This window comes from Setaria viridis, chromosome 3, assembly GCF_005286985.2.
Source record: "Setaria viridis chromosome 3, Setaria_viridis_v4.0, whole genome shotgun sequence".
Taxonomy (NCBI): Eukaryota; Viridiplantae; Streptophyta; class Magnoliopsida; order Poales; family Poaceae; genus Setaria; species Setaria viridis.
Window position 1 is genome coordinate 13,896,712 of NC_048265.2, and position 137,793 is coordinate 14,034,504.

Here is a 137,793-nt window from a genome sequence, read left to right on the forward strand (position 1 = left end):
CGGATCCTCTTCTTCTTCTCCGCCTTCGGGTTCTTCTTCTCCCCATTGCTGCATGGGACCATAGCCCTGAGGATCTAGTCCATCGGCATTGGCATTTGCCCACGCAAACTGTTGATTTCCCGCAGGGACTTCGCCCTGGTCATCCTCCATGTCCACATCAAAGCCTTCCAGATTCTCGTGAGCATAAAGATCTATTTCAGGATCTGCCGGTGGCACTGGATCTTCCTCCATTTCTATCACAGGTACTAGTTGATCTGCTTCCTCCGGGTTCTGTGGTTGAGGCTCTTCTGGTGGGGGAGGTGGTGGAACATTGACAATATTTTGCGCAGGTGCCTGAGCCTGCATTTCTTCCAGGGCTAGACGAAGTGATAGAATCTCGTCTAGCTGTTGGAACCTTTCCGCCTCCAGCCTATGGACATTGGATTCAGCTTCTTCTCTTGCTCTATCCGCCATGCTTCGACTTGCTTCGATGAACCCTTGCATCACCCTAAGTTTTTCTTCATAATCTTCAATCCTCCTGGACTGCTCTCGCATTGCCTTTTCCATCTCATGCTCCCTTGCCATTGCCACCTTCTTGTACATTTCCTTATCATACCGGGCACCCATCACTTCCATTTTTGTATCTTCGTTCTTCTGCCTCTGATTATAATATTCCCGGATACAAGCTTGGTGCAAGTTGTACATAGCGGTCATATAATCAGAAGCAGCAGCCACTAACACATCGTGCTCCACACGAGATGTGTTCTTCAAGGCTTTAATCCTCCGCTTCCATACCCCGTCATCTTGGTGCTTGATTGGATAGAATCGAGCAGAGCTCGACCCTACTTCCACCTTGTGGTTCTCACACAGCTCAGTAAGAGCTGTCATGGCTGCCCTTTCTATAGTATCGTTGAATTCAAAACCCGATTCCATTACTTCCTCCAAACGCCAATTAGGTCGGGTGTCATCGTCCGGGATATGCACATACACCGTGCAATATTGCTTGTGGCCGGTATCTTCCTTTCTCCAATAATACTCTGGGGGACTATGAAAACCCAACTCTTGTAATGTCTTCCAAAGTAGCTGCACGAACCCCGGTTTGTCCAAGTAACGACCGCGGGTCCACCCATCCCTATCCGTGTAGCCTTCTTCAAACATCCTATAAAAGAAACGAGGTCAGGTCTAGCGGCACTCACCAAACCCAAAAGTTTTAAAACATGCAACACAATCATGATGCAACGATTCCTACGTACTTTCAGACTCATATATTCACTCGTAGGAAAATTGGTGGCATCGTAATCTCTCCCTAAATAATAAACTACCGAATACTAGCGACACGCAGCAAACAGTTAGCATCTGCAAAACAATCAACCAGTTAACACTACTGCCACCTATGACTTTTGTTTTTATTATTTAAAATAGAGTCTCAGTGTTTTACAAGGTAATATTTGTTGATTATCCCAACCTACGGTTCTGATACCAGCTGTGGCGGAACCACCCAACTTAAGCTGGTTTAAGTGCGCCTAATCGCTGTCGGAACAGCAATTATCCGAAACGCACCTAAAACAGCATAAGTCCGGTAGTCCGTCGAGTGTCCCTAGGACTCCTCGATGGATCCACGACGTGTCTCATAGCCATACATCAGGATAATATCCGCGATGGGATAATATCAACAAACATTACATTTTTACATACATAAGTAGGAGGTACGAGTTATTACAAGACATAAGTTGAGGCAAACTTAGTGATGCAGTGTTAGACAAGCTCTAAGATTAAACATAAATAGTTCAGGAGAAGATGCGTCGATAAACTGTTTTCTAGGGTATTGTGAGACTCAGGTCAATACCCTAGGGCTTCGGGGTCTCCTCCTCGGTAGCCTCCGGTGGAGCTTCTGAAAGATAGCCACAAGGGAAAAGAAAAAAAACCCTGAGTACGGGGTACTCAGCAAGTCTTACCCGACTAACCAATATAATAGCTTTTCTTTGGAATGCATGTCGGCCTTTGGGTGTGCTTGGTTGACACAATTTTGCCGAAAAAGCTTACTACGAGTGAGGCCTTAGTTTTATCTTTTATTTTAGTTAAGTCATTACCTAACCATTCTAGATGATAACAGAAGTAAAAAGCAATCATAGCTGTTAAATCATACATTACTTGACAACAGGAGATTTTATATCGCATGAGTTTATACTACGATGCTTAACAGCGATCAAGTGCATTCATAACCGAGAATTGCGGCGATCCGGATCTAGTTACATCCTGCAGGAGAGTACCCTGATCACCAGTATTATACGACTGTCCAGGTCGTACTAACAACCTCTCGATTAGCAAAGTCAATGATTAGGAATACGACTACCCGGACCCAGGGATGCACCCCCACATGGGACCCCACGTCTGGCCTGATCTCCATGTGAGTTTCAGGCTACACCCCTGCCAATCTCCAGCACGTCAAGCGCGGGTACGAAGTATTCCTGATCATAGAATTTACTAATCTACTGGGCTTTACTGGTCCCATACCCAGTAAGTGATCAGATGCTTATCACTTGATCAAAAGTTAAGACACGAATCGGGCCTTAACCAGATTAATCTAGCAGACAGAACTACATCTCTAGCTTCTGTCTGTTTCCATATTCCAGACTATCCTTTATAAGCAACATGTATGACTTAAGAGTTTTCCTTAAGGTTGGTAAACCAAGCATGTAAGCAAGTAAGCAATTCTAGACTTGGGTAGTTTCTAAGATTTGAACAAGTGGCAAAGATATCCTTAAATCAAGGCATGATCATACACGAGAATAGGTTTCAATCAACTCCTAGACTTAGTGCATACACTAAGCAAATAACCTATAACTAGTCACATGAAATAACGACTTCAAAATAGATAGGTATAAATGCACCGGGGCTTGCCTTGCTCGCTAAAAAGATTAGTAGAAGCTGACGGATTTGCTTCACAGGGAACAAACTCAAACACCTCGTCGGACTCCAAGGGTCCTTCTGAAAATTCCCAGTAATCTTCTTCCGGTGCTTCTGGATCTATGGCACATATACATGCAGGGGTTAGAATGCAAACTTTTTGAATAGCAGACTATACAACTTTCCTTCATGATAAAGTTGCAAGCCAACAAGGACTATACGACTTATCATGATAAAGTTGCAAGCCAACACACAAAAATCTAAAAGATTAACCTATACTTTTATTTTTCTTATTTAACCCTCCCTATAGCTTTCTTTTAATTTTTGAAAAAGTGTAAATATTTTCTAACTTGAAAATCTAATTTCCTATGGGTTAAGAATTATTTGTGATTGATAAAGGATTATTCATATTTTATATATTTTATAAATATTAAGTATTTATTTAATTACCTTAAAAGGAAGGCATTAAATAAATACCCAAATTTTTATTATTTTCCTAGGGTGTAAAAATTTTAATGCATAAAGGAAAATAAAATGAGCCTAACAAAATTGGTTTCACTAATTTTGGACACTCCTACAAATTTCTGTGATTAAAATGGTGTAAACAAATTTAAACGAATTAATTTGCTAAAGGAAATCTAACTTTTCCCGAAATTCACCTGAAAAACTTTTCTTACACACCCACGCTCTACCCTCTCTCACGCACGCTGGGCCCCACGGTGCGGACCCCACCTCTCCTATTCAAGCTACCCGCCGGCCTTTTGTTCCCCCCGACGGGCCCCACGGGCCGATTTTCTTTTTCTCTCTTTTTCTGCGGCCCAGCACCGGCCCACGGCCTTCTTTCCTTTTTCTTCTTTTACTGCGCGACGCCAGCCTGCGTCGCCCGTGCGCGTGACTCCCTGGGCCTCCGCGATGCCAGCCCAAGAACTATGCCGGCCTCTTTTTCTTTTTCCATTTACATGCGCGCGCCGCTGGGCCTTCAGGTCGCGGCCCAGCAACCGACCGCGCGCTGCCTCCTGGGCTCCCGACGCGCCGGCCTGCCACCGACCGCGCGCTGCCTCCGGCCTGCTTTCCCCCTCTTCCTCTGACGCGCGGGCCCGAGCGCTCAGCGCTTTCTTCTTCCTCCCGCCAAGACATACCCGCGACAGGGGGCGGCGCGGCTCGCCGGCCGGCGCCCTCCCGGCGGCGAGACGAGGTCGCGACACCAAACCCAGACCTACACGACCCCGTGCGCAGCAACAGCTCCCCAGGAGATGGCCGGAGCCATCCCCTCCACGGCGACAGGCGGCGATTCCCTCGGCCGGCCGTGGCTTCTTACGACAACAGCTTAACCGACTCAAACGACTACTTCTACTCCATCCTAGGACTCTAAGGACTCGACTACAACTACTCAGGAAGAAAGAGAGATAGCGCAAGGTGGTTCTCACCGTGAGCGGGCGGCGCGACGGCGGCGGACAGAAGCGGCGGTGAGCACGGCTATTCCGGCAAGGATGTGGGACAACGACTGGCCTGGAGTGTAGCTAGGGTGTCTGTGGAGGAGTGGGTGAGAGGAATCGACGGGAGACGAGATGTGGCGGCGGAATTTTGCTTGGCGGTGATGCTTGACAGAGGAGAGCGGGCGGCGGTAAAAAGGGGAGGCATTGAAACGGTGGCGCGGGAACAGTAAACATTCAAGCGTTTAACCCCGCGCATGGACGACACCGTGGCCTACCCGTAGGCTTGCGTGGTGAGGAGGTGGCCTAACTAGTTGCCCTGGCGGTCGACCGACGACAGCGGCGGTGACACGTCCTGATGCTCAGTCACCGTTCTTCTGGCGCCCGTGATCTTCAGAGCCGACTGGTGGTCGATCTTCGATCCGACGGCCTCTAGCGCCTGAACCAAACTTGGAGATAATCTCAAGCTCGTCATCTTTTATTTTGGCCTTGGCTCGAGATAAACATCGAATTTGATTGAATTTGGATTTGTTTCTCGGGTTCTTCTGAACTTCGACTGAAATTGTTATTCAGTTTCGTCAGTCCTAACAGTGGTGTTGAGCTCACTTTGGGAACCAATTCAAGGACTCATTTTTTGTTCTGTCAATCCAACTTCTGCCTAAACATGCTCCACTATGTCCCAATGTTCCATTTTGCTCATAAACAAGTATCTCCTTTGATCTATATTGCTCTGAATTCGAGCTCCAAGTCGATGCTTTGCTGCTATTCAGACTTAGTAAAAATTCAGAGTTTCAGTTAACTTGGGGTTTTTTGCTGACTTTGGGCTGGAATTTGACTTTCTTCCTGTTATTGATCCTGGCCAACAACACCCAAATCTTGTAGCCCAAAGTTCACACTTCAACATGGTATAGTTGTCCTGGTGCACTTGGTTGAAAAATTCTCCAGAATTAAATTTTGAAAACAGACTCTGCTGCTGTTTACTGAGCTGCTGTTTTCGGACGATGAACAGTAAACGGCATTTCTCTTTTCTTTTTCTTTCTCTGATTCTTTTGTAATATTTGGCACCAATTTAGCTCCAAATTTTTTATCCCATAATTCCAAATAATCTCACACTTTGTATTCCACATGGTTGACAAATTTTTCTGAATTTCAAATTTGAATTTCAAATTTCGGTCAAATTTGGCCGAATTTGAATTTTTGCCAATTGCTTTACTTTTTCTTTTGAATTTCTTTCCAATTTCTCATAGTGACTTTAATACCTCAAAATGGCACTTATTACACGCCCTGCGCTGTTCTTCTCCCTATATAAACTCCTGGTCTGGCTTTAACTTCAGAAGTGGCGTGAACGCTTGAATCCGTCCAAATAGATTAGATATAAATCTTCTGATGAAGTTCACCTTGCCGATTAGAGACTGCAGTTCGGTTTTGTTCTGTGGGGCCACGACTTTGTTGATGGCCGCTATGGTCTTCCGATTGACTTCTATGCCTCGTTCGTGTACCATGAATCCTAAGAACTGTCCGGCGGATACGCCGAAAGCACATTTATTGGGATTCATCTTAAGACCGTGCTTTTTGGTACACTCTAGCACTTTTCGCAAATCGGCCAGATGTTCTTCGTGACTTTTGGACTTGACCACAACATCATCGATGTAGATTTCTACCGGGAGGCCAATGAGTTTGTGAAAAATGTAGTTCATAGCTCTCTGATATGTAGCGCCAGCATTCTTCAAGCCGAAAGTCATCACCACCCACTCGAACAAACCAAGATGGCCTGGACATCTGAAGGCCGTTTTGGGTATATCCTCTTCGGCCATAAGTATTTGATTATATCCGGCGTTTCCGTCCATGAAGCTAATGATTTTATGTCCCGCGGCAGCGTCGATCAGTACATCGGCCGTTGGCATGGGGTAACCATCCATCGGTGTGGCCTGATTAAGATTCCTGAAATCAACGCAAACGCGTAACTTCCCATTTTTCTTGTACACTGGTACGATGTTAGAAATCCACTCGGCATAACGACATTGCCGAATAAATTTTGCTTCGATTAGCCGAGTTATTTCAGCTTTTATGTCTGGTAAAATTTTAGGATTGCAACGCCGTGCGGGCTGTTGATACGGCCGATACCCCGGTTTTATGGGTAGCCGATGTTCAACAATGGATCGGTCTAATCCTGGCATCTCGTGATACTCCCAAGCAAAACAATCCTTGAATTCTCTTAACAAATTTGTCAATTTACACTTGTATTCTGGATCTAAATTTGCACTAATAAAAGTCGGCCTTGGTTTGGTTCCATCACCTAAGTCTATCATCTCTAAAGAATCGGCCGACGTGAACCCGTGCCCTAGCTTCCCATCTTCTCGGGCGAACTGATCCATCTATTCTGAGTCCTCGGAGCCGACTGCTCGGATCGGCTGTAGGCCAAAATCGGTGACCTTCAGGAAATCGGTCTCCCATATCCTACCTGATATGCACCTGACGGTTTCGCAGCTCCACTGCTGCGTGTCGGCTGCTGCAATGCTGTACGCGGAGTCGGCTTTGACCACCTCGATGCTATCGCCGACCCATTGTACTAGGCACTGATGCATAGTTGACGGGATGCAGCAGTTTGCGTGTATCCAGTCTCGGCCAAGTAGCATATTGTAGGATCCCTTGCCATTAATAATGAAGAATGTGGTAGGAAGGGTCTTACTGCCGATGGTGAGGTCGACGCAGAGAGCACCGCGAGCGTTTGAGACCTTGCCTTCAAAGTCCTTGAGCATCATGTCCGTCTTGGTCAGGTCGTCGTCGCTTTTCCCCAGCTTCCGGAGTACGGCGTACGGCATGATGTTGACAGCAGCTCCCCCGTCGACCATCAATCTAGTAAGGGGGCGACCGTCAACATGCCCTTTAAGGAACAATGCCTTCATATGTTGTCGTTCGTCATCTTCGGGCTTTTCGAACGTGGCCATCATTGGCTCCAAAGCCAACTGCGCTGTCTGTTCTTCTATCGCCGATACGTCCTGTTGATCGGCGGGAGTCATGAATTCCATCGGCAAAATGAAAACTATGCCGATCTCGGCTGCCGACTCGTCACCCGCCGACTCGTCGTCTCCTTTATCGTTTCTTTTGGGGCGCCACACCCGAGGTCTTCCTTCCTTCTTGTCCGTCGCGCTTTCTTCTTCTTGCTGTTCCCATTGGCGGAGACGTTGGATTCTTCGTTTTTGAGACTTGGTCAATCCATCGGGACACCACCTGGGGTTTATTAGTCTCCCCCCTGACCTGGCGCGTTCCCATTCTGGTTCGCGTCCTAACGGGTTTTCATCTGTCACCCGAGCATCGGCCATTTCTTCGGGCCGGCTGTGAACGCTGGCCTTGTTATCTGACTGGTCATGCCGATCAGTCCTGCCCCCCTGCCTATCATGGCGTTTATCTTCCGACCGATCATATCGGTCACTTCTGCCCCCCAGCCGATCACGAACGGGAGGGCGCTGGTCGTCTTGGGTGCGCCAATTCCTGCTGATCGGTTCTGGCCTTCCGTCTCTGGAGCTAGACCTGTTGAACGGCCGATTGCCACGATACGGCCCGTTGCACTCTGGGCAAGTATCGGCCGAAGGTAGCCTAAGGTTATTTTCCCAACAATGAATGAAGAACGGGCATCTCCAGTGCTCTTCGTGCCGACGCATCGCTTCTTCTCGGGACCTTGAGCGTTCATGCTGACGTTGGTACTTCTGGAGCAGGAACTGGGAAGTAATGCGTGGCCCTTCTGACTCACCATCGTCGTCCTCAATCCGTCGCTTTCCTTTGACATCTTCAGGCGTAGCTTGATTTCTGGGGTCGACAGCGCCGCTCTTTTTGGCCGATTCAGACGTCAGCACTTTTGTTTGGAGTGAATTCTTCCCCGTATCAACCATGTTGGTAGGGAAGGGGTGTTGGTCGATCTTCATTGGCTTAGCCGATTTTGCTGGCACTTCAAATTTGAGTCTGCCTTGCTCAATGGCCGACTGTATCTGTTGCCTGAAGATCTTGCACTCGTTGGTATCATGTGATGTGGCATTGTGCCACTTGCAATACTTCATCTTTTTTAATTGTTCGGCAGAAGGTATCGTATGGTACGGTGAGAGTTTAATCTGCCCTTCCTGGAGGAGAAGATCGAAGATTTTATCGGCCTTAGTTGTGTCAAAACCGAATGTTTCTGGCTCCTTCTTGCCGAATGGGCATGATATCGGCTTCTTCCCCTTGATCCACTCCGCAAGTCCGATTTCAACATCTTCTTCATCTTCTAATTCTTCCAGGAACGCCACTTTCTTCTGGAAATTCCTCCGTGGATCGAAAGGACGCACCTCCTGTCCGGACAATCGGTGAACAATCTGGCTCAGGCTCTCGAATTCCTGTGAGGCATACTTTTCTTTAATGTGGGGCAGAAGGCCTTGGAAAGCTATATCGGCCAACTGCGCATCGGTTAGAGCCAGGGAGTAGCACTTGTTTCTGATTTCCCGAAACCTCTGTATGTACGAGGATATCGGCTCATCGCTCCTTTGCCTGAGGTCAGTCAAGTCGGACAGCTTCATCTCATGCACCCCGGCATAGAAGTACTTGTGGAACTGTCTTTCTAAATCGGCCCATGTGATAATTGAGTTTGGCGGCAAAGTCGTGAACCATTGGAAGGCTGATCCAGACAGAGATGACGAGAACAACCGTACCCGTAGAGCATCTTGCGTAGCTGCTTCGCCGCATTGGATGATGAATCTATTCACATGCTCCACGGTCGAAGTATCATCCATCCCCGAAAATTTAGTGAAATCAGGAACTTTATACCGATGGGGGAACGGTAATAAGTCATATGTAGACGGGTATGGTGTTCTGTAGGTATAAGTTTGCATTTTCGGCTTCAAGCCGAATTGTTCTTGCATCACCTCCGCAATTCGTGCCGACCAATCTGGTTGTTGCTGGTGAACTGTTGGCTGAGGCATCGGTACGTGCTGGTAAATCGGAGGCTGGATAAAAGGAGACTGATGAAAAGGTGGTATCTGAGTGTAAGCCGGCGGTGTGGTAAAGGTCGGCTGTTTGAACGAACCACTCGTCTCATCATATAGCATGAGCTCTGCTGTCTTGTTGACCTCCGGAGCGACAGGCTGGTATGGTGGTATGATCGGCCGAATGGCCGCCTGGGAGGACGCCTGGAACGGAGGGTTTCCTTGACTGGCCGATTGATTCAGACCGGCCGTGGCTGAAGGCGCCCCCCAGGGTGATGGGCTGACTGGAGGGAATGGTGCAGATGACAGCTGGATGGAGCCATATCCCAAAGGAGTTGATGATGCAGAAGCGCCTGAACTCCCGACAAGAAATTGGATCGGCTGTGAAGCCGAATACGGATAAGCCTGATTTGGTGGAATCGGCTGAAAATATGTTGGTCCTCTGTACCCTTGAGGTACTCCACCAACGAAGGAGTTAACAACAGCGTTGTGCACCATGTTGGAAAGTACCGGGGACTGATCAATGAAGGCGTGATGAATCGACTGTTGAATCATATCGGACATTTTATCCGAATCTTCAGAAATCGTGATTTGGCGAGGAGCAGGGAAAGGAGTCTTCTTGATGGTCTCCCCGCTTCTGGAGCGACTGAAAGACTTCAGGCAAGCTTTCCGGAATTGTTCCATATACTTGTCCAGATCTTCCTTCTGGTCGTCCTTCAGATCTGCTTCCGTCACCTCGATGACGTTATCTTCAGAGACCTCAGCAGCTTTCGACATGACTGCGGTTGTATTTGTCCCACCGGGCGTGCTAAAAGTGTGTTGGCGTTAGAAATCGGTCAACCGAATCCCAACGACCGACACACGACCCGGGAGAATCTGCTTAGCTCCTGTTCGGGTGAATGCCCTGGTGCGGTTCACGCGGCGTGCCAGCCAATCTGACCTGTTGATTGGCAAGGAAGAATACGTGTCAGGTTCAGAAGTCGCGATCGGCTATGTTCCGATCTCGAGAGAGTTTATCAGCAAGACGGCCGATTTACTATGAAAACGAAATCGGCTATAGGACAGCCCGATCTCTGTAGCCTTGTAAACAGGAAATTGCTAAAGTAATCGGTACAAAGCTATGATAACAACACTAGGAACAGATCTAATCGGCAATAGATGAATCTGACGATAAAAAAAATAGAGAAAGCCGACACTACCGATTCCTAGCTGGATAACTGGTGATAAAGACTAGAAAAACAGGTAAAAAACCTATGAATCTAGCAAATATCGATAACTAGTGAATAAATCTAAACGAAACAACAGCGATGCGCCCGAAGTTAAAGCTTAGATATTACTCGATAAACGGAACTTACAGAATTGGCCGGAGATCAAGATGATGCAGCCCTGCCAACCCGCACGAACTCGTGGAAAAGAGAAAAGTAGTAGCGAAGTCGCTTGAAAGTAAGTACGAGGAAAAAAGTAGCTTGTTGTATTGATTGGTTGATAATTACAGATTTACAAAGGTAGCTATTTATAGCCCCCGTACAGATATCTTCTTAACCGACTAGAATTCTATCCCTAATTCAAACAGAAAACGAATATCTACAAGCACGATTCGTGCTAGGTTAGTTACTCTACGCTTCGTGGGCTGACCCCCACCTTATCCTTCTATCCCTTCTCAAGCCTATACAGGCCCAATTAGTCCACCCTCCTAATCGGCCGATTCCTTATCGGCAAAAGATTACCGATTGGAACTCTGGTGCATTCGACCTAAAGCGAGACAAAAGTCACCGGCCGATCCCGCACTATAGCGCCATTTGGCCGATTCCCAACTGTGTTTCTCCGATTCCCTTTCTTCTTGGCGCCGATTCTACTAGTGACGAAATCTGGCGTCAACACTACTATATTTATCCACTTAATATCCTAAACAAATTTTAGTCTAGATGTACTTCTCAAATCTTTTCAATTGGTCCAATCTGACTTTGAATAATATCTTTTTTTTCATTTCTCTATATTTGGAGTGAGATCCGATAAAGAAAGAAGATAGACATGCTTGCGATAAGGATGGTTCGATTTGCATCAAACGGTGGGAAAAATGGATTGTTGGAATAGCCGATTTTGTCCTCAAACTATTGCTCACGGTTCAATTTCGTCCCTTAATTATGAAAACGACCGTTCTAGTCCTCCAACTTTCTCAACCGGCTCAAATTCGTCCTTCTGCCGACGTGAAGTACGCTGGCTCGTCTTGTCATCGCCCAGTCGGCTCCGATGATTAAATACCCTTTTTACCCTTTTGTGCTCGTACCCCTTCACTCCCTCTTCTTTCCATCTTGTCAGCATCCGCTCGTGGCTCGCCTCCCCCAACAGCTCACCAGCCCCCAACAGCTGACCGACCCGAAGAAGTTCGCCGTCCCCATCAGCTCGCTCTCTCCAATCCCATCCAAATTGCCGCCCCGGCGCCCCCAATCAGCTCGCCGGCCGATTCGATCCCATCCAGGGATGAGCATCGGGAAAATTTTCGAGTTGAATGAGAGCACATGTAAAATATCGGAGATTGAAGATCACTAGACCTTTCGGTTGGTTTTCTCATAAAAGGTCCGTATCAGTGTAGCATACATCTCACGTAGAGGAGACATGAATTTCACAAAGATCCTATTTACAAAAACCAACGGGCAAATCAAGACACGAGCTACAGACACGGTGCATAAATAAGAACCCGGATATACAATTGATGAGTTGCGTCCGGACTCCGGAGCCAGCTGTGCCGCTGCCGATCCATGGACGCCGACCGCGCTGCTCCGTGTGTCGGCAGACTACGGAGAAAGACCGGGGGACACGAGCATGTACAAATGCGAGCGCCCGCCGGGGACATTCCCTTTTGCGATCTGCCCGTCCGTCCATCCGTCGCTCCCCATCTGGGCGGGGCCTACCCGCCGCGACATTGATTTGATACCCCTATCTGCAGCTAGCTAGGTCTAGGCGGAGATCTGCTGGTGGCGCTACTGCGCTCCGTCGCCGCCCCGAAAGTGCCACCGGCGCCGCGCCACCGCAGTTATACCCCGGCCGGGCCCTGGTGCGGCTAGACAGCGCGGCGAGCAAGTGACCAGCGCCGCAGAGAACTGCAGACGCATGGTGCAGATGCAGATCGGATGATTGATGCATGGATGGATAGAGGGAACGTGAGGCGAGAGCGAGCCAGCGCGCACGTTGAGAGGCCACGGCCACGGGCACAGATGCTGTGCCCCCCGCCCCTTTCCGAAAGGCGGGGCGCGGACAGCGACCGCACGGGCGACACCAGTTCATACTCGCTGGTACCCGCCGGCGAGCGAGGGCACCGGCTCCGGCTCCGGCCGGCTGGGCGTCGTCGTCTGTAGCGTGTGGCGCGGAGACAGAGCCGGGGCCTGCCCCGACGGGCTGGGGAGGACTTGGGGGAAGTGGGGCACACGGCGAGGGTGGCACCCATGTGCGGGGCGAGGCACAGGGGAGGGGCAGCCAAAAGGAATGTCCCGACATGTCGCCGGGCGCGGACACGCGACGTGATCGGTCGCCGCCGCGCGCCCCGCACGTACTTCCTTCCCCGTCATGGCCCGCCCGGCCTGCAGCCTCTGCCCGTGTGGGCCCCCGTCGCGGTCGCCCCCGTCGCCAGCCATTATTGGCAGCCGCGCCACCGTGCACGGTCCCCGCCCGCCCGGTGCAGCGTACGAATACGTACGTACGCGCGCACCGGCCGGCCGCTGTGTACGCATGGACGACGTCGTTTATATTATATGGCCCGGAGCCCCCGGCCCTCGACAGGGTGACACGCTCTAGCCCTCTAGCAGGTTTCGGAAAAGGTCGTGGCATTGGCACGGCATCCATCCATGCAGCACGAATAATCTCTGGGCACTGTGTCATCGTCAACGGAAATGCGGCGAGCTTAATTAGGCCAGTCAGCCTCGGTGGCAATTTCACGGGCACCGTTACCGAGACAGTCACATTAACCGTCAGAGCACAATTTCGCTGCACAGTTTTATAAACATGGTACTTTCGTATTGTGTTGTGATCAAATGTGCCATTGGAATTATGTAGCCTTTTGCATAGTAGAACATGGTGACATTACCAAACAAACATAGGTTATATATGGCCATCTCTCATATTAAAAAATTTATATAGGTAAATAAACATTGCTTTCCAAAAAAAGTGATGTTTAACTTCATATGAAAATGATTACATATAGTATAGCTTAATCTATAGATATATTCCGACATCATCCGTGCTTGTTCCAAATGTGCTCCACCAAGTCCTTCTTGAGTTGAGTTGTATATGAGTTGAACGATCTTGAAGGTCTTCATTTTTGTCTAGCACGCTTTCAAATGGAACAGTCTTCGAGGGAGAATTCAGGTTCTTCAACGATCACTGTACTAGGAGCCTCACTTAGATCAAAATTCTCTTCGATCTCTTCTTCATTTTTTTTTCATCTTCAACTATCATATTATGAAGTACAATGCAAGCTAGCACTACATTTTCAAGATGACGGCAATCATATAGGCGAGCTGGTCGTTTTAGAACACACCATCGATGACACAATACTCCAAATATGCGTTCAATATCCTTTCTCTTCCCTTCTTGTTCATGTGCATATAACTTATCCTTGTTGGAGATAGGTATGGATATTGACTTCACAAATACAGCCCATTCTAGGTATATCCCATCTGCAAGATAATAACCCGTGTTGCATTGTTTCCCATTGACCATGTATTGGACTCTAGGAGCTTGATCCTTTAATTCTTCAATAAATAGAGTAGATTGGTTCAGGACATTGATATCATTATTGGTTAAGTACTAGCAACCTGAAAGACCTAACAACCTCAAATTGGTAGTGTTGTACACCTTCAAATTATATGCCAGTTTTAATTTGTCCATGACTGCTATAGAAGCTATGCCTCATCTACTATCAGGAGCATCATGCAGCTCAGGTATGCACACACTATCATTGCATCAAACAATTCTATGAAACATTAAGCAACAACTAATCTAGATTTCACAACCATCAGAAAACAACTCGGATCTACCATGGATTGGCATGGCCACTGCTACCTCCACATCCAGGCCACCATGGACCAGTTGGTGGTTGTGGTGGCGATTCCGATTGCAATGGCACTACCGGTAGAGGAGTTGGAGCTGTTGGGGAAGAGGATGCGCCGCCGCTTTGCTTTAACGGGCCACCGCCGAGCTGGGGTGCGGATTTACCCCGGCGGGACATCTCCCCCACCAATATGAGATTCTTCTTCACTGAGACGGAGGGGAAGAGGGAGTACGACATCAGTTCGCCGTCGGCGACTCCGATTTAAGGGCGGTGAGTCCGGGAGAAAGAGGATCTGGCGGGCGATTTGTAGGGGAGAGCAGAAGCTTTGGCACGCGATATTGAGGCGAGCGGGAACACATGGAGCTGCTGAGGGTGGAGGAAGCGGGGTGCGGTGGATCCAGGCGGAGGCGGGGGAGCTAGGCACGTAATCCGACCATGAAACGAGGAAGCTCTCAATGCGCGTTTCGTATCATTTCAACAACTAGGTAACTACGAAGGAGTGTCGTGAGGATGAAACGGGAAGGTTCTCTCCTATTGATGATGTTGCCAAATCAACAAGATTACTGACGTGTCCTACGAATTAATGCCCATAAAAACTTTGAGAAAACTGCCTGAGACTGGCCCTGGGGACACGGCAGGACAGGTTATTCGCGACGATTTCTGGACGAGACGACGCGACGCGACGAGAGCTAGGGCGTCGTCTTTAGCCGTAGGTAGGCCAGCCACCATGCGCGCGCGCACTAGAGAGCCAGCCGCGAGCGAGCTACCACCTCGCGTCGCGTCAGCCGGAAAGGCGCGCGGGGCGTGATCTGGAGATCGTGGCGCGCGGGCGCGCCCAAAGAAGCAGGGCCCCGAGATCTTGCCGGGGCGCACACAAGTTGTGGCTCGCTCGCGCGCCGCGGCCGCTTTTTGACCTGGCCACTTCACTTGCGGGCGGGTTGGGATTCGTCGGGACGTACGGGCAGCCGGTGCCGGGGCTCCATGATATTCCGCGACAGGGCGCGCCACGGCCATGCCACCAACTGCTCCGCACCGGCTCAGTGGCCGGCCGTGGGAAAGGCTATGCTACAGGCTAGCTGCTCGTCATGGGGCCGGGGGCCCTGCTTGCTGGCTGCTAGCCTTCTAGCTGGCTGGCTACCGACGACGGGACGGGTTGGATCAGGAAGGCGGCCAGCCGGCGCGGTACCCGCTTCCGTGCGACGTCGCCGTCGTCCCGGGAGCTAGCTAGTAGCTCGATCTAGCTCTCTGCCGACGGCTCGCGCCGGCCGGTCGCTATCCGCCGCCGTGCCGTGCACCGGCGCCAAAAGCGGAACCAAAGCATGGATATGTGGTGGATGAAGCACGTTACTGTCGTAGGGATCGATCAAGTACAGCTCGTGAGGTACACGTACGTACGACTTGACATGGGTCCATCCATGTGTATATGCACATCATGCGTCTTCGCTCCTTGGCAGCAGGCCAGATGCTAACTGATGATCGAGCGAGAAAGGAAGAAAGCGGCGATGCACGCCTGTTTTTTTTTTTTTTTGGTTCTGTTGTCGTGACAGTGCGTGCAGCGGCACTAATCAGGGCTCAGCATCAACCATCAAATTATTAATATTAGTTGCGTTGTTGCTTCACTTAAGAAAGACAAGATCGTTACAAAAAAGCCAGCCGGCCGGATTTTCTCCCCCGGAAAGATTGCAATCATATTGTCCCAGCAGAAAGCATTAAGGGCGTGCTTTATTAGCTAAAGCGACATTTAATTTGACCAGGCAATGCAAGAACAACTAACTAGCGGTCCAAAAGCTAGCCAGTGTACGACCAGGATTTCAAGAATTTGAGCTAGTCTCCATTTGCCACTGATGCTAGCAAGAACACCAATCGATCACTAGCTAAGCCTAGATTGCATTCTTAGGTACTTAGATCTAATCATCACCGAGGACCTATATGCTTGTTTTTTTTTTTTGAAACGAAGGATCTATATGCTTGTTGTTGGCAATGTTAACCAGTTCATGGCGGCCATAGACCCCTCACTGTGAACACAATGCATATATGCAATTATTTGCCATCTCCGGCTGGAATCAGCAACACGTACTATAGGTGGAGTTGCTTTCATCTAAAAGAGAGAGCATCCATGGTTTATGGCGAGCAGATAAGCTCTTTATAATTGCCGAAGTTGCCTGTAGGGAGTAGTGGAGTACATTGATTTAAACTAAGTGGCCGTTGTTATTACGTGCTCTACTTGATTGTTAGTCGTTGGTTTAGGGCGAGAGAGATACGGCCGTCTCCGTGCCTCTCTTTAGAGAGGTGACAGCATGATGCGTCTACCATCAAGCATCCTTCTCGACAGCAACTGGGTTCTAGCGTGCACCTCTAGTCACAAATACACTCCGATAATAGTTACATACTAGTCAAACTTTCGAAACATCTTGTATCAACATCTTCTGTCTCTTTCTTCAAAAAGGATGGCAGGATCGGAGATCTACCTATTTTATTAAAGAAGATGTGAAAAACAAATAGAAAAATAAAATACAGTTACGTGCAAATCTCCGTCCCAACCTGAGGAGGCAAGGTGCCAAATGCGCTTATCTTTCTATTCCTGGCTGCAAAACCACTTGAGTTAGGAGGTCCCAAGGTTATTGGAATTCACTGAGAGCACTTGCACTGAGGGCACCCTGCAAATCAGTGATCCAAGTGTGATCAGTTTAGCGCCTCTAATACTGATCGTTTGTTTGCTCTTCTCGTGGGCACTAATGCGAAAACAAGGGGTGCCATGTCCACAATGCTCTGGCCATGGATCCACATGTCCATCCAAAAGAGGGTGTGAATACCATTTCCTACCTCAGTAGTCAGTACAAACATCTACGGAAAGGAAGGAATGCACGCGGTGGTGAACTTGAACCGGGAACGCTGACCAAGGTCCATTAGACTCGGTTTTTCTTAACTAAAGACATCTCATGCGGAGAGCCCATCCATCCCATTTTTTGAAGATAAGAAATACCAAGACCTCCTAGTTCAGGGGGGCGACACATGATGCAATTGACTTGATCATCAAGGCGTAATTTTGGCCACTATTTTCTAATAGGATATACTTATAATATCTCGTAAAAAACATACTTTTCAAGAAAAGTCTGCGCATGATTTTTATGCCTCCAAGTTCTTTTTTAAAAATTGACAATCAAAGTTTCGGAGGCATGCATGATCTGATCTTTGGCCAAAGTGTCTGAGTATTCATATCTAGAGGTAGTATTATTTATATCAGATTATCTGTAGTTGTCAACGTGCGAAAGCATGGAGTGAACGAGCACTTGCGTAAGAATGCATGGAGTATCAGTAGTGTAAAATTCGTCATAAATAACTCCATCGCCACCGGGGCGACTTGTTTCATTTTTGAGAGTTAATTATAGTGTTTGCATTGCTTGGATAGAGCTGGATCGGAGTAGTTCAGACAGAATCCCTTCATACCTGAAAAAAGAAACGGTTTATCTCTCACGAAACCAAATAGAATGGGCAACCTCCACCTCACATACAGGCCCTAAATGTGATATGAAACAGACCGCGCGGAACTTGTAAATTTAGCTCCACCCAGTGGATACATACATAAAGTCAATTCTAGTTAGGTTTACTCGATCCATTTGGAAAAAAAAAAACAAAAACCTGTCTCCTGTGCCAGCCAGGAGAGCATGAACGTGCTCAATGTCATAGGAGACTTGGAATTTCGTACACTGACCTGGGGATTGCAGGAGAAAGCAGGAAATATGAGATTAGTCAATTGTAGTACTACGTGTTGAGTTTGTGTCGAACGTGCGTATGGAATCAGTTAGCAAAAGTGGACTTGAATTATAATAGAGACAGGGATATTGTGAGTCATCACGCTCTATCTCCTATGTAGTAGCAAATAAACAAAAAAGGATTTGGTCCTAACTCCTAAGTATACTAACCAAGTTGCGAACTATTGTATGTTTTTGCATCTAGACGAAACCAATGTGAACATGAGGACATCGAGTAGATAGCAGTACTGACCATTCTAGAGTATTATGATTTATGAGAGATATGGTGCTAGTTCATTACTTGAGGCTAGCTAGGTAGCCTAGCTCCGGGGGACAATGCAAAGACAGTGAAGCTTAAGCTGGATTAGCCATTACAATACTACGCTGGCTGAGGTCCGGGACGTGGTTACGGGGGACAGGAGCCGCGGCAACGGGCTCATCAGTAGTGGCGTTAGCCGTAAACAAGTACGCCTAAACCTAATCCTCATCCTGAATCCCTACGCCTACTAAATTCTGCGAGCTGCATCTAAAGCTACGTACGAGATGTGTGCATCGCGCGTCTCGGGCTGTCAGCCCCTTGCCCGGCCTCTCGCAATACCCAGAGCTTGGAGCACATTTGCTGCAGCCTGTCGACCTTCTTTTTTTTTTTGAATTATGCGATATCTGTCACGATAGAGGGTTTTATCCGTGTTAGTAGTACATGTTTTCGAGCGCAGCGCAGCACGCTGTTGCTGAGCTTGCGTGCGCGAGTTTCTTCAGTTCAGATCGACCACTTCTTTCAAAAAAAAAGTTCAGATCGACCACGGATGGGCTGGTTGAGTTGGCGGCTGGCGCGGATTTGGCCGGCCGGGCAAAGCGCCGCCGCCACTGGCCGCCGAGGTGTGATTGCTGGCCAGCCGCAAATCCGCAGGCTTACAGCGCGCGGTACGTAGCTATATATCAAATGCGCGTAATGATCCACGTAGGTTGTTGCCGCATGTATTTGGGAGTGTCGTTATTGGGATGCCGTCGCTGGTGTCATCCTCTGGATGGCCGGATCTGGACCAGCATCCTCTTTCCGGCGGATACGCGCCGATGAAAGGGCCGTCTATGCAAAAATAAAATGCATTGCCGTCGTGGAGAGGGCCGTCAATACATTTGGTGCACCTCCGGAAAGGGAAGTGTGGCGGCGCATCACAGGACTTGCGGCGTGTAGCATGTGGTAAGCTACCAAGATGTGCAATACGAGACAGACAGAGACAGTGCCTGATGAGACGACAGCAGTTTATACCTGCCAAGAATGGCCGTCGTCTCTGGCACGGCAGGCGCGGCGTGACCGATTATCCTACTTTGTCACAGCGCACAGCGCTGGGCCACTGTGTGCGAGTGCAGCTGCCGAGTTTGGAACGGCACAGCATGTCTGTTCCAGCGTTCTCGCGTGCTGCGTGCGCGTGGTGGCTGAAACTTGGAAGGTATGCATGCCAGGGTGGTGTTTGTTCTTCTGCTGGTGCCGCCGATCCCAGAGGACGACGTACGGCGACCGATAAGCTCTTCTGGTTTGTCTGTTTCTTTGTTTGTTTGAGATGAGATGATCTTTCTCAAAAGACTACACCCACTTCCTTTAACAAGACGACGCCATTCTTTTTCCCAACTGATGACTGTGAGATGATGCATGCGCGTAGAAAATGACACCTGGACCGTCGCTAGACGATCGCCTCACCCGAACTCGACCACCCCAACTTTTCCTACGACGACTCCATCTCTCCATGTAATGTAAACAATCCACGGCACGTCGTATAGGACAAGGACAGAGGCGCATGCATGTGCGGATGTGCCGGGGCGAGCCAGCTGCGAGCAGTAGGCATTTGCAAGCGCGGCACGGTACGGGCGAGGACGAGACGAACCAACGCCCCCGGCGGGGCTGGCGCGCTGTCACCGGGAACCGCTACTGTTGCCGACCCATCGCCCGGCAGCGCACGCGCCACCGCGGCGTGCGAAAGGCCCGGCGTGTCTGCGGGGCGCTGCCGGCAGCTGCTCGCTCCGAAAACCCATTTACTACTTCCAGCTCCAGGTGATCTGCTCGCCTGCCTGCCTCGCAATCCCAATCTCCTTGGATTCAGCTCCACCAACCTTCGCTGCAAAACAGCTGCAACTCATCGATGCATCTCTCGATCCTCTGCAATGTCCGGTCGAGAATTATTGTTATTTTCTGAATAACAGTCCGGTCGATAATTCAATCTGGAGTACATATTCAGAATAGTATATATACATACACATAGCTTTCTACAAAGCTGCATGCATGTAGTACTTAATATCTAAGGAGAGCTATGAGCCATCGGATCAAGGAAACGAAGGCTAATCGACGGCCGACATGCTGCGACACGCGCGCGCGCGCACACACACACTGCGTTCAGCTACGATGATGTATCGATCCCGTTTATCTGGGCTGGGATGGGGCGAATGGGCATGGCTACCTCGTCGCCAGCCGGAGCCGGGGAGATCGATCGAGATCGACAGCTAACTTTTTCCTCAATTGAAGGGGCTTCGGCGTGAAGGTACGACCAAGCCATCCGAGGATCATCGATCAGCTGGTCCCAAAGCCGGCCACGAGGCGTTGAACGCAATACAAAATCCCTCCGCTGTTAGGACCACCGGGGGCAAGGTGAAAGCTCTGATTTTGTAGCGCCTGCAGTATCATATCAGCAGGATATATTCTTGTATCTCCATCATCCACTACTTCGGCACTGCTGAACCTAGTAGATCTTTATTTGGGCCAACCTATGTTTCGGTGACTCGTGAGGGGCGAATTAAGATTTTTTTTTTCTTTTACAAAAACTGAAACCTTGTACTCCTGATCACAAATTTTCACCCGAAAACTCCGCACGATTCTCTGCAAAAAGAAAAATCGTTCCCTTAACGGCCATTGCACTAGGAGAAACACTTGGAGAAGCGAACATCACACGCACCCCACCCCCACACCACAATCATATGCCACGAAGTCGAAGTGTGCTAAGTAAATCATTTGCATTAGTATTGATAAAAATGGTGGGTGGAGTCACGCCTCTACCACCTGATCCAAGAGAAGGTTCCCCAGCAAAATTAATGATTGTCCGCGACACTGAACATTACCGCTTCGGGTTAATAAGAGAGTGCGACTTTAGCCATGGCTGTTGTTGAAACACACCACCAATTGAAATATGGATAGTGTATGGATCACCCAATGCTTGAGGCACAATAAGAACGTACAGTACGGATCAGCCGGTACGAACCAGCGCCGCCAATGATTGATGCTGAAATGTGGAACATTACCATCATTCCCCATTTGTCATTTTTGTTAAAATATTTTATCTCAAACTAAGATAGGAAAGAAATTCGAGCAAATATCAGACTTTAAATCCCGGCAGCTGCACACCTTGCATTGCTATGTTGTCCCTAACGCATGATCACATAGGGGAGAGAGGATCATGCAGATCGTATGCCGGCTAACCTGAATCGCGCCGGAACTGAACCGTTTTGCCACTTGCGGCCCTGCACGTCATTTATGTGACTCAATCATAGAAACCACGCCTCTTCCTGTCTTCCATATACGTCCAGCTCGTCGCCATGAATTCGAAAACCTCACACATATATTACTCCTTATCCAAAATACAATTGTTCCTTTTTTTTCCCTTTCGGAAAGTGATATTCCATTTCGTACGTACGGGACGAGCGCTACAAGACACGAAACAGTGCCAGCACGGGCCAGACCGCCAGAGGCCATGGCACCCGCCCCAGCCTCTATAAATACCGCACACCCCACTCCCGCTTCTGCCACACAAGAAGAACACGAGCTTGATCTGAGCTCAGCAAGCCACTGATCGCTTGCCACTCGAGAGCGAGCGAAAGAGAGAGAGCGTATCACGAGCTAGTAGCTACGCGACACAGCTAGCAGCCCGCCACAGAGTAGTAGCGCGTAGCGGGGAGAGGGACATGCCGGAGGCGCCGGTCGCCATGCGAGAGACGGCGGCGGCGGTGCTGCCCGAGGCGCACCGCGAGGCGCTCGAGTACATCGAGCGCGTGACGGCGGGCGCGGCCCAGGTGCAGCGCCGCGTGCTGGCGGAGATCCTGGCGCAGAACGCGCCGGCCGAGTACCTGCGCCGCCTGGGCGTCGAGGGGGACGCGCCGGGCGCCGTCGAGGCGTTCCTCCGCGCCGCGCCGCTCGTCACCTACGAGGACATCCTCCCCGACGTGCTCCGCATCGCCAACGGCGACACCTCGCCCATCCTCTCCGGCAAGCCCATCCGCGAGTTCCTCACCAGGTACGTTGCTTAACTGCCTTGGACGTGTGCGCACGCAGCATGCGGGGGGCCGACGTGTTAACACGACTGATCTCGATCGATTCAGCTCCGGCACGTCGGGAGGGGAGCGGAAGCTGATGCCGTCGATCGCCGACGAGATGGACCGGCGCTCGCTGATGTACACCCTGCTCATGCCGGTTATGAGCCAGGCCGTCCCCGGGTTGGACAAGGGGAAGTGCATGTACCTCTACTTCGTCAAGGCGGAATCCCGCACGCCGGCGGGCCTCCCGGCGCGCCCCGTGCTCACGAGCTTCTACCGGAGCCGCCACTTCCTCGAGCGCCCGCACGACCCCTACACCGTGTACACGAGCCCCGACGAGGCCGTCCTCTGCGTCGATTCGTACCAGAGCATGTACGCGCACCTGCTCTGCGGCATCGTGCACCGCGCCGACGTGCTCCGCGTCGGCGCTGTCTTCGCCTCGGGCTTCCTCCGCGCCATCCGCTTCCTGGAGAAGCACTGGCCGCGCCTCTGCCGCGACATCCGCTCCGGCACGCTCGACGCCGAGGTCACCGACCGGTCCGTGCGCGCCGCCGTGGAGCGGGTGCTCCGCGCGGACCCGGCGCTCGCCGACGCGGTCGAGGCCGAGTGCGCGAGGCCGTCGTGGGAGGGCATCATCCGGAGGGTGTGGCCCAACACCAAGTACATCGACGTCATCGTCACAGGCGCCATGGCGCAGTACATCCCCACGCTGGAGTTCTACGGCGGCGGCCTGCCGCTGACCTGCACCATGTACGCCTCCTCCGAGTGCTACTTCGGCATCAACCTCAACCCGATGTGCAAGCCCAGCGACGTCGCCTACACCCTCATCCCCACCATGGGCTACTTCGAGTTCCTCCCCGTCCCCTCCTCCGGCGGCAGCCCCGCCGCCGAGCCCCAGCCCTGCGACCTCGTGAACCTCGTCGACGTCAAGCTCGGCCACGAGTACGAGCTCGTCCTCACCACCTACTCCGGTGCGTGTGCCTGCCTTCCTGCCTGCCTCATATTTTCTCTAGCCGACCGATAAGTGTGCAGCGACACTGACCGTGACTGCACTGCAGGGCTGTACCGGTATCGCGTGGGGGACGTGCTGCGCGTGGCCGGGTTCAAGAACCAAGCGCCCATGTTCAACTTCGTGCGCCGAAACAACGTGGTGCTGAGCATCGACTCGGACAAGACCGACGAGGCGGAGCTGCACGCGGCAGTGGCCGGCGCGGTTCAGCACCTGGCCCCCTTCGGCGCGTCGCTCGTCGAGTACACGAGCTACGCCGACGCGGCGACCATCCCGGGCCACTACGTGCTCTTCTGGGAGCTCCGCGGCGGCGGTGCGACGCCCGTGCCGGCGTCGGTGTTCGAAGACTGCTGCCTCGCCGTGGAGGAGGCCCTCAACAGCGTCTACCGCCAGGGCCGCGCCGCCGACCGCTCCATCGGGCCGCTGGAGATCCGCGTCGTCTCCGAGGGCACGTTCGACAAGCTCATGGACTACGCGCTCGCCCACGGCGCGTCCATCAACCAGTACAAGGCGCCCCGGTGCGTGCGCCCGGGCCCACTGGTGGAGCTCCTCGACGGCCGGGTGCAGGCCAGGTACCTGAGCCCCAAGTGCCCCAAGTGGAGCCCCGGCGGCGGCCAGCAGTGGAGCGGCAACGCCGCCGCCCTCGCCGCCGGCGCCACGAAAGCCGACGGCAATGGCGGAGGAGCGGTCGCCTGATTGAGGATTTAGCCGGCTAATCTAAGCCGTGCATGCAACGAGTGATTATAGCTAGCTAATCATCGGGTGTGGTAGTGGTAGCTTCATTATTGTACGCGTCGTCTGTCTGTCTGTCTATCGTGGCTTTTTGTTTCTTTCTCTTTTATGTGGTTTTGTAATAAAGTTGTAGTGACCTGTACCCCTTTTGTTTTTATCAGATCTTGGCATGTTGTGTTAGATGTTGATTGCGGAGCTTATCTGCCGGCCAAAGCATCATATCGTAATCTATCAGGACTAACAGCAGACCAATGCCGTTCCGTGCGCTAGTTTGCAGGGTACATTGACCGTGCTACGTTGCTGCCATGACCATGAGGGGATCATGTGTGTTGTGAGCTAGTAATGTGTGTGACACACTGGCGCCTGTTTTGTTTCCAATTTGGATTGACGTGCTCTGATTTGCAGTTGCAGGTGCATAATGACAAGCTTAATCGCCGGGGTTTTGTAGTGGAGACAATTGAGAAGACGTGCATGTTATATGACCAAACTTAGGTAGGCGTAAGACTAGATACTTACCTCCGTACTTAAATTACTCCCTCTGTCATGAAATACAAGGCATCATAGAGATTTTAGGACATATTAGCAGGAGTAGTAAAAAGATGCATGTACCCCTAATTAATGGCAATTACAGATAATAAAAAAATTATTTTTAAGTAATAATCCACCAATCAGCCACCATTGTCTTGTCAAATTTAAGAAGAATTAAATGAGCAATCATCCAAATGTGTCTACAATATCTTATATTTATGGACACATTTTGAACGCTTGAATGCCTTGTATTATAGGATAGAGGGAGTATATGATGTTAACGACAAGATAATTAGTTCAAAAAGATTACTCTTCATACACATCATGTATTTAATAATGGATTGAGTACTACTTAGGCAGTATACTCATGGGTCTCTGATTTGATGTTTACGGTTCTTGCTCCTCCTTTTGTTTCTGACTTCTTTACCATTTCTTGCAATTTCCTAACTTCATCTCTTCCCAAACTTGCATTTTGAAAAACACAATGCTTCAAGAAAATCTAGGGGAAATTGTACATGCGAAAAATATTCAAAATCCAAGACCTTTTTAGATTACGGAAAAGCCTGGTCTTGAACATTCTCAAGAATGTCTACGATCACATATGAAACAAAAATGCAGTTCTTAGACCACCATCTGCCTTACACTTATACCACCATCTGCCACAAAACCCAAGACCTTTGTTAGCTTTTTTTAGTACAATGTTTTAATATTAGCATCTGTGAGACTATATTTGTATAAGAGCTAACTGTTCTGGTCACGTCATCATTACGATGGCGCACAACATTTGCACATTAGAGAGGGAAAAAAACAAGATGCGACTTATTTTCTACCATGCACCTAGAGTGGCACGATAAAATCTGACTCTTACGATAGGTCTTAGTACGTGCAAACATAGTTCAAGAAAATACAGTGTGTCATGGGCTAAAAACATAAAAGGGGTTGTCCTCGCTTCCTCGGTAGGTGCTGGCTTGCTGGCTGATCGTGCAGTTGCATGCATGTGAAGCACCAAATAAACATGCACGCTCTATGGAAAAGCGAAGGGGGCGACGCGCCGACGCCCATGTCGCGGTGTCGCCGCGCGCGGCGAGCGCCCGGCCCGCCCCGGTAGCAGCGAAGCGAGGGATAAAGCGGGGAGCATATTCCTGACAAGGCACAGCAGCATTCACCCCCGCAAAGCTGATGCTGACCGAGCTCTGCTCGGTCGATCGAGTGCATGACTTCACTGCCCCTGGCCAGTCCAGTCCACTCCACTCCATTGCGTCGTCGCGGAGCTAGCGCAAAGGCTGCAGTGCAGGTACAAGGCGTGCCCGTTTTTCCACACGGCTACGACTGGAAAAGGAGAGAGCTGCAGCGCCCTAGCTAGACTTCTAGGTCAGGTCCTGGCCTGGCATGGACTCACCAGGACAAGAGGAGGACTACGACCGCGACGGATGGATAGAGGGCCACAGCGCCCGGGCCTAGCGGCAAGCGGCTATCCAAAGGAGAAGGCATCTGCGGAGGACGCGCTGCAGAACAGCAGATCGATGCAGGGATCGGTCGATCGGGGAGGCAAAGGCCTCGACCTTTTGCTCTCGACTCGAGAGTGGCTAGGGCTATGTCTAGCTGCCTAGCTCGGGCATGCATGATTGTTCCGTTTGCTGCCGTTTTAGCCAACAGTATCTTTCTTGATTTCGCCTAGCCAAAAGGAGCAGGAACACTATCCGGGCCGCTTTTCTTTTGCTCTTGTTTGCTTCCCACCGTGCAATTATCTTATCGTAGTAGAACAATGCTTTGTGATGCACTGGTGTTGTGAAAAAGAATGGCTATATTCCACCCATTTATCTGGGCAATATATGTAGCTGGTGCATCAGGGAAGATCTTTTGAAAAAGCTCATGCGAGCACGTCTCAATCCATCCTATACATGTATGTATTTTTATTAAGGAATACAATACACGAATGTATATATACGAAACAAATCTTGTGAGGTTGAACTATGCATCCCACCGTGGCTTAACAAGTATAGAAGGCATGGGCATATGATTTTAAGGCTCGAGGACCTTAATGACACACCTGTATAAATAGAGGATGGTTGCGCACTATACTCATTTAATTTACTCCCTCTATTTTGATTTATATTGATTTATATGACTCGGGTTAGCTCAAATTTGAGCTAACCAGCGTCAAATAAAAAAGAACAGAGGGAGTACGAGATAACCGTATGTGAAATACTACCTCATGTGAATACCGTATGTCTATTACTATAATAATTGGCCAACCAAATAAGCTTTCACATTTGCTTTCCAAAGCCCCGAATTACCATGTTAATCAGAGAAATACTTGCAACTTTGATCATTTAAACACATGCAAAGCAATGTGCTAAGGAATGTAATGTATGCATTAATTAAATTATATTCTTTTTTCATCGATTACATGCTTTAAATAATGGTAGATTTGGTTTAATTTCGTAATGGAAGTGTTGGGTAATTTACATATAGGGAAAGGGTAGTATCGGTTTATATTTTTTTAACACTGGTGGTGGGTAATTTATAGTACACAGGTATATGCGTATTCTGGACTAATTTAAACTGTTGACGGTGAATAGTTTAGCTTTTATTATTGTTTTTCTCTAATAAGTTTGGTAAATTTAAGCCGGGGTGAATGCGGGGAGTTCATATGTTGTTCTCCAATTATACTAAGATATTAGAGAAAGATAGTGTACAAAGCTATAGGTTTTTGTTATCCGAAACCTCAAAGTTTCCGTATGCACGGTGGTATTTCGCACTAGAAAACCGAAATGTTCCCTCAGAACTCCAAAAGTTCAATTAGTCCAATCAGATCTGTCACGGTTAAGATTCATCACCACCACCGTGGCACCATGCTGATTCATGCGTAGACGACGAGACGACAGCACGACCGGAGTCCATGTCGTCGACCCCGCCGAGCGTGCTCGTACACGTGCAGGAGCGGGACATGTGGGTCGGCCTCCTCCTCACCCCCAGCAAACGATGCACGGGCGGTAGGGAGAAAGGGCAGCGCCGTTAGGTGGCGCGCGCATGTCCCTTCCCGTTTGTCGCCAACCCGTGGCCCGTGCGCGTGCTCCATTATATCGCGCGCCCATCCAGTCCATCCATCTCTGACCCCGTTCACCAGCAGCGGCGCTGATCGCCTACAGTGTGCTCTCGACTCGTTTCCTCGTGCCGGCCGGGCGACGCCGCGATGGCATCGCTGTGCATACGCAGCAGAGGTGTCAGGTGTGGTTGGGTTGGGTGGCTGGCCTGGGCCCGAGCGATTCCTGGCGCCAACAGCTAGCCGGCGAGCGGTGTCGCCGCAGCACGACGCGTAGCCCCCCTGGAAAGGAGGAGCTAGCGCCCGTGCGACCGCGACGGCGACCGCGCGCGCACGCGCTGGAGGGGACATTCCGATCTCGCCGGGGGATCCCGGCCCGCCGCTGGGTCGCCGTCCCGCCACAGCGCCCTATTACCCCGGCCAGCTTCGTTCGTTCTGCACGCGCGCTCTCTCTGATGCGTTGCCATCGGCTACATGGAGCTAGCGTTTTCCTGATGATGAAGCCGACAAGGCGCACGATTGGAGGCCTCCGATCCTGCAGACACACAGTCACCCGGTGGTTCGATCAGCTTTAATCTTGCCGATGGATATGATTCGGAATTACTATATTATCTGTAACAGCTAGCGCACGCTCAACGTATGGGCGTTTTCAGATGCACGCCACACTACAGCGTTTTCTGAAAGAAAGCCATTTCCTGAACCTTCTCGAAGTCTAAACCATATGTCTATAGGTGTGTTATGTTTGGAGTTGGACCGTAGAAGTGTTACGCTGAATGTTGTACGGATTTACTGTGCTTCTCGCAAAATCTCATGCATTCAAACTGCTGTTCTCTTACTTACTGAAAGGCGTGCACTGTTACTACAAGTCTTTCAGACTCTTTGATCTGGCGGTCACTGTTCAAGCGTGCGAAATTTTCTAACGCAACAGTCTCCCCACAGTTGTTTCCGTCTCCCTCGTGTAAAATTTTCAGTGTGACTGACAGGGCACGAGGTTTTATAATTGGTGGCGAGGTGTGGGCCTGCCGGTTGCACGACACTGTGGAGTTGGACGCACGCACACACATAGCGAGCTAGCTAGTTGCCGGGCCTTGAGAGTCTTGAGATGTCGCCCATCAGGCCATCCAGGTTTGGCCGGCAGGAATAAACATTCACCTCAGTTTGTCAATGAGTGAATAGTTCAGCTGAATTGACCTGAAGTGATGGTAGATAGTGTCATTCACTGATTCAGATGAGGGCCAATCATTCTACCCTTCCTAAAAAATCATCCTGCCTAGCACCTGCACACATCGTCCAGGTCCAGCCAGGGAATGTTGCACCTGAACGTGGTGCTGTGGTGCCAAGCCGATCCTGAAGTTGCCCGCGAACCTACGTACCATGGAAGACACATGAAGCCACGGCCAATCGAAATGCAATTCCTATTGCAACCGCACATGAATCATGACCTTGTTTACTTTCCAAGTTGGGAGTTGCAAAATTGGCATTTTGCCATAAATGCGACACTGTAGCGTTTCGTTTGTATTTGTAAATTATTGTCTAAATATTGACTAATTAGGCTCAAAAGATTCATCTCGCAAAGTACAACAAAACTGTGCAATTAGTTTTTGATTTCGTCTATATTTAGTACTCCATGCATATACCGCAAGTTTGATGTGATGGGGAATCTTCTTTTTGCATAGTGTCAAAGTTGTGAGTTTGGAGGGAAGTAAACAAGGGCATAGTCATCAGTAACTTTATGGTACAGTACATCTGTCCTCTTTTATCATTGAAGATTTTAGGAAAGGGTTCATTTAGACAGATAGTTTGCTTGCATCAGGAACAGCTCAAAACCATCATCACAGCAAAAACTCCAGTACCCCCAAACAAGGGTTGCAGGGGAAGATGAAAGACAAGAAGAAATTTCAGTCAGTGACCGAATCTGCATGTCCATGTTTTAAAGTTGTCTACTTGTCTATCTAACTCTTTAGTGCGACACTGGTTTTCTGACAAAGTAAACGAGACCAAGTTATAATAATGGATTCAATGTCCAAAGAACTGCATCTTATTTCATAGGTGGAAGTATGCTGCTTTCATAAGTTTGTTTCCCGTTCAATTATGTGTGGAAGTGGCTGCCAGGACAACTGCTTAAGGGCCTGTTTGGTTCCCTTTGCTTATTTTTAAGCAAGTGTCACATCAATATTTAGGTACTAATTAGGAGTATTAAACGTAGACTATTTACAAAACTCATTACATAAGTGGAGGCTAAACAGCGAGACGAATCTATTAAGCCTAATTAATCCATCATTAGCAAATGTTTACTGTAGCAACACATTGTCAAATCATGGACTAATTAGGCTTAATAGATTCGTCTCGCCGTTTAGCCTCCACTTATGTAATCGATTTTGTAAATAGTCTACGTTTAATACTCCTAATTAGTATCTAAACATTCGATGTGACGGGTGCTTAAATTTAAGCAAGTGAACCAAACCAGGCCTAAACTATGGGCTATAGCCTAAGATATTACAAAGTCAAAATAAATGTTATGCAGCTTCAGTTATGTTTTAAACAGGTGCCTTATATTTTTTTTTACATTGACCTTTTCTACTCTCCTATGAAGTCTAGAATCTGAATCTGAAAAGGTGATCGCATTATGCTAACCAATCGCAATCCACTAGTTGAATGCCATTACATAGGTAGTCCTAGCATCCGAGCTATTAGTTCCCTGCTTAGGAAGCATATGCACGTACCAAAATCTAGGAAGCTTCATTACGGTGTGGAGCTGATATATGTTAATCCAATACCCAGGGGTGTGTTCCATAACTAGAGATATTCAGCACAACAGCAGAAGGGTCATGGAAGGGCCTTGCCTTCCATCCGTGCAATGACAGAGGACATTCCATTGTGATTTGTGCTTAAGTAGCACTTTCAGGCTGTACATTTGTGTTGACAAAGGTAATTTTGGAGCGAGGACCAAGTAGTTTGCAGCAGTATAATGGAATGGTCAAGAGACACAATGGATGGCTGCAAATTATTTGGGCAAAGCATACCATGCACCTGGCTTACTGACAAGGAACAATTTCATCTTTTTCTCTGACCATGACGAACCATAATTCGTATTCACAAATGTTTAGCTCCCTAACATTCGTCAGGTTCTCAGAGAGTGAGCCGACGATCGTCACTAGTAGTACATGACTAAAACTGAAGTGAGTGATACACGAAATCAATGCGGGATCGAAGTGGTGCCATTGCTCTGCAAGATGAGCAGCCGAACCTGGGAGCCATCCAAGGTGACATCCTTCACATCCACGATGCGCGATCGCTTGAATAGCGCGGCCACTGCGGCGGTCTCGATCTCCCGGTCGACCGCGAGCGCGATGCCGCCGCCGCGGCGGACGGCGCGCTCAGCTTCGGCGGCGAGGCGGGACGGGAACAGCGCGCCGGAGATCGCCGAGGGGTCATCCGAGAACACGAGGTCGAAGGCGGCGTTCGAGAACGGGAGGCGGTGGGGGTCAGCGCGGCGGACGAGCGGCGGGAAGTCGACGAGGTCGGTCCCGGTCACGTCGGCCACTCCCGTGGACCGGAGCGCGTCGACCGCGTGGCCGGCGCCCGCGGCGAGGCAGAGGACACGGGAGGGGGCGGCGAGGAAGCCGAGGCCGCGGAGCGGAGGGAAGACGGACGCTGCCAGGGCAGAGATGCGGCGGCGCCAGCGCGAAGAGGCGCGCAGTTTAGCGAGGCGGCGGTCGGGCGGGACCACGCGGCGGGTGGCGGCATCGCAGGAAGTGCGGGGAAAGGGGGCGAGGGAGAGGGTGAGCGCGAGGGAGTGCGACGCGGGGAAGCAGGAGGGGGATGCGTGGTGCAGGAGGTGTACGAGCGAGAGCGTGGCGAGGGCGGCCAGCGCGACGGAGACGCGGGTGACCAGCCGCTGCGCGCGCCGATCCATCGCCGGCGGCGAGCTCGCGGTGGAGGTCTCAGATCGGATCGTCCTCATTCATGTCTACGGGCTGAAAAGTTGACTTGAATAAATATTCTCCAGCCCAAAATGTTGGCCCAAAGTAATTTGGGCCTTGTACCGAACCCACTTTCCGGCTCGCTACAAGTCCAAAAAAGGCATTTCTTTATGACACGAATTCACATCTATGAACTTTGTGGTGATCAATTCAATTTGTTCTTCAACTTTGTCATCACAGAATGGGCTCGTGACAAAGATAGTTTTTTTTTACTTGATAGGTTTGAGCCCATGTCAAACACACAGGTTGTCTTCATTCATCCTGAGTCATGAACGATTCTTTCACCGTGATCATGGTCGAACGGAACTGACTAAATTTCAGATGCCTATTTCTATGAACATCCGTGTAGCTTGATTCTTCTTGAGCTAATCAGCAACCTAGACTACCTTCTTTGCCATGGTGTTATCTGCCATGCCACCCTAGGCTCCTAGCAGCAGTTTCGATCGCTAATGGAGATAGCTAAACTTAGTTGGGCATCCAAGCGCTCGTGTACACGGCGCCATGCCCCTTCCAGGTGAGCACGAGCATGTCCTCCTCCCGCTTCACGCCCCAGCCAGTCGCGTGCTCGCTCAGCAGGCGCCTCACCTCTCCGGCCGTCTCCTCGTCGAACGCCACGCCGGCGAACCCGTTCCGCCGCATCCGCTCGGCGAGCCTCGCGCCGGACTCCGACCGCTCCGCGCCGCCGCCGGCGTCGTCGGCGCCCACGACGCTCTCGATCTTCCGGCCCACGGCCGCCTCGTGCTCCGCCCGCCGCGGGCTGTCCCTGGGCGCGGACGTGTCCAGCGCGTCGAACAGGATCCAGTGGAAGTTGAGGCACCCCTCGATGCGTGACGCGAGGCTCGGCGAGTCCAGGTCGGCGTCCTCGTCGGTCACGGTGACCAGGCACGGGTTCAGCGCGCGGACGGCGTCGAGGAACGCGTCCCTCGAGCCCGGCGCGACGTGGCGGATCCAGCTCTGGCAGTTTACGACGAGCGCCTCGCCGTCCCGGAGCGCCAGCGACGGCGGGTCGGAGAGCACGGACGCCAGGTTTTGGCAGGGCGCCGCCGCCGCAGCTTTCTCTGGAGACGACGCCGGGCTGGTGCCCGTGCCCTTGCCGGCGACGTTGAACTCTAGCCGTACGCCTTTGGACTTGGCGAAGTTGGCCAGCCGGACACCGAGCTCCTCGTCCGGCACGCCGAGCAGGGGCGGCACGGTGGGGCGGGCGGACGGCACGGTGATGCGCAGGAGCGCCGGCGGGCCCCCGGACCGCTTCGACAGCATGTCGATGAGCGTCGGCCACTGCATGCAGCGCGTGACGCCGAGGTCAACGACGTGCACGGCGGCGCTGCCCGCCACGGCCCGGAGGATGGCGCTGTTGGAGGCAGTGAACCCGAACCGGTGCCACGGCGTGAGGTCGACGTACTCGGCGAGCTCCGTCACCGACACCGCCCGCTCCCGCGGCCTGACGGCGGCCGCCTCTTGGGTAGTCCCAGCCGGGGCACACAACTGGCGGCACGCGCGGGCGACCAGCGCGCGGAGCAGCCACGAGGTGAGGCGCTGGTTGGGGTCCCCCTGCGAGGAGGCGATGTTATTGAGGACCCACATGGCCTGCTGCGCCAGCGTGACGTCGTTGGACTCGAGCGCGGCGGCGCAGTGGAGCAGCAGCTGCTGGATGCGCGGGCCGTCGATGAGCGCGCCGGAGAAGCAGACGGAGCTGTGCGCCCTGAGGCCGCTGCCGCCGCCGGAGGCGGCGGTCCTCATCTCCTGCTCCATCAAGCGGTGTAGCCCTCGCACGGACGTGCCAAAGTGCTACAAGATTTTGGGACGCCAAGCCAACTAGGCTAGCTAGGATCGCGACACTTGTCGTCCTCGCATTGGGTGGCTGCGGATGATTTTCAGGAGATGTGGAACGAAGCGATCCCTAGAAGGATTGGGCTTCTGCCAGCTAGTTCCTACGCCAGTTTGGTGTTTGGTAGCTTGAAGTTGCAGGGTGACTTGAGTGAGAGAATTAGCAGGGTTGAGGTTCTTGTTCGTAGTTTTGGTTTGCCTGTTGGAATGACTTGGCCTATATATAAAGCTCTGTGAAAGATCCTCCCTTCATCTCCATGGGGGAGGAAATTAGATAGCAATTTGGACTCTTTCCATTGGGGAAAAGACAATCTGAATTATCATTCTTAACACCTTTGTCTGGTTGTGTCTGAATTCTTGCTGTACTACCAACTTTGGACTGCTCCAGATTTGTGGAATCTTTAGTTGGTCCAGAATTCTTCTCAACCGGATTGCTTGCTGCTGACTACTCAAATTGAATTAAGCTAGAAAACACACTGAAAAGTGAAAACACGCACTCGATATCAAAGCAGAAGACAGCATAGTTTCGACCAACTCCTTTTATTCTCGTCAGACGGTGGTTCAGCTTAACGACACTACGCCGAGTTTATGACCTGTACTTTGCCGTTAGCTGCAGTGTCCCGGCTGTTAACCTAGATTAAAAGAAATGCCGGTGAGAAGGCGACGGCGGAGCAGCCATAGCCGCCCGGACTCTTTTGGCCGTTGAGAGCAACGGACGAAGAACTCCGATTAAACTTACCCCGCCTTGTCATTCTCTGCACCCCATTTTCTATGCCGGAGGGCGGGCGCTCCTAGAGAACCGAACAAGCAAGCAGGGCCAATTGTAAACGGGGTACGATCCACACGAGCGGGCATCTCCGGGCGCTGACGAAGAACCTGTTGTTCTCTCGTCACGCTGAGCCTGATTGAAACATAATCGATCGGAGTATGTATGTCTGTGTCGCTGCCTTGTCGTATCTCTGTCCTCTAGCCGTTGATTTTGACGAGCGCGATTGCCTGGCGAGGGAACGGAAACGACATGGAATTCAGCTCCTGCGATCCTCCGGTGCCACGTGTGCACTGCCCGTGAGCGCCCCTCCTTGTCAGTTGTGAGTCAAGATCAGTCAAAGATACCACGCAGCTAAGAGCTCCTGGTGATGATGTGCATGGAAGGGCTAGGAATTCTGAAGAACACCTGTCGACTGCTGGATCACCAGGACCGTGATCGAGTAGGATAAGGGCATCGCGAAAAGATGTTTACATTACACTGGAACAAATGTCTGCTCTGACTGCAAAAAAGGAAAAAGGAGCAAAGAAGCAAATGCAGATATGAGGTGCTAAACTTTAACAGTATCATATCGGATGTTCGGATACTAATTAGGAGAACTAAACATGAGCTAATTATAAAACTAATTGCAGAACTCTGTGCCAATTCGCGAGATGAATCTATTAAGCCTAATTAATCCATCATTAGCAAATGGTTACTGTAGCACCACATTGTCAAATCATGGACTAATTAGTCTTAACTAGTCCATCAATCCGTGCTCCCGCACGGGCTAATATTTTTAGAAGCTATTGTATTTGAAAATTATTTAGAAATTAAACTCCTTGCTAATAATCAAAATTGATTACCTACTATTCTCTTATTTTTTCAATACGTCAACATAATACTGTACAGATATGTACCTATCTTTGTCCAGTTGTGATTGATTTTTAATTAATAATTACTCTATGCACGTTTTCATCCATATTCATACTTTTTCCATTTCGTATCGCACCTCCAATCCTCCATACATTATGTTTAGCATACAAATCAATATTTTTCATCGATTCCTCACATACATGTATAAATGAATATTTTTCATCGATTCCTCACATACATGTATAAATGGTCTAAATGGTGACACTCATCATGTGTATATACTTTAACTTAGTATTTTTATATTAATAATGACATAAATAGGTAATTTAAAATCATATATTAGTTTACTTTTTGATATTTCTGTATGATGCACATGAAGACAATTAGATTAATATTTAGGCGTTTAATTTAGCTTATTTTTAATAACAACATACGTGGGTAATATAGATAAAATTTTAGAATGACATTTTAAGTTATACTTTATAACGATATGTATTAGTAAATTGGATGAAGATTATGGGGTTACTTTAGATTATTTTCTATAATAATTGAGCTCGGTAATTTAGATATAGGTTTAAAGTTCATTTTTGAATATTTTCACAATGGTGGGTAACTTTTTAGAAAATATAATAGATCAATGGCTATGATTATTAGAGTTTACAGGACTGGTGTTTGATGTTTTTAATTTTTATGAGAATTTGTGTCTTTTTTCTAGCTTGTCTCGTGGGAACTAATGCGGAGTTTCCAATTGAAAAAATAGGACTACATTGCTAAAAAATATTACCATAAGCTACCTCTCGTTTGTTAAATATTTGAACACAATACTTATATAGATATATACTTATTATCTTCATCCAATTGTGATAGATTTTAGTTAGTAATTACTCTATAATATTTTCATCAATATTTATAATCTTTAACTTTTCACTTTGCATCCTAGGTATGCGCTTGAATTTGTTTAATGAACCCTAAGTTTGTGATACAATTTTAACATAGAAATCTATATTATCATCACTTCATCTATATCTTTATAATGGTGACACACATCATGCGTATAGACCTTAATTATTATATCATCTACCAATAGTGCAAGATATAGATGATTTAGAATCATATTGCTGTATATTTTTAATTAAGGTTATTTGATTCAAACGTAGGGTTATCATGTTATTTTTAATAATGGCATGTGTGGGTAATATAGATGCAAATTTAATGGGTTACTTTAAGTTTTTAAGTAATAGTGGTGGGTAATTCGGTTGCAAATTAGGGGGTTATTTTAAACATTGTTTATAATGGCATAAGTGGGTAATTTTGATGAAGATTAGGGGTTACTTTAGTTTATTTTATATAATGACAGAGGTGGGTAATTTATATATATATTTAGGGGTTACTTTAGGCTATTTTCATAATGGTATAGGTGGGTAATTTATATATAGATTTAGGGGGTTACTTTAGTCTATTTTCATAATGGCATAGGTGGGTAATTTTTTAGAAAACATAATAGATCCAATGGCTATGATGATTTGAATCAATCGATTGATGGTCGGACGTTTTGCTTTTTTGTGAGAATTTCTAGGATTTCTCTCTTTTTTCTAGAGTGTCCACCTAGGAATCCTAGGTGGCTTCACCTGGAGGCTTCAAAAGGAGCCTCCAATTAGTAATAGTAAGATAAGATAGATTCGTCTCGCGAATTACACTCCATCTGTGCAATTAGTTTTATAATTAGACTATGTTTAATACTTCTAATTAGTATCCAAACATCCGATATGATGGGTGTTAAATTTTAACACAACTGCCTGCACACTGATGATGGAAGGGACAAGGTGGAATTCTGAAGAACACCTGTCGACTGCTGGATCACTGGAGCTGTAATCGAGTACGAGAAGAGCATCACGGAAAGATGCTTGCTCTGAACAATTGTCTGTTAAATCTGTTATACAACCGCCTGGTGCACTCTGAAAGATGTTTATTTTACAACAGATCTTGATCAATCACCTCAAGCTGTCTGGCCAATAATTTCCCCGAAGAATATCCTGACGAAACGAAAGCGCCGGCTCTCGTCAGAGCTCTGATGCTCATGTGCCTGATGGAGGACAAAGGGTAGCGGGTGATAGAGAGCCTTCGTGCCGAAAGAAACGGAAGAATCCGCATCCACCTTTCGGAAAGCCGCGACCTGTGACTGTGAATTTATATTCAGCTACTTCGGTATCATGTATACGGTCTCGATGCTGCATTTGAACGACGACGACCCAAGCGACAGTGACACTCTGCAAATTAGCTAGTCAATTCCACAGTTGGCACTGAAGAACATATTACATACATCGTTTCAGGGACATGGATTAACCGATGACGCATATATGCAACATGCGATGATCTTAGTCTGCTCTTTTCTCCCGTCTCCTTATCTTGCAAATTTTTTTAATCAAAGATTATGCCATCGTTTTCCATTTCTGTCGACTGCTCGAAGAATAATGCTCTCCTCCAATGGGCGGCCAGGTTCGGATTCTCACTCAGCCTCAGGCGGTGGCCTGGTGGGCATCGACGGCCTTGGGAACCTTTATCTCCAGGGACCCCTCGCCGTCGTCGAAGTAGGCCTCCACTTTCCTCCACTCCGCGTCCTCTGGCAGCTCCACGCGCCGGACGAAACCATGCTCCCACCACCGGCCGGCGCGCCAGTCCCGGCCGTCGGCCGGCGGCACCCGCCACAGCCCGCTGATGTCGATCACCTTCATCGCGTCCCCGCTCACCTCCACGTCGCATTTCCTGCCACCTGAATCAACACGGGAGAGAGAGGAGAAATCAATCTTCGGACGCAGAATAATGCAAAGTGATCAGATCACCATGGTTTCTTGGTTTTGGCAATCGTCTGGAACACGCTTTGTGCTTGGCTGCTTGCAAGTCTACACCACACCTCAGTGTGTCACACGCAAACGCAAGGTATATTTGTGGAGGAAAAAGTAGGGTTCCAATGTTACTATAGTGATAAAGCCAAGGAAAGCTAGTGGGGGAAAAGAGGCTGCACACATGACCGTGTTGCTTTCATCCTCTAGCTGCTACTAGTTGCAAAAGATTTCTCTGGAAGACTGTAAAGCATCTGAATTCTGAAGCGAGGAGCGTGGATGGACGGCACGCGACCGCTGCGATTTGCTCGGTCACACCTGCTGATATTCCGAGAAGACGCAACCGCAGCAGGACTACTACGGGCAGGAACATTACAGGGAATCTATGCAGCATCTTATCAAGAGTTCTAAAGCTATGATTTGAAGTACTAAATCGAAATCATCCTATGTCAGGTTACAATATGAAGTTTGCAGTTTTGCACGGGGATGTTGTGTGCCTGTTACTGAACGTCTGGACAGTCAACAGTCTTCTGAAACCAATTCGAAGCTTGCACAAGGATGCTGTATGTTTGGTGTTTGCTAATGAACAGCGTGGTAATTAGAGCTAGGTGCGCAAATTCGATGGAGCTGCGCGTACCTGGTATGTCAGCCCTGAGGTAGTACTCGGCGTCGGTCTCGGCCCAGTCGACGGTTGTCCTGGCGGCGCTGCGCCGGAGCGCGGCGAGCAGCACCTCGGGCTCGAACTCCCACAGCGGGAACGCGTCGGCGGGGTCGAAAAACTTGCCGAACAGGAAGGGGCTGAACAGGGACCCCTCCGCGAACACGGCCCTCGCCGCGGCGTCGGCGCCGGCGCCCTGCAGGAACCCGGCGAACGTGTTCTCCAGCAGCGACATGCGCCACTTGGGCGGCGCCGAGGCGTCGCCGGCGGCGCCCGGCTGCAGCCGGACCTCGATCGCCCGCCGCCCCGGCATCGCTGCCTCAGGATCTCGCGGGGGGAAAGCACGGCTTGGAGGGAGGCGAGGTTTATAGGAGTGGTGGCCGCCGTGGTGGAGTGGAGCAGGAGCTGGCCCTTGGGGAAAGCAGAGGATGAGAGGCGCGATTCCGTTTGGTGTTGCCTGGCTACGCCATTGCCATCGATGTGATTCCCGCCTTTTTCCTTTTTTTTTTACTGGACATAGCGGCCTGTGAAGGTGTGAGAATTGGGCCGGGCTTTGGTAGAGGTTTGTAAGGCTGGACATGCTAATGGGCCGATCCGTGGCAGGCTGGCGGCACAGTCATCAGGATTTTCGCGTCTATCTCCTCCACGGGCCCGAAGTCCGTCACGGCAGAACCCTAACCCAATCTCGTTCTCCACGTCTCTCTCTCGCGATGGGGCTCTTCTCGTGGTGGAGGGGAGGGCGACGCGGCGGCGGCCCGCCGGAGCAGCGGAGCCAGCCGGCCGGTGCGGTCGCGGGGGCCGGGAGCGCCGAGGCGGTTGCTTCCGGGGCGCACGGGGCGGTGGAGGTTCGGCGGCAGCGGCAGGCGGCGGACGCGACGGTCTTCGAGTTCGGGTCCGCGGCGGAGTCAGGGGTTGCCGTCACGCTCGCGGGGTACTGCCCCGTCTCTGACGACCTCGAGCCGTGCCGCTGGGAGCTGGTGCCGGCCGCCGGGGAGGGCGCGCCGCAGTTCCGGATCGTGTTCTAAGCGCGAGGAGAGCACCCCCCGTCTCGGATTGTACCAGGTTCTATAGGTATGAAGGTGTGGGTGTGGTCCTAGCGGTGTACTGGTAACCATGCATTCAGTGAATAAAACTTGAGGTACAATTGATGAATTGCTGATTAGTTTTGACCAATCATGGATGTTCGTCTGTGCTTGATTTGCTTGCTGAACTGCTGATGATTTGATATCGTTTTAAGGTGAACTAATATAGTATCTACAGGCAAACAGTAACGTAAGATGTCAAATTAGCGTCTCAAAGAGCAACTGAAATTTTTGGATGAGTTATACAACAAAATTGAAAGTTTTTCATGATACATGTTCAGCACATGGGAGTTGCTGCCTTTAAATCACTGTGGTAGTTGTAATCTGTGGTGACATAATAGTAGAGCTGGACTGCTGGACATTGAAAATCCTGGTACACAGGGGTCTATGGTTTGTAAGGAGGGAAGGATGGCGCCTGAGTATTTAAGAGAGACCACAAGATATCAAATGTTAAACCAAAACTTTAAATAGCTTGCCGGTCAGTTTTATGTACTGACCATGGCATGGTGTGGAGACAATTTCCTCCTTGAGCTACCCATATACAATCTATATTTTTTTTTTGTATTTTTTCCTGTGTTGCATATACTGTATCTTCTACCTCTGAGATGAACTTGAGTCGAGCTGCTTGGAGCTGGTACTAACATGCACTCAGTGAAATATAAGTTCAGATATTGATGGGTCTATCGATTAGCAAACTATTGATGGGTCTATTGATTAGCAAACTAACCCCACCTCCATCCCTGAAAAAAATCATCAGGATGCAGGGTTAATCTATGTGGGTAGCTAGAAGCGTTTTGGATGTTGGTCTGTGAAAGTTGTTATCTGTGGTTCCATATTACTGTCTTACTGAGCTGGTCATTGAGAATCTTATAAGGCTATATCCTGGAATTTTCTATTTGGAAGGGTAGCTGTCTGGGTGTTCACCGCTGTCTAGAAAAGAACAGAAAGTACCAAACATGGAAACTATATTTGAAATATCTTTGTGATCAAGTGATAAAGCACCTAACAACCACATGGTGGAGAAACATCATCCTCTGCGAGGCTTGAGTTTAGTATATGCAGTTGTGCAGTCTATATTCTGTTTTGTGCGTTGGTGTCTAACAATATACTACCTCCGTTCTTAAATATATGACACCGTTTACCCAAACTTTTACCAACAGCATTTATTTAATCAATTAGTTTGGTAAAGTGAAATGAGCATCATTAGATCTAACACCAAGACTACTTTAAGCTTAACTTATATATTTAACTTTTTGCACAAATATTTGTAAAAAAGATGAAAAGTCAAACGAATGAAAAAAGTCAATGGTGCCATATATTTAAGAGCGGAAGTAGTACCTTTATACAATTCTATGTTTTTCCCAATGATACTACCTACCTCATGACATTTGTAGTTCTATATTGGTCATAATGGAAATGGCTCAAATAATAAGATATGCACTAGCGCTCCAACAGTACTAAGTACACTAAGAAGTTCATATAAAAAAGAAAGTACAGTGTGAAGTACTTAATAATTTGTGATATTTGTATGTTCATCTCCCTGTGATACCTCCTTGGTGGGATGCAGGAGGGAACAGAAGTGAATTGATTTTACAGGGACATTGACTATCCAAAGGTGCTATGTGCTAGCATCTCACTCTAGGATTTTGCTTTGGTGGTGGTATTCAGTTTCTTTATTCATTTGAAAACTGACTGTTAAAACTATCAGTATGGCTTCAAATCGAGAAGTTCAATATTCCGGTAACTACTCAGAGTACTTTTTTTTTGTTCACGTTGTTTTTGAGAATAACTTGAACGAACTATGTGTACATATGTGATCAGGAAGTGTAGTGTATTGTCACTCATGTCGATGTTTGTATTGTCATATACGCTCTGTATGGGTAGGATTATACAGGTATGTCTCTGTTAACTTATTTGTTCTCCTAGTTTCGTCATCCTTGATACAAAAAAGAAATTACTGTTGTATGATTTTAAAAAGTGTTAATTCCTGTTAGTGGGGATGAACTATATAAGATGCATATATAGATACATTTTTCAATCTCTGGCGCAGTAAGCAAACTGGATCGAGCTCTAATACTGCGGGAGTATGCTTCCGTGGATTACTCCCTGGCATCGAGGCCCAAACTCGACAGCTTTGCAATTTATTTGCCGTGCAGCAATCCGGATGGATTGTAGATCAATGCGTGATCTGCTGCACGCCTGCATTCCTGTGGTTTGACACAGCATCATTCGCTGCTCACTGTTATGATGTTTTTGCTCTTCTGCTTAGCCTGACAGAGTAAGAGACTTGCGATTCATCTGTGGATTGTTTCGTTTCCTGTCCAAAGCATGTGGCATTTCCAGACCTGGGATGAATGCAGGATGCTCTCCCCGGTTCATTAGAAATTCAGGACCTTCACTGTGTCGTGTTCACCATGTGAAAATGACAGAGCTTCGCTAAAACGTCCAGATAGGATAACGTGTCATCTACGGATTTACCTAACAGATGATGATATTCACGGCATTACAATTTTCCTAAAATCAGAACAATGAGGAGAAAGCGGGGGTAGTTGCTTCCAACATTATCTCGTTAACGACTTTGTAATTTTGTTAAAAGTTCGATCCTATTCTATCGAAAGAACAGCCAATTTGATCCCTGAAGTTTCATCTGAGGCTCAACTTAGCTCTTGACATTCCAACCTGTCCATCTGGTTTGGTTAACCTTATGTTGAGTTTACCTTCTCACAAAATGAAGTCTGAGCAAAAGCTAAATGGGCATTTGCATTGGTCCAAATTCTTGGTAAGGCATCGCTGCGCTCACTCTCCGCGCCTCTACTCCAACGTCGTAGCAGCGATGCAAGTTACCTGCCATGATCATCTCATCATTTTGCTTAAATAGGACTTTGGCATGCATCGAGGTCGTATCTAAGTAACCCTAATGCATGAGTTCAATTAATTCAGCATCGTTCTGATCCGATAGTGAGCCTACCAAAGAATCGATGGCCGCTGCCGAGTCCAGCAAGAAGCTGCGCGTCCTTCTCGTGCCCTTCTTCGCCACCAGCCACATCGGCCCATTCACCCGACCTCGCCGTCGTCCTCGCGGCAGCCAAGCCAGACGCCGTCGAGCCCACCGTCGCCGTCACCCCGGCGAACGTCAAGGTGGTTCGCTCAGCCGTCGAGCGGCACGGCCCCGAGGCGAGCGGCCTGGTCAAGATCGCCACGTACCCGTTCCCGCGCGTGGACGGCCTCGCTCCGGGCGTCGAGAACCTCTCCGCCGCCGGCGACGACGGGTGGCGCATCGATGCCGCCGCCATCGACGAGGCCCTGATCCGCCCGGCGCAGGAGGCGCTCGTCAGGGAGCAGTCCCCCGACGCCATCAGCACCGACGTCCACTTCGTCTGGAACAACGCCGTGGCCGCCGAACTCGGCGTGCCGTGCGTCACGTTCAGGGTCATAGGCATCTTCTCGACGCTCGCCATGCACCACCTCACGGTGCCGCCATAGACGGCCATGAGGTGACCGTCCCCGGGTTGCCGGGGCCGGAGATCCGTATCCCCGTGTCCGAGCTGCCGGAGTTCCTGAGACAACAACAGGAGCTCGGCGGGCTCAAGCAGAGCCTTGTGGCCATAGGCAGGTGCTTCGGCGTCGCCATGAACACGTTCCAGGATCTAGAACGGCCGTACTGTGAAACGTGCCTTCGCAGCGGATTCCTGAAGCGCACCTACTTCGTCGTGCCCCTCTCGCTACTGCTACCACCTGCCGAAGCAGGCACCGGCGATTCGCCAAGGGTCAGGTGGCTTGGCACGAAGCCGAGCTGCTCTGTGGTGTACGTGTGCTTCGGCACCTTCGCTGTCATCTCGGAGGACCAGCTCCCGGAGATGGCGCTTGGGCTAGAAGCTTCCGGCAGGCCGTTTCTGTGGGTGGTGAGGGCCGATGGGTGGACGCCGCCGGACGGGTGGGAGGAGCGCGTCGGGGAGAGGGGGATGCTGGTCAGAGGGTGGGCGCCGCAGATGGCGATACTGGCTCATCCGGCGGTCGGCGCGTTCCTGACGCACTGCGGGTCGAGCTCGCTGCTGGAGGCGGCGGCGGCCGGCGTGCCGATGCTGACGTGGCCGCTGGTGTTCGACCAGTTCATCGAGGAGAGGCTGGTGACGGAGGTGCTGAGGATCGGGGAGAGGGTGTGGAGCGGGCCGCGGAGCACGAGGTACGAGGAGAGAGAGGTCGTGCCGGCGGAGGCCGTGGCGCTGGCGGTGGCGAGGTTCCTGGAGCCCGGCGGTGCCGGGGAGGCGGCAAGGGGCAGGGCACGGGAGCTCGCTGCGAAGGCGAATGCGGCCGTGGCGGAGGGCGGCTCGTCGTACCGTGACCTGCGCCGCCTCGTCGATGACCTGGTCCAAGCAAATATAGCGGCGGCGGGGCAGCCTGGTCGTCGCGCGCGTGAATAGCAACCGCATCAACGACGACCGCGAGCAGAACTGGGAATTGCTGGAACCTCTGTATCTCTGCTTAATGTGTATTCTTCTACTCTTGGGTGTTCATTTGAACAACAAAAAGTATCTGATTGCAAGATGTCGAAGGTGATGTGCGAGGGACTGAGCCCAAATACCTGCTCGTGTCAAAAAGACCAGTGCCAGCTGGAGCCCCATCCAAGTTCTCCGCGGCGTCTGCGCCATTGCACACTTCACCAACATGTTGCCTCCGCCCTCCGCTCCGCAGAATTTTCCTCTGACTTTCCAAAAATGCTAGTAGAGTTGAACTTTTCTGTGGCCACTACTCTGACTTTTTTTTAATTAAACTGATGGACGAATTTGCATGAATGAGTGAATGAGTGATGCTCAAAAGGGCCGGCGGGTAGGCCGGAGGCAGTCGTGTCAAAACGTGATTAGCAAAGCATGACGACAGGATGCAGTTCTGGATCCGCTAGCGCTAGCGGGCTGGACGACGTCTTAACGTGGTGGTGGATTAGCTAGCTCAACGGCCGGTGAGCAAGAAGGGTGCGGGAGGACGAGGGAGGTAGAAGAAGAAGACAAACCCGAGTGGTTGGAGTTTGATCTCGCCAAAAAAGTTGCTCGAAATCTAGATAACGCCTTATCTTCTCTGGCACCGACGCTTCCCGCGCCAATGGCTCTGAACAACCTCCTGAACCTTCCTCCCTCCAAGGGCGCGCTCAAACCCTCGCTCCCGCCACTCCCGACGCGCCCGTCGCTCCCCGCGCCACCGCGACGACCCCGTCTCCGTCCCTCCCTCACCTTCCTCCGCAGCGAGCCGCGGCGTGTCGTCCACTCGTCCGCGTCGTCGTCCCCGCCGTCGGACGCCGCGCCCTCGCCGCCGTCGTCGAGGGAAGAGGCCGTCGCGCAGGCGCGGTCCTGCCTCGCCACGGCGCTGCAGAGGCCGCTCAACAACTCGGTCCCGCTCAAGAAGCTCAAGAGGCAGCGCCAGCCTCGGCTCCGCGCCGAGATCCCCGTCGTCGACGACTCGCCGGGCTCCCTCGCTCGCCTCGCGCTCGACGTGTTCTCCGGCGGCGCGGGCGTGTCGAAGAAGGGCTCCCCGGCGAGGCTGCTGCTCGTCTGGCCCTCGGCCGACGCGCTGGCGGTGGCAATGCGGGAGTTCGAGAGTTCGGGGGACTCGGCGACTGCGCACGCGCAGCTGGGCTCGGAGGCGCCGGACGTGCTGAGCGCCTGCGACGCCGCCGTGTTCCTGGCGCCGGGGCCGGCGCAGGTGGAGCAGGTGAAGGCTGCCGCCGCCGCGGTGGACCCCAAGCCGGTGGTCCTGTTCAACCCCGCGTGGAGCTTCGATGATGAGGAGGGGGAGGCGTTCGGCGCCGGTGCGAGGGGCTTCGTGGGTTCCTTTAGCGTGGTGTACTCCTTCACGGGGCTGGAGGTGCGAGGCCTGCTGAGCAAGAAGAGGGGCGTGCTGCTCCGGTGCGTCGACGGCGGGAGGTTTGGCGGCGAGAGCTGGGTGCTCATGGTGGAGAATGACGGCGGCGCGCCCGAGGGGCAGGAGTTCAAGGTCGTGTCTCGGCTGAAGAAGCGGCCGACGATCGGCGAGGTGGAGACGATGCTGTACAACCTCATGGCCGCCAACTCGCCCGTGACCAAGTCGGCCCGGTTCCTCAGGGAGATGGTGTCCAATGTGACCGGAGGGAAGGCGAAGCAGTAATTCGTCCTGCTGCCTGCATGAATTTGATTTTAGGATAGGTTGGTTTAGATGATTTTTCACGGTGTCCTCTGAATTTCTTGTGCCATGCACGCAGGCACTGTTTTGGTTGGTAATTCAGACGATGACATTGCAAGGTCGGCAAGCAACTCATTGGATTCGAACCATCCCCTGCAAGATTATTCTGTTCGGATGAACCATGCAATTAAGGTTCATCCTTGTACTATTACCAGCACTAGTTTAACAGCTCTTGCAGCTTTTTTTGTAGATGTTGTAATGTCAAGACAAAAAAAAATTTGAGAGGCAACAGTTATTTAAATTGAGATTAAAATCCCTGCTGGCCTGGTCGATAGAGATAAGATATTAAATTGAGATTAGAAAAGGATGTAACAGTTCTTTAAATTGCGAGCAGGCTTTTGCATTGTTTTTTACCAAACCTAAAAGAAAACTAAGGTTGGTTTTCATCATGCTATAAACTAATTGACATGAGATTAGCACGCTGAAGCAAAATTAAAGCTAGAGCACTCCTGCAGTCCTGCTGCCCTCCCAACCCAAATCCTTACACCAGTACACATCCTGCAATCAGCCATGGCTACAGCTGAGCAGAGCAAGAAGCTGCGCATCCTTCTGATACCCTTCTTCGCCACCAGCCACATCGGTCCGTACACCGACCTCGCCGTCCGCCTCGCAGCGGCCAGGCCGGGCTTCGTCGAGCCCGCCGTCGCCGTCACCCCGGCGAACGTCCCTGTGGTTCGGTCGTTCCTCGAGCAGCACGGCCCCGCGGCGTGCGGCCTGGTCGAGATCGCCACGTACCTGTTCCCGCGCGTGGACGGCCTCGCTCCGGGCGTTGAGAACCTCTCCGCTGCCGGAGACGACGCGTGGCGCATCGACGCCGCCGCAATCGATGAGGCGCTCACCCGGCCGGCGCAGGAGGCGCTTCTCATGGAGCGGTGCCCCGACGCTGTCGTCACGGACTACCACTTCTTCTGGAACAGCAGCATCGCCGCCGAGCTTGGCGTGCCGTGCGTCGCGTTCAGTGTCATCGGTGCCTTCTCGTCGCTCGTCATGCGCCTCCTCGGCGGTGCCGTCAGAGACGGCGGGTCCGAGTCCCAGGTGGTGGTCGTCCCCGGGTTACCGGGGCCCGAGATACAGATCCCTGTTGCCGAGCTGCCGGAGTTCTTGAGACGGCCGCCGGAGTCCGACGACAAGCGCAACCAGGGCCGGGCGGGGCTGTCCAGCTGCCTCGGCGTCGCCATGAACACGTACCAGGACCTGGAGCAGCAGTACTGCGAGTTGTTCGTGCGCGTCGCATCCTTGAAGCGTGGCTACTTCGTCGGCCCCGTCTCGTTGCCATTGCCACCGGCCGCAGCAGGCACCGACGAGTCGCCGTGCATCAGGTGGCTCGGCTCCAAGCTTAGCTGCTCGGTGGTGTACGTGTGCTTCGGCACCTTCGCTGTCATCTCGGAGGACCAGCTCCCGGAGCTGGCGCTTGGGCTAGAAGCTTCCGGCAGGCCGTTTCTGTGGGTGGTGAGGGCCGATGGGTGGACGCCGCCGGACGGGTGGGAGGAGCGCGTCGGGGAGAGGGGGATGCTGGTCAGAGGGTGGGCGCCGCAGACGGCGATACTGGCTCATCCGGCGGTCGGCGCGTTCCTGACGCACTGCGGGTCGAGCTCGCTGCTGGAGGCGGCGGCGGCCGGCGTGCCGATGCTGACGTGGCCGCTGGTGTTCGACCAGTTCATCGAGGAGAGGCTGGTGACGGAGGTGCTGAGGATCGGGGAGAGGGTGTGGAGCGGGCCGCGGAGCACGAGGTACGAGGAGAGAGAGGTCGTGCCGGCGGAGGCCGTGGCGCGGGCGGTGGCGAGGTTCCTGGAGCCCGGCGGTGCCGGGGAGGCGGCGAGGGGCAGGGCGCGGGAGCTCGCCGCAAAGGCCCACGCCGCCGTGGCGGAAGGCGGGTCGTCGTCCCGTGATCTGCATCGTCTCATCGATGACCTGATCGAGGCCAGAGCGGCTGCCGGCCTGACGACCTCGCCGTCCGTTGCACCCGTGGAAACGAGCAACAATACTGACGGCAAGTAGAGGTGGAATCTCAGGAGATGTCTCCGGCGAGCGGTGGCTGTTTGTCGTCGATGAAGAGAGAAAAAAAACAAATTAGAACGGCCATCGTCGACATGTGCAATGTGTTGCTTCTCATGGGTGTAATTTTGAACTTGATTTTGTGTTGTCTGCCATTATGCAATCAGTTGTCGCCAGTAGTGGTGACTGGTGAACCGGCGGTACTGAGGTATCTGATTTCAAGAGACCAAAATATGATCTGCATTTTCCCTTAAAAACTATTTGCAAGGTAATTTAACGTCTGGTAACTTAACAGTACTGTATACCACATCCTTAATCTTCATCTCTCAGTTGTGCGCAAATGCAGTTTGCTGTGCTTGTCACCAACAAAACATGATGCATTGAGCCAGGTCATATAGTGTTGGTCTCAAAGGGTGGGAAAAACACTTGTAATCTTGGTCTCCCTCTACAACAGGGTAGGGCTTCACTTTTATAATGACCCGTAGGTCATTTTACATCCCGAAAATATCCTTCCTCACCTACTGCATTCCTAGGATATGCCGTACATAAAGATTATTGAGGTAACGTGTACAAGTTGAATTCTCCTACGTAGTTACACTTCTCATGCATTCATGTAGTCATGCTTCTCTCGCCTTCATGTAGTCACACTTCTCACGCTTTCATGTAGTCACGCTTCTCACGCCTTCATGTCCTTAACCTCAGGACTTCTTCTTTGTGCCAGATTGAGCCTTTAGCTTCGCACTCTTAGCCTCGCGCTGAAAGAGCTCCGTAACCTTGAGCCTTTATCTCGAGCCCGAGATAGATGTCCAACCTTGTGGCATCTAGTTTAGTTCCGATCCTGAGTAAAAAGCAGAGTGAAAAGCTCGGTGTTCAAGACCAAAATGTGAACACTTGAGGGTAAGTTAATTTATAACTTAGTCGTCAGCCAATAACTGTTAGCTTCGAAGTTAAAGTAATAAAGAAGTTGCGAAGTTAACCGAGTTTATACGTTGGTTCAGAACCTGCGAGGTTAACCGAGTTTTATCTGCTAACCTTGATCTTGCGAGGTTAGGAAGTTTCCGCCTACGAACGTCGCTCGAGGTTGTTCGGTTTTTGGGCGATCCCAACATAGAGCTAGGGAACGGAGTGGAATGCGAGTTTCATTAGCATAGATAAATGACATGTAATACTTGCTTCTCAGGTCTGCAGAGGAGACATCTGACAGTGAGGCCAAAATTAAACTTTTTTTGAGAGACGGCAAGAGATCTTCTCGTTTCCCATGCAACAACGAAGAAAAGGAGACTGATCGAGGCCTGTTTGAATCCATAAGCTAAATTTTAGTTCTACATTTTTAGCTCAAAATTTAGCTCTTGGGATCCAAACAGGAGGGTAAAAATTGACAAATAGCTAAACTTTGAGCTAAAAACTTTAGCCCCCAAAGAGGCCGTAAACTGAGTTAAAAGTGATCCCCAAGATCAAGTTTCACCCCTACCCCCCTTTCCTCTCTCCTCTGCGTGGTCCCCTTGCCCCTCCTGCACTCCCTCTCTCCTCCAACGCCCGCCGCCTCCGCTCGACCCCGCCTCCTCTGGCCGGCCCACCGCCTCCGCCCGCCCCCCCCCCCCGCCTCCGCCTTGCCCCCGCCGGCCACCTCCTCCTCCGCCTCCGCCTTGCCCCCGCCACCGCCGGCCACCTCCTTCTCCGCCTCCAGATTTGCGGGCCGCGGCCGCCGCCAGATCTTCGACTTCACCTCCGCCCTCTCCATGTGCTACCGGCGCCACGCTGGATCCGGGAGGCGGGAGCAGACCCGTGTGCTCCCGGTGCCACGCCGGAGGAGCTGGCGGGCACCGTGGCGGCGCTCCCGACGCCCTCCGCCAGGGAGGTGCCCGAGGCCTCGGTGTCGGCCAGGAGCGTGCGGACGGCGGCCGCATCGCCGGATCTGGGGCCCACGGCTGCCGGCGGGGAAGAGAGGGCCGCGGCACCGGCGGGTGGGGATGGTGGCTCGGGAAGACGGCGGCAAGGACTCAGGGGCGAAGGGGAGAGGAGAGAGAGAGGGAAAAGAGGAGGAGGGAGTCGTTAATAAGGGCAAATAAGTCATTGTTTGATGAGGGACTAAAATTTAGCCCATGGATCCAAACACCCTAGCAGAACTAAATTTTAGGGGCTAAATTTTAGGAGCTAAAGTTTAGCTCATGAACTAGTGATCCAAACACCACCTTACAAGCATTCTCGTTCTGATCTCCGGAGTTAGTGCCGCTGAGCAAGGTGCTTGTCACTCCGTGTTAAGTGCCGTTGATAGTGCGGTCATGCGGAGGGGCCGAGGACCCCAATTCTAATTCTAACAGAGGACCGGGGCACCAGACTCATCGCAATGGAAATCCACAGGAATTGAATACGAAGGGGGTGTTTGGATCCCCAGACTAAACTTTAAGTTCCGGTCACATCGAATATTTAGATACTAATTAGGAGTATTAAATATAGACTATTTACAAAACTCATTGCACAGATGGAGGCTAAACGGCGAGATGAATCTATTAAGTCTAATTAGTTCATGATTTGACAATGTGCTGCTACAGTGACCATTTGCTAATGATGGATTAATTAGGCTTAATAGGTTCATCTCGCCGTTTAGCCTCCATCTGTGTAATTAGTTTTATAATTAACTCATATTTAGTCCTCCTAATTAGCCTCCGAATATTCGATGTGACATGGACTACACTTCAGCTCCAGGATTCAAACACCCCAAAGACAACCTAAATTTTTCCTGTCACTGTTGCGCGGGAACAGATTAGGTGGGCACCAGTTTGTCTGGTAACTCTGGCTGCGTTCTCCACAAACTCTTCACAACGAAGCAGACACCGCGGATTTCGTTACTCGAAACAAGATTTGATCTGCGCGCAGCTTGCATTGTTTATTCCGTGGAGTTACGATGTCGAGATCAAACAAATTGATTGCTTTGTATTTTATACCACACGAGATCCACGTTATGGTTTCCATCCTTCGCGATGCATTATTGCTTGTGATCGGGAGGCAGGTGAGGGCCTCGTGAGGCCATGACCGTGAGGCGTGAGTGAGTTAATGCGATCTTGTTGCCTTCTATAACTTCCATGCGGTGCGCGCGCCGCATTGTTTACTCCGTAACACGACAGATCGCCGTGCTTAGGCAAGAAGATAGCTCCAGCCGCCCCGGCCAAGCCCACAGCATCAAGCTAGTCAAACCATGGCTTCCCCTACACGGAGCTATAGTTTTCCAAATGGCCGCCCGGCCCTAGCCCGGCACTAACCCATCCTAGCCCGGCACTATTAGGCCCGAAGGGTTTTCGTGCCGGGCTGGGCTGGCACTGCGTGCCGAGGAGGCGGCCCAGGCCCGACCCGATGACCTTTTTATCAGGTCGGGCCAGCCCACTAACACGACGGGCCATGCCGTGCTAGTGCCCGGCCCGACACTAGCAGCGGCGGCCGGCTCCAGTTGCCCCCGGAGGGCGGCAACGGCTGGCCTCCCGCAGACGGTCGGCCCCTGGTGGCGGCGGCGGCCGGCCCCCGTGTCGACCCCTGGCGGCGGTGGCCGGCCCCCCGCGTCGGCCCCTAGCGGCGCCGTCGCTGGCCCCCCGCGGAGCTGGCCTCCTACGGTGGGCATGGTGGCCACCGTCCCCAAGCAAGCAGGAAGGTCGGGAGGAAGGTGGGAGGACCCGGGAGGGAGGTGGGAGGACCCTGGGAGGCTGGGATCTTGGGGACGGGTGGACGGCCAAATGGGGAAAATTGAAAGGATAAGTTAGGGTTCTGCATTTAGATCGGGCCGCATCGGGCCAGCCCAAAAATCGTGCCGAGCTTGTGCTGGCCCAGCGTGCCGGGGAGGCGGCCTAGGCCCGGCACTATCATCGTGCCGGGCTAGCCCTGGTACTATTCATTTCGTGCTAGGCCCGTGCTTGTGCCGTGCTTTTTAGTGCCTGGCGAGGTCGGTGTGGAGGAAGTGACGTCCAAAAATCAATTTTCTGAAAAGGAAGTTTGTGCCTCTCCTGTTGTCAAGGCTGAGTGTTGCTGAAACCCTGTCTGTTGTCTGTACTGCTGTAAGTGTTGTTGGTAACTGTTAAGCAGTGTAGTGTGTTTTTGCTTGCTGGTCTGGTCGCTCAGGCAGGGCATCTGCACATAATCTTCAGGTAGATACTCTAGCTGCTATGTTACTCAAGGAAAATGGAGACAACTTGATGTGGTCTCTTCGAAATGATAGTTTTGTATCTTGCAGTCGACACTTGTGCTTGGAGGCTTTTGTTTGATATTGTGTCGAATATATGTACGATTCCGCTGCGCACTCTAACAGCTTTTTGATCACTGCTTAAAACAATTTATTGCAAAGTTACAAACAACTTCTAAACGCATCAAATTAACAACCTGTCACGGCTCGCCGGAGACACCTCCAGGAACCTCGCCGGTCGCCACCACCCGAGCCACGGCCTCCTTAACAAATCTATTAACATATATAGTACATAATAAATGTAACGTCAAGATATACTTCATAATAAAATTAACAACACTAATTTGATGTTGTAGGTTTTGATGTATATTTTTCTATAAATCTAGTTAAACTTAGACAAATTTAACTTAGAACAAAATTAAAACACCTTCCATTTTCAAACGGTAAGAGTATCTATCTTTACATTATATTATATTCTATATTAGTATTTGAAAGTTAAAAGATATATCTCGAGGGAGCCAAGAAATTACTACATTAATTAGAAAAAGGAAACGTCTATATGATTGATTTTAGTAATCTAACAGACTACAATGAATCTACACCGAACAAAGAGTCAGTATCAAATGCAATTAATAGCTACCTAAATTAGCAATAAAAGAAAAAATAATTAGTAGATTGATTTTGATATAAATTGGAAATAAAACCTAAATAAAGTGTTAATGTCCAATACAATTCATAAGTAGCTAATTTTGGAATAAATATAGTGAATGTATTTTTTTATTTTCATTTGGGGTGATTAAACAAAGAGCTAAATTAACTTAAAGCTAAATTTTGAATAAAATATAAAAATAGTTTTTTCATTTTTCATATAATGGAAATCACCTAATAGGGCCCATGAATAATACAGTTGTAATAAGTAAAATTAGATTAAAACTCAAATATCAAATATTTTGTGCGTCGGATTTCAGATGTTCGAATTGAGTTGTCAGAAAGCAAGTTCTTCATGTAGGTATTGCATCGTATTTAGATAACACTAAATGTTCATATATTATACTTCTCGTGATGTTACTTGGGATCAATCCGAGTGTAGTTTAGCTGGTAATGTTTCTTATGGTGGAATCTATCCAACAGGGTTTGAGTTCTTGACTCGGTACTGGTGCTTGTATTTTTCTAAATTTATTTTTAGATTAACCAACACTGTTCTTTCAGTGGTAGGTGATGTGACCCCGACAGTGAGGCGTCAATGGTGATTCCATCAATTTCAAGGATCTTCTAGCTTAGTCTAGCATATATATACTCCTCCGTAGCTACAAATGAACTGGGAAGTCTGCCTTTTCACTGTGGGATTTTTGTCCATGCTATTAGTTCTGATGATGTTTTTTTAATCCCAAGTGGCATGCGTGGTTATTGCCTCTGGGGTGGTGTGTGTGTGGGGTAGTAGAGTGAAGGTTGAGGGGGGCCTTCCTAATTAGCGCGTGCACTAGGATGGTTTCCGGCCATCGATTCCCGAGCAACCCCCCAACTTTCCATGTTGGGAAAGTTTTAAATCCCGCAACTTTCCATTTTCAGAATATCATAACTTATGCACATAACTTCGATGCATAACTTCATAATGTAATTTCTTATGAGATAATTTTTTAGTATAACTTCAATAACGTGCAGAACTTATGTGTACAACTTCTAGGTACAATTTGTAAGAATAACTTCGAATTTTGTTTTTTAGAAAGTTGTAACCTATATGCATAATTTGTACGCATAATTTTTTTCCGTGATAAATTTCGTATACAACTTTTATGATATACATAATTTATACGCATAACATTTGTCATAACTTTTGAGAAAATATTGTTAAAAAAAATTATGCACATAACTTATACGTGTATACAATATTTACTTGGTATAGAAAAAATAATTGAAAAGAAAAAAACGTGGGTCAGCACATGGACGGGCCTCACGTGGGACCCAGCGGCTGCTGCGTCACGCGTCGTGAAGCGATGCACCGCGCGCGCAGATTCAATATTGTGTGTGACGGTGAAGATGATGACTACATGCATGGAAAACGTGATGGGATGGAAAATTTATGAATGGCGAAATCTTTCATTGATATTGAAGTATACCAACTCGGTTCAATGGTATATTAATAGCACATGTTTCTTTCTATATCCTTCATGGATCCATTTTTTCCCTTAAATATAAGGACGATGATGAACTATTGGACCATAGAAAGACTATTGCGTGCGTTATAAGACGAAGAAATCGCAGCAAGCAATTGCATCGTCTGCATCACTGCATGACATGGGGAGTGATGACTAGGAGTCTAGGACGCACGGCGTCGGAGCACGACGGCAAGCATGGTGAAGACGAATTGTGCTCGTGCTGGACCGGGAACCAAGCGGGCCATGATTACAAGGGAACGGGATGATGAGAAGCGAGCATCAACACACAGGGCCGAGCCAGCAAAAATCGAGACCCTGTACCAAACTCTAAAATGAGACCTACCTCCCTAAAAAATTAGGACTATAAATAAAATATATGATATATATCATAATAAAATATATCAAATTAATTGGATCAGAAATCAGATTAGTATATCTGTAGCGATCGGCGAAAAGAAAGTCCTCTGCAGTTATACCGAATCCCGATTCCCAACGGCAGGGTCGGCAGGACGCTGCCGCTGCGGCGCTGCCTACCGGCGATTGGCGAAAAGGATGGAGTCCTGGGTGCAGCCGTGCAGGCCCCAGCGCCCAGCGCCCAATCGCCGGCAGGCCGATCGCGCACCTGCAGGCTGCGTCTCTGCGACGAAGGATGGATGCCGTATGAATCTATTATTCTATTCGACTATTCGAGTATTCGACAGGTCACGCACGAGACAGGCGACAGATCACAGATGGATATGGATGGAGTCCTGCTATCCTGGTCGATGGCGCCCTGCGGCCCTGGCCCCCTGGCGTCCTGTGATCCTATCCTGCAGACCTGCACCTGCGAGAGGGCATCTAGCCATCTGATGCCTGCCAAGCTCTTATAGTGCCATCGACTGATTCACTGATCGACTGACGGGCCACAGGCCCATAGTTAACCAACCAGTTGGTGGCCCCCTCCAATTTAGGGGCCCTGTTCGACCGAACCGGTCGCACACCCTTGTGCTCGGCCCTGTCAACACAGATGATCTGTACTACGTTCTCGCAAGAAAAAGATACCTGATCGAAACCCAGGCCAACTTGTTCTGATTTCTGAACACTCAAATAAATATGGACGACTTTGCCCTTGGTAGTATGTAACGAGTCCCTCTCAAGTAGGGTGAAACTAGGCGTTCAAAAGTCAAATATGAACGAGAAAGTCTTCAAACTAATTATTATGACCCAAATTCTATATTTTCAAACAAAATGCATAAAAACAGCGAAGCTAGGGCCTTGTTTAGTTGGCTAAATTGGGAGGTGCCAAATTACTGTGCTGGCACTGTAGCACACTATAGCGTTTCGTTTGTATTTGTGAATTATTGTTCAAACATTAACTAATTAGGCTCAAAAGATTCGTCTCGCAAAGTACAACAAAACTGTACAATTAGTTTTTAATTTCATCTACATTTAGTACTCCATGCATGTACCGCAAGTTTGATGTGATGGGGAATCTTCTTTTTGCATAGTGCTAAAGTTGGGAGTTAGGGGTGAAGTAAACAAGGGCTAGGTTGGGTTGTTTAGGAATGGAGAAGGGAAATTACTGGTGAAATACATGCATAAAAACTCAACAACAAACAGCTCAAACACGATTACACCCACGCGCGCAAATCAGCGAGTGTTTGCAAATGTGGAATGGGAGAATGCTTTCAGTAATCACGTCCTGCACGCCCTATCAACTTCTTTATCCGACCACTGTCCTATTTTGCTTTCCAACTAATGTGGACCGAGACGCTCCAAATCCTTCAAATTCGAGAACTTCTGGATGATGCTCCCGGGATTCAAGGACACAGTAACCTGGGCGTGGAACATGCAGTCACCACACGTCGAGCCTTTCCACAGACTCTATCACAAGCTCCAGGCCACAGCCGTTGCACTGAGTGAGTGGAGCAGCCGTCTTATACCAGATGTGAAAATGCAGATGCATATGGTCCTAGAAGTGATACTCAGGTTGGACATAGCGCAAGAACACCAAGCACTCATGGAGGCTGAGCATCTCCTACGTAGCCGACTCAAATTAAGGGCCATGGGACTAGCTGTCATTGAACGCGTGCGTAAGTATCAGGCAAGTAGAATAACAAACCTTAAGCTACGAGATGCCAATACACGTTATTTTCATCGGTGGGTCAACTCTAGACGACGGAAAAACTACATCCAGAAGTTAAGAAAGGGGAGTGGATGGGCGTGCACACACAACGAAAAATCGGCTGAGATCCAGAACTTTTTCAAAGCGACAATGCAGCAACCTTAGCCTCGTTGTGCGGACTTTAATTGGGACCTCCTTCACCTCAACCAGCATGATCTATCCTCACTAGACTCACCTTTCTCCGAAGAGGAAATCAAACAAGCCATTCACAACATGCCAAGTGATAGAGCTCCAGGGCTAGATGGATACACAGGATTGTTTCTAAACTCATGCTGGGATATTATCAAACAGGATGTAATGGCAGCGGTAAATGCGTTCTACTCTCTCTGGTGCAACAACCTCCAACTAATCAACACAACAAATATAATCCTTACCGAAGAAAGAGGGACCAGGCACCATACATGACTTCAAGCCAATAAGCCTCATCCACTCCTTTATCAAGATCATCACTAAAGCATTGGCAATTAGATTACAACCGCACATGAACTCAATTCTCTCCAAATGCCAGAATGCATTCATTAAGAGGCGGAGCATTCATGACAAGTTCATGATGGTGCGAAACACGGCTAGACAATATCATAGAAACAAAGTGCCTGTCGTCTTCCTCAAATTGGACATTGCGAAAGCCTTCAACTTCATCAGATGGGATTACCTACTATCACTTCTGCAGCACCTCGACTTCCCGACACGTTGGCGTGATTGGATCGCGGCCATACTGTCCACTTCCTCCGCCCGTGTTCTCCTAAATGGGGTCCCAAATCCACCTATAAAGCATGGTAGGGGCTTACGGCAAGGCGATCCCCTGTCCCCGCTTCTCTTCGTCATAGCGATCGACCCGCTGCAAAGGCTTTTGGAATTGGCAATTGATATGGGAGTCCTTAGCAGGTTACATGGAAGGGCACCGTCATGCCGTATATCAATGTATGCAGACAATGTGGCAATGTTTATCGCACCAAGAAAAGTGGAAATGGACGTGTTGGTCAACATTTTCGGCATGTTTGGAGAAGTAAGGGGGCTGAAAACAAACTTCCACGAGTCAACAGCCGTCTCTATCTGCTATGACGGAGTACAACTGAGCGAAGTACTGCAAAATCTACTGGCAAAGCATGGCAGCTTCCCGATCAAGTATCTAGGCCTACCATTGTCCATAGCACGTCTAAAGACGATCGACTGCCAACCTCTAGTGGACTAGGCAGTTGGCAAGCTTATTAGTTGGAGCGGAACGAACATGACGACAGCCAGGAGGCTCACACCGGTTAAATCTGTCCTGACCTCACAACCTATTTATCTTCTGACACCCCTCAAAGCACCTAAAGAAATAATGAAGATCATCGATGCTAAGAGGAAACAATTCTTATGGGCGGGAACTGAACCAATCACAGGCGGCAAGTGCAAAGTGAATTGGACACGGTCAGCAAGGCCTAGGAAAGGGGGCAGACTCGGAGTACCACACCTCTGAAAGTTTTCCAGGGCATTACGTCTGCGTTGGCTTTGGCAGGAATGGATGAATGAGGGGCCGCATCGGGAGGGATGCAATATCCCTTGTTCGCAAGCTGCCCGTAAACTTTTTGCTGCGGCAACCACGATTACAATTGAAGATGGCAAGAAAATATCATTCTGGGATAGCGGTTGGGTAAGTGGACAAAGGCCTAGAGACGTGGCGCCGAACCTGTTTCGCATCTCTAGAAGAAAGAATAGGACGTTGTACGATGCGGTGACTAGCGACGCATGGATACGGGATTTAAACCTTCTACATCGAGGGTTCTCTCTGGCACATTTTATTGAGTACCACCGCTTATGGGTCGAGGTCACGAGTGCAGCTAAGACCGGGTCTCCTGGACACCATCGTTTGGAAGCTCACGACATACGGGAAGTATAGTTCACAATCGGCCTATCGAGCATAATTCCTAGGTCCACGACGACTAATTTCGAGAATCTAATTTGGAAAGCATGGGCGCTGGCAAAGTGCGAGTTCTTTAGTTGGCTAGCTATCCAAGATAGGATATGGACAACGGATCGATTAGAGTGTCGGGGATGGACCAGTAGTCCAAGGTGTGTGCTATGTAATACTACACAGGAGACCGGCTATCATCTTTTCGCCGACTGTCACTTTGCAAAGACAATTTGAACAGGGATGAGTGCATGGACAAGGTGTGCGAACATAGACGCGAGTCGTTGGAACAGGCATGAGTCCTTACACAATTGGTGGACAGTTTAGTGGCCGCTCCGGTGGCTGGCGGAAAAGGGTTGCGTAGTCTAATTATTTTTGTCCTATGGGAAATTTGGGTAGAGAGAAATGCAAGGATATTTCAACACAAGGAGCAGACAATTAATTGAGTACTCAACAAGATCAAAGACCAGACGGCTACGTGGATCACGGCGAGCTAAACATTTAGAATCTTTCGTTTACATGGCATGACATTTGTAGTTGCTCTAGTGGAGTTTTGTTTATTTTTTTCCGCTAACAGGATGAGAGTGTACAATATGTAAAGAATATTTTGTACTCGGCTTGTCGGACTTTTCTCTTTTTTAATATAGCAGCGGGTCTCCTGCTGGCTCGTTTCAAGAAGACATGCTAAGAGTAGTGTTGGCCAAACAGCGAAGCAGGATACAATGTCTGAACTCGAACCCGAATCAGGCGCGCCAGATTCCTTCAGAAACAACTATGGTCTCGCCGCTGCAGCGGCCGCTCTTGCTTCCATCAGGTCGTCGATCAGGCTGTGCAGATCACGGTGAGAGGAACCTCCTTCCGCCACGGCAGCGTGAGCCTTCGCGGAGAGCTCCTTTACCCTGGCCCTAGCCACGTCCCCTGGCCCTTCGGGCTCCATGAACGCGGCCACCGCTTGCGCTACCGCCTCGGCAGGAACCAGCTCGTGCTCCTTGCTCGTCGTGCTTCGGACCCCGGCGCCCTCTGGCCATAGGCGCTTCCCGATCGCGATAACCTCGGTCACGAACCTCTCGGTGATGAACTGCTCGAACACCATAGGCCATGTCAGCACCGGCACGCCGGCGGCTATGGTCTCCAGGACGGAGTTCCATCCACAGTGTGTCACGAACCCCCCTACCGCCGGATGTGAAAGGATCGCCGTTTGCGGGGCCCACCCTGTGATGACCATCCCTCTGTCCCCAACACGCTCCTTCCACCCCCCCGGTGGCATCCAAGTATTAGCCCTGACCACCCACAAGAAGCACTTCCCGGAGGCTTCTAATCCTAGAGCCAGCTCGCGAAGCTGAACCTCGGAGACATGACTCAAGCTTCCGAAGCATAGGTACACGACCGACTGGGCTGGCTTCGTGTCCAACCAACGGATGCACGGTGAGTCGCCGGCGCTTGCTCCGGCTGATGGCAATGGCAGTGGCAGCAAGAGGGGGCCAACAAGGTAGGTGCGCTTCACATAGCCATTGCGCACGTACAATTCGCAGTACCCATGCTCCAGATCAAAGAAAGTGTTGACGGCGATTCCAAGGCATCGTCTTTGCGCCACAGCAAGCCGGTTCTCCTTGGGGAGGGAGGTTGCTTGTTGGCCCCTCATGAATTCCGGCAGCTCCGTGATGGGAACCCGTATATCTGGGCTTGGAAACCCAGGGACAGTTGCCACATTGGCGTTGGCGTCATCGACACCAGCGTTTCCAAGGTGCGTCAGGGCCAGCGTTGGGAATGTACCTATAGCGTGAAATGTGACACACGGCACTCCTAGGTCTGCAGCAATGTCGACGTTCCAGAAGAAGTGGAAGTCGGTGATGACGGCGTCCGGCGACCGCTCCCTGATGAGACCTTCTTGCCCCGGCCGCATCAGATTCTCGTCGGAGGCAGCAACATCGATGCGCCAGGAGTCCGCGGCCGCGACCATGGAGAGGTTCTCGACGCCCGGCGGGAGGCCGTCCACGGCCGGGAACGCGTACGTCGCTACCTGGACCATGCCACCGCCGTTGGGGCCACGCCGGGCGAGAGCCGAACGGACGACCGTGGCGTTCGCCGGGGTAACGGCGACGGTGGCCTCAACGGCGCCCGGCTTGGCTGCGGCGAGGTGGAAGGCGAGGTCGGTGTAGGGGCCGATGTGGCTGCTGGCGAAGAAGGGCAAGAGCAGGACGCGCAGCTTCTTGCTTTGCTTAGCTGCTGAGGCCATTTCTTTTGCAGCTCCTCTCTGGTTGGGTTCAGGCTCTCGAGGCAACAAGGCCGCTATCTCTTGCTTTCGGCATGATGGTCGTGGGGACTATTTTATGCCCCGTAGTAGGTATGATGCATGGACCAGAGGCATCTGCACATCGCTGCCCGCGGCGGTGGACATGTCGGGCGACGAGAAGGCAATGGCACGGACAATGGGCATGCATCACACACGTGCAGCCGCGGAGGTACGGCGACGCCTTGCCTCGCCAGCTCGTCCGAATCCGGCCAAGGTTAGGTCAAGCAAGGAATCAAGCCATTTGATCCTAATTAGTTCAATATTTTTATGCTAATTGGAAAAAAATTTAAATATGAGCTAATTATAAAACTAATTGTATAAGTAATAACTAATTGATTAGTTGATCCTAATTAATTCATAATTAGCTCATGTTGTGCTACAGTAAACACAGACTAATCATGATTTAATTAGGATCAATGAGTTCTACTCATAAATTAATTATAAAACTAATTGTATAAGTAATAACTAATTGATTAGTTGATCCTAATTAATTCATAATTAGCTCATGTTGTGCTACAGTAAACACAGACTAATCATGATTTAATTAGGATCAATGAGTTCTACTCATAAATTAGCTCTGATTTATGCAATTAGTTTTGCAATTAGCTCATATTTAATCATCCTAATTAGCATCCCAATATCGAACTAATTTTTGGTCAGGATCTCCAAATGGGACCTAACCCTAGACAGGCGGGCGAGTGGTTGGACGGAATATTGTCCGATCTGAAAAATTGCTCAACACAATAAGTAAAAGAACGAATAACTCTGAGTTTAAACAAAAAAATCTATTGGCCAAATTTGCATCTAAATGAACCTCTCAATCACTTTTAAGTCACAAAATATGTATCTACATATATTATATAAAAAATATCTCAAAACACACCCGTATATAATTTTTTAATTAACTACTTATGTCACTATTAATAATATATTATCAACGTTTCGGTCTTAATTTTTTTTGATTTGGTCTAACTTTTATCATTGACGGGTGGGTAATACTTCGATTTATGTCCAATCAAACTCTAATTTCGGCACGTTTGGAATCCCAGTTTAACCGAAGTCGAACCGAACTCTAATTTCATCATGATACGTACACATTTTAGACGAAGGGAGTAGTAGAACTCGAACTCAACCTGAATCAATTGCGCTCGCTTTGTCGCTTCAGATATCAATGCGGCAACGTCGCTCTTGCTTCCATTACTTCGTCGATGAGCCGGCGCAGATCGCGGTGAGAGGATCCACCTTCCGCCATTGCCACTCGAGCCTTCGCAGAGAGCTTACTCACCCTGCTCCTCGCCACGTCCCGGCCCCTCCGGGCACCATATGAACATTGCCACCGCTCGCGCCACCGCCTTAGCTGGGATGAACTGGTTCTCCTTGCTCCTTGTGCTCCGCACCCCGGCATCCTCCGGCCACATGCGCTGCCCAACCGCTAGTACTTGCGTCACGAATCTCTCGGTGATGAACTGCTCAACCACCATTGGCCATGTGAACGAGCATAGGCACGCCATCCGCTAGCTCTCCATGACCGAGTTCCACCCGCAATGTGTCACAAATGCCCTAACGGCAGGATGTGCAAGAATCGATGTCTGTGGGGCCCACCCTATGATGACCATGCCTCTGTCCCCTACTTGTCGTCTCCACTCTTCCGACGGCCGCGGCGCCCATGTGTTCTTCCGAACCACGAACCACCCATAGGAACGGCTTCCCATAGGCTTCCAACCCGAGAGCCACCTCATGGAGCTGAGCCTCTGCCATGTGAGTCAAGCTTCCAAAGCACAGGTACACGACTGACCGAGCAGGCTTCGTGTCCAACCAGTCGATGCATGGGGAGCCATCGGTGCTCGCTCCAGCCGATGGTAATGGTGGCAACGAGAGGGGGCCGACGAAGTAGGCACGCCGCACGTAGCCGTTGCGCACGTACTATACATGTCACAGTATCCGTGCTCCAGATACTGAAAAGTGTTAACAAGGCCAAGGCATTTTTTCCGAGCTGGCATGATCCGGGCCCAGCGGTTACTGACATTCGAGCTTCTCAGGAACTCTGGCAGCTCGGTGATGGGAATCCGTATATCTGGACTTGGAAACCGAGGAACAGTGACGACCCCTCCGGTGGCGCCATGGACGCCGGCGAGCGCGAGGTGCGACGTGGCCAGCGTCGGAAAGGTGCCTATGGGGCTGAAGATGGCGCACGGCACGCCGAGGTCGGCGGCGACGTCGACGTTCCAGAAGAAGTGCGTGTCGGTCACGACGGTGTCCGGCGCGAGGTCTCGGATGAGGCTCTCCTACCCCGATCGCATCAGCGCGGCGTCGATGCGCCAAGCGTCCGCGGCCGTGACCGTGGATCGGAGAGGTTCTGGACGCCCGGCGGGAGGCCGTCCACGGCCGGGAACGCGTACGTCGCCACCTGGACCATGGCGCCGCCGCTGGTGGGGACGGCGCGCCGAGCGAGAGCCGACCGGACAACGGCCCCCGGCGGCCTGGCCTCGGTGAGGTGGAGGTCGATGCAGGGGCCGATGTGGCTGGTGGCGAAGAAGGGGACGAGCAGCACCTTGCTTTGTATAGCTGGTGATGAGGCCATTTCTTTTGCAGTTCCTCTTCCTCTGGTTGTCTGGGGGCATATGACAAGGCCGCTAGCTCTTATCGCGTTGCTTAGCAAGAGTTCGGACATGGTGATGGCGTACGTCGTAGCTCGCACCGACTGGCCGGTCGTTGGTCGCTGGCTCGCTGCCCGAGACAGTGGGACATGTCGGGCGGGAAGGCCTCTGCCCTCTGGAGACTGGTGGCCCGGAGCCCCGGACAATGGGCATGGAGCCATGGATATCTCGCCTGTGCGGCCGCGCAGGTGCGGCGCTTTGCCCAGCTCTGTTCGGCCGGGGTTGGGAAAAAGAGAGAGCGCGCGGGGCACGCAGCAGGCGACGGTTGCCGGCGGCCAAGGTGTGCGATCGGGACTCGGGAGTGACGGAGGAGGAGGCGAGCTGCGTCGCCAGCTCGTCCAAGAATCCGGCCAAGCCAAGGTCAGGCAAGGAATCAAGCAATGGGGATGGGGGAATTCGCCTCGGTCACGCCAGAGTTGCCGTACTACGACTGGGAAAACGAAACGGTGGATCGGACGGACGAGGCCACGCCTCTGACGTCGATGACACAGATCCGAGCCGTTAACCTCTCCGGGCCCACCAGCCAGAGTCCCACCCGCACCCGCTGACGAGCGCCGGGCTCTCGCTCCCCCACGCCCCAAATCGACGCCACCCGCCGCATGATCCGCGCACCTCGACTCCTCGCCGAGCACTGGCCATCGCCAATCCGCCGCCGCCTCCCGCTCTCCCCGACCCCGCGTGGCTCCTGCCGACTCGCCCTCCCGCCGCGCGCCGCCTTCCGGGCCGCCCAAACCCTAGCCCCGGCGCCGCGCCTCGCGCCGTCCCGCCTCGGCCTGCTGATGGATCCGGCCGCGCCCGCCCCCGTCCAGGCTACCGCCGCTGAAGCCGATGCCTACGAGGACGCCGCGGAATTCGAGGACGCGGAGGCTGCCGGCGACGACGCGGGGCCCGGGGCGACGACGGCGGGCGGTGGTGAGGAGGTGAGGGAGCTGCCCGAGGAGCTCGCCAAGGGGGTCGTGTGCCTCGAGTGCGTGACGTCGGCCGAGGCGGCGGCTGCCGGGGTTGGCGGGACCTGCCGCGTCTACGTCGTCGGCACTGCTCATGTGTCGCAGGTGAGCTGGTGTTATCAGTTAAGGTCCACCGATGTGATTTATCAACTGTCGACGGTTCTGTGCGTGAACTGTAGATGTTCAAATTGGGTTGTCAGAACGCAAGTTCTGCGTGTAGGCATTGCATCGGATTTAGAGGACACTGAATGCTCAGATTATACTTCTCGTGGGGCTGTGTGGCGGTAATGTTACTTGGGAGACAAATTGGTCCAAATTATATATTAGAATTGTAAAAATCCTGGTAAAAAAAATTAGAAGAGCGAAACAGCGGAGCTTGTACTGCATAGCCACGAAGTGAAATAACTCAATCTCTCAAGCCATGGCTTGGCTATTTGACGCTTGATTTTATTGCAGGAATCATGTGATCAAGTGAAGGCCGTCATCAACTACCTGAAACCTCAGGTTCTTCCTCTATTTGCTCATCATCAGTAAATTTTGCAAGTGGTGGATTTTGGCAGGTTTAATGCCTGCTTTCGAGTGTACTTTTATTGTTTGATGTTGTAGGATATATTCCTCTAATTCCTTTGCATCTCTCTTGCATATATAGGCTGTTTTCTTGGAGCTCTGTGCCAGCAGGATTGCAATTTTGACACCACAAAACCTTCAGGTATCTACTCTCAACATTTGTAAGATGATGAATAACCAACCATCTTACTGCTAGGGGCATTCTCCTTGATTATATAAAGTTTGACAAAACAATAAGCTAGAATGGTATGTCCTGTCTGGATTATGAGCCATCACATAAGTAGGATATGCTTGTGTACGCATGAATACTGGTTTTCTGTGTATTAAAGATTTTTGTTGGACCCTCCTTGTGACTTTAAGTATATAACCGTAGAGATACACTATTTTTCAGTGAAAAGTTTGAGTGGCATCATCCAAATAAAAGATATTAACGTTTTATTTTGTAGATTATAACGTATCACCTAGTTCATCCTAAACCTGTTCCTCACAGGTTCCTACTATGAATGAAATGATTGACATGTGGAAGAAAAAGAAGATGAACACTTTTGGGATTCTCTACAGCTGGTTTCTTGCAAAGGTATTTCTTGAGTTAACATAAGTTCAGTCATCTTCTTATCACCTGATGATGACATTGTTTTTGTTATACAAGGTTGCTAGCCAACTTGAGGTTTTACCTGGAGCTGAGTTTCGGGTGGCATTTGAGGAAGCAATGAGTTATGGTGGAAAAGTAATCCTAGGAGATCGCCCTGTCCAGGTATGCAACCTAGCAATGGAGTTTGGTTGTATGCGTATAAGCCTTGGAATAAATATGATCAAGTTCTGATCTGGTTGTTTTTCGTGCATTTTGATATAATGATTCAAACAAAATGGTCATATATTTCCATTGTACTAGTCAATACCTTGTGCAAACTCATCTTTTTAGTTTCTGAAAAATATAATATTTTCAAAATGACCTTTGTGTAGCACTGTTTGGATTGAATTAAGGACAGTTATCACCTCTTGCTTATTTTGTAAGTCTTCTGCTGTGATATCTAATAAGAGAACTTCTGTTGATATTTGACCAAAAGATTGCTTTACACCTACTAATGTAGGAATTTCTTTTAGGAATATAATATGAAGCATTTTGGGGGTTCACCCTATGTTTGCTTTGTTGTTGATTGTCGCTACTTGCTCGCATCACAATTTTTTCCCCTTGCATATCGGTCAATACCTTTGAATTCATGGTTTCTGAAATGTCATGCACATCAAGTCTAAGTTTGGTTAATTGTTACTTTTAATTAGCAACTAATACCATATCATCTCTATTCTTCATTTGTTTTGAAGATCACGTTAAGGAGGACCTGGGGAAAGATGTCACTCTGGCACAGGGCAAAATTTCTGTACTACATTATTTTCCAATCAATTTTTTTACCAAGCCCGGAGGAACTTAACAAAATGGTATGCTGTTCTAATGGTTCATTCCATCCATGTCACCAGGAAAGTTCACAGTTCCTTTATACTTATTTGATGTCAGTGCGACACACTGGATTTAATCTAACTTTTAGAATTTTTAGAGTTAACATACAAAGAAATCATTGTTATTGCATTCACATTGTGACGACAGCCCTCCCTCCTTGCCTCCTTGGCTACAGTTGAAGGACATGGATGATGTTGACATGCTAACACTTGTTATTCAAGAGATGAGCAAGGCATTTCCTAGTTTAATGGAGACGCTTCTACATGAACGTGATATGTGAGTTCCTTTAGTACAATAATTTGTGCAAAGGAGCTCTTTTTGTTATTTCCAGTGCTATAGTAATGGTAAACTATAAAAAATATATTAAATTGTGTCTTCAGGTATATGTCTTCGAAATTGTTGAAGGTGGCGAGGGAACATTCTTCAGTAGTTGCAGTTGTGGGAAAGGGGCATGTTTCTGGAATAAAGAAAAATTGGCAACAGCCAATTCAGGTCCGTCTTTTAAAGGAAAATATTTCAAACAGCTTGTCATATAGTATGTAAATTCCTTTAGGAATAGGAAAGTCATCACTGAGTAGGTTAATGTTTGATTGGTTAACAATAATATTTTATAATTAATTTGCACACTTTAACTTTGAATGTCCCTTGCAGGTAAAAAGTTTATTAGAACTACCAGTGGCTAACGAAGGTGCTTCAAAGCTGAAAATTTTAGCTTCCATTGGAGCATTGAGCGGTGTAATAATAGCATCCGGAATATACATATGGGGTAGAAAATAACAACTGTGCACACAATGTAATTCAGTGTGCCTTAGTCTCTAAAAAATGTATTTAGTTTATTTACTTATATGATTTGTTTCATTTGTTTTAAATAGATGTAACTTCTAAAATTAAAGTTGAACAAATGAAAGAACAGGACAACAGGTGCTCCAGATAATGAAACGTGGTTCGTTTCGTCGCCATTTGTTTTGTGTTTTTTGGACAAGTGTAAATTCTGATAAATAATTCCTGTTTCAAGCATTAAGTATATGCACCTGAATGACCTGCTAGACTGAGTCGCATCTCTTGCTTATTCGCTTGGACAAGTTATATTAACTTGCATGCACGCTGACGCAATCTTTGATATTGCTAAAAAACTCATGTAGTCTAGCAAGAACTTTTTTTTTTGTGGAACACTCTCTGGTCTGGCAAGATTTGGTGACCAAATTGTGGTTGACCAGACCGGTCTGTATGTGTTCGTCAAACCATCAACGCTCTGAAAAGTAGAGTATGGATAAGTAGTAATAACTACTAGCTCATGGCTGACAAATCGTCAGTGACAGCCATGTGAACAGAACAGAATTCTCGGCTTACTAGTGGAGCTAACAGCAGCATAGTAGACTAGTAGTGGATACTGACAGAAAACCGTACAGATTAACTGCATATATGTGCAATCCAATCCTGAACCTAGTCAACAAAAATGCCGCAGGTCGGCCTGATCTCCCCGAGGTCGCCGACGAGCACGTCGGTGCGGCCCATCTTGACCATCGCCGCGGCGAAGTCGGCGTAGTACTCGTCCGGCGACTTCGCCTTGGCCACCTTCTCGACGTACCCCCTGGTGACGGGGTCGTGGAGGAGGCTGCCGTCGGACTGGAACAACCCGCCTGTGGCGAGCACGTGCCGGTAGTAGCTCAGGTCGAAGGTGTAGTTGCTGCCGGGGTCCAGGGGCACCTTGGTCTTCCCTTCGCCGCCGTCGTCGTCGACGCCGGGACGGGGCGGCGGGCAGAGCTTCTTGAGCTCGGCAGCGTAGTCCGGGTTCAGCGACGGGTCCTGGTCCATGCTGCCGGTGAAGTTGTAGAGCCGCTTCTGGATCGGGCCGCAGTGGGAGGTCCCGATGCTGTGGCACCCTGCGCAGTACGTGTCGGAGGCGACGCGGCCGTTAGCTAGCGGTCGAGTGGAGTGGTTGGCTCGGCTAAGCCGTTGCTGTCGCTCACGCGGAAAGGAAAGGAAAGGAGGAGTAGGCGGGTGGGCGGGCAGCGAGAGGTACCGAAGAGGACGGCGATGTCCTTGGAGTTGAGCGACTTGACGCTGAAGAAGGTCTTGACGTCGACGATGTTGGAGTCCGGCGGCGGCAGGTCGTTCTCGACGTACTCCGCCACGGTGAGGTTGCCGTCGCGCCGCCCGGTCTCCACGTCGTACCACGGCCCGTGGCTCTGAACGTAGCAAGCGAGCATTCACGGTCAGCAAAAGAGCAAAGCAAAGCACAACGAGAACGGCTCCAGAGAGCTCGGTTCGATGGCGGCTCACCAGGTAGACGGCGTCCCTGGCGGCCATGGCGATGATGTCGGCGCAGGAGACGGTGAGAGGGCAGACGGCCTCGAGCCGGGCCTTGATCCGCTCGATGGCGTCGTACCCTCGCATGCTGCGGTTGGGGAGCGCGTCCCGCTCCGTCTTGTTCCCCTTCTTCCTCGACCGGAGCATGATCGATCCGTCGCAGCCCTTCGCACGAAATAACAGAGCAAGCAGAGGATCAGGATCACCAGGCACGCACGAACCCTCATGCTGAACAGAACGGAGCAGGTAGCTATAGGCAGGTTGTTTTACCTGCACGAAGCAGTCGTGGTAGTGCATCCGGAGCAGGGCCGGCGCGACCGTGGCGTCCTCCATGAGGATGAGCCTCATCTCCGCGAGGACGACGTCCTCCGCGATCGGGCACGTCTCGTGGTAGAATCCGACCTGCAGCGCGGCCTCCGGCGCGCTCGCGAGCGCGCTGACCACCACCAGGGCCGCAGCCGCCACTAGAAGCGGCGGGGGCGGCCGCAGCCGCTGCCGCTCCCTCCACATCAAAGAAACACGGCTGCCGGGGATCCGATCGGAGACGATTGCAGAAAGGCTGAGACGATGATCGACGCGGGAGGATGATGGTGCGCCGCGATCGAGTGGTATGTACTACGCGCAGGACGCGATCGCGATCACACGGTGGGAAGTCAGCGCGTCTGGTTGCACGGTGGCTATCGGATGGTGCGCGTGACGGGACCGGCCGGCCGGCGATCAAGTGCGACGGACCCCGTCGGTCGCCTCTCGAGGCTCCGATGGAGGGCGTTGCGGCTGGTGCGCGCTCGCGCGTGTCTCCACTCGAATCGATTGCTGTTAGCTCAAGGGGACGGGGGGTTCGTTGGGTACGATCGGTTCAACAGTTTCGGCTTTCCGGATGCGTGTCCCGTGGTTGGTGGATGACGTCGGCTCGTAGCCATCCGGGCAAAGGTTCCAGACAGCCTTTCCACTTTTCCAGATCAAGGGAAATGCGTTCCTCGAGGTTGAGTAACTTCGTCGCAGCCGACGTCAGCTTGAAGCGTGCCCCGTTTAGGACTGGAATTTCCTTCCTGTTTCGCTCGCCTCTCGCGGAAGATAAAACAACTGCCTCCCGCGAAATGTCCGCGAAAATTTGTAACCGAGGACGAACATAAGGTGCTACGAGTGCAAGGGCTCGTCTGGTAGGATTGTAACTGTGGCTGTTTCGGCTAGCTTTTTTAATTTGGTTTATCTGGTTGGAAAGATGTTTGTAAAATAGTTTCTTCTAGCTGTTAAAAATTAACGAGAAATGTGAAATGTCCATACTACCCTTATCTTTTTTTCCTACCATTTCTTCATTTATTTTGCTTTTTTTCTTTTCCCTTCCCGTTATCTCTCTCGCATCCTCTTTCTTCCTTATTTCTCCAGCCTCCCCAATCTCCTGCGTCTCCTCCATTAGGCCTCCGTACACCCGCCGGCCGCCTCCAGGCTAGCCGCAGCTCCCCTGCGCGGGCTGCGCCACCGGCTGCTGGGCTCGGCCTCCTGGCTCCCCTCCATCAGCCGCCCGCCGGGTGCCGAGCCCGGCTTCCCGCCTCTCCTGCGCTTGACGGCCGCCTCTCCTCTCCACCTTCGCCTCTCCTGTGCCCGCCGGCCGCCTCTCCTCTCCGCTCCCGCCTCCCTACGCCAGGGTCAAGCTTAGAACTTTGTCCTCGCGGACGGGTGGAGCCGTGGGGAGCCGCATTTTTGGGCTTTGGCTTGGTCCATCGGCACCGGACAGCGGGAAATCCGGAGCTTCTTCGGCGGAGCCATTTTTCTCGGTTCCTTTGGTAGGGATTCGGGTGGAGCCAAGCACCTAAAACTGCCCACATCACCTGCCACGACAGCAAAATGCATCTACATGTCATGCGATAGTATGTGCACACATTTGACAGGTTTGTATATCTGTTTTTTTCTATTTGTCGGACTAAAGTGATACTATTATACAAAATATTGTCTGGTGGATGTAATTCATTGGAATAAAATTTTCACGAGGTGTTTTTGTTGTGTGGATACTCTAAAGAAATACGATACCTGTTCAATTTGGTACAGATACGCACGATTTTTTCTTCTGTGCTAACGGGCCCAAATTCAACAGCCTGGACCATTGGCCTGGTCCAAGTTCATTCTTTCCAGTCCCACCCACCCAGCCCCGCGTGGGCCTCAAATATAAGTGCCCAGACTTTTCGGGTTTTCCCCAAACCAAGGCCCCAGCTGCTGCAGCATATCTAATCTGCTTTAGACCCCCTCAAAAAAAAAAACCCTAATCTGCTTTAGAGATCTGCCAACTATTTGGATGGGACTTGCAACACAACCACTAGTCCACTAGCCACTGCACTGCAACCCTATTTTGGCCCGTTCCAGAGCTCTCCGATCCGGCGAGATGCCATCAGCAGCCAGCAATCCCCCCACGCCATGTGATATTGTGATTTGCAAGCTCAAGAACCTGTCCCCTCCCGTTACAAACATTCGGGCGGCCCGTGCCCGTGCCCGTGCCCGTACCAGTAAACAAATGGAGCGCCAGCGTGGGCGTGGGGGCAGCGCTGCCACCCGCAAAAACATCGGGGGGTCCGGAAACACATGCCGTGCGCATCCATGGGCGCGGCGATCATGAGTGCATTATTGACCGGTGTCCCTCCGGCTACGGCCGCCGCCGCCGTCAGCAGGTAATGGTCGAGCACGCGTGTCGCCTTGCGCGCCGCGCATGTGCGCCACAACTGGATCGCCGATGCATGGGCAGGGTCATTTTAGTATGTGCACGGCAATGGCATCTCGGCTGACACAGGCCTGGACAACTCAAAAAGGTTTATTGTATTGTCACCAGATCCTGATCCTGAAGAGGAGGGAGATTACATACATGGATGGCTGTAACGAAATAATCAATCGATACACAGTAAAAAAAGGATTGGAAAAGAACGGAGGTAAAAACTTGTACATGCATCTCTCAAACCAAAAGCCTGAACCCATCGTACTGGCTGGCTGGCAATCGATCTCTGCTTTCTGGTCAGTCAGTCAGTTCAATTAATTCACGACGCTGCACTTCTTCCTGATCTCGCCCTGGCTGCCGGTGAGCACCTCGACGGAGCCCATCTTGACCATGGACGCGGCGAAGTCGGCGAAGAACTCCTCCCTGTAGGCGCCGGTGGCGTGGCGGAGCACGTAGGCGCGGGTGAAGGGGTCGGTGAGCAGCGCGCCGTCGGAGTGGAAGAGGCCCCTGCGCTTGGCCACGTGGCCGAAGTAGCTCAGGTCGAAGGTCTTGAAGCTGCCGGGGTCCATCTCCACCAGCGTCGTGTTGTCGTCGAGGCTCGGGCACTTGCCGCGGAGGCGCGCCATGTACATGGGGTCCAGCGTCGGGTCGGTGTCGTGGGCGTTGTCCATGCCAGTGAAGTTGTAGAGCCGGTCCGAGAAGGAGAAGCAGTGGGAGGTGCCGAGGGTGTGGCCGGCGGAGAGGACGACGAGGTCCTTGGCGTCGAGGTTCTTGGTCGCGAAGATCTGGGTCAGCTCCGTGAAGTTGCCCGTGGGAGGCGGAAGCTGGTCGGTCTCGTTGGAGATGGACACCCTGCCGTCGCGCCGGCCGAGGGGCACCGCCCAGAATGGGCCCTTGCTCTGCGCGTGGTACGTGAAAGAATCAGCGAACTTGTGTTGAGAATTTCTACTTGGAGAAGAATACACGCATTGTAAGCTTGGAACAGTGTGGCGAGTGCTCACCAGCCACACGGCGTCCCTGGCCATGAGTGCCAGCACGTCGGCGCAGGAGACGGTGTCCGGGCACGCCTTCTCCACGGCGGCCTTGACCCTCTCGATGAAGCCGAAGCCGCGCAGCGTCAGGTTCGGCTTCGCGTCCTTCTCCGCCGTGTTGTTCGCGGTGGAGTCCAGGAGCACCGAGCCGTCGCACCCCTGCATGCAGCAACGGAGGTGAGCAATCCAATGCAAGCCGAGATGCACAGAGCACATGAACAATGCAACGCAGCGCACGTACCCTGACGAAGCAGTCGTGGAAGTGCATGCGGAGGAGCGGCCCGGCGAGGCTGGGTGCGGCGGAGAGCGCGCGCACCATCTCCTTCCGGACGACGTCCTCCACGCTGGGGCACGACTGGCTGTAGAACTTTTCGTCCAGCTGCGCCGACGCCGCCGCCGCCGCGAACGCCGAGAGCAGCAGGACCACGACGGCCGCCCTGGACGCCATCTCGAAGCGAAGCTGGTGGCCGGAGTTCGCCCAACCCAAGAGCGAGGCTAGCTTGCTGATGAGGAAGGAGGAGGGGGAAGCGTGTGCTGCTGCTGAATTGGCGGCCAAGACACGGGGGCGGAGATTTATAGCGTCGGGCCGGGGCCTGCGCCCGCATGTGTTAGGCTGGCTTCCGAGCCTGCTTGCATGGCTCTGAGTGAGTTGTTATTCTTGCTCGCGGAATCTTTGCTGTAGCAGGTACAGCGGCCGGGTTACACCGACGTAGACAGACTGCTATGCTGAAGAAGAAGAAGTGAAGAACAAACATGTTCGATCAGCACCTACGCAGGTGGTTAGCATTGTACTATTGATTAGCACCGGTGGAAATTCACCGTCCGTGGGTTTGTTTAGTTGCTCTTTTCGAAACAGGGGGTTTGTACGGGCGATTGAGGACGTCTGAAATATCTTTACGGGAAGTTCTTGGCATGGATGCTATCGTTGTCGTGCTATCAAGCAACTGAACCTTGCTGAATCCTTTCCGGAGAAACAAGCTCCGTCTGAATTTGCAATAGGACGCTGATACTTGACGAGTCCCCATACCCTAACCCCAGTATGGTCAAAATCTATACACGTAGACGTAGGCCTGTACTGTGTTTGCTTGAAGAAAACTGAACCGGAAAATACGCAGATCACAGAAAAGGATCGGGAAGCAAATCGCGGTACTGTACCACGTTTTGGCCAATAAAAAGAACGTCAGTACAGCGTGTTGGGTCGTTCGCATGTAGCGATCCTGCGGCTCCCTCTTCGCCCAAGCAGAACCTGGAAGTACGGCCTCTGCCCATGCAGTACTGATCGGTGATCGGCTCCAAGCCCTGCATCGCACGCAAACGCTGATGCCGGGCAGGAGGAGGCTGTCAGATTGGGCAGTCATCAACTCATCATCAGGCGGCTCTCACACAAACACACCACCTGAACACGCACACTTTCCAAAAGTGAAAATGAATGAACTGGTGAAAAAGACACAATCATAGGATCATGCATAACGGCCCAGCTCGAGTTTTTCACCTGAAAGCATCAGCAGCAGGAACGTGCATGTACTACAGACAGTGGCCGGCTGGTTGGTAAGCATCCACCCCATAATTCCAGCGCATGTGCAAACTGGGTTACAATACAGGGCGGCTAGGAGCCGAGCCAATCGAGCTCCCCATGATTGGGCAGGCGCCGATCAGCATTCAGGTACATACACGCAATCGCGTACCAAATTCGAAATTTTTATCAATCATCAGCCGCCTCAACAAAGAACCCACAAAAAACAGGAAATTTGACGAGCACAAGATGAAGGTGCGTTAGCCTATGAATGTATTAGGTAGTAGAGGCAGCTAGACAACAGTGTGGATTGCATCATGATTCACGGCCACATGGGGCAGCTCAAGGGCAGCGCAAATAAGGAACTCAATCCATGGGCGAGCTGAGTCGAGCTGTCCGCTAAACTACCGCGGCGGCCCAGGAGCCAGCCAGTAGCCCCCAGCAGCTGAATAAACTGGCGGCGGCGCGCATGTGGCCTCGTACTTGCCTTGGATTGAGAATCCGGCGCTGGTCGGAACTGACAGGGAGATCTCACCCTCCCCGGCTGCCTTGCAAATGACTGGGAGGGGCGACGGTGCTCCACTCGTTTTCTTGGTTTTTGAATTGAAGAACCGAGCTGCGACAATGATCCTATTCAAGGGCCTTTGAGCATGTCCAAGAGAGGGGCGGCTGAGGGGAGCTCCGTGTCCAGTGTCCCGGTTTCTCTAAAGCTCTGGGAAGATTGTGTCGCCAAGATTGCAGGGGAAGGGGACCGACGATCATGTCCGCTTGCTGCCCGCTTGGAACACGTGAAAGCGATGGGTTAAAAACAACAAAACCAAAATAAACTACGCGTCTCTCCCAAGAGCAAATGAAGTTTGATATAGAGTACTCTTTGAATATGTGTTGCAATTTTTTTGGAGGAACGGAGGAGCATTACAAGCCAATCTGCTATCTGTTCAGGGCTACAATTCCATGCGGCATTTTTCTTTCTTCGCACTTTCTATAGAGGAATCAATTAAAAACGAAAGATTAAACGTAGCAAGCCCGACAGTAACCAAGGCCACCGCCGGATGACGGCCGGCGGTCAGCACCGTCGGTGGCAAGGACGACCAGAAACGGAGTGGTTAGCACAGTGGCCGATAGTAGAGACACCACAGTGACCCCAAACTTGTCCTCGGGTTTGTCCCTAAACTCTCAAAATATATTTTCAAATCTTAAAACTTATCAGCGGCAAGCAATGCTTTCTTCTGGTACGTTGCATTCACAACCACCAGTGATCACGTATGTGTTGCTTGGTACTTGATTGGGGATTTTAAAATGCACTCTAAGAGTTGAAGGACTTGGATGACATCCTGATACAAGTTGACAGATCTGAAAATGTATTTTGAGAATTTAGAAACCCTAATGACATCTTGAGACAAGTTCATGGATATGAAAATGCATTTTGAGAGTTTAGGGATCTAGATGGCATCCCACGACAGTTTAGGGACCGCACGTGTATTTTACTCCGAGAAAAAAGATGAACAATGCTCGATGGCATCCCACGACAGTTTAGGGACCGCACGTGTATTTTACTCCGAGGAAAAAGATGAACAATGCTCGGTATGTTATGAGCCATTAAAGTTTAAATAGATCCTATTAAACATTCATCAACTACAATGTGTGCTATTTTCGGGCTTTTGAAGAATAGCACCACTCTTTTTTTCCGTACAACTTTCGGTTATAAGTTTCAAATCAAGTAACTTCAGCTCTTGCACAGTTACACCACATATTCATTCACCTTATCACCTAATGTTCATTTTTTTTTGGAAATTTTAGCTTTTTAAAAAGCAATATGGTATTATTTGTAATTTTGAATAAGACATTTAGTTGAGATGATGTTGGCATAATTTTGTGTTTTCAAGAAATGGAGGTCCGTAGGAGCAATTTGAAGATTTATATATCCTTATAGAGTGCGCGTGTGCTGCAACTAGTAGCAACGAACGGACGTGTGGCGTATATAGAGATGATGCTATCCGTTCATTCTTTTGTGCAGTCAGCCTGATCCTCTTCTGTTGGTAGCCTCCTGGTAGCTGATTAGTGACTGAACTTTGATTTATCTGATGTGATGACTGACTGGTGATGACTGAGCATATGCCCATTGCCAATGATGTTGCTGTTGCTTTATTGTTATTTTCATTCTGAGCATATGCCCATTGCCAATGATGCTGCTGTTGCTTGTTGCTTTCATGTCATTACCTGTCTAAGCATATGGCTCCTGATTTGTGCAGTTACTTGTTGTGTTGTTCTAATATTATTCTGAGCATATGCCGAATGCCAATGATATGTTCAACTCTGTTGTTTTGATTTATCTCAATTCTGTCCTAATTTCTGTCATTTTGCTACATGCTTTCATCTGATTCAGAATCTGAGCATATGCCCAATGCCAATGATAAGTTCATTCCTGTTGCAGTCATTTATATCAATTCTGCCCTAATTTATGTCATTTTGCTACATGCTTTCATCTAATTCAGAATCTGAGCTTATGCCCTTTGCAAATGATAAGTTTATTCTTGTTGCAGTCATTTATCTCAATTATGTCCTAATTTCTGTCATTTTGCTACATGCTATCATCTAATTCAGAATATGAGCTTATGCCCTTTGCAAATGATAAGTTCATTCCTATTGCAGTCATTTATCTCAATTATGTCCTAATTTCTGTCATTTTGCTATATGCTATCATCTAATTCAGAATCTGAGCTTATGCCCTTTGCAAATGATAAGTTCATACCTGTTGCAGTCATTTATCTCAATTATGTCCTAATTTCTGTCATTTTGCTACATGCTTTCATCTAATTCAGAATCTGTGCTAATTTCTGTCATTTTGCTATATCCTTTCATCTGTTTCTGAATCTGAGCATTAGCCCTTTGCCAATGATATGTTCATTTCTATTTTCTGAATCTGAGCTGTTCTTGTCAGGTTATTTGTAAGGCCAATGATACTTTCTTTTATCTATTTTTCTAGAAGACATGTCTTGGTACGTTGTCAGTATTGGTCGTCAAACTGGAGTGTACTCCAGCTGGGAGGCTTGCCATGATCAGGTGAATGGATTCAGGGGAGCATGCTAAAAGAAGTACAAGACCAAAGAGGAAGCGATGCAAACTTTTCATGGTGCAAAATTTGAAGCTACAGAGGTACCGACGCAAGCTAGACCTATTATGAAGAATGCCCAATGGGACTGTAAAGATATCTTAATGTTGTTAGAGGCTTTAATTATCCTAGTTCAAGCTGTAATAATTATGGTTTTAGTTTCAAAGTCTAAGTAATTTTAGTTTAGTTACAAACTCTAGTTTCCTCAAAAACTATGTTCGGCCCACTACGACTGGTAACTTCACCGGTTGAATGCAAGTAGTGATGGTAACCGCCTCTACGCGACCAACCAAACAATATCTATTTTTTGAATTTCGGGTTCGTACGTGTAACCAATCACCGTATCCTCGCGGCCTGGTTCAACTGAAACTACAACCAAACACGACCCCTTTGCATCCCCAGAACCTGGTTCCGGTCGGCCTGGTTCCCTGGTGCTAGCCAAGCTCCTCAAGGAAGAGAACCAATCACACCCTTCATCTCCAGCAGTAACGAGCCTGCCTGACCAGCTGACCTTACCCCTTCTTCGGCCTCTCTCTGCTTTGCGTTCTCACTCCCGTTGCCAAGCTGCCTACTCCAATCCTCCATCCTCTCCATCCTTCCTCTCAATCCCCACCAAAAATGGATTCGGTAGGAGTGATGCTCACCAGTAGGTTAGGTGAGCGAGCACCTCAGAGAAGGGGTGGGATTAGAGTCGTAAGGGTTTGGCGCTGCCGGTGGCAGTGTTGGAATTGGAGGCGATGTCTTTCAGAGAGAAGCCCGTACAAGATAGAGTAGCGCTCCTCGGCCACGATGGTGACGCCGCTCGCCGGGGATCGACCTTCGAGGGGGCGTCCATGAGCGCATCGAAAACGGGAGTGTCCTGATTTTGCCTTTTTGTCACTTGATTTTTTCAATTCAGTCGATTTGACGTGCTACTTGATACCCCCAGCCAGTTTATTCCCAGTTTCCTTGAAGATTTTTTGGGTGCTGCGGGTAGGGAATACAGGGATCAAAGCATAGGGGATCTGTTAAGCAATGTAGTTTCTGGGATCAGCAGCAAAATCCGGGTTGAGGTGAGATTCATTTTTCTCCTCAGCTGCATGTTCATTTGCGTCTCTATTTTGGTGCTACGGAGTAGCATATCTTAATAATAGTTCAGTAACATTCACATAAGCAAGTAGAAGCCTACATGAAATTCATTTGTGTTGTTGTGAAAAACCAATGATGTTTTGGCATGTCAATTGATGGCAAAGTACACATCTCATTTCAAAACTTAGGATATTATTTTAAAACTTGTCATTGGTGTTGTGTTGAGGTCCAACCCAAAAGAAATCTTAGGATAATATTCACAACTTACGATTAGCATCCTTCAATCCTTGCCTCATACTATTACAAATTTTGTAGCTATGTACAGTTTCAATCTCTTTAAATCATCCATTACACTATATTAACTATGTATGGATTTCTCATTTTTTTCTCAATCTGGATACATGCAGAATTTTAGCAATAATTTTAAGCTACGCAAGTTCAGATCTTTGATGAAGAACCTGACCAAGGACCAGAAGGATCTTGTAAGTCATGTGGGTTTGGTAGCATTCTTGAGTTTGATTGTTCAGAAGCTCCAGGTCTGTGTCTTTTTGGCTAGCAAAGAGGTTTGATGTCAACACAGATCCATAAACCTGCGGAATGGCTCAACCTTTACCATCAACCCTTTCACTGCACATCAAATGTTTGGGATCCTTGAGTGCATTTGGTGACAAGCAAAACCTATTCAAACTAGTGAGTGCATTTGTCCTTTTCTCTTTTTTATGTATTTGACGCAGTGAATCCTGTTCCTTTCTTTTACCAATTTTCTACTGACACACACATGTTACAAAAATTCCTAATCTACTTCTACTCTTTGATTCCTTTTACAGAGTAATCATGCTATTTTTCTTACTTATTGTTTTACAAATTACTAGACCTAATACAAAATGTTTTTTTTGAATATGTGTGATTACAAAGTATTAGATTCGAGAGGTAAGAAGTTTCAAAATGCACTACTGCAAAGTTTTGTTGCAATGAGCACTGTGGCAAAACCACCCAAATTAAACCGGCTTAAGTGTGCTAATCATCATCTTATTGGCTAAGAAGTTTCGAGAGGTAAGAAGTTTCAAAATGCACTACTGCAAAGTTTTGTTGCAATGAGCACTGTGGTAAAACCACCCAAATTAAACCAGCTTAAGTGTGCTAATCATCATCTTATTGGCTAATCCAGTCACACGCACTTAAAACGGTGTAATTCGACAGTTTGTCGGGTCAAGCCCGATTCAACCACTGAATACCTCGATCGAAATAACATGTAACAAGTCTCAAGAAGGTGAGCGCAGATGATACAACATGGTATTTCAGTTTACAAACATAGAGTTCCCATCTTAATTACAAACTGAGTTGGAAATTCATAACAGATTAATTTACAAACCGAGTTTGAAATTCATAACAAATTACAAGCCAGAGCTCTTAAATAAAATATAGCAGAAGTTTAAATGATAGAGCGCGAATAAAGATACATGACGACATGAGTAGCCCGCCAACATGTCATCCAACACGAGACCACCTTAAGACGAGTTCGGAGACCACTCAATCGACCACCCTTCAGGTAAAGGACGACCATCCTAAAGTTGACCGACAACCAACCCTATCATTTTTTCACTAAGACCTGAAAGTAAATAATAAAGCAAGAATGAGTATACTAATACTCAGCAAGATTTACCCGACTGTGGTATATACTTAGCCGACTCTTAGTATGTAAGGTTTTTGGCTAAGGGGTTTGTTTTGCCAGAAAGCAACTAAGAACAGATCCTTACTTTCAAGTTTTAGCATCCAAATTAAAGTTGAGCTAACCATTCTAAGTGAGCAACATTTTCAAAACTTTTCAGCGTGGAAAAATAATTGATTAGGTAACAACATCGACATCATTCTTATTTCTTTTCGTTCCACTTCTTACTACAATGTGACACAGAGCGGTAGCGAATTGATTTGATTTATTAACCTTGCAAGGTGGACTTATACACACGGCATATGCACGCCCTGTTGAGGCCAACCATGAGTTACTGACTAGCACACGAATAGAAAACAGGACCAACTCACTCTACAATCGCGCAATAAGGTACTAGGTTTTACCAGTTTCAACTACCTCTTACTTCCAGCATGTGTATAGTATAGTTCAAAGTCAATTAGCAGGGCCACAATGAACGGACCTTAATCGACACGGGTGGAGCGCAACCAACAACACTAACTTCAACTTCATTTCTATCTCCGCCTGGTCTCCAACTTTTCTTTCTTCAATGATTAATTCTCAAGTAACTTGCCATAATATCAAAAGGTCCTATGTCTCGCTAGCGACAGCCAATCACTCGACTTCTACCATTCTTAATTAAGCATAGTACTTCTATTGACCTACACATACTAGTATTTGAACCTTGGAGTCCTAGGAATCATGCAACTAAGGTTCCATTCAACTTCTAGGAACTTAATGCATAAAGTAAATACTTATTTAAGGTAATTGTATAGTTTTGAAATTAGGGGGTCATGCTCTGGGCTTGCCTTCCAAACCAGCCTTGGGCTCTTCTGAACTTTGGTTCAGGCCTTGTGGCGCTTCAACTTGAGAGGCTTTGAGCTACTCACTCTTGAACGCGGCGATCAATTCATAAATACCGTCGACTAGCGGGTTATCTACATGGCAATGCAAATGTATGAGTTGATTGAAAGGCAATGACACATGCATAACCTCAAGTGTAAAGAGTGCAACAACTCAATCATACATGGTTTAAAGATCATGTAGAGTATAGAAATATACTGCTATCTACCAAAAAGAAACAAATTTTGGAATGAACTATGGTGACAACATGCTAGAGGTTAAACAAAAGACATGTGCAAGTAACCATAAAGGTTTTGCTAGTAACCTTTTTAGGGATGAATATACTACTGATAAAGAGCATAAAATAATTTGTTGGCCTACAATTTCAGCAGCAAGTAATTTTAGTAAAATAACTAGTTCACAATAAGAATAATTATTCAGGGAGCATTAGTTGTTATCTGAACATGAATCATTTACAGGAGCTCACTAACCAAACAAACACCCTACCTTAATGATTCCAGCCAGGGGCGAGCCCACTTGTATTCAATGGTATTCAAATGAATACCCATTATTTTTGCACAGAAATTTCATATATATAATGTATACTAGGTATAGGTATGGAAAAAATAAAAATAAAGAAGCTAACATAGCTATTTCACACAAAAAGGCCCACTGGAGGGCAACTTCACTCTCCCTGGCTCATTTGCCCCCCACACCAACCATTCTGCTCACCCCCCCACTCTGACCGTCAGCGCCACCGCCTCCCCCCCCCCACGTTCCAAGGAGAGGCCTGTTGACGGTCAGCGCCGCACACAGGTCACTGGGGCTCCGTGCAAAACTAACCCTAGCGTCCGGCCAGCGGCGGCGCCCGGCAGCGGTGGTGGCGAGCGGCCTGCGGCGGCGCCCTAATCCCCTTCGGCTTCTACGCCCTGCGGCTGCGGTGGCGGGTGGCCTGCGTGGAGCTACGTCGCGGCGGCACCCAGCGCCCAGCAGGCCAGGTGCAGGCGGGCGCGCTACTGGCCAGCCTCCGCGTCTCAACTCTCACGGCGTCACCGCGAGACGGCGACAAGACTGCTCGGCGAGACCCCGTGTCCCCGACCCGACAGTAATATTCTATTCTTCCATTGTAGGCATAGCTTTTCCTTCCAAGAAGCTCATAACACGAAAATACTATATTTGACTGAAATATGTACGTCTCTATTAATAATGGAGAAATATTGTAGTACTGTTGAAAATTTCTTCCTATCTTTGATGAAAATATCATTGCTCAGCAAATGTGCTTTCCCTGAAATCATTTAGGAGAACAATTGTTTCAAGGAATAGTACTGGAGAGATGAAAATCTCTAACACAAGTCAGTCTCTCTTTTTCCCTCGTATGTTTGCTAAATTGAGTGATTGAATTAGCTTCTTATGTTTTTCCATTATATTGAGTCAGTCTCTCTTTAGTCTGTTAATTTTTTTTTTCTTTGCCATCTGCAATTTTGAATACCCATAGTCTAAATCCTGCGCCCGCCACTGATTCCAGCATTAATGGACTACCACAGAATTTATTAAAAATCAAACATGGTTAAACTGTAGATATGAAGAAGGGATTACAACTAGAGTTCTATCATTAGTTTAGTGCTACAAACTTTCCAGAATAGTTTTCAACACTAGTATATATTACCGTGAATTTATCAGGATTTTATGAGCACAAGAACTATTTATTCCAAAATAAGGAGATTAAAAAAATATGCATTTTAATAAGCAACAGAAACACATTTCACAAGAAAAAGTATTTTTAATAGGTATATATGAGCATCAAGAAGCCAACAAAATTTATTTTCCATTTTTATCATTTTTTATGATTTTATACGGATTTCCAAAGTTTCAGCCATTTTAACTAAAACTAAATTAGAAAAAGAAACGTTACTTTTGCAGATAGGTCCTTGGAATAAAACTATCCTAGCGGATCTGCCCTTTCTTTTGCACTAAAGCTCCTAGATCTAGCACTTAGGCCCCTTGAATATTTCCACCTTAGCACTTAAACCCAACACTTAATGGAATACCCCTTGGAACTTCTTTTGCTCTCACACATAACACCCCAACCGTCTTCCTCCTCGGGCCAGCTCACGGCCGCCGCCGCCGGCGCACCGACGCCCGCGTGGTGGCACATTCCCCCACCTAGATGACTTCCCTGCGCCTTGCCCATGACCTGGCGCACCTTCTCCCCCTCTTTTCTCCTCAAAACTCTAACCCTAGCCTATCCCTTGACTAGCGGCGGCACACGGCCTACGGCGAGCTCGAATCGAGAGTGGCAACTAGCCTATCTCCAATAAACCGTGGGCGCATCACGACCAGGAGCTCACCATGGATCAATTTTGGTTGTTGGTTGGAGGAGAAGAAGCCAGGAAGGGGTGGTTCAACGGTGAGGTGGAACTTGTGCGGGTGGTGGCAATGGCGGCACTGGAACTTCAAGCCCCGGCGATTAGGTGCATGGCGGCGGGCAAGGAGTGGTCGAGGAGGAAGCTGGGGAGGTGAGCTAGCTGTGGGAAGTGGGAAGTGGGTGGATTTGGCCGGCGGGTGGAATGGCTTGCTCGGTTCGGTTTGCTTTGGCTCTTGGCTGTGGGGGTGGAAGTGAGAGGGAGAGGGAGGGTGAGGCCGGCTGGGTAGGGAGGATAAGGTTGAGGCAGTCGTCGGTCTTGCCCTGTCAACCAGTGGCGCGGCCTTGCGTGGGCAGAGGCAAGGACGACGAGGAGGCGCTGGCGTGCCGTCAGCTGCATGGGCACGTCGGAGCCGGTGGGCGACGGGACGGCAGCGGTATGGGCATGCGCGGGGTTGACGGAGCGGTAGGGGTTTGACTGTGAAGGTCGCACGGGGCGGGACACGGGTGACGGCATGTGGTGGCGAGCCTGGCCCTGCCATCTGCGGCAGAGAGCAGAGGAATGGGAGGAGGGAGGAGTGACAAGTGGACCCGAACATTTTCTTTTTAAAAATAACTTTCCCCCCTTCAAAAGTGCAAGGTGCAGCTAGTAAAAAATCCCCCAAAAATACCCATTGGAAAGATAAATCGTAAAGAACAAAAAGAGACATGAACCAACTACAGAGCCCAACAGGTTTGTACAGAATTTGAAAAGGAAAACAATTGAAATCGAAACTTCACTTAATTTTTATCACTAGCACACACCACCCAAAAATTAAGCAAAACTCTATAAATTTATCATTTTGCATAAAGTATTTAAATAAAATAACATGAGGCATAGTTACATAGCAAAATTTTGAGTTACTTCATAATGTTGCATTTGAACAATAAACAACAATAAAACGGGTTTAAGCAATTGCTATGCCATGATGCTCATGTTTATGCAGATGATTAAGTCTAATTATAATTTAAATACCTGAGGTGTTACAAGCACAAAGTTTACAGTGTCTTAGTACAAAGTTCACAGTTTTCAGTATGAAAAGTTTGCAACTAGAAGTAACACTTCTATCTAGTATTACCAATATGTTAGAACAATGTTTACCATGTGTTAGTACAAAGTTCATAGTGCATTTTTCATTTTTTTAAATTATTTTCCAATGTTTTAACAATACATGTTCAGAGCAATTTTAAAAAGAAGTGTTTTTTCACAGGAAGAGGCAAAAACCCTGCACGGATGCCTATCTTACTTCATGTTGACATACCCATGCAATGAAAAGTATTGACTCTCTTGTAGAGTTAGAAAAAAGATTACTCGACATGCATGTTAGGTATCTGTACATATCGTTTTTGTTCATTTTAATATAACATTTTTGCAGAAGAGTTATACCTGTTCTCTTTTTTCAGAGTATCACCGTTGGCTTCTATCAATGAAGATGCAGCTTTTTCTGGATGAAAAATGATACCAACGTTTGATGAAGAACATGGACAAGCAGTTTTAGTTTTTGAGCTTCTAACATGCAATTTATAACTTGTTCCCCCCTCTTGCATGCTTTCCTATAATCTGACCTTGTAATATAAATCACTTTTGATGAGTTGTGTTTGTAGGATCATGCAATTTTCCAAGAAACAAATTGTAATCTTTGTTAAACACTACGAAAATTTAAGCTCTTGTAGTAAGGTATTTTCATTCTGCGGCGTTCAGTTTTTCCTTCCTTTATTCTAGAAAAACAAATGGTAATCTTTATTAATAAATATTATAGAAAATCCATGCTCCATTCTTGAAATCATGTATTCTGCTTTTATATGTACGTCAAATAATCCCCACAATCCCCCCGCCCGTTCACTCACCCACACACCCGTTGTTCTAAAAGAGAAATTGAGTACAATAGAAGGTAGAGGAGAATTGAGAAAAAAAAATAGAAGCATGGGACACAGACTGAAACGCACAGGGAATGGATCGGGCTACAAGCTTGACCAGAGGAACGAAAGACACATAGCTATGACAGGAGGAACCGGAGACAGCTATCCACCGTTACGCATACATGCAGCGGATTGGATAGGTGCCACTAAGTAAAAACCGCGTTCGCCGCTAGTGTTTCTGCCTGCGCGCGCCGCTACGAACCGAACGAGCGCTCGCTCGTCACAAGAGTCGCCCGGCGAACGATCGCCCACTAATGGTTCCCATTTATTTTTATTTTTTTGAGAGGTGATGAACTGACGGCACGATTAAGCCCGAGAGAAGAGGTGGGCACAGATCTTGGGCCCAAATGCTAAGCTCAGCTGGGCCTAAATCAGCTTGGCAGAGTAAATGCGACGCATGCGGATCTGCAATTCACATTTCACACAATCACACTCGATATAATAAGCTCCACGCAACAAGCCAGCATATCTATTTTCCTGTAAAAAAGCTACATGACACGATAACAATCATCAACTCAGGGCCAGCAACATCTATTTCCCATATGGGAGATGCGATTGAGTTGGCATGAGAAGCAACTTTGTAGTTCCCCGTACATCCTCCTGAAAGCTTGTCAAGTAAACCCCCAAAATTGTTTTGGTTTCAAACAAAATACCAGCTCCTTTGGTCACACTTTCTCTCCCTTGTACACTTCCCACGAGTCCATGACATCAACCTCGCCACATTCCCAACAACACCCAAAATCACCAAAAGAAGAGAATATGCAAATCCACGTGTCGGTGAGCACTGAGCTGTGAGCACACAGAAACGAGGCATGCTTATCCAGCAAACCAGCCTTGTTGACACTTGACACGTCCATCAACCACAAAATTAAAAGGCAAGCACCAGCTAGATACATCCATGTGAAGGTTAACGTGAAGTGTTCCCTTACCAACACGAACAGGGGCTTTACAAAACCTTCCAAAAATCTGTTCACAATGCTCCAGATAGCTGCAGTATTTCCCTTCTACAAGCATCGATCTTTTCAACTAACAGAGCGTGTATTTCACAACAAAGTAGCCAAAGCCATTGTCCTCAGCTGCATGCCTGCATTAAATAAAAAAACCAATCCCCTCACCACCATCTCATCATCAACCAAAGAGCGCAATTAGCCAGACCAAACAACACCAGCAAGGCAGCTACAGAGATCTGCCAGTGATCCGTGCTGAGATGGCCAAGTTCGTCGTCGCCGCCGCCACAGCCGCGCTGTGCCTGGCGGCCCTGGTTGCCATGGCCGCCGGCCAAAGCGGGTTCGAGCGGCAGAGGCTCAGGGACCTCCGGTGCCAGCGCGAGGTCGAGGAGAACCCTCTGTGGGCGTGCCGGCAGGTCCTCGACCGGCAGCTGACCGGCGGCATGCGCTACGGCGTCGGCCCGTTCCGGTGGGGCACCGGGCTCCGGATGCGGTGCTGCCAGCAGCTCCAGGACGTGAGCCGCGAGTGCCGGTGCTCCGCCGTCCGCCGCATGGTGCGCGGCTACGAGGAGGCCATGCCGCCGCTGGAGGAGGGGCCCTACGGCTACGGCGGCGAGCAAGGAGAAGGGTACTACGGCGGCGGCGAGGGAGGGGAGGGGTACCTGCCGTTTCCTCCTAGAAGGATCGGTCGCGTGAGGTTGACGAAGGCCCAGCAGTACGCCGCGGGGCTGCCGATGATGTGCCGGCTGGAGCCACAGGAGTGCAGCGTCTTCTCCGGCGACCAGTACAAGTAGGTGCGGAGTGAGGTGGTGCGGCGGCGTGCAAGAGCTTGCATGCACGCGTGCAAATCCTGAATAAAGTAGTTGTGACGTGGGTTCTCAGTTCTCACATTGTTGTGTGCTACAAATACAATAATGATGATAAGTGTTGAATAAGGAAATGTGGCCAGCTGGTACTGGTACGATTCTACATTTCTACCAGTGTAGGAAAAGTTCAGAAAGAATTCCAAAGGAATCACATGGGAATTCCAATAAAATCGAAAGAAATTCTGCATAATTCCAACGATTCAAACTGGACTAGTGATTGCTGATGAAATGGATAGCACAATTATGGAGTATAACACATTGATAAAAGTGAAAAGCATCAATATAAATCCAAGGTAGCCATCCAATATGATATTTTTATTCATCATATAATTATAATATTCATTTTATATATTGTCAGACTAGTCCTGATCAATTCTTCATCATGCTGTGGTTATTTACTCACCAATAAATATAGTGCTCATCAATATGTAAATAAAACTGCCCCATTCTACATTATTTCTTTGATAAAAATTGACAATTGCAAGTCTTGCAAAGGGAATTTGCAGCTCGTATTAACATCATGTAATTGGAGAGAAATTTTATACAAATAAAAAATTATGTAAATAGATGGACATAAAATATTTCGAAGAAATCAGGATCCAATTCACAATAAACATGCATCTTTCCCAATTGCATGGCTAAGCTTGACCACACACTCTTAAGGCCGCGTTTGGATCCAATTGTGGATTTTGAAAATCTAGATTTTAGAGGGATTTTGAGAATCCAGATTCTAAACAAAATCTGGATGGTGCTGTTTGAATCATAGATTTCAAAATTTGATTGTATGGTAGTTTGTTAAATAGATGTCTTTTATATCCTTGCTATCCAAAAGAGTGGACAATAGCAGATTGGATAATTATCTAGAAGGTTGATGGGAAAAATGATAAAATATGCATGCAAAATCTGGTAGAATCAATCTTTGAGCAGCTTCTGCAATTCTCAGAATCCAAAATCTAGATTGTAGAATCTGGGTCAGAATCTGTCATGTTTGGAGGGCAATCTAGATTCTGAATTTTGGATTTTGAGAATCTGATGTTCTCCGAACGGGGCCTAAATCGACTAGAAATGGACTAGAGTACTAGAGTGCATGGGGAATGCGGCGTCTCGGTCTGTGGACCTGGAAAATAAAAGTGACATGCCACACTCTTCATGCAACCGAATTTCTAGTGAACAACGAAATTTTGTCACAAACAATAGCGACATCTCTACCACGCATACTCTGAACGAATTTTCTATCCAGCCATAGTTGTTAACGGGCTCCATCCTACGCCTCTTCCTAATTGAAGCATAACACCATGTGCGCCATGCATGGTTATACACCCTGAGCTAATCGCCAGCCACTGGGTGAAAACAGACTCCTATTTCTCATGCGAAAGATTAGAGTGTGCCAATACAATTACTAAAACGAACAGCAATCGAGAGGAGAAACGAGCGGACCAAAAATGGCTTCTTGGCCAGAGCACTTTCATCCAAGGAAAGGTAGCAGCTGCCTCATTCCCAATTTACCGTCCACAGAGAAAGGAGCGCGTGGCAAGAAACCAAGTGGGAGAAAAATTAGAGAGAGAGAGGGAATATTACCTTTGCGTCCTCTTGCTGTTCTTCGTTTGCGTGCAGGGATCGGCACGAGGGTGCTCGCCCACTCTCGCGTCGATCCGGCAATTCCATGGGGCTACTGAGCTCGGCCAACAGATGTGGCTGCAAGAACCTCCTGAGCTGCAACCTCCTCAGATGCGCATGCTGCTGCTCGTGGATCCGTGGTGTCTGTGGCAGGGCGAGCAGGGAGGCCACACAAGAGGTGTCGGACACGAAGAGGAAAAAGAAGAGGAAGTGGTTTCTCGGCCTTTGTGGTGGGGCGGTGCGAGAAGTGGAGGAGCCGTTGGCATCATCAGAGTCGAAGAAGAAGAAGAGGAAGAATCCGACAACGATCCCTGAGAAAGATAAGGGCAAGTGGACAAAGAAGATATGGAAGAAAAAGAAGAGGAAGAACCAACAGAACGGGTTGGCAGCCCTAGTCAAAGAAATTTCGCTCTCAAGTAACACTCTAGCCTTCACTTTTCTTCAATTCCCTTGATTTTTCATCCGCATGCACGTATAAAAGAATATATTACAGTAAGCAACTGGCCATGGTCTTCTTCCACCAATTCTTGAAACAACAAAGTTGCAGAAGTAAAATGAATATACATGGTAGTAGCATTCAAGCATTGGATTGGAAAATTTTGACTTACAGATATCATCGCAAAAGGCTTGCTGCACTTCATAATGGGCCTCTTGAATTCCACTGTAAATCTCTCGACCGATGTTAAACATATTGAAAAAGATTGTTCAGAAACATATAATAAATAGCAATTAGCATGTTCATGAAAGTCTGTATGCCCATTGGCTATTGCCTTATTCTTGGACTTAATTTCACCCTGAAATTCGTTCTTGCCAAGCTAAAAAATTATGATTAAACCCAATAACAGTAATTTTTTACGTGCAGACAGTCCCAAGCACAGGGCTCAAGCAGGGGAGATACTACGGATCGGCAACAACAACATCCCTAGTAGGGTATTTACATTCCGTGAATTGGTTGATGCCACCAACTCTTTCAGCACAGAAAACTTGCTGGGTGAAGGCGGCTTTGGAAGGGTGTACAGAGGATACATTCCAGACACTATGGAAGTAAATAAGCATTTCTTCTCCAAATTCACCCTTCTACGTTCCAACCATTGTGATTACAACCATAACTTGTTGTTTATGTTAACTATGGCATGTCTAGGTCATAGCAGTTAAGCAGCTTGACAAGGATGGGTTGCAAGGAAACCGTGAGTTCCTTGTTGAGGTGCTGATGCTTAGCCTACTGCATCACCCAAACCTAGTCACCTTGCTTGGGTACAGCACCGACTGTGACCAGAGGATCCTAGTGTATGAGTTCATGCCACTCGGTTCATTGCAAGAACATCTCCTGGGTAATACAAACTCACAATCGACGATTCTTTTTTTAGGAAAAAAAATAAATGTACATTTGTGAATTATAGTTGTACCTGTTTGTTCATTGAATTGTACAGATGTCACTCCAAATTCCCAGCCACTATCTTGGCATACACGGATGAAGATTGCAGTTGGTACAGCTAGAGGCATTGAGTACTTGCATGAGGTAGCCAACCCGCCAGTGATCTACCGTGATCTCAAGGCATCAAACATTCTCTTGGATGGAAACTTCAATGCCAAGTTATCAGACTTTGGCCTGGCGAAGCTTGGTCCGAGCGGCGACAAAAGTCATGTCAGCACAAGGGTGATGGGCACATACGGCTACTGTGCTCCTGAGTATGCTATGACTGGCAAGCTAACAAAGACTTCAGACATCTATAGCTTTGGTGTAGTTCTCTTGGAGCTCATCACTGGGAGGCGAGCAATTGACACCACGAAGCCGACTCGTGAGCAGATTCTTGTTCATTGGGTGAGCTTTCGCCTAGCTTCACTTCTCATTCGAGCAAATATGCAGCGTTGAGAACTCTTTTTTTAGAAATCATATCTAACTGCACCCAATTAAATAATTCAGAAATCCATACTGTTAGAATTACAATGCTGCTCTTCTAAGTGTTGTTTATCTGCAGGCAGCACCATTCTTCAAGGATAAGAGGAAGTTTGCGAAGATGGCTGATCCGTTGCTTGACAAGAAATTCCCTCTGAAAGGTCTATACCAGGCACTCGCAATATCATCGATGTGCTTACAAGAAGAAGCAAGCAGTCGGCCGCTGATCAGTGATGTGGTAACCGCACTTACATTTCTTGCTGATCCAAACTATGATCCCCCAGATGACATCCAAGATCCTCTCCCCATAACAATTCCAAACATAGACATAGAACCTAGCCAAAAGGAAACTGGAGATGAAGAACAATTACAGCAAAAAGAAGACGAGAGTAGCTGAAACGGCTTCTGAAACTAAGAGATGATAAATCAAGCCAGAAAGGTCTGTACAGGATCCAGATGGCTCACATAGGCAGGATGTAACAACAGATCATGTTGTTCAATGAAACTGATGTATGGGGTTTGGTAGATGTAATCAATCTTTCAACAGAATTTTCTTGAAACTGATGTATGACATATATAGGCAGGATGTAACAACATATTATTTTCTTGAATGAAACTAGTGTGCGTGCTTTGGTTAGGCATAATCAATTGTTCAACATCAGAAGAGATATCCATGTGCTAGAATTGAGCCTATGATTGATGGTAATCCATGGTTATAAGCATTTAACGGCTACAACATTTTTCAGTTGTATGTAGATCATCATAGATAGAGTTTAGGATGTTCGCATGAAAAGGTTGCATTTGATGAAATGATATAAGAATCTGGATGCAAACCACGTTCACATAATACTAAATCGTGCATTTTTGTTCATGATAACATTTTAGTTTCCAATGAAAAAGTACTGTAATGGCACACTTCTATACCTACAAATGGAACTGCAGTGACAGCTAGCTGTTGATTTTCTAGCCTTCCCACATAAAGAAATACAGCTGAAGGAATCCTGAGTGCTATTTGTATCTACAGGATCAAAATCAAATATCCGGAGAAACCGTGACATGAGTTGGATTATTGGAATGTATCTTATTCCTTCATTAACCAAGATCAACTGTTGCACAGCTGCTAGTATCAACAGGCTAAGCTAAACATTAGTATCCATTATTTGCTAGAAAATCTCTTAAGTGTGGCTAATTCTTTATTGAGAGCAAAATACACATTCTTTGCAAATTGCTTGCTTATTACAATCTAAACAATATAACGATCTTACTATTACTAATTGGAGGTTCCTTTTGAAGCTTCCAGATGAAGCCACCTAGGATTCCTAGGTGGACACTCTAGAAAAAGAGAGAAATCCTAGAAATTCTCACAAAAAAGCAAAACATCCAACCATCAATCGATAGATTCAAATCATCATAGCCATTGGATCTATTATGTTTTCTAAAAAATTACCCACCTGTGCCATTATGAAAATAGCCTAAAGTAACCCCCTAAATCTATATATAAATTACCCACCTATGTCATTATATAAAATAAACTAAAGTAACCCCCTAACCTTCATCCAAATTACCTACTTATGCCATTATAAACAATATTTAAAATAACCCCCTAATTTGCAATTGAATTGCCTACCACTATTACTTAAGTTTAAACTTAAAGTAACCCCTTAAATTTCCGTCTATATTACCCACATATGCCATTATTAAAAATAACATGAGGTAACCCTACATTTGAATCAAATAACCTTAATTAAAAATATACAGCAATATATGATTCTAAATTGTCCATATCTTTCACTATTGGTATACGATATAACAATTAAGGTCTATACGCACGATTTGTGTCACCATTTATAAGGATATAAAATGATGATAATATAGATTTCTATGCTAAAATTGTATCTCAAACTTAGGGTTCATTAAATAAATTCAAGCGCATACCTACAATGCAAAGTGAAAAGTTAAAGATTATAAATGTGGTTAAAAATATTATAGAGTAATTACTAACTAAAATCGATCACAATTGGATGAATATATTAAGTATATATCAACATAAATATTATGTTCGAATATTTAACAAACGAGAGGTAGCTTATGGTAATAGTTTTGTAGCAGTGTAGTCTCATTTTTTTTCCATTGGAGACTCCGCAATAGTTCCCACGAGACAAACTAGAAAAAAGAGATAAATTCTCATAAAAATTAAAAACATCAAACACCAATCCTGTAAACTCTAATAATCATAGCCATTGATCTATTATATTTTCTAAAATGTTACCCACCACTGTCATTATGAAAATATTCAAAAATGAGCTCTAAACCTATATCTAAATTACCGAGCTCAGCTATTATAAAAAATAATCTAAAGTAACCCCATAATCTTCATCCAATTTACTAATACACATCATTATAAAGCATAACTTAAAATGTCATTCTAAAATTTTATCTACGTTACCCATGTGTGTCGTTATTAAAAATAACTTAAAGTAAATACCTAAATATTAATCTAATTATCTTCATGTGCATCATACAGAAATATCAAAAAGTAAACTAACATATGGTTCTAAATTATCTATTTATGTCATTATTAATATAAAAATACTAAGTTAAAGTATATGCACATGATGAGTACCACCATTTAGACTATTTATACATGTATGTGAGGAATCGATGAAAAATATTGATTTGTATGCTAAACATAGTGTATGGAGGATTGGAGGTGTGATACAAAATGGAAAAAGTACGAATATGGATGAAAACGTGCATAGAGTAATTATAAGAATCAATCACAACTAGACAAAGATAGATACATATATCTATATAAGTATTATGTTGAAGTATTGAAAAATAAGAGAGTAGTAGGTAAACAATTTTGATTATTAGCTAGGAGTTTAATTTTAAATAATTTTCAAATACAATAGCTTCTAAAAATATTAGTCCGTGCGGGAGTACGGGTTGATGTACTAGTTACCTAAAATCTTACGGGATATGTAGCATGGAAAGGCAAGTCCATCATAATGTTGCAGTTCACTGAAGTCCTCAGTGAACTGAGGAGTTGAAGGTTTCAGGTTTCTATGCCTAAAAGCCTGCAAACGCAAAGCCAGGAAACTCAAAAACATGTAGTAAGCAATAGTGCAGCTGCAGTCACTACTTAGAAGAATAGAGATCACCTTTCCTGCCAATGAAGTTTGTATCTGACATGGGTTTGCTAAAATCCCCATCAGGTGTTTTTTTTTTGAAACATTGGCAGGAGCTCTGCCTATTCATTTAAGAGGATAAGAAGTTTTAGCATTACAAGAATATTATCAGGTGTTTTTCAATGATAACCACATTGTCATGATCTTCATAAAAAATATTTAAACAGCACCGTCTTGTTTCAAGAAATTTGTTGAATATCATTTTTTTAAGGAACATTCTGTTGAATATTAACGAAAATACGAAATAGTAGTGAGAACCTTCAACAGAAAGGTTGCTGATTCAGGTCCAGAAATTGCAGGCATATCACAAACCAGTGGAACTAGACAACTCCAAATGTGCAGCAAGCTGAAACATCACCACGGCGTCAATATTTTAACCACCAGCAAGATATGTCTGAGAGCAGGGCATTGCTTGGTTCCGCCAATAACTCCCAAGTTGCTGACTGAAACAACCTGGTGAGCTAACAGGCAAAGCGGCAAACAATGTAAGAAGTACAAAGAAAATTAAGTTAATAGCTTCAAACGAAATACTCAAAAATTAATCTGGAATTCTGGATCCGCAAAAATTCTCACACCAAGTAACTAAGTAAGATGAAAATCACAGCTAACGTCTCAGTGCGTTGAATCAGTTAAATAGACACCAAACAGCAAAAGACCAAGCCTCGGCGCTAAAGCGTGTCAAAATCGGAGCACTCAACGAAGAAGGAAGTGCTATAAACCAACCGATGCCGATAGGCGATAGGCACTGAAGCCGCAGCACGGATGACCGGATGAGAGCGGCGCGCGGCCAGACCCCGCGAACCGCCGGTTCCCCGCAACGGCGCGTCGCTGGGAGGGAGAGCAAGGCGGAGCTCTCCCGCGACCGAACGGCGAGCACGGGGCCACCGTAGTCGTGCCGTATGCCCGTATCACGCGGCGGACTAGCGAGCGGGGTCTATGTTGGAGGCGCACTACGACCTTTAGTCCATATTACTAATTTAACGAGAAGTTAACTTGCTTAAATATGGAAGCCTGCTTTTTCTGCTTTTTATACAAAATAGGTGTGTATAAGAGAGAAGGAGATCGTTGCTACACACGTGCAGCTCGTACGTATTTTCGCATGAAAAATCACGTGACTTGTGTATAGTAGGCTATTATGTGGTTTCTATTTTTTTATGTTGAGCCTAATGACGCTCTGTCATTTTAAACAGTAATAAGGTGCGTCAGTTTTTGCTATTTAATTACAGCAGTTTCTATCATTCAACTGGACAATTTTTACTGTTTGATGAGGGAAATTTGATGCGCTATGAGGCCTATAACATCAGGAGACGTTCTGGTTGTAAGGCACGCTGTCACACACTCGCCTCCCCACTCGCGCACTTCATTTTCGCTGTGCTGAACCTCTTGCTGTTGCGCCTCGTCGACTTTTAAATTCGGCGTGCACCGGATTTGAAGGAAAGCTGCCGCGAGACTCCTGCACGGGATGGCAATCAGGTTTTTGGGCAGCATCTACACGTGACCGTTTGGTAATTCTGCAACATCTACCTCAACACATTCAACGCGGGGATCATTGACTAATTTTCTTATGCAATCATGTTCTAGTTGCCTGTTCACATGCATGCATGTATCTTTTTATTTATATATTTTTCTTCCATCACATATTTCCAACAGTCTCGTGTCCGCCCGCCGGGGCGGCGGGGCCGAGAGGCGGAGGCGCCCGGTCAGCGCGCTGCGCGGCCTGCGCCGCTGCAGTTTCCGTTTTAAAAAAAAAAGGAAAAGGAAAAAGAGAAGAACCTGGCGTCAAAGGCCGGCCCGGCATTTGGGCTACATGCAAGGCCTGCCGTCTGATTGGGCTGAGCCCACGCGAGTCAGTTTGACTCGTGTGTTCAACTGTGTGCATGAGTCTCAAAAGGGGAAAAAAAAACCTGTGTGCATCACTGTATCGGCATTCCAACAAACTTCTTCTGAGCTTGAATGGCTGAATGCTGATGATGTCGCCCATGTTTACCTAAATCATGAGCGACAGATCGGTAATTACGCATCAACAGAACGATGTCTCACCATATAGCCATAAGCCCATTTCCTGGTGCCGTTTTGCCTTCAGTAAAAATTTTACCTCTTGCTCTGTGGGAGCAACGTGCGTTTGCTCATCTGCTAACAAAATGAATTTTACTCCTTGTTTGAACTATAACAAATAAATTTTACTCCTACAACACATATACTTTCGTAAAAATGCATCACGCACGACGCATATCTCTCGTCCGCAGCGTGCCACGCTATCCCTCCCCGACCCCATGCATGCACCGCCACCGCCGTCACGACTCGACGGCCTCCGGGATGCTCTGCAGCGCGGGCTCCCACCGCCGGCGGTGGCGGCCGCCAACCACCACCTCGCCGGCGCTCACGATCTCCGCCAGCACCTCCTCCACCGTCATCCCTCCGGCGCCCCCGCCGGCCGCCTCCGCCATCAGCATCTGCAGCCGCCTCTTGCTGATCCTGACCGCGACCGTCACCTTGACGCCCGCCCTCCCCTCGCCGCTCTCCCCCCGCTCCACACGCTCCGTCGCGGGCTCGCCGCTGCCGCTCCACGGCTCGGCCTCGGCGTCGCGGCGAGACGCCGCCTGGCACGCGCAGTTGCCCATCGGAGGAGGTGCTCTCGCTGCTTGCTTGCTCGGAGAACGAAGAGGTCGTCGCTCTCGTGCGAAACTAAATGCTGGAGACTGAGGGAGCGTGCATGCGCTAGGCAGGCGGGAGGCATATGTATATATAGTTTCGTCGTGACAGGTCTGGAAGAAGGGAATTGCGAGGTCGCGAATTGTCAGAGACGGAGGCTGAGCCAGCTGCGGAGTACTACGGAGTACGGAGTTCGTCCGCGACTCCGCGGAAAGCCGGTAACACGCAGTGAAATCCTCTGTGTTTCAGGTGCCGGGTCAGACGTGACCTACTCCTGATTCCTCCTCGCTTTCGCCGGCCCACAGGTTAAAACTGATGATGATGCGATGTGAAGTGAAGCTGCCGAACATGCAGGCAGGAAATGGTACGGCAGAGTACGCTCTCCAGCGGCCAGGTACGGCTTCCAGGTTGGCGAACGAACGGCAGCGTCATCAGGCTTATCAGTGCAATGAAAACGTTTTAAGCGATTGCTTTTCTCAGGTTGTATGCAGTCCGTGGATAAAGGTGGTGGCGAAATGGGCGACCGGCCGGCAAGCCGCAGCTGTATATCGTCGTGTGAAACTTTACAAGGAACAATGGCGATTGAAGGATGCGCGAGTCTCTGAATTTGTACACATCTTCGTTGAACTACTGGGCACAGACACTTTCGTGCCAACGTGTGATCGGACTATGGGGGCGTTCAGTCGGTAAGTTGCTAGGCCACGAAATGTTACCGGCGGCTTTTACCCGAATTTTTTTGAAATAATGGCTTTTACCCCAATCGTTCGCGTGAAGAACACCACACGTGCGTCTTATAAGAATTATTACAGAAGCATCGTGTCGAAATTAATCTTCGGGCTTGTTTGGTTCCCACCTCCTAAATTTTAGCTTCTAAAAAGTTTTAGTCAGCTTTTAGTCCACCTCCTCAAGGTTGTTTGGTTCCAGTGACTAAAACTGTCTAAAAGCAATAAATGTTGTGGCAAAATAACCATGCTACCCTCCCCATGCCCCTGCTCCTTCTCTGCCTGGCGCCTCTTCTTCCCGACGACAATGGGGAGGAAGGGCGGCTCTTCTCCTCCAAGCCCAAGCTCGCCACGCACGCCATGGCCGTGGCCTCCTGCGCCGCCAGCCTGCAGACGGCCTCCTTCCGCCACCAGGGGCGCCACGACGGCGACGACTACCGGCCATGCACCACTCGGAGGAAGAGGAGGCGCCGACGTCGGCGTCGTTGGTGGAGGAGAGTGTGGCGGTGGACTCGGAGGCCACGAACGGGGACTGCCGGTGGGAGAGGGCGCGGCCGGTGGGGGAGGCCGTGGTCGCCGGCGTGGAGGATGGATCTACGGGCGGCGGCGGGGTTGGGCGGATCTGCGCATGGATCCTTCCTGGTATTCGGCGAGGGATGGCGCGACCGCCGATGAGAAGCCGCGGGCGGCGACGTGGAGGAGGGAGGGATCGATGGCGGGGCAGGGAGGATTCGACGGCATGGGAGGGCACGGACGGCGGCTGCTGCGGGTGCCCGCCACCAGCGCCTCAGCCTCCGGCCCCGCCTCACGCTCCTCTCACCGACGCTGAGGAGGAGCGGGGGCGCCACGGCCGGCCCGTGCGGTGGCACGAGGGAGCGGGGGGGGGGGGGGGGGGGGCGGATTCGACGGGGGATGGCGCGGCCGCCGGTGAGAGGCCGCGGGCGCCGGTGTGGAGGAGGGAGGGAGTGGCGAGGTTGGGGATGGTGTGGTCAGGAGGATGGTGCGGGGGCAGAGGAGGGGTAGTTGGAGTCCAGCACTAATTTTAGGAGGTTTTAGAAGGGGGGTGGAGGGACTAAAAGTTTTGAGCCTCCTAAAACATTTTAGTCACTTTTTAGGAGAAGTATTTGACTCTTTAGTCACATTTTAGTCACTTTTTAGGAGTTAAAATTTTGGAAGGGCGGAAACAAACAGTCCTTTCGTCCGATGTCTCGCTCGTCACGAGGAAAAAAGTGGTCGTTGTGGGGGCTAGAAAATGAAATTTGTAGACAAGGTAGGACGCCTTCCCAATTGACCAGCTGTTTACAGAGACATTCGAATATTCGATGCTAAATTATTCTAGTGTCCCCTTCAGAGCTGCATCCTAGGAGCTGTTGCTGGGATCCAAGAAACGGCTGTTCTTCGCTTGAGAATTAAGAAATGTTTTCGCAACAAAATTCAAAGTTTCTGAGGAACAAATTTGCTAGGTGGATAGGCTCAGTAACCTGCAGACGATGCGCACGTTTTACCTACCAACGATTTGCGGCAGATGATAGACTTAGGCCTAGTTCGGTCCTCTCGAAACCACTCAGAACGAGATCTGCACGGATTGATTTGACCCGATTTAAAATCCGATCTAACACAAAATAACCGTTCGGTTCGGATCGGAATAGAGCCGGTCTTAATTCCATTCCAGCTCGTTTTGGTTATTCCGACCTCTTAGCACCCCAAAATCAATCCCCATGTCTTGACCTCCAGAACGAAATCCTTTCGAGTGATATAACCGGATCCACTCATTCCCCTATAAGAATGAATCTGTTCCATGATTCAATTCTGAACAACCGAACAAAAGCCTTAAACAGATGCCGACTCCATTCAGTTCAAGGAAATCCCGTAAATCCCAAAATGGCTCCTTGTCTGCAAGGATTTCAAGAGGCAAAAGGGACTGCTGCTTTGGTACTCATCATCCTGTGTTTCTACTAGCATTTGGCCTTCTACGGAAAAAAAAAAAGAAACTGTATGTTTCTTTTTTTATGAGAGATAGGAAGATATGGATTCATACATCACTGTAGCAACGTTTACATCAAGAAATACAGGGGTGAGACCAGCAAAACATGCCGGCCATCCTAAAATGGCCCAAGTGATGAAGGTCTTCTTGACGGGCTTGCAAACTTTCCTGTCAAAAATTTGAGACCATGCTCAACTAAGTAAGAATTTGTTTAATTTATATTTTAAAATTTGCAAAAATATATGTTGGTTTCCAATAAAATAGACTCCTCCGGCAACTCAAATGGAAAGATATACAAATTGGCAAATTGCCATTTCAGTGGGTGTTTATTAAAAATCGCCACATAAATGGCAAGAAAGGTGGAGGTCCTATCGTTGCCGCCAAGTATATGTGATATTTTTTAGAATTTTTTTAAAATATAGTACAGATCTCTATGAGCACCTCCGAGATATTAAATCAAATTTGATGGAGCCACCGTAAACATCTTCCTATCAAGAAGTATGTTACATATCATTGAAAAAATAGCGCCATTAATTCTTAAAACAAACTTAGAAAAATAAGAATACCAGTGCCTAATCGAGAGAACTCGAACCAGTTGTCACAAGGAACCTAAACAACTGAGCTCAACTAGTCAACTTGCTTCTTAGGAGAAAAAAACTTATCCCATGTATTGCTCCCATTCGAGAGAACTCGAACCAGTTGTCAAACAGCTGAGCTCAACTAGTCAACTTGCTTCTTAGGAGAAAAAACTTATCCCATGTATTGCCCCCATTTTTTGCATGCTAGTAAATAAAGATCCCCTATCGCGCCAGTGGTACTTTGCAACAACCCTATGGGCTATGGCACATCCAATCCATCTGTATAGCTTATATGCGGGAGCTCCCCCCATCCTCTCCTATGTTAAAAATAGTGCAAAATGAAAACATTCCAGCTAAAAGTGGGTGAAAGTGCAACAAAATGTTTAAATCTAGTGCAATGTGACAATATGCCTCCAAAAAGTGGTGTTTCGTGCAATTCACTCTATATGCATATTTGTTCAGATTGTAATGGAGAACACAAGTGCCAATTTGCACAGCTGAAGTAAAATATTTAGAAATTTAAATAAACTTATGCAGATGTGGAGCGTTTATATAAAAGTTATAGAACTCAACAGCATCTACAACTTTGTAGATGGCAACATTTTAATTTGAAACCAGTTAGATGCCTAAATATTTTTCTAAAGTTTTGGCAGAAAAGGTTAAAAGGGAAAAAAAATCCAAATGTGGTACTGATAGGTTAGATAGTAAACATTATTAATTGGTTAACCAAGCTACATCCTACTCCTACTCCTAGTAGCAGTAGCATAGCTCAGGTGCCTTAATTAAATTATGCATTAATTTCATAAGCTGCTCTCCTTGTTAATTTAATCGTCACTACTACTACTAGGATGCAATTAACCCCTCCTACCCAACAGAATACTTCCAGTACCATCATCTCAAGCAAATCAAGGTCAAAAACAACACGCGCGCATGCCGAACATGAGCATCCAAAACATCCTTTTCCCTCCTCCCAAGGACACGCTCAACCACTATCCTTAAACTTTAACCCTAGCGTACTTAACTAACCCATCCACTGACTAATGGAGCTGCTGCTCATCGGAACGGCCGGTCCAAAAACATCCCTGGTTCTCCCTGTGCCTGCCAACGACTTGAACAACGACGCTTCAAGAAGAGCCTGGAGCTCTGCAAAATCCTCGCCTCACGAAGTCACGATCAGTTTGGCGGTCTACATGTGCACATCCTGTTAGGCTTGTCATAATACCCTCCAGCGGCGCCTTAAGAAACGCAGCAGCTATCAAGGACCATCTTGCAGTTTCTTAAACCGGGGATGATGGCGGGTAGGGCTGGCCGCCGCACATGACACATGCCCGCGTGATGCTCGCCTTGACCAAACCCCCCACACACGCAGCTCCTGGATGCAGATTTGCGAGCGCGCAGGGCACCTTGCTGAATGCTTCTCTCCATTACTCCATATAGTACTAATTGCTAGGCTCGATCGATGGATCGTGCGTTAGCGTTAGCGCTATGGAAGAGGGGGGGTGTGGGCACGTATGATTGCATGGCTTCCCTTTACGCTTTCCATCTCCCGGCTTTGCGGCTCCATCAACTGATGCTGCTAAAAGAAAGCGTCCCAAAAGCTTCTAGCCCCCACGCCCTACTAGCAGTAGTAGCAGTTTCTTTTAATTTCCTGAAGAGGATTTGGAGGAGCACCTTCCTTCGTGCGTTCACGTTACATGCATGCAGTGTGTAAACAGTAAAGATACGCTTCGGAAGTTGCTCGCGAGTGAGAGTCTGCGCTTATAAAGTTTTCGAAGCCACTGCAAGAGTCTCCTGTGTGACTGATTATTCAGCCAGATCATTTTTGTGCAGTAGTAGGACAGTATAGTAATTAACCTGTGTCATTGATTCTCCACAAAACTGCAAACAGATGAACTCATCATTTAACACCATGGACGATTGCAGTGTCTTGGGCTATCATATCATCGGTATCCTGCAGATTGGCAGGCTTCCGCTTGACCCTGTTGTTGTGGATCGCTGCCTCCTGACTGGCTGTTTCGATCTAAGCCTCCAATCAGAGGATTGCAGAGATGGGATAAGGCATGCATAAGCGGCCAAAGCTGCGGCCCCGAGACCGCCAAGAAAACGACTGCCGCCCCCACCGCCGCCGAGGATGCGGAGGCCGCCGTGCCATGGCGCCATGCCACCCACCCTCCTGCGCACTGTCGTCAGGGCCCTCCGCCCGGCATGGAGAGGTGGTGGAGCACGGTTTGGGTTTTGGAGCTTCATTGCTGCTCCAATAGACCAATACAATACAAACAATACGAAAAGTTGTTATGAACATCACAAGGCTCACCCACATTTGGCCAAACAAAGTGCACGACAAGAAGGCATACACTACTAGCTAGACTGTCAAGGCGCCGTACAGATTATTTCTGCAAACGTATGGCCAGAAATTCAAATTTCAAAACTCTTGTGCGGCCACTCTTCAATCAAGTTCGTAGAGCCAGCATCCATTCATCCATTGTGGCAATGCAAGAACATTGCTTAGTGTGGCGGTACCAACTCGTACACCATTACATTGGAGTACTGCCTCTGCATCTCCTCTGAAAGTTAATCCTCCTCATCTACCACCTTGATCTGCAATCCTGAGATTAGCAGCACCGGATCCTGACGGTGCGGTACACCGACACCGATATACTTTTGCACCGAATAGACATAGACTCCGGACCAGTGTATTTATGCAAAGCCTGCACGGGCCCTCACTTTCATGTGAGCTCTGATCTCTCGGCTCCTCATCCTCCCCCCTACCTGTAGCTAGCCGCGAATTGAAGGGACACGCCACGGACTCCGTGACGCCCAGCGGCGGGCGCAGGTGTCGAAATCCAGCCGCCCCCCGGGCTGCTTTCCGGCCGGCACGTTCGTGATCCGGTGGAGGTTGGTTTGGTACCGTGTCGTCGGCTCGTCGTTCCGGCCGGCTGGCTTGACCACGCTTGTGCCGTATCATGGACTTGTACGTGTGCTTATTCGCTGGGTATCTTTGGATGTTGGGTGAGCAAGCATACGATCAATGCCAATGGAGGTGTGAAACTCACAGCACAGGGGACAGTAGGGTTGGTTCTCTAGCTGAATTCATGCAAAGTTCGCTGCAGCAAGCAACTCAGCTCACATGTCTTTTGTACAAAAGGGGTGCTGGTCCAGGAGCTACAGATGGTGCAGCGTAGGGTATGTGTCTGCAGCTCGATCGATCCTCGATGGATGGATGGAGGAGCATTCGATGCGCCACCGGTGTGACTGATGAGCGTATCGTACCATGTTCTTTGCCCCTGTAGTCTGTAGGGAGTATGCATGCCGCAGGAAAGAAAAAAGCCTTCTTTTCCTCTGTGCCGATCGATCGATGGATCGAGGCACGTGCGGGCGATCGCCATGCCGTTCAGGCGTCGCGGTCCTCCTTTGCTATAAACTCGACGGGACGCGCGACGTACCCGAGTGGGCATCGCAGCTGGCAACCTCTGCACTGCACCAACGCTCCGATTGTCTGCCGAGCTAAACTAGCAAATGCAGAAGCGCAACGACGACGCGTCGCCATCATCGCACCGACCTACAGTGGGTTATCCATGTCGTGTTGTTGAAATCTCGCGCTCAGAAAGTGGCGCTAAATGTAGAAACACACGACGAGATGATGATTTAGCAATTGATGGGAAAAGTGCATGTGGTAAATTAGGAAAATAATGGAAACCCATACATCAGGGTGCTTAGGTTCTTGTCCCATTTATCCAAAAAAATATTCTGTGAAGAATGAAGATTATATAATTTTCTAGTATAATCGATACATTCTTATTTGTCATGTCTCGCATGCAGCAAATATTGATACTTATTTAGAATTCTATATGGACACACCATCTGCTCTAACTGGATCCAGTATAGCATAATTGTAATGTCATTATTCTATCTTCTCTCAGGATCCGGTTCAACAAAACATTCTATCTGCTCTAACTGGATCCAGTATAGCATAATTGTAACGTCATTATTCTATCTTCTCTCTCAAGATCCGGTTCAACAAAACAAACATTTGAATTCTTGTGTACCCTTCGTATGTACCGAGCTCACACTACAGCTTGCAATCAAGATCCTAGCAATTAAACTCTACTATTAGTATCATTCTCGTGTATATGTATATAAGTAGTGCTCCAACAAAGTCAGCCCAGCTCGAAGCCATTCCAACCTCAAAACATTTCACCTCTCACAACCCAATAATCCACAGGATATAGATACCCTAGCAAAAAGAAGAAGAAAAAAGGGCGAAACATTTCCAGTCACCCCCCTTTCCCTTCCCCCCTGCTCATGTTCTCCAGCCTCCTCACAGGCCTACAGCTATAGAGTACCCGTCGTCTCGCCGGGCCACCACCAGTCCACCACTAGGCGCTCGCTACCGCTACTGGTACTAGATCTCGCGCGCCTACCCGCGCGGCGCGCAACCCACCCGGCGCGCGCTATTTGCACGGCAATGCCACTGGCCTCGCCGCCGCCTCGGCCCGCGCACAGGTGGTGAACCGCGGCCGGCATGGCGCGCCCTCGACGCCCGCCGCCCGTGGCGAGGTCCCCGGCCAGGGCCAAGGGCCCGGCACCCGCCGCCGCCGCTGCCACCCCGCGCCAGGCATCCCCCTCCCGCCAACGCCGCGCCCGGCGGCTGCGCGTCCAGAGCCCCTCCCTCGCCTCCGCCCGCCGCGGCCCCGCCCATGCGCACGCGCCGCCGCCGGCCACCCCGCCGCTCCGGTGGCCCGGGGACGCCGTGGCGCCCCGCGAGAGCGCCGGCGCGGGCGCGTCCGTGAGGAGGATCGCCGCGGCGCTGTGGCGGGCGCACCCGCCGCCGCGGGAGCCAGGGGAAGCGCGGCGACGGCCGGAGGTGAGCCTGCTCTCGACTCGAGATCCGTGCGTGTTGTTGCTTTCTAGGGTCGCAGGTTACCGCTCTGTTGTGTATTCCGTGATTGCGGCGGCGCCTTGGGCTCGTTTTGGGAGTGTTTTGCGCTGGGAGCTCGGGATTTCGCTGGGCAGCTGTCGAGACTTGGGAGTAACATGAAATTGAGTGGCCTGGTGCTTTGCGATCATTTGGTTAAGGCGAAGTGTACGTTTCTTTGGTTTTGTCGTTGCTGGGAAAGTGCTGTATGATGCTAGTAGTACCGTACCGTAGCGTTTCTCTGAATTTTTTTTCAGCCGAATGTTCGTAAAGCTTGGCATTTTCTGCATCCACGAGCGAATGATTGGTTGTTCCTTCTGCCAATTTCGTCCCAGTTCCATTAACTTGCGTGAGGTCTTGAAATTTGCACTACAAATTCAAGATCAAGCTGAGGCTGAGCATTTCAGCTGGAGGTGGAAATTTAGTGTCTTGGATAAAGTTGGCAGAACTCTCAACCAACCTTAAGTTGTGCTTTGTGATTGCATAATTCTGTGGCTTTCGTGAATTTCTCTCCACAAATTTCCATGTCATGCACCGAACTAGTTGTTTAGATTTTGGCTTCTTGAGGAAGAGCAGTCTCCATCTGTGGACCAATCGTGTTGAGTTTCATGCTAGATTATAGTAAGTTCTTTGTCGGACCAATTGGTGACCTTTATCGTTCCAGATTGCTTTGGGTTCTTTCCATGCATCTCTTTCAACTGGGCCTGAAGATGTGACATCGCCATATTTCTTTGTGTCCATCTACAGGGTTGTTGTTAGGATGTAACCTGTGTGGTCCCAAGATATTAGCTGCTCTTAGTTGTGAAATGAAGACATCCAGTTCACGGATTTTGACATGTTTTACTCCATTTGCGTGCAAAATTCTGTAATACTGACAACATACCGAGTATATTTCTAAGTATTTGTGGTGAACTAACATGAAATGAAATTTGCAGCCTAGCCCAAGGCATCTGCATACTCCCGATTGTTGCAATTACTATAAAGCGGTCCTTGAAGGCAGGACAGGGAAGAAGCCTCTTGGCAATGGCATCGTTCATGAGGTATACATCTTATTCGTAAATTGATATTTCTGATATGGATTGCCACCTTCCATTCTGATCCAATTTTATTTGATGAAATGCTTATGAATGACAATTAGGTGGGAGCCTATTCTTCATCACCCCGAATTGAAATGGAAGTTGCAACAAAATGGGACCGTCGATGCTTGAACACATCGGGTGGTGCTGACTATGATTTCTGTGGCCGCCATATGGCAGCTGCTGATGAAGAAGTATCTGCACTTAAAGAAGAGCTTTTGCAGGCCCGCAACCGGATTCATGAACTTGAAGCTGAAAGCCGGTCTGCTAAAAAGAAGCTTGATCACTTGGTGAGGAATCTTGCTGAGGAAAAGGCTTCTTGGAGGAGCAGGGAGCATGATAAACTTCGAAGCATATTAGATGCTGTTAAAGGGGATCTAAATCGGGAGAGGAAGAATCGACAAAGGGCAGAATTTATGAACTCCAAGTTAATGGACGAGCTATCGGAGTTGAAGTCGTTGGCTAAACGATATTTACAAGATTATGAAAAGGAAAGAAAGGCCAGAGAACTCATGGAGGAGGTGTGTGATGAATTAGCGAAGGAGATCGCAGATGACAAAGCTGAGGTTGAGGCTTTGAAGCATGAATCAATGAAGGTCAGAGATGAGGTGGAGGAAGAAAGGAAGATGTTACAAATGGCAGAGGTTTGGCGTGAAGAAAGGGTACAGATGAAACTTGTTGATGCCAAACTGACACTAGACAGCAAGTACTCACAACTGAGTGAGCTTCAGGCTAACCTTGAGGCTTTCCTCAGTTTCCACCAAGGTAGCAGTGTAGACAAAGAAACATTGAGAGATGGAGAAAGGCTCAGGGATGCAATCTGCTCAATGAAGTTTCATGGTAAAGAGTTCTCGTACAAACCGCCACCTCCTTCAGAGGACATTTTTGCTGTGTTTGAGGAACTCAGACAGAGGGAAGATACTAACGAGAAGGAAATTGGAGAGTGTAATGGAGATACCCCCATAAGCCATGCAACAAAGATCCATACGGTGAGTCCTGAAACCGACATCTTTCTGGAAAAACCAGCAAACAAATGTTCCACTCAACCATGCGCTGGAAATGAGGATGAAGATGATAGTGGGTGGGAGACTGTTAGCCATGCAGAGGAGCAAGGCTCTAGCAATTCACCGGATGGAAGTGAGCCATCAGTAAATGGTTTCTGTGGAGGAAATGATGCATCAGCGAGTGGAACCGATTGGGAGGAGGATAATTGTGAAAACTGCAGGTCAAATAGTGGCATCAGTGGAGTTTGTTCAACCACGGGAGAGAAGTACCGGAAGAAGGGGTCTTCTTTATCCAGACTCTGGAGATCATCAAATGGCGAAGGCCGCAGGAAAACAGGATCCGAGTTACTGAACGGTAGGCTCTCAAGCAGCAGGATGTCCAATGCCGCTCTTTCTCCCGATCCCAAGAACGGTGAGGTGTGCCAAGTCTCACCAAGTGTCGGGGACTGGAGCCCTGACTTGCTAAACCCTCACGTGGTCCGCGCCATGAAAGGGCGCGTGGAATGGCCCCAAGGCGCGCAGAAGCACAACCTGAAGTCCAAGCTCCTGGATGCAAGGACTAATGGCCGTAAGGTGCAGCTGCGCCAAGCGCTAGAACAGAAGATATAGCATGGCGTACTCACTCGCATTCTCCATTGTCGAAGAGCACCATAATCTTTCCTGGTGAGGGAGGGGTCTTCTGGAGGCTGGAGCAGCCATCTTCAGCTCTAGGAGAGATACACCATTGTTGTAGTATCGCTGCCTTGGTCCTCAATCGGGTGTTTATCACTCCCTGTACCTAATTCACGTCCTTGTAGACCATTGAGCTCGCTTAGAAGAATCGTGAGCTCCATGTAATCAAATGTAAAAGTAGTATCTCTGCCTTGGTCCTCAATAGTATTATTTGTTTCTTGCCGTCTCCTTTCTTCAGTTTATCTCGCTTTCGAATTCAGATCTATAATTAGCATGCATAGCCTCGGCGACCGTCTTTCAGGTGAGATTTGAGGCGAAAGTGAAACTGAAGGCTCTGAATCCAAGTGATTTGAATAAAATTCTTCCTGCACTTAAGAGAGCAATAAGTGAAATCCGTGCGTGCTCAACAGTCCCACGGGTGTTTGAAATATGTAGTATCACAGTACCATTAGGGCCTGTAAATTTCAACTGCAAACCCATCGGCACCAATAACACGTCCTAGTTCACGGCACGGACGCTGGGTTAATAAACCAACAAGAGTAGCAATACGGTTTACCGTCCACATCTTTCACTGTTTATAACTCTGAAAGGCAGGTGACTGAGCGGTGCATTTTACTGCTCCGCGTCCAAAATCCAGAAAATGAGATTTTACATGACTTGATGGTAGATCTAGGGACGCCGAGCAACTGTGTAAATGAGACGAGCTACTGACAGTACAGCCGGAACGTGACAGTTTCTACTTCCAACCACCGATGTGCATGGCAATTATTGTAGTCGATCGTCGGGGAACACTCTCCGTGTAAAAGTTACTCGTGCCGAAAGCTCCCATGAGACGAATGATAACCCCGAGCAACTTGGGTTGGTTGGGGACCCAGGGGCGTGAACAACTCGATGCGCTGAGATACTTTGGATCGCGCTGTCGCCTGGTTCGTCACGTCCCGAACGACGTCTCATCCAATTGCGCCGTACGCTGCTGGGGTTGGTGAGGTTGATTTGCTTGCGCGAGGGTCGGGAGCCAGCGCCCGTGAACGTCATCGCCGTCGGTGAGGATCCAACTCAACGACCCGTTTTCTTGCAGCCGCCGACCCCGTGTGCCGGGCGAGCTGCACCCATCTTGTTACCGATGGACCGACCCCGTGTGGGCGGCAAGCAAACAAAATCCACCGCCCGCATCCCATGCGCATCGGCACGGCAGGTTTGGACAGCGGAACCAACAAAAGATAGGCGGAGGACGATGACTGAAGCTAAACCCATTTCAGAACAAAGGAGATGCAGGAGGCAGAATATCAGGATTATAGCCAAACAGAGAGTGCTTTTATTAAGTTGGCAACAATAACACTCCATACAAGCCATACCCATACGCTGGTGGCGCATAATGAGGAGAAAACACAACTTGCATCAAGCAAAACACACTTGATAATAGCACAATACTTCTTTGTTCTTATATAGAAAAGCAGTAACTATATTATTACTGCTTCAAGCTTCCCAATATGCGGTAGCGCACAATATTGTGCCCGCACGCATTTACAGCAGGTCCCTTAGAACCCGTGAATCTTGATGTTCTCTTTCTTCGCAATCCCAGCCTGCCAAGACAAGCAAACAGATGATGAGCTTTATGAACAGATGTAGGAGTCTACATCTCTAAAAACCCAAGCTTGAGATTCTGAATGTACCTGAACTAGGAAAGTGGCGACATTCTTACGCTGATCGCCTTGGAGCTGAATGACCTGTAGACGGGCAAACACATCATCAGTACCACAACCAGCAGAGAACATTGTGAACTTGAAAAGCATTGGTGCTTCATTGTACCTGGCCTAGCTCTGGGTCCTGGACTACAGTACCATTGCAGCAGAATTCCTTCTTGAGATCCTTGAGGATCTTGTTGTAGCTGAACTCTTTCTTTAGTCCCTGAACAGTAGTCAGACTCTTTCTGCCGTTGCGTTGCTGGATGCGCACATGCACATAATCCTTTGTTCCGGGACCAGCACCGGAGTCCTCAGCATTTGCCTCAGCAAACGGATCTATCAAAAGAATGCCATACGATCAGACAAGCATGCACACAAACAATACTAAACAGAAGCATATCCAAGATGAACTAATTTATGCACGTTCTCACTCATTCAGTAAAACAATAGAAAGCCACATCATCATGCCATCTGAAAGACATGGATGGAAATTAAACATACCGAAGGCAGATGGAAGCTGGACGTCGAGATCAGACATGAAACTTGGTTGTTGAAGTTGGATTGGCACCGAGCCGATCAGGCTTTGATCTGTTGGTCTTTATGCAGAAACTGCACATAAAGCAAACAATACCATCAATCGCAGGCTATACAAGCACAAAATATTTTGAGGAAATAGAAACTAGCACAGATCGCCAGAAACAGAATTCAACGGTAGCAGCAAAGCACAATAACAAGTAGAGAGTACAATATAAGACAATCGTCCATAGCTGTCAATCCATTAAATACTACCACTGAAACTACAGTTCCACAATTTTCTCGGTCAAACTTTAGGGTTCCAAAATTTTACTCATACAACAGCCTAGATAGTAGATCCAGAAAGGGGCTAAACGAAAATTCCATAAATCCTTCTAACCGCTGTGGACAAATCGAAGTCAGGAGACTAGAAACACGCCTACTTCTCATCCACAACAGGGAGCACGATGAATCGGATCAAAACCCCATGATCCCCCAGAGCGGCCACAAGGCACAAAAATTTCCCCAAAAATCCAGCCGCTCACCTCCCAAACGACTCCAATCAATTCATCAACCGCGACCCAGACGCCGAGAACAGACAACCATACCAATCATACGAATCATAGGGGGAAACTCGCACGCATCCCGGAGACTACGATCCGAGATCCGCTCGTTCGCAGAGCTAATTCGAGGCGGGACGCGATCGAAACCCTCCAGATCCCCAAATCCCACGGGCTAAGAACGAGGCGGATTGAATCAGGGAGAAGGGGGAGGGGGAAAGGGCGTTGGTGCTCACCTTTCTCTTGCCGGGAGGAGGGAGAGAGCCGGCGTGGAGCGCACGCGGTTGGAGGCGAGAGGCGGATAAGACTTGACCAGGAGCTGTCCCGTTTCCACCCCTCCGCCCGGCTTGGTTGGTTTTATAGGCGCGCGGTGCGTAGAATTAGGTGGGCGAACCGCCGTTCCGGGGGACGCTTGCTAATTATGCATCCCCCACACGGCTAGGGCTCTGGATTCCTGCCGACCTATCGAGACGGAGGCTTTTTTTTATCTTTTTCCTCTCTTATATTATTTATTATATTTCTGGATGTAGTGAATACAGCCTGTATCCTCGTCAATTGACGGTTGACGTTAAACACTTTGATCGTTCACGTCAATCATGTGTTGGCTCATTCTCCATGAGTTGAAATTTTTTAAAAGAACCAGATCATTGCTAAAATATACAGATATGCATGATAATAGTGCTAGTTTTTAAAGGAAATGTGCAAGAAAAATATACATTTTGAAAGGAATGTGCAGGATAATAAGAAGCTGAGGCCAACTCATGCACGGGCCAAACAAGTGTTTGAAGGTCAAATGAGGCCCACTGACCCACATTGGCTAGTGGGGCCAGGCGCTGAGGTCGCGGCGCACTAGCAAAAGCATCGGCATTTGGCATTTCCTAAAAAAGGAAAAGCAAAGCATCGGCACGGCCCTCGTATCATCACGGTGTCATGATCATTGCAAGAACACAGCTTAAACTGCTCAGGTAACATTTTCTCCGAATCTGCCCATCTGGCATTGCTGTAGAAGAAATGTAAACCCCCGGACCGTAGGGGAATATCGAGAGCATGAGCCTATGTCGCATCAAGTATAACAAAAGCAGCAGATTCCAGACCAAGGCCATATCCGTTCTCCTACCGATACGCATGCACCTGGCGCCATTGCTTTGCAAGTTGCGTGCAGCATACTCTGAAATCCGAGCAACATCCACGAATCATCACAGCTGTCACATGATAATTCGATGTGAAATTGTTGCGCATACTGGGCATCTCGCCTCATCGTAAGTGGTGCTCAAACTACATAAATGTTTTAAGCATGACATTCAATCACTAGTTTGACGCTTCCGAGTATCAAGATGGGGGAACATCCGAACACCACTATGAAACATGCACGAGAAGTAGAACATTTATGTAGTTTGAGATTAAGCCAGCGTTACAATTCACAGATTAAGCCGGTGGGTTTCTGTAACTAGCGAGATTAAGCCTTGCACTGCAGTGTTACAATTCAGAGGCAAGGAGTTCCTGGAAGAAGCTGTTCAAGTCACCGTTTTGTGTATCGAAGGCCATCAATTTAGTCACAGCATCCTGAAAAATTCAAAAAGAGATTGCGTCAGTTTGTATGTAAAATCAGCATAGATGTTTTTCCCGTTAAATGTCATTGTCCGGCAAGATACGTACCTGGTACTGCTTGTCGGTTGCTTCTAATTTCTCGCCGCTCATGCGCCTTATAGGTCTCTTGGAATGGATGTCCTCCAAAATACTGTCAGCTCTCTGGACAACTTCATTTGGGACACCTGCGAACAGCAAGCACGAGGACTATATTTACATTGCAGCCTTGAGTGTTATGATAACCATTCAGGTGAAAAATTTATGGTTTAGACTCAAGGGAATTTAATATTGCAATGATGTGCTTCATCATGTCAACCCCTTCACTACAGCGACAGCTCATTTTGCCGCAAAACAATGACAACTAAAACAATCTGGACAAAAAATACTCATGTTAATATGCCAGGTGACTAAAAGTTTGTCAGCGCACATACCAGCAAGCCGTGCACAATGCAGACCTGCAAGGGAAAAAAAATGTTACCTTGTATCTGATCCAAAAGGATCCACACCAATTGCTGGTCAAATGTAGTATGTACACTTACCGAAGCTTAAGTGCGCTTGCCCAGGTACAAGTCTTCACCATGTGCGTTACAAATTAAGCAAGACATTAGTACAAAAGGAAAATATAACAGGAACAAGAAAAGGCATGGCTGGTTTCTTGTCTAGTTACCGATAAAGGAATGTGATATCGTCATTGCTTGTCTGTCCATCAGGATTCAGAACACTCATGGTATAGCATTTGATATGTTCAGACTGCAAAATGTCTCAGATTTCTTTAAGTCTCAGAAAACAATCATTTCTACGCATCAGCAAATGGATATTGACCATTAACCTGTGGTAGGTAGTTCCCGGTGAAGATCTCCGTCAGATGTGTTGACAAAAGGACCTGCAATAATTAGACAATATCACAACATACTGCACTAGTAAATTTTGCTGCTATGCTAGACAATTTTAAGTATCCAAAAGTATAAATAGATATACTGCTCACCCATGTTTGGATAAGCTATTTACAAAATATACAGGAGTCAATCAGCAATCACAAAAATTTATTTCACTTCCATTGAGTATATAAATGGCATAGCAAAAAAAATTACTCTATGGTCATGTTACAGTGTGCAGGACTGCAGGTGTAACACAGAACCACAAAATCCCTTCTAAAAGACAGCATTTCAAGGCTTCAAGCTAACAATTATGCCTGGCATAGTTGTTACTCATTCTACGAACTAATAGGTTATATTTAATACACCAACTACTTGCATGGGCAATAATTACTCGTGCTTGAAAAATGTAATGTCAAATTGCTTTTTGTATGCAAAAGCAAATAAACATGGAGGAGGTTATAGGGGAAAGATTTAAAAGATCTGAGAATCTGACGTGAAACCTTTTTCCTACTCCATCTACAGTACAGTCAAACAACTGCATATCTGGATTTCTAGTTAAAAACTGACAGTATTTTCAATTAAGTGATTCAGGTTTAATAATGCATTAAATTGGTCACTGAACAAGGGTAATCATTCTTGCACGAGTTTTCACAACTCTATTCTCCACTTACACTGGAAAACGGCATCAAAATTTATAAATGAATTGAAAAGAGTCAGGAGGAAAATAAACTGTGTTATATCTGTGCATGGTTGTCCATTGTGCGTGGGGTTGTATCTGTTTTGTCTGTTGTTGTAAACTCTCTTCTTAACGAAATACGTGCATGCAGCACATTCTCGAAAAAAGAAATCACGAGGAAACTAAAAGAACTATTAGAAACCAGAAAATCTGAGCCAAACAAATAGTGCAAAGAAATCACAACTTCGAAGTGATTGAAAGGAAGACCACCAGCCAGACTGGCGACCCTATCAGATTGAATTTCTACAGCAATATTTCCCAAGATAGCTATCTAACCTTTGGAGGGAAATCACAGTTTGCAAAATGACTGATAGTCCCTCCAAGAAGACCAATGCCATCTACAAACAATCAGGAAAGAGAAAAAAAACAAGTCATATAATCTTGAGCCATGTTGAGGATACATGGAAAGGAGACTAAGACTTTCTGTGGTCCTCACTCTCACCTTCAGTTAGAGTGCCCTTACCGAATTCATCCAACAAGCACAGAGATCTCAATGTTGCATGCCTGAAACTTATTGAGCATATTGGCACAGCTGAAAGATCATGAGACAATAAGCTTGAGGGTCACTACTAGGATACCTTAGCATTGTTCCAACTTGATGTAAATCAATCATAAAAGTTGACTGTTCAGTTGTCATGGATTTGCTTCCCATTGCACAGAATATCCTGCAAAACATTCTTGAGAATGTCAAAGATTGTTAGTCTAGTGTTAATATGTACCATACTGTGTTTGGTCCAAACCCATGTGCACAATGTACATACATATGGTCTTTGGTCTGCGACCATAGTACATAGTCTTTTCTAGCATAGAAACCATGTGATACATAGCAGGAAAGTGCTTATATGTTAGACCAACCTATCTGTCAATCCAACAATAGCAGAATCAGCAGGAACGAAGCTTCCGATATGAGCAAGAAAAACTATCAAGGCCACCTGAAAGAAGATATAAGATGCAACTGGATCTTTTTATAGTTTGTGTTTATCAGAGTAGGAAGTGTTCTAAAAGTCAATTACCTGCTTAATATAAATGCTTTTTCCTGAGTAGTTGGGCCCAGTTATTATGTTTATTCTTCCTAAACAGAAAAAAACTTATGTCAGAAGTTTGCAATAGTTCTAGTAGTGCCATAAGATCGAAGGTTTACATATCTCAGGAACTATTTACCTGCATCACGGATTTTAGTATCGTTTGGAACAAAGGTATCAACAGTCATTTCCTGCAAAGCATGTCTAGATGGTACTGAAGTTTTAGGAAATTGTAGACATATGTAAAGCTGAAGACTGTCAGCAATATTCAACTACCATGTAACATTCAAATCAACTATAATAAATACTAACCTGCCATTATGAATCTCGAGTATTGAATCCTCAGTTAAGATGGGCCTCACATAATTGTTTTGGCGAGCAACAACTGCTAATGATAAAATACTGATGTAACAAAATCAAGAGCAGCACATTAAACCGGTGTACTTTCAGTAAGCTGATCTATACTGCTTGTATCCCCAATAAAAGCATACTTACCAATCAAGTTCTGCTGCAAAGTTCACTGCTTTTGTCAGTTGAGGTAGAAACTGAAGGACGCGACACACTAAATCCCTCATGATTGCTCTCTCCATATCTGCATGAAATATGACAAGGCTTGAGCCAAAATCCATTGTGTCTAATGGTCTATGGTGGGTATCCTAAATATGTTTGCTGAGTTGCCTGTATATTTTCATGCACAGCACTAAAAAGGTACTTTGAGATTTATGCCATCTCCATGTTTGGGTTCAAACAGGAATTAATAGTACAGAGAGCAGAAACTAGAAATCAACTTGACTTTGACAAAGAAAATGAACCAATTAGATATAAACTTAAATTATACAAACTCCGGCCATTTTGTTTAACTTGTAGCCCTAAACTCGTCGAGATAGCCTTACTTGCATACAAATATGACTTGTATAGATATTAAAGATTCCAGAACCTTTAATTCTTAAATAAAAATAATTTCGTGAAGATACTACAGTAGTATAACAAGATCATAGGAGTGAAAAAAGGAATGCAGAAGCTACCAAGAATTTTATGATAAATATCTCCAAGAAGGTTGTCCAGTTCTCTTGTCTTTTGGGTATGGTAGTAGAACCTTCTCTCCTCACCTTCCTCTGAAAACTGATGAAAACAAATTTTATCGCCTAGCAACGGATTTTTTTCTCAAACTATGCAGGAGAGTTGCGTGTCATTTCATTAAGATAGAAGAAAACGGAACAACAGGCCTGGATATAACCAGGTCGAGGAAACACCACACACACACACACACACCAGAACTAAAATAGGTGGGGCTATATAAAAAGATAAAAGACACTGCATACCGCAAATTTGTAATCTGGCAGTCCTACCAACAAGGCATCACTAATCTTCTCATCAAAAAAGCACATTAGGTACCCTGGAAGAAGCACATGTGAGGATACAAAATTTGTGCACACATAAATTGGAACAGGATTATGTAGCAACTATGTTAATTGTTTAAATTTTGAACTTCTCCACAGAGTATCAAGAAGTCATTTCCATAGAAATTTTACAGAACCTTTACATTAGAGGAATCAAACAAGCAATCACATCAAATATTTGAAGGTAATGTGGATGAAAGTTCAAACAGCATCTGCTTAACCATGATGCCAACCTTTAACGAAGTGAGACTACATCCAAACATCCCTCAAATGGAGGTCAAAAGACTTATTATGTGGATTGACCTTAAGTATAGATCGAGCTTAATTTAAGTAGTAATCTCTCATGCATCAACACAAAAAAAATCAACAAGCAAATTTAGCATTATTTCCTAAGGTAGATAGGTACTTTAGCAATATATACATCAGTTTAGTTGAAATGTAAGTGGTTTAGTTAGAACACCTGTTATATACAGCACTAAGTGGATGAAGAAAGGATACTTAAATAAGAAAAACAAAGGAAACCAGATTAAGTTCGAGCACATAATAGAAACTTTCACATACAGAAGGCTAGGTAATATCAAACCAATTAACAAGATAAGAACAGAGCTCCAATTAAAGATAAGGAAAGATCATACCTATTTGGTGTACATAGACTATTAATGGAGGTATTCTGAATTCAAAAGGTAAGGATGCGTTCTCATTAGCTGACACCTAGAGGCAATTGAACTGTCAGGAATTACCAAATAACTAATTAAAAACTTAATGTTCCAAACTCAATTTGGGTTTGGAAGATCTATCACCTGCTCCAGAAAGTCAGGTAATCCTTCATAAACCATCCTCAGCTCATCCAACTGATTTATACAAAGAGATGATATTGAATTATACAAGTGTCCATAACTTAAATAACAAGTACAGAACAATCTAGAACCACATGCTTGTGATACATATGGAGAAAGCAAATGAATAGCAGCATAATAAATATAATCTAGCAAATAGTTTTTTCTGTAGCAGTTCTGATTTGAAATACACAGACTTGGCCATTGAACAGTATGGAAATTTCTTTTGCAACTATACAGACGAGTTGTTGCTACATTGACAAATGGTGTAGAAACTCCAAATTCATGTACCCACTCTAATACATACAAGCGCACACAAGGTGCACGATATGATCTCGAGCATAACCTATTTTGTAACTCAGAAGCTATGCTTGGAAAATGTCGTCATGACACTCGGTGGAAGACAGCTACATTTGAGGAAACTGTGGGTAAATTCAACAAAAATGGGTATTGTAATGAATGGTAAGAGAATGCAACATCATGTTCTTAAAAAAATACAACATAAACTTGCAACATGGGAACCAAAACTGCAACATCTGAGAATGATGGAGACAAATATTGTATTTATGCAGTTGCATAGCAACATGAAAATACCACATAAATTCTGGTTATGCAGAAAGAATATCGATATTGCACTAAGAGGCAGGGAGTCCCCACACTTTTTACAGTCATTAAAGCCATTATATAGCAGAAGACAACTCAAGGATGGAAAAGGCAAGTCTGACCTCATCACATAACCCTTCTTTCACCACTGTCTCATAGCCTTTCTCCTTACCCCGTTGCACATCAATCACACCAACTACCTATTGATAATAGAAGGACATGATTGCCGATTTATGGTGTATGAGACAGTAAAATAGGTCCATAAAAAGCTCTAAGTATTCAACAGTAGTAGCAAAAAAGAGTTGCAATTTCCAGCAGAATGTTCAAACACAATTGAAAAATAGCAGGAACCATTTTTTTATCACAATAACCAAAAAGTTTTGCAAGAACCAGACAGCTGTCATTAGTCACCCAAAGATCTAAAATGAAGCTGTACACAACAAGTGCTCCAGAGACAAAATGAAAGACAAAAGAATGTGTCACAACCCAAATGTGCAAAACAAGTTTAACATGTTAACATGAGCATTTATTTAAAGTTCAAGAATTGTTAATTATTGTTCAAATTCCAACTTGTTGAGCACCTACCGGGACTACCGGATTTGTTCTCTTTTTATGTTGAATTGCACCGAGGCATGTATCTCTAGGTGTGAGTTGGCACTTGACATGTCGCAAGGCGAGTAAGTGTTGGCTCTTATCCTATTGGCATGACCGTCAATTCACTTAAATCGGGTGCAAATTGCGCGGTTCTTATAGAATGATTGCTGCACAATTTGACCTCCTATTTTTTTCAATTAACTTTTATGTGCTTAGTTATTTGCAGTAAAAAACAAAGTTTCAACCAATTTGACCCAATGGACCAGGCCAAATAGCAGCGTTCATCCAAGCCTATAACGTTTGTTTCAAGCTTGAAGCAACAAATTTCACAAACAATTATCTCATAAACGTCTTAACAGTACCCAAAAATCACACTATTGAAGTTCATCATGCATAAGTGAAATTATACTAATATCATTGGCAGCAAACGAGGTCAGATATAACATAAATCTCTAGAGAGGGGGAAGAAGACTTAGTCATTACTCCATCCGCTAAAAAATAGGTGATGCTTAAGAATTTTTGCAGTCAACACCTTTTATTCTGCCCATCAGTATTTTTATGCATGTTTTTTAATCAAACATACAAATAATTTCCAAACAAAAATGAAACCTGACAAGGTTTTGAACTGACCAGGTCTGACACATAATCCAACTCAGCTGTAATGGAAGAATTTGCCTGCAAACATAAATGGTGCACAAATGAGGGAGTTGCAATAACAGCATGAAGCCTGTCCAAATTTCAATATTGAATTGGTGGAACTGATGCCACCCCCTTGGAGATTGATACCTTTCCAATCAAATCGATGTTCATATGTTGCAACTTATTTGCCAGATGCTCCGATATTCCTACTTCAAAAATCTTATTTATATGCAGCAGAGAGCAAATGCACTGAAAAGAAAGGGGAAAAATAATTACCAGTAAGTCAATGGGGGAAAAGACGAAGAATAAAAAATTGCGATGAGACGATGATGCAGACATGCACACTGAATATCTAGGGAAGCCATAATTTTGAATGCAAAATAGTAAACCCGCTAGGAAGAACAGCCAAAACAAGAAGTTATTCAAAATGATTGTGAAATTATTTTCAAAAATTCTGTAAAGTACACCCAACAGCCCTAACCTATAATACATTGAGTCAATGATGAGTCAATGGATAGCTTCATTTAACTTTCTAAATCAGGGGTATAATGCTCACTAGAATAAGGGGACCATGTAGCCAAGTGGTAAGAGCGTGGTTGTGGTGATTGAGGCGCTGGATTCTAAGTCCCACTTCCCTTAAAATCAAACAGTTCTCATATGTATTCTAATTTTATAGAGGAGCTTGGGATACTTGATGATTAGAAGTTCTAGCAAGAAGAGTAGGCATAGAAATTATGCTAAAACCCATGCACCAACTATGACCAATAATCTTACTTTCCCAACACCATTAATCAAAAAAATTTGCATGACAAAATGCTATGAAGCAATGATCAAATCATGTGCATGATAAAACTATTCAGAGAGTTCCTGCCAGAAATTCTGACTATTGATCTTAATATTTAGCATGTTCAAATAAGCAATACAACACATGGCTTGGTATTAACTTTATTACAGAACCTTCTTGTGGGGACTAGGGAGGCATGTTTTCAAATTTAAGTTTTCTATCAATACTCTACTGCGCAACCATGCAAGGCATAAAAGAACTAATGTTCTAGAAAGGCAGATATTTTATATGTTTCAGGATAACATGTAGGAATTTCGAAATAAAGACTTTTCGGGTACCTTCAGAAATGTGTTCCAGTCACTGCTTGTACAGAAGGAACTTGGAGAATTGAATTTCTACAGAAAAAGACAAATTTCAGGTATGCGTGCTAAAGATGAATCAACATTCTTGGAGAAATTTTTAAGAATGGCCACTATGTCATATGAGCAGCATATGATTATCAAGATTCAACTATGTTACTCAAATTTTGAGGTTTTGTTTTTACCATCCAGACCAAAACAATGTCTGTTATGAGAAACAAGTCTTGAACCCATTTGATATACAGAAAAATAATATGTACTACATTATGCCAAACTCACAATATTTGTAGCAACATATTCCTCACGAACGTGCCTGAGCACATGTTTCATTAAGAGTACACATAGAACAGAACAGGGTGGGTGAAAGAAAATATCCAAGAGCACAGAAAAATTGGGGAGCAGGTGAAGGGTGAAAGTACCCAGAACCAACACTCTCCGAAGCACAATTTGAGGCCTATTTTCCATAAAGAGAGCATAATATACAGTAGATATTCACTTTATTTTTTAAAAGGTCTTTCTATGACATAGTAAATGGGTAATGATTGTACTATAAGTTAATAACCAAAGAAGGTACAAATAGCACCATAATAAAATATGTTTGTATTGCAAAATAACAAGCACCTTGAGCATGTGGGGAACATCTCTGACAGACTTTAACGTCTCACACAATGCAGACATTACTTCTTCACAGCAAAGAAAGAATGTTATCTACCATTTCTAGGAAAACAGTAGACAGAACTAATGGTGCCTATTGGGCATTGAGAATTGAGAAAGTGAAATATATATATTATTCAACAAAATAAGGATACTGTGTTGAGGCGATTATTTATGACATCAATATCAATTATAGGACGTAAGAACCATGCCCTGACACCAAAAGAAGAATAGTTAATACAAATTTGGATTATCATTATTGCAATCATTATTACAGAGGTAAGAGCTACCTCAAGAGACGTCTTCCCATTGGTGTGACACACTATATTCAAAGAACGGTCAGTGATTTCAAACAAAAAAAAAAGAAATAAAGAAAAGAAAGAACTTATTTACCTTGTTGAGCATTCCAAAAACTGAGAACCTGCAGTTTGTCAGTATTATTTAAAATTGGAAGCCGACCAAAAGCTAGCATAAAAACCTTGATGAAAGATTCTTACCCTTCTTTAGCCCTTCCAATTCCCATGTAACTAGGGTGTTTATCTACTTGAAAAATTTGTAGTGCTTCATGAGCAGTTGCGTCGAGTTTAAGGAACTTGTCTCTGTGAAAAGTCAAGGCATACAATGCTAACTCAAAAAAAACAGGCAGGAGAATGCCACCCTGATATAAGTGCGTTAAGGTGGTTCCAAATTAGACTATCACTGGAAGAGTTAAGTAAATCTCAATACATCAGTGTGTTTGGTTTATCTCATATCATCAAAGGATAAAATGAGATCTGTGCCACAGAATCGATCGCAATGGATGCTCCACCTTCCATCTGCTCTATGGTATCAAGAAGCCTCTCATTGTCTAATATAGCTAGGAGACCTCCAGCAGCGCGAACTTGAACATCGCTTCCAAGATCCATCATGGAATTAAGCTGCAAGTAAACCAAAACGAAAATGATGTCTCCAACTCAAAATTAGAAATGGCTAACAAAATTTGGGAGTGAAGATGAATGGTTAAAAAAAAGAAATTGCCAGAGGTTGCCAGCCACTGATTTTAGTCAGATATAGGATACCCTGACTTGACATATTGGATAATATCAAATTAAAAGGGAACGAGAAAAGGAGCAGGATAAAAATCGTTGCAGAGCTTGGTTAAATATTATTGATATGGCAAGATGTATTTTTATCACTTACAAAGCAGATCCTTTCTTTTACACTTAGTCCATCATCCATAGCTGCAACTTTCAAGTAGATCAATCTGCAGTTAAGATACGCACACAAAAGTATTACATCGTCAATTTATCAGGTTAAAGATGTAACTTATAGGGACATCAAAACTATTACAAGGTTAGGTGGTTACTAATCACAATGAACATTACAAAAACAGATCAAGTTTGTTATTTTATTTCTTCAGTTCCAAGTTACCAGAATAGAGACATATACAAAAAAAATGCTAGTCATAGCAATATTATAGGTCATCACATATACCTTCACTAAAGTGTTTCTTTGCCCTTTTCCCAAACGGGCCAAATTAAAAATATTTGACTCTTGCCCAGCTAATAGAGTTTTCCAGTTACAAAGTAATAATGTCAAAACCCCATCATTATATAAATATTACTGAAATAAATCAAGTTTGCACTGAAGAATGATGAATTTGGTTGGTAAATGGTCAAGAATGAATACAAAAGTAATCCAGAAATGCATGTCTAGTAATTTAATATATTTGTAAATTCTGTACTATGCATATCAAGACAATCCTTAATAATACTCATGTAAGGCATACTGTAAGACATATAAATAATACTTAATGCAATTAAAAAGGGCCTGGTTCTGTAAATAGTATATAGAGCAGCTAACCTGTGCCAGGCTGGCTCATAGCTGAATGTTGAGCTTTTCATGAGCTTCACAACAGGAGCCTCATCATTACCATCTGCATGATTCCATGCAAAACCATCAAAAGAGAACTGAATATATCAGTTTGAAGAAGTGGTTGCGGCTCATACCATTTCGTTGTAATGCCGACAAAAGTGCTTCTTCTGTTTTTGTGCTTGCATATATTGTGCTTGGTTTTGACTGGAATTTCACTGATGCAACACAAACATCACAAAGTGTCAGCTATATGGTTTATCTTTTGCCTATTCGAAACATTCAATTTTCTAATATTGGAAAACATACACAAGTATTTTTTTTTTTCATAGCAACCCCTATGTCTATGTTCCAAACAAATAGATAGAAAATTTCAACTGCTATTTATGTGAGGAACATACCAAGATCAATCAGAGGAAATTCCCCAGCACTGTCTTCCCAGATTTCTAATACAAAAAGCTGCCGCGTATTTGTATCATAGTATGCTACTCCAACTCTGAGATCACAATAAAGTAAAAACGAATTATAATAACTTAATTATCCACTGTGCTACTTATCCACAAAAACAAAATTTTAGCACTGGACAGTGGTGCAATGATAAATGGTGATATTTACTTGCCACACAGATAAATGTTACAAAGCAGGAGGGTTTGTATTATTTCTGTTGAAAAATATTCACAATATTATCTAGATTGAAGTCTAGCATTCATGTTTTTGAGGAATTGTATGAAACAGGATCCTATTATAAAACTAAAATAGAAACAATAAGAAAACGTTCAACTGACATGCTGTATTTTAAGTAAAGAAACATAACTAACAAAAATAGTGAAAAAATGATAGCTAATGGATAATGAGCAAAGCATGCATCTAAATTTACCTACGTCCTTGCATTACACAAGCCATATGGACCTGAAATAGAATCATAAAGACATTCAATGAGTACAGTGATAGCATGAAGATATGCACATCTGCACAAAGTAACTGATACCACATCCCAGATTCAAAAACAGTTGGCTAGAACATAAAGTGACTGTCTAACACAAACTAAATTTCCGGTTCCAGATGAAACAATCTACTAATGGAAGAACAAACTCTAAACACTCCAAACTAGGCCATCCAAAGTTTTTCATACCTGTCATGGTTCACACAGAAACCCAACACGCAGTGAGAAGTTCAAAATGGCATATATTGTGAAATGTTGTTGATATGCAAAATATTACTGAGACTAAAATCGTAATGTATTTTCCTCAAAGTGCAGGTTGAGCTGAAATTGTCATATTTGATCACAAATTGAGATGTGCAAGCCCAGCTGAAACAACCAAATATCTCGAAAGTAACAAGACCCATATGTCAAATTCTCACTGTTATTACTGCCCTGACAAACTAATTTACAATCTGAAGGGCACATTGGGCAGAAATAGCACACGCACGGCACAGGTCAGTGAACTCGTTATTCCTAAAGGATAAAACTGCATACGAACTCAAGGCCCGTTCTACACATGCGAAATTAGAAAACCCCATTTGCATGCTACGGAGTGAGCTGCTACATGCGCTAGATGGAATTATAACAAATTAATACGCTAAGTCAGCAGCTGCTCTATACAATTCAGATTAGGACGAAGAATCGCACAAAAATTGGGGTTCCGGCAAAACGAGTCGTTCGGACGCAGGGATGCCATAGGGGGTAAACCGAGAAAACTTCACCCCGCATTCCGCGATCGGAGGCGGGGGAGTGGAAGAAGTGGCTCGATACGCACCTGGGAGTCGATCCCCGTCTCGGCCATCTCCTCATCCTCCTCCTCCTGAAACTCCTCCGCCTCCATTTCGCTCGGTCGCTCGCGGCTTGGACGCTTTGGCTCACCTCCGCTCCGCGACTCGACGCCGCCTCTCGCCCCGCCTTCTCCGCGGGCCGCGGCTCCCCGATTCGACTGACGACGAGTGACGAGGGCGTCCCTATGGGCCCCCGTCATTTGTGCTCTCTCAGGTCTCAGCCCAAAGGTATAGGACCGGACCCGGAAGTCAAACAGGTGGACCTCTAGTCCAGCACGGCGACACATCAGGCCAGCGGTTTCTTCTTAGTTTTTGAAAAATACAGACCGGCGGTTCAACGCTGGTAAATAAATATAGTCAATGTTTTGTGAAAAAAAAAACAACCTAGCACAGGCTACTAGGTGAGCTGAGACCTGCGAGGAAAACACCTTTGCAGAAAATCCAACAATGTATTTCCAATCGAACCACCGGTCTCCAAAGCTATTAATTCACACGTTTAATACAGTTTAGAAAACCAATGCTTGTTGTTTATCTTTTTTTCCTACCTTGCACGAATTTCATTAACTCCAGGAAGCAACTTATTATGAGCATTGTCTACTTATTGTTTGTCTAATTATGACCCCCGCAACACCATCATCGCTATAGCCTATAGCATCTGACCTCGAACTCCGGAAGCACAAGATCAGGGACGTCACTGCTAGGAATTCTATAATGGCGTGGAGCATGTATTTTCATCGTAATGTAATATAGGTTGTCTATCTCCCCCTGTTCTCAATTCTCAAATCTTATATGCAACAATCTCGCATCTAATATAATTCTTCAGGGCGGCTTCTTACCTGTTGTAGCACCTTTCAAAAATTGTTTGTCTAATTTCTCTTTTCGAAAATCATCTTAGAAGAAGGACGTATACCATGTCATGTTGGAGTCAATTGGCAAACATGTAACAACATATAGGTAACATCTCAAAAAGAAAAAAAAAAACATATCGGTAAGGATTGAAGCCTACTACGAGCATTGTTTGTTTCCGGTCGAACCACCAGTCTCAAAGCCATTAATTCACACTTTAATATTTACTTTAAAAAATCGTCCACATTGTTTGTCTTACTTTTCTTTTAATAAAATCATCTTAGAAGAACGACTGATGCACATGTCATGCAGGAGCCAATTGACTAGGGCCATGTTCAGTTACCCCTAACTCCCAACTTTGATACTATGCAAAAAGAAGATTCCCCATCACATCAAACTTGCGGTATATGCATGGATTACTAAATGTAGACGAAATTAAAAACTAATTGCACAGTTTTGTTGTACTTTGCGAGACGAATCTTTTGAGCCTAATTAGTTAATATTTGGACAATAATTCACAAATACAAACGAAATGCTACAGTATGCTATAGTGCTGGTACAGTAATTTTGCATCTCCCAAATTGGCCAACTAAACAAGACCTAGGTAACGATTGAAGCTACTCTATGAGCTTGAACTCCTACAGGCCGGCCTACGTTACACGGTGGATCGGAGCGCGAGGGAGGCTCGTTAGTGTGGGCTGCCGGCATGGGCACGCCCAGCTCGCTTGTACGGGAAGAAAGAAAGAACGGAGCGAGCGAGATGAAGCGAATTCTCACGACTGAAAAATCCAATGACTGAACTGGTCCCGTAAAAATGGTCTGGAGTGATTAGGATCACATCTGCAGCCAACAAATTGCGTGGACAAACTCATGCGTCTTAGTCTCTTTTTATGCACGACGTGTATCTGCACAATGCAACGTTACACTGGGGAAAAGGATTATTGCTGAGTACTCCTCCATTTCAAATTGCAGTCATTTTGATTTTTTAGTTCATATAGACATACACTGTATCTAGATGCATACAAGCATTTATGCAACTAGAAAAATCAATATAATCTACAATTTAAAACGGAGGGAGTAGAACATAGAAAATCGAATTGGTTTCGGACAGCAATTCTCACGTTAAAAAGCGAATCACAACCGTGTTCATGTTCCAGTCATGCCGGTACATCGTTTTGTCTCCATGTAGGCTTGCTGTTCGGTTAAACGTACTGTGAGTCTGATGTTTTTCCCCATCTGAATCTTTTGAGTTTTCCGCCAACATCGCTTGATGATAACGTAATCAAACTACAACCCACACCGACACCGTGCAACGACAAACACCAGTAGAGAATTGGCTTTCCATGCGCCTCCTTTTGTCCCGATTTAAAGTTGGCCTGGGACAAAAGGTTCACCAACCGGGACTAAAACTCGGTCACTGGTGGGGGGCTCACCAACCGGGACCTTTTATCCTAGTTGCAAAGGCTAGTGGGAAAAAAAGACTCTGAGAGGCCTTGTATCCCGGTTTGTAATACCAACCGGGATAAAAGGGGGTCATTTATCCCGGTTGGTGTTTCAAACCGGGGTAAAAAGGTCCCCAACGAGGTGACTGGAAGGTGACTGGAAGAGGATTAAATCCTCGAACCCTTTTATCCCGGTTGGTATTACCAATCGGGATAAAAGGGGGTCTTTTATCCCGGTTGGTGTTTCCAACCGGGATAAAAGGGTCCCCACGAGTTAATACAAAAGGATAGCATCCACTACATACTCAGATGTGGTGTGTATGTGGGATGGCAAGAAAGCTACGCGTGACGCTGGAGGTTGTGGGTTCGAATCCCATGAACCGCGCACGCGCATATTTCGCGTGAAAAATCGTGACCACGGCCGGCGCTGAAAAAAAAAATAAAAGACTTCCCTTTTGTCTCGATTGGTTTATCCCGGATGGATTTTCGGGATATTTGCACCCTACCAACCGGGACTAAAGCCCAATTCTCTACTCAACACGAACTTCGAACCACCGGTGCGTGCGCAGGCGACAACGAGTCGGAGCACCGTTCGCGCACGCGCCGGCACCTCATATACAAATACCGAGCCAACGGGCGGCGTCGCCAAACCGTTTCCCATATCGCGCTCGTCGTCGTCGTATAGTACAGTATTTCGCAAGGCGGCAACAACGTGCGCACGCGCTCTCGGCAATGGCTCTCCTGGCGCGGCGCCCCAGGGTGCTCCTGCTGCTCCTCGTCGGGCCTCCTCGCGCTCGCCGGGGTCCTAAGCTGCGCGCACGCGGCCCGAGTCCCCCCGGCCCTTCGTAAGGAGTATGACGACGCCGCGGCCGCTCGCCAATGACAGGCACCCGCGCCCGCGGCTGGTGTGAGCGTGACCGTGCCGCCGCTCGCGCGGGCCGTCGACGACCAGCAAGCCGAGGAGCACGCCAGCGAGGAGGTCATGCGCTTGTCGTTCGGTGGCGGCGGTTCTCGTTCCGGTGGCAGCTCCGCAGGGAGTTCTCGATCCGGCGGAAGAGGCGGAGGCTCTCGTTCCAGTGGTGGCAGCTCAAGAGGTGGTGGTGGTTCTCGTTCCGGCGGCGGCTCAAGAGTCGGTTCTCGTTCCGGCGGCGGCAGCTCGAGGGGTGGTAGTTCCCGTTCTCAAGGCACCAAGTACTATGATGGTGGGTCTGACTACTACGACTACTCGGCTGCCGGTGGCCGCGGTGGCGTCTGGAAGGCGGGGGTCTCTGCCACGGTTCTTGCCGCCGTTTGGCTCTTGCAGCTGTAGCATGTAGACACGGGGGTGTGCCCCGGTGCATGGCCTTTTGTGGCATCGCGCGCGTGCGCTCGATACTCTCGCTCTGATCAACTACTAGTTAGGGATTTAGAACTTAGATACACGCTACACATGTTTTGGCGATCCTCTTGTGTATAGGAAAAGTCGTGTCATATTGTTTGTTACTAGCAGTTAGCACTATTCTTTTCTTTGTGCTGCTAAGTAATTAAATTTAATGAACTGTGGAAGTGACTGGTCATGACCGTCGTACTTGTTCTTCAAAAAATGAGATTGCATTGATTGATCCTCGTCTTTGGTCTATGTGATCGGAATATATTGAACTGGATATAGGCATGAACACCCAAATTTTCTCAAATTATGCAAATCCTAATTGCATCAGTAGATGTTAACAACACCCCAATTTGCGTAAGGTTGTTCATAATTTTGAGCAAATCCTAATTCGATGATAACACTAGAAATCCTATTTGCACGTGTTGTAGTTCAAAGATTGGAGTTTAGATTGGGGTTTAGTTAGCTAGTATTCCTGTGGATGGCGAGCCACAGAGAAATTGCCGCGGGTGACAACTGGCTTTGTGGCGGCAACGAACGGCAAGCTGCAAGTAAGTAGAATGCAAGTAAGTAGAAGATAGTGTCACTAACATAGAGGGTAAATGAGCATGTATGGTCAAGGAGAAATACGAGTGGTGATTATGGATAGCAAAGAACGAACTAGGATGGCAGGAAGCAAAGCGTGAAATTAAAATAATGCAGCGCATTTGTCGTGTATTATGAGAGACAAAAAGAGCAGAAGTCATACTGGAGGAGCCGATGGATACGACGTCACGATAAGAGAGAGCTCCATGGTAGGAACAGTGAAGAACGAGGTTGATGTTGGGTGAAGTCATGAGTTTTGCTTATGGACCATTGTTCACACTAATCTATAACATAACATAAATAGTCTTTACTGAAATTGGCGAGGGCATGTAAAGTCGCAAGTTATGCCATAGTTGGCAACTTATGCTAGCTTTGCTAGTTGACGTATTATTTCAAGAAAAGAATAGTAGGGGTACGTAGTATATCTCTACAACTACCGCCTTTCGGTCCGGACCCCCCCCCCCCCCCCCCCCCCCCGCCCCCCGCCCCCCTCCCCCGCAATTTTTTTTCCGCCCGCCCGCACCCCTTTTTTTCCCGCTCACCCCACCCCCGACCTCCGGGGTATTTTTCCGCCCAGGCGCCGCCGCCCCACCCGTGTCGTGCCCTCCGCCTCCGCCTCCGCCTCTCCCTCCCCAGATCCCCCACCCCGGCCATGGCCGCCGTGCGCTTCCGCCTCCGCCCGCGTCTCCACTGCCGCCTCCTGCCGGAGCCCGCTCGCCTGGCTCTTCTCGCCTCCTGGTACCTCCTCCTCGACTCCGCCGCGGGCTCGCCGGCCGCCGCCTCTTCCTTCCTGTGTTGGCGAAGGCGAGATCCATGGAGGGGACGGAGCCGCGTTGACGCCGCCCCCTCCCCCTTGGCCGTGCCATGCCCGAAGGCCAGCGAGCCTGATGCCGCGTACTACCTCCGGTGTCCGGTTGGAGCCGCCGCTCACCGCCCCAGTCACCAGTGGCCCTGTGAACTGCCCCCCGAGCCACCGCGGAGGAGACTGTGGAAGCCGTTACAGTGGAGGGCTTCGCGCGAGCACGATGCGGAGGAGCCGAGGGGCAGCAGCGCCGTCTTGCCGCTGGATGCAGTCACGCTGCCGCTGTATCCCACGCTCGTGCATACTGCTGCCTTGACCTGTCCGTCCGCGCCGTCGTCAGCTATTTCAGTGACCAGAGACCGTGCGTAGGCTCTGATCCCCTGAGGTGAGGTCCCAAACCTAAATGCGTCACTCCTTGGAAGGGATTTTTTGGATTTAGATTCATGGGCTACGGTTTGAGACCCTTTGCACAATTATTTTAGGGTCAATTGATGCGGCTTCGATGTTCTTTTGGTCCAAAAGTATATCTTGACAGTATTGATAATCTAGGAAAAGTGCTGGTCTTTTATTTTTTTTCTATCTAAAAAATGTCCTGTTCTTGTCTGAGTTAAGAGCCATTAAACTTGTTAAACTTGAAAGAGGAATACACTCATGATAGCTCAGTTGTACTGTACCTGGCATTAAGCATTAGTCCCTTGCTGGATAATCTCTCTTGAAGGCAGCACCTCCCTTGCAAGCATCACTACAACTCTGAATGGATATCTTTTGTGCCTTTTTTTTTTCTATCTTCCATGCCTTCTCTTCCTGTCTATTGTCATTGTTTTTAGTATGATTTGTCTTTTTCGCCTGGGTTACAGCTTGATTTTGTAGTAATCCACCTGAAGTAGCCATATGGATATAAATCTCTGATCTGCATGCAGGAAACATTGTTGCTCACTCTGTCACCGGGCAAAACATTGCCTCTGACCATCTGCCGTGGATGTTGATGGTGTCCTGGTTGTGTTGATGCCGATGAAGGATTGTCTGCAGCAGGAGGTTATTAGATTAATCTGATATTTGAAGTTTAACTCAATGAAAGTCCCAGTTTGTTAAATTAAGACATCACTGCATACAAATATATATTTCTTTTGAACACATGCAGTAGTAGTTAGTAGCATTTAAATCTCAGTAGATACTATAGTCTGTATACACTCAATTTGAGAACTAATGATTTTTTTCCCCAATCAGGTTGGCTTTGCTTTGGTAGTTTCCGCTTTGTCTAACATCAACTAACATATTAGCCAATTATCCTCTGTACATGGTGTTCTACTGCTGAATTCCCTTATATAGTAGAGTTGATGATAATCTTGCCTCCTACAGTAACTAATGTAGATGGAAGTTTGTTTGTCCATCAATCTCAATAATTTGTGTAACATGGTAATGCCCTGTAGCTTGTATATGCGTGCTGCACCTAAGTTTCATATTATTTAAGTTTTCAAACAGATTTTCTGAGTTTGGTTGATATCAATAAATGAACTATATCTGTTAGAGAACACTATAGTATGGAACTTAAGGTTGTGTTTGGTTCAGGAGCGGCGCGGGACTGTGCGGTCCTGTCCATATACATTGATACTTGTTTTCAGATAGCTTATGAATGCCTTCAGATCATTTTACATGTACCATACACCGCAAGATGACATGCAGGTATGCCAAGCAAATTACGTTGAGGGAGCAAATTTATTTTTCCTCTCTACAGAAATTTAGCACTAGGCTTTGAAACTCCAGTGAATGTAGGAATGGCTTATTGATGTGGGGCACACGATGCAGTCTGGCTTATTGATGTGTAAACTAATAGCTGATCTGGCTTATTGATGTGGAAACCAATAGCTGGTCTGGCTTATTGATGTGGAAACCAATCTGCAGTGTTTTTGAGGTTCTCTCTCAGTGTTTTTTTTTTTGTTTCGGTTCCCAGATTTGTGGCTAATAAAAGCTCAGTAATCATCATATATGAATTTCTGTTTTGATTGTACTGATTGCTACACAAGCTATCAAAATTATTTATCATCCCATACCTATCAACTATAGATTATTCAGCAAGAAAATGCTATATCTGTTGAGAACTGAAAAAGTTTCTATGAAAACTGAAAAGTAGTAAGGTTGCGCAGTTGAGTTAAACTTGCTGGGAATCTAGGTCACCCTTGCAGTATGCATCATAGGCACTGGTAGTATGAGAGCAGTTTTGCATAATTCATATTAGAATATGGATTCATGTCTGCTCATGTGCCTACAACCTATGGAATTTGATATGACAAAGGAACATCTAACATTGTTAAAAATTCTACTACTTAAAATTTCCTTCTCTTATCTGTGCAGTCTGGGCTTCTACTTCGGTTCCGGTATCTATCCCATCAAATCATGACGACTTCGTATGCCATCAAATTGTGGTAATTTTCTATGCCATCAACACTCGGATATGTTGCTAGAAACTTCTGCTCCCTCCTGTCATAGTAGTCTACAAGAAATGCTTGATATCTAAAGATTTCACCTTTATATTTAAAGCCATCTGTATAAATTCCCATTATATTTGGAGATTTTCACGACTACCTGTTGGTAAGCAACATAAAATGGGCATGCAAGATTACCATTGCCATGCATGAGAAAACCACTCTAATGCAATACTTATTTTATATCAGCTGATCCTGCTTGCACTGCCCAGACCTGTTGTATTAGTTGCCATTGCAGTGCGTCATGGAACTCGTGTTGGAGCTCTACGGCAGTGTGTATATTTTCAAGATTTTTCCTCTTTTTTTGTGTAGAGCCGCAAATTCAGAGTACCAGTTTTGTGCAGGGCTGCTAACATTAACCTGTGGAGTTTGGTCACCAAAAGCTTCTTTAGATTGTTGCAAAGATATATAGTTCTGAGAGATGTCTCCTTTTGCTGAACCTTTTAATTGTGGCTAAACTCATGTTGCCTCTCTATGACTGGTGATGTGATGACCTTGAATCTCAATGTAGGGTCGAGTTTGTGGTGATGTGATGGCACAGTTTTGGAAATCGATTATAAATGCAAAGGAGCCGTGTCTACCAACTCCTAAGTTCCTCTCAGTTGAAGTCTACGGTCTAATTTGTCTGTCTGCCATTTGAATTTCGTATGCGCTAACAGGAAAATGGGTTCCATCCTTAAAAAAATTGTTTCAAAGGCACACTTTGTTAACAATTGGGTAACTTTTTTTGAGTATACAAAGGGCCATTACCATGAATACATTGAAATTTTACTGTAATGGACACTCAGACGTAGCATTGATCATGATTATGACAGTCGTGGTGGTGGGCTTATATTTGTTGTAATTGAAATTCAAGTGTTGCTCTTTGTGAAATAAGCCTTTGATCTTGTGCAGTGTTATTGATCAGTTCTTCCTAGAATGACCATCATGGATGATATGACCATTATGTTTTGTCATTATAACTTGCATTCCCTTATTTGTGATTTTTTTAAAAATAATGACTGTTTTATTCAAATTTGTGTGCCGGCAGCAACGCACGGGCACGGGCACGAGAAATATTGACGCCACGAGCATGTGCACGTGGCTAACTCTACAAGAACACAAGAACGTGCAGTTACAAAACGGATGTACAAGTCCAGCCAATCCGAGCTGTACGCGTATCCATTCGAAAAAAAGAAGGGAAAAATCGAAACCGAACTTGACAACTTGTCGACCCGCCACGCCGCCACGAGCCCAAATATCAGCCTAGCACGACGACGAGCAGCAGCTGGCAACTGGCAAGCCCACCACAACTGCCCGCAGGGCTCCACCACACCGCCGCCCGTGCCAAATCGACCAGCCTTACCGCCGCGCGACACAAAGACACGGCTCTTTGCCTGCCCTGCCCTAACAGGCAAAAAGACACGCCTCTCGGCTCTCGCTCCCCCCCTGCTCTTTCCCCCATCTCCATCTCCATCTCCATCCACCACGAAGCGACGCGCAGGTCCTCAGCCACCCGCATCGGGGACGGCAATGAGAGGCGGGACGAAGGTGCCCTGGGCGCTGGCCCTGGCGCTGCTCTGCGTGGCCGCGCACTTCCAGGGCGCCTCCTGCCGCGGCGGGGGTGGCGGGAGGGGAGGAGGAGGCGGGAGGGGCGGCGGCGGCTCAGGAAGAGGTGGCGGAGGGTCGGGACGAGGCCGCCCCGGCCGCCCGTTCCTCGGCGGGGTGGGGGCGGGCGCCGCCGCCGGCGTCGGCGCGAGGGCGGCCGCGGGAGGTTCGCACGGGCACCGCAACAGCGCTGCGGGTGGCGCGGGCGGGCGTGGCGCGTGGAGGGTGGCCGGAGCCGGCGCCGTCCTCGCCGCCGCAGCGCTCGCTTGGTGCTGATCGCACCTGCTGAAGGCGTATTCCAGATTCGAGGGGTGGTTCCTCATTTTTGGTGTGTACTACTAGAGGGCGTGGTTGGTAGCACGAGTTCATAGTAGTAGAACAGTTGGTTGATGCGTTTGTATGTACTACTACGCTGTTCTGGGATCTGAAAATCGAAGATTGTGATTAGCTGTAGGACGAGTTTGTGGTAGTGTTGAGTAATTGTCACGAACTGAAAATGCAGAGGGGTTGAAGGCCTTGTTGCCGGCTTGCTTGTGTGGTACTGTACATTCAAATCTGCGAATGCTTTTCTGGTTTCTGTAACTTGTGTGGTATGTCCATTGCTTGAGAAATACTTGGTGTTGAAATAGGCCTGAGCATACGTGAGGGAGGTGCCGTATCTGATACGGGATACGGCTAAGATACGTGATGGATAATGTATCCAGATGGATAATGTATCCAGAATAAAAATATATATAGTAAATGTTGATACGTGGCCGTGCCACGTATCGTACTGATTTTGCGATACGGCCTAGCCGAACAACACCTCTTATCCACACACATGCTACCCTACCGGCTGCCCCCACCCCGACATCCGCATTGCAGTGCCGGCCCCTCGCCCGTCCGCACGGTGGCTACACGAGCGCCTCCGTCCGCTGGAGGGGGCACCAGGCCGCCACCCACCGGGGGTGCTCCGTAGCTCTGATTTGCCTGCGAAGAAGCTCTGCAGCTCTGACAACCAAGCCCATGATGAAACTCATCTCCAAGCCGGCGCCATTCTATGAGTTTCTTCGCCATCAGCTTGTTTGGTGGCCCTTCCTTTTCTCGATCTATTTTTGTTCTCCGGTACTTGATATTTTGCTGCTCGATTTTTCGATTCCCATCCTCATCATAATCTTTTGCCAACAGATAGCAGCACCAAATTTGAGCGTGCTAGTGCTACCTTTTCTTTGCCTAATTCCTACCGGCTACCGCTTCTCACAAGAGGGGACCGGACCTGCTTCACCAATTGACAAATTTTTGGCATTCAAAGATTGCAAGCACTCGAACCTAGTTATTGTTGTAAAATTTGTTATGCATTATTTTTTATATATTAAAAAAATTGATGAAACGTATCGGCGTATTGTATTGTTTGAAAAAATCGTGTATTCGCGTATCCGCATGTGCCCGAAATCTGTATCCGTGTAGCCTCAAGCACTTCACTTTGATTGGGTTCTAAGTTCATTTGGGTTGATGATGTTTTGGACAAACCATGTCAAAGTGCAACCATGTGGAAATTTTAGCTTCAATTCTTATCAGACCAATGGAAGTTCGGATCATGTTAAAACTCTGATGGACTAATTAAAGAGATTATGACAAATTCCACTGATAAATGAGAGAAGTGTGTTCGTTTTCTTCCTTCAAGGACAGCAGGTTTGCTGTACTTTTGAAGATTTCCATTGATTCGCTTGCGTTGAATAGTGAGCATCGATTTTCCTTTTTTTCTCTCTCGTGTTTTACTGATTTCAGCTGTCGGCGTTGTCTCAGGCAAATGCAGGTGCCGCGGGGAAGCAAGTCAAGCAACCTGCCCTTACCGTTACCGGGCCTCCAGCGCTGGCGCGCTGCTCGCTCCAGGCCTCCAGCGGCACTTGCTGGGCATCGTTTAGGCTTTCGCATCTGCACATACGTTTTAGCTTTAGCGTTTTAGGGGGTGTTTGGATACACCCCCATAAATTTTAGTACCCGTCACATCGGATGTTTGATACTAATTAGGAGTATTAAATATAGTATAATTATAAAACTAATTACACAGATGGAGTCTAATTCGCGAGACGAATCTATTAAGCCTAATTAGTCCATGATTTGACAATGTGGTGCTACAGTAACCATTTGCTAATGATGGATTAATTAGGCTTAATAGATTCGTCTCGCGAATTAGTATAGGGGTTCTGCAGTTAGTTTTATAATTAGCTCATGTTTAGTCCTCCTAATTAGCATCCGAACATCCGATGTGACCCCTCCTAAAGTTTAGTACCCGCATCCAAACACCCCCTTAGCTTGAGCATAAGTTAAGAACACTCCCTTCATCCCAACTTACTATTCGTTTTGACTTTTCTAGATACATAACTTTTGCTACGTATCTAGCCATATATACATCTAGATCCATATCAAAAAATTTATATTTAAAAGAGCCAAAATGAATAGTAATTTAGGATGGGAAGAGTATTTCTATTTAATTAAATTAGATCGAACTTCAAAGTCATAGAAAAATGAAAGCAGTGTGATCCAAGAGGGCAGAACATGAAAGAGTGATGAAAAGTATCTCGAATCTGTATAATAACTTACATTTGTTACAAGGGTCTTTCAAAAAAAAACTCTTTGTTATAAGCATGGAGTGTCAAAACATACTTAGATTTTAAATTCAAGTAATACTATTTGTCTATTTGTACTTCCTCCGTTCACTAGTTCATCAGGACATCGGCGTGATCTTTGTTAATACGAACTTCGACTAGTAAATTCATAAAAAATGTTATCTTAAATTGTATTATAAAAGTATTTTCATAACAAATATAGTAATGATAATCATGCACGGTTAACCTCAATAAAATGTTAGATGTTGATAGTCAAATGTAAAAGAAATATACTTACAAAAAACCTAGGTAGAAATAATTTTTTTATGGGAGCAAGCATATGTGCCAAAATCATACTGAGTTTAAATCGGAGAAAATATGTGCACGCCGGGCCAAGTCCTTCTTCTGCGTTTCTAGGGCATGTTTGTTTTCCTTCTCCGCGTATCGTAAATCCTGCCTAGGATGTTTGGCGCACATCATGCCCTTTGCCTAAAGAACTGTAGCGCAAGGCGCATCTAATATTGGCATGCAAGCTTTTTTTTTTTTTTTAAGTAAGATTTGGCATGCAAAGTTGGGGAACCAAAAGGACATGCGCTTGAACTCAAAACTTCACAAATGCGTGTTGATGGATCCTTTAACTTATTTGAACCTATTTTCCGAAGTAAATTTTGAACCGAGTTCGGAACTTTACTTGGTTCGTCCGGCTTGTTGGAAGTTGGAACTCGACCATTGTACATGGACGACAATTCAACAGCTCTGACACTAAAACCGGGAAACCTCTGGGGGTTAAGTTGGGCATTGACATGATTCAATTCGATTCAAGGAAGGGAATAATTGCCTTTATAAAGGCCTGATCGACTCGGGGGCCTTGAGCTGCGCGGACATGGCCCGAGGCCCCCCCCCCCCCCCCCCCCCCCCCCCCCCCCCCCCCCCCCCCCCCCGTCGAGCGTGTCGTCGTCGTCAAGCGCGGTGGAGGCGGAGTCGTCGCCGGAACCGGGCACCACGGGCACGGCAGCGGCGGGAAACACAAACACAACTCGGCCCCTGGAGGTGGCCGTGATGGCGTCTGGAGGGCGGGACTCGCTGCCACGGCTGTCGCCGCCGCCTGGCTTCTGTAGGAGAGAGATCTCGAGGTGCATCATCGCACATTCGCACTGTCGTCGTCGTATCACCGAAGTCAGGTTTGGCATGCGTGCGCACGAGCACGAGTGACACGTGCACGTGATTTTAGGAGAGGTGCATCGCCGTGCGCATGTTGTAGTTAGACATGCGCTACGGGGTGTTTGATACCCCTTGCTAAACTTTAGCTGCTAAAGTTTAGCAACTTTTAGTAAAAAATTTGCCAAACATTTTTGCTAAAGTTTACTAAACTATGGTTTTAGCCCTTTAGCAAGTTTTTAGTTGCTAAACATTGCTAAAAGATGGGGTGGACATCCTTTACCCCTCATTATTGCTTGTCTGGTTAGCATTCATTAAGGGCAAATAGGTCTTTATCCACCTCATTAAATGTTGTTTAGCAAAAATATCCTTGACTAAACTTTAGCAACTAGAGTTTAGCAACTTTTAGCTGCTAAAGTTTAGCAAAGGTATCCAAACACCTCCCATGCCTGGTCACCAATTGAGTTCCCATCAGTAGTAGACTATTTGTATCGAATCATTTGGCAGCTATGAGCGTGTCGAATCATTTGGGCATGTATCGAATCATTTGTCTGGTTAATGAAATATATATAGTTCCTATAAAAGTTTCATCTTTTCGCGTGCCTATTGCTATTGCTGATGAATGAAGTAAAGAAAGTTCTAGCTGAAGGATTTTGCCATGTAACCAACTTGCGTGGAAACAATGTCGTAAAATTTTGTTTCGTTGTGCTGGGAGCATATTATAATGAATCGAAAGAGACAAAGGACGGGCCATGTGGCCCAATAAAAAGCCCAATTTAAGACCAAGCAAGCCCAACGTGTATGGTCCAATAAAAAATGCATGGGAATTTGCAGTTAGAAATGCTGACTTGGTATTTCAAAAAAAAGAATGCTGACTTGGGGACAAGCAAGGAATGCTCGTTCAGGTAAATAGACTAAAAAAATCGCTGGACTTCGACCACCGTACAGTGCGGTCACGCGCCGGCTCCGCAAGCCGTCCCTCGGCTACAAAATACCGAAGCAATGCCGCTCTGATCTGAGGGGCGTCGTGCACACAAGACACAACGTCTACGTGCGCTCGATATGTGGCTCGCTCGACACGACGCCCCAGCTGCTCCTGCATGTCCTCCTCCTCGTCATCCTCGCGCTCGCGGCGGCCTTCATCTGCACGGACGCGGCACGAGCACCCGCGACCCTTGAGGAAGACGGAGCCGCGGCACCTGACAGGGGACATGCCCCCGCGGGCAGCGACGCCATGCCGGTCGAGCATGTCGTCGTCGTGGACAAGCGCCGCGGCGGCGGCGGCGGTCACTCTAGCGGAGGCGGTGGTCACTCCATCGGCGGCTCAAGAGGTAGGGGCTTCAGGGGCGCCGGAACCGGGTACCACGGTGGGCACGGGACCGCCCGGAGCCACAACTCGGCCTTTTTGTTGCTATAGGGACTTCGTGTTCGAGTCATTTAGGCAGCCACCCCGCCTGGTTAACAAAATTACTAAAATTCCTATCGGAGAAGTGATCACGTATGCCTATAGCTGATCACTGAACTACAGAAGTGCTGGTTCAAGGGATTTGCAAATGTATAAATTA

General features: G+C 47.5%; 16 protein-coding genes, 2 long non-coding RNA genes and 2 pseudogenes across 28 annotated transcripts; 10 read left to right on the top strand and 10 right to left on the bottom strand.

Annotated features, from left to right (window-relative positions):
• The first annotated feature begins 21,840 nt into the window (after window positions 1-21,840).
• LOC117847056 (probable indole-3-acetic acid-amido synthetase GH3.1) lies at window positions 21,841-24,287 on the top strand. Its single transcript, XM_034728207.2, has 3 exons — window positions 21,841-22,347; window positions 22,433-23,337; window positions 23,425-24,287. The coding sequence occupies exons 1-3, from the start codon at window positions 22,019-22,021 to the stop codon at window positions 24,069-24,071; spliced, it is 1,881 nt and encodes a 626-aa protein (XP_034584098.1). The 5' UTR covers window positions 21,841-22,018; the 3' UTR covers window positions 24,072-24,287.
• A 6,214-nt stretch (window positions 24,288-30,501) lies between these two features.
• Window positions 30,502-31,635, bottom strand: LOC117847866 (uncharacterized). Its single transcript, XM_034729160.2, has one exon. It carries the CDS (start codon window positions 31,595-31,597, stop codon window positions 30,878-30,880), a length of 720 nt encoding a protein of 239 aa, XP_034585051.1. The 5' UTR covers window positions 31,598-31,635; the 3' UTR covers window positions 30,502-30,877.
• Window positions 31,636-31,790: 155 nt separating this feature from the next.
• On the bottom strand, window positions 31,791-33,677 carry LOC117847865 (scarecrow-like protein 32). The gene has a single exon (XM_034729159.1). It carries the CDS (start codon window positions 33,414-33,416, stop codon window positions 32,130-32,132), a length of 1,287 nt encoding a protein of 428 aa, XP_034585050.1. The 5' UTR covers window positions 33,417-33,677; the 3' UTR covers window positions 31,791-32,129.
• Window positions 33,678-37,372: 3,695 nt separating this feature from the next.
• Window positions 37,373-38,994, bottom strand: LOC117849657 (22.3 kDa class VI heat shock protein). The gene is made up of 2 exons (XM_034731283.2): window positions 38,590-38,994; window positions 37,373-37,882 (listed from the first exon to the last, which is right to left on the bottom strand). Exons 1-2 carry the CDS (start codon window positions 38,921-38,923, stop codon window positions 37,629-37,631), a joined length of 588 nt encoding a protein of 195 aa, XP_034587174.1. The 5' UTR covers window positions 38,924-38,994; the 3' UTR covers window positions 37,373-37,628.
• Window positions 38,995-39,253: 259 nt separating this feature from the next.
• On the top strand, window positions 39,254-39,762 carry LOC117849658 (uncharacterized). Its single transcript, XM_034731284.2, has one exon. The coding sequence runs from the start codon at window positions 39,321-39,323 to the stop codon at window positions 39,633-39,635; it is 315 nt and encodes a 104-aa protein (XP_034587175.1). The 5' UTR covers window positions 39,254-39,320; the 3' UTR covers window positions 39,636-39,762.
• A 2,570-nt stretch (window positions 39,763-42,332) lies between these two features.
• On the top strand, window positions 42,333-44,485 carry LOC117849655 (UDP-glucosyl transferase 73B2-like; annotated as a pseudogene).
• A 159-nt stretch (window positions 44,486-44,644) lies between these two features.
• Window positions 44,645-46,157, top strand: LOC117849656 (uncharacterized). Its single transcript, XM_034731282.2, has 2 exons — window positions 44,645-45,823; window positions 45,922-46,157. Exons 1-2 carry the CDS (start codon window positions 44,790-44,792, stop codon window positions 45,938-45,940), a joined length of 1,053 nt encoding a protein of 350 aa, XP_034587173.1. The 5' UTR covers window positions 44,645-44,789; the 3' UTR covers window positions 45,941-46,157.
• A 90-nt stretch (window positions 46,158-46,247) lies between these two features.
• On the top strand, window positions 46,248-48,393 carry LOC117849654 (scopoletin glucosyltransferase). The gene has a single exon (XM_034731281.2). The coding sequence runs from the start codon at window positions 46,413-46,415 to the stop codon at window positions 47,898-47,900; it is 1,488 nt and encodes a 495-aa protein (XP_034587172.1). The 5' UTR covers window positions 46,248-46,412; the 3' UTR covers window positions 47,901-48,393.
• Window positions 48,394-58,751: 10,358 nt separating this feature from the next.
• LOC117847731 (UDP-glycosyltransferase 73E1) lies at window positions 58,752-60,568 on the bottom strand. The gene has a single exon (XM_034729002.2). The coding sequence runs from the start codon at window positions 60,510-60,512 to the stop codon at window positions 59,049-59,051; it is 1,464 nt and encodes a 487-aa protein (XP_034584893.1). The 5' UTR covers window positions 60,513-60,568; the 3' UTR covers window positions 58,752-59,048.
• Window positions 60,569-61,567: 999 nt separating this feature from the next.
• Window positions 61,568-63,376, bottom strand: LOC117849066 (anthocyanin 3'-O-beta-glucosyltransferase-like; annotated as a pseudogene).
• A 434-nt stretch (window positions 63,377-63,810) lies between these two features.
• On the top strand, window positions 63,811-67,155 carry LOC117850516 (uncharacterized). Of its 2 annotated transcripts, none has more exons than XM_072292715.1 (9): window positions 63,811-64,278; window positions 64,630-64,677; window positions 64,823-64,882; window positions 65,231-65,317; window positions 65,390-65,494; window positions 66,064-66,213; window positions 66,369-66,472; window positions 66,577-66,688; window positions 66,848-67,155. In XM_072292715.1, the coding sequence occupies exons 1-9, from the start codon at window positions 63,826-63,828 to the stop codon at window positions 66,971-66,973; spliced, it is 1,245 nt and encodes a 414-aa protein (XP_072148816.1). In that variant the 5' UTR covers window positions 63,811-63,825; the 3' UTR covers window positions 66,974-67,155. The 2 variants fall into 2 exon arrangements, with proteins under 2 accessions (XP_072148816.1, XP_034588246.1); XM_034732355.2 differs by having other exon boundaries at window positions 66,064-66,177; window positions 66,372-66,472.
• Window positions 67,156-67,463: 308 nt separating this feature from the next.
• Window positions 67,464-69,340, bottom strand: LOC117850517 (peroxidase 1). Its single transcript, XM_034732356.2, has 4 exons — window positions 68,777-69,340; window positions 68,480-68,671; window positions 68,220-68,385; window positions 67,464-68,079 (listed from the first exon to the last, which is right to left on the bottom strand). The coding sequence occupies exons 1-4, from the start codon at window positions 69,014-69,016 to the stop codon at window positions 67,640-67,642; spliced, it is 1,038 nt and encodes a 345-aa protein (XP_034588247.1). The 5' UTR covers window positions 69,017-69,340; the 3' UTR covers window positions 67,464-67,639.
• A 1,948-nt stretch (window positions 69,341-71,288) lies between these two features.
• On the bottom strand, window positions 71,289-72,801 carry LOC117847563 (peroxidase 1). Of its 2 annotated transcripts, XM_034728786.2 has the most exons (3): window positions 72,480-72,799; window positions 72,209-72,397; window positions 71,289-72,106 (listed from the first exon to the last, which is right to left on the bottom strand). In XM_034728786.2, exons 1-3 carry the CDS (start codon window positions 72,684-72,686, stop codon window positions 71,522-71,524), a joined length of 981 nt encoding a protein of 326 aa, XP_034584677.1. In that variant the 5' UTR covers window positions 72,687-72,799; the 3' UTR covers window positions 71,289-71,521. The 2 variants fall into 2 exon arrangements, with proteins under 2 accessions (XP_034584677.1, XP_034584676.1); XM_034728785.2 differs by having other exon boundaries at window positions 71,289-72,397; window positions 72,480-72,801.
• Window positions 72,802-85,221: 12,420 nt separating this feature from the next.
• LOC117847652 (uncharacterized) lies at window positions 85,222-88,312 on the bottom strand. Its single transcript, XR_004638680.2, has 2 exons — window positions 88,174-88,312; window positions 85,222-85,866 (listed from the first exon to the last, which is right to left on the bottom strand). It is a non-coding gene; the product is annotated as an uncharacterized lncRNA (long non-coding RNA).
• Window positions 85,860-86,659, top strand: LOC117847651 (19 kDa globulin). The gene has a single exon (XM_034728892.2). The coding sequence runs from the start codon at window positions 85,990-85,992 to the stop codon at window positions 86,521-86,523; it is 534 nt and encodes a 177-aa protein (XP_034584783.1). The 5' UTR covers window positions 85,860-85,989; the 3' UTR covers window positions 86,524-86,659.
• LOC117847650 (probable serine/threonine-protein kinase PBL7) lies at window positions 88,259-90,731 on the top strand. Its single transcript, XM_034728891.2, has 5 exons — window positions 88,259-88,628; window positions 89,075-89,256; window positions 89,354-89,543; window positions 89,643-90,034; window positions 90,192-90,731. Exons 1-5 carry the CDS (start codon window positions 88,259-88,261, stop codon window positions 90,504-90,506), a joined length of 1,449 nt encoding a protein of 482 aa, XP_034584782.1. The 3' UTR covers window positions 90,507-90,731.
• Window positions 90,732-103,523: 12,792 nt separating this feature from the next.
• Window positions 103,524-107,122, top strand: LOC117847696 (uncharacterized). Its single transcript, XM_034728952.2, has 3 exons — window positions 103,524-104,097; window positions 105,084-105,188; window positions 105,287-107,122. Exons 1-3 carry the CDS (start codon window positions 103,756-103,758, stop codon window positions 106,835-106,837), a joined length of 1,998 nt encoding a protein of 665 aa, XP_034584843.1. The 5' UTR covers window positions 103,524-103,755; the 3' UTR covers window positions 106,838-107,122.
• Window positions 107,123-108,192: 1,070 nt separating this feature from the next.
• On the bottom strand, window positions 108,193-110,055 carry LOC117847697 (protein translation factor SUI1 homolog). Its single transcript, XM_034728953.2, has 5 exons — window positions 109,895-110,055; window positions 109,087-109,194; window positions 108,710-108,921; window positions 108,574-108,627; window positions 108,193-108,483 (listed from the first exon to the last, which is right to left on the bottom strand). The coding sequence occupies exons 2-5, from the start codon at window positions 109,121-109,123 to the stop codon at window positions 108,439-108,441; spliced, it is 348 nt and encodes a 115-aa protein (XP_034584844.1). The 5' UTR covers window positions 109,124-109,194; window positions 109,895-110,055; the 3' UTR covers window positions 108,193-108,438.
• Window positions 110,056-110,934: 879 nt separating this feature from the next.
• On the bottom strand, window positions 110,935-123,573 carry LOC117847695 (DNA mismatch repair protein MSH5). 6 transcript variants are annotated; one of them, XM_034728949.2, is made up of 34 exons: window positions 123,359-123,573; window positions 122,479-122,510; window positions 122,003-122,097; window positions 121,739-121,819; window positions 121,593-121,665; window positions 120,930-120,993; window positions 120,516-120,667; window positions 120,248-120,349; window positions 120,144-120,171; window positions 120,041-120,072; window positions 119,906-119,963; window positions 119,718-119,804; window positions 119,076-119,132; window positions 118,101-118,202; window positions 117,945-117,989; window positions 116,843-116,920; window positions 116,082-116,132; window positions 115,917-115,992; window positions 115,204-115,277; window positions 114,907-115,003; window positions 114,377-114,473; window positions 114,194-114,283; window positions 114,021-114,085; window positions 113,873-113,931; window positions 113,715-113,791; window positions 113,438-113,536; window positions 113,302-113,369; window positions 113,136-113,197; window positions 112,075-112,128; window positions 111,913-111,995; window positions 111,785-111,816; window positions 111,677-111,700; window positions 111,315-111,430; window positions 110,935-111,221 (listed from the first exon to the last, which is right to left on the bottom strand). In XM_034728949.2, exons 1-34 carry the CDS (start codon window positions 123,569-123,571, stop codon window positions 111,135-111,137), a joined length of 2,610 nt encoding a protein of 869 aa, XP_034584840.2. In that variant the 5' UTR covers window positions 123,572-123,573; the 3' UTR covers window positions 110,935-111,134. The 6 variants fall into 6 exon arrangements, with proteins under 6 accessions (XP_034584840.2, XP_034584841.2, XP_034584839.2 ...); XM_034728950.2 differs by having other exon boundaries at window positions 113,302-113,363; window positions 113,438-113,524; window positions 113,873-113,946; XM_034728948.2 differs by having other exon boundaries at window positions 113,438-113,524; window positions 113,873-113,946.
• Window positions 123,574-128,178: 4,605 nt separating this feature from the next.
• On the top strand, window positions 128,179-133,064 carry LOC117850557 (uncharacterized). 4 transcript variants are annotated; one of them, XR_011897754.1, is made up of 4 exons: window positions 128,179-128,797; window positions 129,333-130,324; window positions 130,765-130,835; window positions 131,407-133,064. It is a non-coding gene; the product is annotated as an uncharacterized lncRNA (long non-coding RNA). The 4 variants fall into 4 exon arrangements; XR_004639308.2 differs by having other exon boundaries at window positions 128,180-128,797; window positions 129,333-130,835; window positions 131,085-131,496; XR_004639310.2 differs by having other exon boundaries at window positions 128,180-128,797; window positions 129,333-130,835; window positions 131,208-131,496.
• Window positions 133,065-137,793: the final 4,729 nt, after the last annotated feature.

What these genes read in the sequence shown, in the direction of transcription:
- LOC117847056 (XM_034728207.2), top strand. Translation starts at nt 22,019, where the DNA reads ATGCCGGAGGCGCCGGTCGCCATGCGAGAGACGGCGGCGGCGGTGCTG. An exon ending in ATCCGCGAGTTCCTCACCAG is followed by an intron (nt 22,348 to 22,432) that starts GTACGTTGCTTA and finishes CGATCGATTCAG; the next exon opens with CTCCGGCACGTCGGGAGGGG. An exon ending in CGTCCTCACCACCTACTCCG is followed by an intron (nt 23,338 to 23,424) that starts GTGCGTGTGCCT and finishes ACTGCACTGCAG; the next exon opens with GGCTGTACCGGTATCGCGTG.
- LOC117847866 (XM_034729160.2), bottom strand. Translation starts at nt 31,597, where the DNA reads ATGGATCGGCGCGCGCAGCGGCTGGTCACCCGCGTCTCCGTCGCGCTG.
- LOC117847865 (XM_034729159.1), bottom strand. Translation starts at nt 33,416, where the DNA reads ATGGAGCAGGAGATGAGGACCGCCGCCTCCGGCGGCGGCAGCGGCCTC.
- LOC117849657 (XM_034731283.2), bottom strand. Translation starts at nt 38,923, where the DNA reads ATGCCGGGGCGGCGGGCGATCGAGGTCCGGCTGCAGCCGGGCGCCGCC. An exon ending in CCTCAGGGCTGACATACCAG is followed by an intron (nt 37,883 to 38,589) that starts GTACGCGCAGCT and finishes GTGTTGATTCAG; the next exon opens with GTGGCAGGAAATGCGACGTG.
- LOC117849658 (XM_034731284.2), top strand. Translation starts at nt 39,321, where the DNA reads ATGGGGCTCTTCTCGTGGTGGAGGGGAGGGCGACGCGGCGGCGGCCCG.
- LOC117849656 (XM_034731282.2), top strand. Translation starts at nt 44,790, where the DNA reads ATGGCTCTGAACAACCTCCTGAACCTTCCTCCCTCCAAGGGCGCGCTC.
- LOC117849654 (XM_034731281.2), top strand. Translation starts at nt 46,413, where the DNA reads ATGGCTACAGCTGAGCAGAGCAAGAAGCTGCGCATCCTTCTGATACCC.
- LOC117847731 (XM_034729002.2), bottom strand. Translation starts at nt 60,512, where the DNA reads ATGGCCTCAGCAGCTAAGCAAAGCAAGAAGCTGCGCGTCCTGCTCTTG.
- LOC117850516 (XM_072292715.1), top strand. Translation starts at nt 63,826, where the DNA reads ATGATCCGCGCACCTCGACTCCTCGCCGAGCACTGGCCATCGCCAATC. An exon ending in TCAACTACCTGAAACCTCAG is followed by an intron (nt 64,678 to 64,822) that starts GTTCTTCCTCTA and finishes TTGCATATATAG; the next exon opens with GCTGTTTTCTTGGAGCTCTG. An exon ending in CTTCTACATGAACGTGATAT is followed by an intron (nt 66,473 to 66,576) that starts GTGAGTTCCTTT and finishes TTGTGTCTTCAG; the next exon opens with GTATATGTCTTCGAAATTGT.
- LOC117850517 (XM_034732356.2), bottom strand. Translation starts at nt 69,016, where the DNA reads ATGTGGAGGGAGCGGCAGCGGCTGCGGCCGCCCCCGCCGCTTCTAGTG. An exon ending in CCAGGGACGCCGTCTACCTG is followed by an intron (nt 68,386 to 68,479) that starts GTGAGCCGCCAT and finishes TGCTACGTTCAG; the next exon opens with AGCCACGGGCCGTGGTACGA. An exon ending in GGACATCGCCGTCCTCTTCG is followed by an intron (nt 68,080 to 68,219) that starts GTACCTCTCGCT and finishes CGTACTGCGCAG; the next exon opens with GGTGCCACAGCATCGGGACC.
- LOC117847563 (XM_034728785.2), bottom strand. Translation starts at nt 72,686, where the DNA reads ATGGCGTCCAGGGCGGCCGTCGTGGTCCTGCTGCTCTCGGCGTTCGCG. An exon ending in TCCACGACTGCTTCGTCAGG is followed by an intron (nt 72,398 to 72,479) that starts GTACGTGCGCTG and finishes TGCTGCATGCAG; the next exon opens with GGGTGCGACGGCTCGGTGCT.
- LOC117847651 (XM_034728892.2), top strand. Translation starts at nt 85,990, where the DNA reads ATGGCCAAGTTCGTCGTCGCCGCCGCCACAGCCGCGCTGTGCCTGGCG.
- LOC117847650 (XM_034728891.2), top strand. Translation starts at nt 88,259, where the DNA reads ATGGGGCTACTGAGCTCGGCCAACAGATGTGGCTGCAAGAACCTCCTG. An exon ending in CAAAGAAATTTCGCTCTCAA is followed by an intron (nt 88,629 to 89,074) that starts GTAACACTCTAG and finishes TTTTACGTGCAG; the next exon opens with ACAGTCCCAAGCACAGGGCT. An exon ending in ACATTCCAGACACTATGGAA is followed by an intron (nt 89,257 to 89,353) that starts GTAAATAAGCAT and finishes TGGCATGTCTAG; the next exon opens with GTCATAGCAGTTAAGCAGCT.
- LOC117847696 (XM_034728952.2), top strand. Translation starts at nt 103,756, where the DNA reads ATGGCGCGCCCTCGACGCCCGCCGCCCGTGGCGAGGTCCCCGGCCAGG. An exon ending in AAGCGCGGCGACGGCCGGAG is followed by an intron (nt 104,098 to 105,083) that starts GTGAGCCTGCTC and finishes TGAAATTTGCAG; the next exon opens with CCTAGCCCAAGGCATCTGCA. An exon ending in GCAATGGCATCGTTCATGAG is followed by an intron (nt 105,189 to 105,286) that starts GTATACATCTTA and finishes AATGACAATTAG; the next exon opens with GTGGGAGCCTATTCTTCATC.
- LOC117847697 (XM_034728953.2), bottom strand. Translation starts at nt 109,123, where the DNA reads ATGTCTGATCTCGACGTCCAGCTTCCATCTGCCTTCG. An exon ending in CCAGCTTCCATCTGCCTTCG is followed by an intron (nt 108,922 to 109,086) that starts GTATGTTTAATT and finishes TTCTTTTGATAG; the next exon opens with ATCCGTTTGCTGAGGCAAAT. An exon ending in AGGACCCAGAGCTAGGCCAG is followed by an intron (nt 108,628 to 108,709) that starts GTACAATGAAGC and finishes GCCCGTCTACAG; the next exon opens with GTCATTCAGCTCCAAGGCGA.
- LOC117847695 (XM_034728946.2), bottom strand. Translation starts at nt 123,571, where the DNA reads ATGACGGGGGCCCATAGGGACGCCCTCGTCACTCGTCGTCAGTCGAAT. An exon ending in ACTGGAACACATTTCTGAAG is followed by an intron (nt 118,203 to 119,075) that starts GTACCCGAAAAG and finishes CTTTCTTTTCAG; the next exon opens with TGCATTTGCTCTCTGCTGCA. An exon ending in ACATCGATTTGATTGGAAAG is followed by an intron (nt 117,990 to 118,100) that starts GTATCAATCTCC and finishes TTATGTTTGCAG; the next exon opens with GCAAATTCTTCCATTACAGC.